The sequence below is a fragment of the Rhinolophus ferrumequinum genome, chromosome 14, assembly GCF_004115265.2.
Source record: "Rhinolophus ferrumequinum isolate MPI-CBG mRhiFer1 chromosome 14, mRhiFer1_v1.p, whole genome shotgun sequence".
Taxonomy (NCBI): Eukaryota; Metazoa; Chordata; class Mammalia; order Chiroptera; family Rhinolophidae; genus Rhinolophus; species Rhinolophus ferrumequinum.
In genome coordinates this window covers 5,772,060-5,912,500 of record NC_046297.1, presented here as the reverse complement: position 1 = coordinate 5,912,500, position 140,441 = coordinate 5,772,060, and the positions used below count along the sequence as shown (strand labels likewise).

The window sequence follows — 140,441 nt, the reverse complement described above, 5'->3', positions numbered from 1 at the left end:
GCAGTATCCAGCTCCCCTCTCTTTTGAAGTCTTCCCTTTCAGTATCTCCATCCCCCAACATGTTACACTTCCACCTTGGCCCATTTCTGTCTTTTTTTTTTCCCAAAAGTAGATTAATTTATCTTCTCTAATATATCATATCCCATATCATCATTTATACTGTCTTCAAGTTAACGAAAAGGCAGCAAATAAAAGGATCCTCCCATTTTTTATTTGGATCCATCCTCCTTACAAAGTGACTATAAAATTATTATGTCACTTTTTCTATTACATATTTAACACTTTTCGAATGCCTTTCATGTGCAAGACTCCAGGTGAAGGGTTAGGAAGATAAAAGAAGGGATATACAATCACTAAGAAACGGCTCTCTACCCGTAGAGGTTCTAACAGAAAAATATATAATCAGGTGAACAGGATGTAGGAGGATGTATCAGGTTGGTGCAAAAGTAACTGCAGTTCTTACAATTATGTTTAACCTTTTAAACTGCAATTACTTTTGCACCAACCTAATAATATATTCAGGTGATACCAATGGGTAATTAGGAGTAAAATAATGGGAGATAAGAGAGGTGAAGTAAGATGCCAACCAACTATAGAGCTCCAAATGGAAAGACATAACGATGGTGCTCCAATTCTAGGTAGGAATACTTCTGGAAATCTCAAGCTCAGAAAGCACGCCTAATGGAAGGAGACAATGCTGTCTAACATCAGCAAACTGACGATTCCCAGAAGGGGTTCCCTGGGTGCTGCCATAGCGCCATCTTGCTTGGCTTCTTGTCGGTGCTTTGCATTCCCATACTGGGTCTAGTCCCACTCCTCCAGGCCCCATTTGCACTTACCGCGTCCTTGCTGCTTCTTCCATTTTTATCTTGTGACCATGCCATTCCCAATCTTTTCCATAAAAATATTTTAAAAATATTTCCCCCCTTTTGACCATTGAATTTTTATGTTGAAAAGGTCGTTGTAAAATGAATAATCTGTTGATAAATAGATAAAACGCAGCTAATCCTCAGGAAAAGATCCTACCTTGCACTATATTAAGCCATGGTCCAAAGAGGCAATTTCTATTCATCAACACAATATTTGTAGCCAGTCATCTTTCCCCGCATTCTCCCTTCTCTTCCTAACTCCATGCTTTATGTCTTTTCTATATGAATGAATGCCTCCTGTATTTCCAATCCTTTCCTTTTTGTCTAAGGTAGCAGGTAGCACATAGATGTTACTCTCTAGGATTTCCTGATCCCTTACTCTTCCCTACTACGTATATGTGTCATTGTACTTATTCGACAAATATTTAAATCTGTTAGCTTCTGGAGATGCTGACTGTGAAAGAGAACCTCAATGAGCCTGAGTCACATGGGAAAGACCATGCGGTATGATGACAAGCATGGAATATGGTGTTCCCAGGGTGCTGTAAAAACTCAGAGAACAGGCAGCTACTTCACAACTCCATGGTGAAAGAGATGTGTGCAGGGAGCAGGCCCTGCAAAGGTCTTTGAGAGCTGTCGCTATAGGTCAGTGTCCAAGGACTCAGCCACTCTAAATGATTCCCCTGAATACTGCCTTCAGCAGATCCTGTTGATGCTACCTCTTGCCTCTTTAATGTCACTTAAAATTTCTAACTGTCTCCATCCCTCTGCCACTATGTTAGTTCCACTCCTGTCTTTCTCTAGAATAACCTCCTAGATGTTCTCCATGATTGCGTAATCACTCCCCTGAAAACTTCTACTTCCTTTTTTTCCCTTCCTTTGTTAAAATTCAGGACCTACCTAAAACTCCTCAATAGCTGCCAAATGTTCGGTAGAGAAAGTACAAACCTTTCAACATGTCTCGACTTGTTCCTTTGAAGCCACCCAGTACAGTGGTTAAGAAAATATGTCCTGGAGTCCAGGTTTGAATTCTGTCATCTAATAGCTAGGGCTTGGAGGCAAGTTTGTAATTTCTCAGAGTTCTCTTCATATAATAATGGGGGAGACTAACTGAGATAAATTCCCCCATGTTCTTAGAATACTACCTGGCACATAGTAACAGATAAATGTTAACTATAACTATTCTCTCTCCCACTTCAGCTTTCCTACTAGTTCCCTCTCTATGCTCATGCATGAAAATCTCGCCTGTTCCTCTAAGTCACCATATTTTCTCATCTTTGTGTCTTTCACTTGCTTCTTCCTCTACCTAGAGCTCGTTTGCATGCTTTCTCCAAACTTCCTTTTTTTACTTGTTTCCATCAGCCTCTTGCACAATTTATCCTCGCACCAATCACTGTGTTCTCCTTTATTGGATTATAAATCCTGTAAGGGCTTATTCCTGATTGTCTCCCCAATACCCACCAGTGGCACTGGCTTCCAGAAGCACAGCATTAGCTTTGGGGAACAAATAATCCAATTTTCAATTGCATTCATGATTTGATCTGTTCTGACCAGGAGCCACGTCATTATAAGCTCTAGAATGGCCACGCTTTATGAACTGTCCTTTTTGAAATATGCATTTCTTTATGTTAAGATCTGTCTCATTCACTTTTACCTCCACTCCACATAACTGGCAACTAAAGGAGTATATTCTATTGAAGAAATATGCAAATGTGTGCTAATTAGGATAAGTGAAACAAAGTATCTTTCAATTACACAATTCCAAGGTTCTGTTTGTGTGAAGGAAGCATGAAAAAGGAAGTTTGGGACCACATTCATTTTTCTATAAATAAATGCCACTGGGTTTTATGTCTTTAATCCTGATGGTTTATATTATGTTTAGAGGGAACATTTAAAAAATAAATAAATAAAACTAATGGACACAGCATTATTCAAAGAGAAATTTTGAAAGGAAGAAAATCTTGAGGATTAATGTCTTTAATATTCATTTCTGACAGCCTATGTTCAAGTTTAGGTTGTCTGGTCAACATTTGGGTCTGACTCGTAGTTTCCAAATCATGGTGTCGTGTTCTAAATCCGTTCCCCAGGAGAGATTCAGGGATAGCTTTTCCACAGGTTTTCTCAATTAAAGATGCATCTATTTTTTTTTTTTTTTTTGCCCACATCACCCACATCTGCTCATAAAAAAATGAATAATGGAACACACATGTGCTGACTTGCGATTCATTTCAGCCTTTTGCAGGTGCAAATGCAAGTTTTAAGGTGCGGAGTGGAGCCGCAAACATTGTGGGTTTGTCCCGCTGAAATTCTAACCTTTAATCACATCTAAATGACTCCTCAGGTGAAGCAATCACAGGATTTTGCTCACAAAAAGAGTGTAATAAATATGGTAGATTGAACTGGTAAATATTAACGCATGAGGCTACGTTATTTAGAGAAAATGAAATCCAGCTAATTTTCACCAATTTGGTATTTGCTAAAGCATTCTTGTTCTATCGTAACCCAAAAGTCACCTTGAGTGTGTTTCAAAGCAACTTTGACCAAATGAAATAGAAAATAAAATACTTTCATTTGTGTATAGAACTGATTCAGGGATTTACATTGACAGAGAACCCAGATCTACTGTAATTACTACATATCCGTGCAGCTGGGATAGACTTCTAGCCGACAAACTAAGTCTACACTTAGTTACAAAAAGTAATAGAGGGACTCACTGGTGCAGGTAATCCTAAATAGCAGGAAATCCTCAAATCGTTTCTTTTCAGCTTGGATATGCATTTAGGAGAATTTTTTTTTTTTTCCCAAGCAGGTATCCATTCCTAATTTCACTTTCCTTAGGTTAAGATTCTGTGAATTATACACCTTACCAGTGATAAACTGTCACATCCTTTTCCTTAGACAATGTATTCAGGAGTATGTCTCATGCCAGTGAAGGCCATACAGATGAGAGAGCTGTGTGAACATGCAGAGGAGAGCTTTGTTTTCTGAGGGCACAAGTATCTCCATAGCCACCCCTGGTGGCCAGACTTCTGTGCAGTTTATTAAACATGGTATGCTCTGTGTCTTCTGAGACCCAGCTGTGCTTCAACTGCTATTTCGCTTGAGCAGGGACAATACCTTTCTCCGTACTCTGCCAGAAAAAAGGACCACAGTTTCCTTATTTCTTTATGAAGTAGAGAAACCCAGGTTAAAAAGAACAGCACGCATGCGCACACACACACAGACACACACTTTCATTTGGACATTGTAAATATAAAAGAATATCATAATTATGGAAATCTATTATTTTCTAAGCAACAGATATGATCATGATCCAAGAGAACATAATAGAAAGGAGAACTTTCCAGAGAGCCTTGTTTTGACAAATATACTGATAGTGAAAGAAAGTTCAAAAGTCAGTGAAAGAGAGAAAGGAGATTTCCCTTTTGGCTTCATGCTTAAATATATTTATCTCCTCTTATCAACCCCAAGGCAGAGATAAATGAAAACTAAGTTCTGCCTTTACACTTTACTCCTGTTATAACACCTCTCAACCCAACCCTCCTTGCTCTGTGTATCCAAATCCTGCCCATTTTTCAAAGTGCAGCTCAAATCCTACCTCTCTTGTAAAGTGTTCCCTGACCATTTCATCTGGAAGCAATCTTTCCTTCTCCTAAACTTCCACAAGACTTATTTTCCATACCACTCATTTAGCACTTATTATTTACTGACTGGTAGACATGTAATGTTTTCAGAAATGTTACAGCCATGGTGGAGACTTTTTTTATACTTTTGAAAATAGAAAACAAATTTATATTTTTAAAAGCAAAATAGGCCTATGTGTGTTTATTGCTCTTCATGTATCTGAAACCCTAGTTTGTTAGGTTACAGGCTATAGCATCATAGCAAAAGACAACATGTATGTAATGCTTACAATATGCCAGATATTGTTTTGAGAGCCTTAGAAATATTAAAAGTTCTAAATACACATATTAGGTTGCTAATAATACAGGTTTCATGTGCATGTATTTGTTATGTGCACCTTATATATGCATGTATATGTATATGTGTAACTATATGTGTACATATATGTGTGTATGTGTATAAATATGTGTGTGTATATATATGTGTGTGTATATATATATGTGTGTGTGTGTGTGTGTGTGTGTATATATATATATATATATATATATATATATATACACATACTTGTTTTGCTCCTATAAATATGTTGGAGAACTGAAGTAAAGCAATATTTATTCAGGCATTTATTATAAATACATCAATAAATTGTTAGTAAGTATACATTTATTATCAAATTCATGCTATTTTTTCACTTCTATAATAGACAAAGGTGCAGGCTGCTAAACAATAAGCGGCATAGTATATCTTCGTATTTTCCATCTTTGAGGAAAAGATGGAAATTTTAGAAGGAAAGAAATCCATATATTTGGAGGAATACAAAAACTAGATTTTATGTTTCTAAATTTAGGCCCTCTTCTTTTCATCCCACAGATAAGACACGACAGTTTTATTTTTTCTGGGGAAAATAAATGTGGATAAAAACAAAAAGGACTCAACAATTCCCTGAGAGTCCGAGATTCTAGTTTATCATCGCTATCAACTTGTTACAAGTAATTAACTGTTGTGTTCCTCCGTTCCTTCATCTGTAGAAGACGAACACCAACTTCATTAATAGGATTATTTCAGTTTCAAATTTCAAAATCCATGTTTGATTTCTGTCCATATAGAAGATGGTCTTTTCAAATGAATTTTAAAAACCATATCTATCATCAGTTTCTACAATTACGTAACTTAACTTTAGTGTAATGTAGGCAAAACTTTCCATTTTCAGAGGCTGATAAAGATGTAAGTGATTAAGAGAAAATTATAAGGATCTTATATTTATACCTACATTATGCTTTCACAGGTTTAAATATTTCTTGAATCGGCTTGATTATAAACATGCTGAAGACGATGGAAGTCATTTATATCAGACAAGTAGAGAAAGGTCATTCAAGGTCTTTGCATCTGTGCTGGCTGCATCCTTGAAAAATTCCGTGATCATCTGCACTCATGGATATGCTGCCTTTTTTTAGGTGCCTTTTCAACATCTAACACTAAGTGGATTGCTTGCTATATAACTCAGTCAAATACAATCACATTTGTATCACTGTTATTCCATGCTTCTGGGTTGCATCTCTAACATTGCTTAGGTGAGGGCTTTGAATTTGAAAGACATTTGTTAAAAAACATGTTATGAAAAAGAAAATAGATGGCAAGAAAATATCCCCATGCCTATATCAAACGTCAGCCCACTACAAAGAAGTCTTCAAACTCTTTTTACATGTCTTGTTAAAATAACAATGACCTATGAAAAAGAAACTTTTTTTTAAATGTGGAATGTTGTTTGCTATTGTGTTACTTTACTAATATTTGAAACTATAGATTATTTGCAATGAAACTGAAAACTCACAGTGAGGGTCTAAGCTAAATGAACACTCTAAGAATATATACATATACATATATACATATATTCTTAGAGTGTTCATGTATCTAGCTGTCTGGCAAGCTGATTTCACCAAGGATTTATTTTCAAGAGAATGCTAATAGCCACCTCATACATATGGTGATATAGTTGCTAAGAACTAACCCACACAAACCTCCAAAAAAAAACGAAGACAACCAGGCCACTGAGCAACAAGGTCCATCCCTTAGCTACCCATACACTGCACCAAATAGGGAAGGAACTTTCCTCAAAAGGAAAAGCTAGTAAGGGGACAAAGTTGATCCAAAACAGTGACCCCCGAGGTATGCTTCTCAGATTCCCCACCTCAAGGATCTCAGGGATCTCAGGAGGAGAGAAAACAGGCAAATTTTCAAATGCAAGATTTGATAAGAAAACAGAACAAAGAACTATTTTGTTTTTCACAAATGCCAGTATGGATGTTTTGTTTACTGCAGTGACTGTAGGAATACAAAAAGCAGTAGCAATGCTCTTGACGTAAAAACAGAGAATACTACCCGACAAGCCTAGGAAACTTTGCAAAAGCAGGAAAGTACTTCTCTCCAAAGCTGGTTGTTGGGAGAAGAGAGACAACGTGGACAGGAGGTAGAAGAAGATAACAGGAGAAGGGGTCCCAAACCCCAAAGAAACTAGGAAGAAAAGATTGGGTGCAGTACTAGAAGTATAACCTATGTTTGTGATGCTTTGTACCCACCCAAAAGATTACAACAACTGAGGAGACACAGAAAACATGTAAAACTCATTCTATTCTATAGACTGAGGAAGTCAACTACAGGTTATAAAAGGCTATGTAACCAAACATAATTTACTCATCCTGGAAATGAGGTTTTGTTTTACTTTTTTTTTTTTTTTTGGGGGGGGGGAATCCATTTATATAACATTTTAAGTTTCTCCTTAATCAAAAGCCATTTTGTACTACTTTTATTTCCTAATATTCAAGCCCTTCCAATTGTTATCGACTGTTCTTTTCAGTCATTTTTAGATATACTCATATTTTCCTACTCGAGCTGGGTTACGAGTATCTTTGAAGGGAAAAGGAATGCATCTTACATTTATTTCATTCCCTCTCAATGTGTAACAGAAACCTAGTGCACAGGTTTGATATATGGAGGAGCACACAAAGCAGGCATCCATTTGAATGCACATATTAACTACGTCTCGTCTACAAATGAGAGATACAAGACAACAGCTGAGATGGCCGCCATTAATCTTAAGTAAGATTTATTACGGTGTCAAATTAGATTCTAAATTTCGATTCTCTAAAAATTTAGAAAATGTGTGAGATATCACCTCAAGGGCATTTTTTATATTTTATGATGTGTATTTCCTTTTATATTAGTCTCCTTGTTGGCCGTCTGCTAATTGTGTATTTTTCAAAGTTATTCAGACACAAGTTTATTGTTATGATTAGATCAAGCAAATCTATTTTTTTTTTCATCAGCACCTTTTCTTTGCTGCAACAGAGGAGATGAACTGCGAGAAGGGATAAGGGGAAGGGAACAAAATAACTTGAGAAAAATGAGAAAGTCTTACATAGAGAAAAGTAGGAGGGAATTGTAACCATTGGTACCAAAGGGGGTATACCCAACCCTTCCAACCTTCTTTGTAGGAAAGGTTGAGCAAACTCGGCTGCCCTTTGCTCATTTTATTTATTTTTTATTGCAATTCAGTGAGTAAATGGGAATTCAAAAAATAATTCCCTACCCTTTGGTGCCATCATGAGGCCAGAATAACAAAGTACTGAGAAAACTAGATCTCCAGGGTGACCTAAGGTTTTGATATTTTCTTTTCATTCAAAATGTAATTATCCACAGAATGAAAGTTTGTATCAGAAGGAAATACAATTACGTGTACTATAATTGAAACCCTCCAAGCAACAAATCATAGCTCAAAAATCTACATAGGTAGTTTATTGAGTAGCATAACGTGCCTTAAATTTTTAAGCAAATGTGAAATTACTGTTTGGTGAATTTGGAGTCAGTAAAATATGCACGTTTTGAAGTTAGATAGCCATGACCTAAAGCTCTTAGAGTATTTTAAACCAATCATACCAATAGCTTTATTTATTTATTTACATATTTATTTATTTATTCTCTCACTCTGTGATGTCATAGGGGAGGGAGCATGTAAGATAAAATGACAGGACCACACAGGTCTCAACACACGATGTTATGATATATGAAGAAGAAAACATGCTATTTTAGAAATGGGAGACATAACAATAGAAAGAATATGACAAAGCAATGTACTAAAAAGAATAGCTCCGGACTAGATAAGGACATCACACCCAGATGAAATCAAAGTACAAATCACTATCAGGTGATTCAGTATTTGAACTCATCATCACAAAGGACACGAAATTACAAAAATATGTTTTATTACAAGTCTCAACCAAATATACCTTGTTCTGCTATTTGTTATATTTGTATTATTATCCCAAGTCCCTATTAGGCCCATTCTCAGCTTTATTTTACAAGTATATTACTTGTAATATACAAAGGTACAAAATGTTCATTATTCATCTACTTTCTCAGTCCATTTAATTTTTTTTTTTTTTTTTTTTTTGGTCTGAATTGTTAAAGTTTTCTCATCTGGTGAAAACATGGTCCCTAAATGATGCCTGATGCTGCCTAAATCTGATTTCTTCCCACGGGTCCTCAAAGTTCTTCTCACTTCCCTCTCATGCCTTCATGACATTTATAAACTGAAGAGTGCCACAAGTTTCACCTGTAATGTATGGGATGGAAAGTTGTACTAGGCATACATAGGTCGTGCTTAGTTCAGCTTTTCTTATTTATTGGAAAAGCCACAGACGGGAAAAAATAATACTGCTGAACTGGTTTTTACTGCCTTTATTCTTACAGTGTTCGCTTCACACCTGATCACACCCACACTCTGTACAGTATTTCCATAGTTTCAGAATTATCAAAACCATAAACACCACCATCAACTTCAGTTATAATAAAGCAGCCTGAATTGTTTTCGTTTCTTTCTCTTGTCTTAGAGATAGGTTTTCTTTTTAAATGTTGAATTCACATTACCAAAGGACTTCTATTCTGTTTTATAACATATTATTTTGTTCTAGTTTGAGATCAAGAAGAAAATTGTGAATGAGTTTTGTTTTTAATTGAGGTATAATTAAAACACATTATTTTCGTTTCGGGTGTACAACCTGATGATTCAATATTTGTACATATTGCAAAAATAATCACCACCGCAAGTGTAGTTAACGTCGGTCCCCACACACCGTTACTGAGCTTTTTTTCTTGTGATGAGAACTTATAAGATTTACTCTCTTAGCAACTTTCAAATATGCAATACAGTATCGTTCCCGACAGTTACCACGCTGTACCTTCCCACCCATGATCGACTTTGTAACTGGATGTTTGCCCCTTTTGATCCCCTTCACCCATTTCACACACCCCACACCTCTGGCAACCACCAATCTGGTCTCTGTAGCTATGAAACCAAACTCATCGACGCAATCGACACAGAGACAGAGTGGCTGTGTGGAAATAGTAATAATTTGTTTTTGTTTGGTGTCCGTGGTGATCTCCTTCTGTGACCTGGCCTCCAGCATTCTTTCAGGAGAATCACAGGGCAGATCCCAACTTGCTCGGAGTATATGTTGCCCTCATTTGGCCCCTGTGACAATCTCAAGTTAGATCCTTATCCTTTTTTTTTTTTTAACATTTTCATTAAATTCATTGGGGTGACATTTGTTAGTAAAATTATAAAGGTTTCAAGTGAAGAGTTTTAGGCTTCAGGTAACAGGAGCTGGGTGGTAGATGAGGGTAAATGGGATCAAATATATGGTGATGGAAGGAGAACTGACTCTGGGTGGTGAACACACAAGGTGAGATATAGATGATGTGATACAGAATTGTACACCTGAAACCTATGTAACTTTACTAACAATTGTCACCCCAATAAAATTTATTTTAAAAATAAATCATTATCTTTAACAATCTCCCAGGGATAAGGAAAAGGTAAGTCTCCCCCCGTTTTAATAGCACCAACTCTTTCACTGGCAGAGTTGCTGTAAAAAGACATGGTTTCCATCCTGATAAAATTCTCAAAAGCCCCTAGACTGAGGGTGGAAGAGTCGTTGTCATCCGAGATGAAATGGAGCCTTCTGATCTCCTATAAATTCCTTCAGACAAGACAAGACTATTTCTATGTCCGATGGTACACAATGTTCAAATATTGAAACGCCATCTCACCATAATTAATCTTTCATGTTGAGATGGTTTCTTTCTATTCCAACATCGTCATCTCTTGCTTTGATGTCCCTATGTAGTTTTGGGGAAGAGAAAGAAATTTAAGAGAGAACTGAGATGTATGTGATTCTGTTGGGATCTAAGTAAAGAGTCCAATGATTTAAATAGAAAGTATTGAACGCATAACATTCGTTACACAGGTTATGGAAGGAAACGCTGAAGAAACTTGGAGCACGTCAACAGCAGGGGGCCAGTACGAATCCCCAGATGGAGAGACAAATGTGAGACGGTGGGAGAAGCCCAGGGGTGGTGTCACCTGGTGGGAGGTGGAACCATGTGACTTCTGTCCAGGAGGAGCTGGAGCCATGTAGGCTCCAGACAGAAACAGTACACTTGAGGCTTCTCCTCCCAATTTGTGGCCAATGATTCTCCCTGTGCAAACCTACCAGAACTCCCCAATACAGGAGCTGGAGTTACGCAGCGGGTAGGAATCGGCCTCCCTGACACCTGGGGCAGAGCAGGGGGGCTGGGAGGGAGGCATCTGGGTCAAGTGACCCAGGTCTGGCACAGAGCCCTGGGTAAGGGGGAAAGTGTTGTTGGGTATTTGTTGGAAGGAAAAGAGCAAAATCTAAAAGGCTATACATGCCTACTCTACATCCCCTTTAGTGCACTAATTTCCCTTTTGTGCTTGGCCTAATTGTTCTAAAACAATCCATGGTTGGTTTTTACCAAGCCAAAAGACCTTCTTTTGTCATCAGAAATGGCACATAAATATTTTTATTTCTTTGACGTGTTGCAATTAAGAATCGTGTATAATATAATTTCTCTTTTTAAAAGATAAATGAGTCTTTCTCTCTGCTTAAAATGGAGTTACTGTAAAAATAATTTTCAACTAAATTAGTTTTCCATCTTATTCCCTGCTGTGTAAAAACACATCTCTCAGCTGCGATGAAAGCACAATTTCTAATGGTTCATAGCAAAGAGAGCTCATTTGTTGAAGAAGCGGGGACAGTCAAAAGCAAAATCACAATTCTGAGGCTATTTTATTTCATTCAAATTGCCTCTTTAAATGAAATTACTGAAGGACTATTTGTTCCACTAAGAATCATACTATAACTTTAAAGATTTTTTTTAATTACTAAATTCAGCACATTTTTCGCCTATGAAAACAGATTCATATTTCTAGTGTCATTTCTATCATCTGTTAACTAATTTTACAAAATATTCTATTTCTACTGTCAAAATAATCACTGATTTGGACTATTCTCTTTTGATTAACACTTCACATAAAACATATATAGAGACGTACAAACATATACCCTAAATGTAGCCCATTCCAATTTTCTATTCCACTACTTTTCAGGACTTTTTACACAATACCTATAAAGTTTAAACTTAATCTAAAGATTCTACAATTTTGGTAGTAATCTGTCACAAAACATAGATTGAAAAAATACCAAGCTGACCCACTCTACTATAAATTCATTAAATAGAAAGTATAACCAAAGTGTTCACTGCCATTTTCACAGTAATGAAAGCAGTATTTGTTTCCTTTACACACGAAAACTCTATAATATGGGCGTTCTATGATATTCATTCTCCAGTATATTGCTCATATGTCACACGTCCCCTTTCTATCCCTAAATGGTCTCCAACCCAACCTGAGGATAATTAAGGAAGTATGCAATGCCCTGTTCTAACACTAGCCATGGAAGTTAACATTTTACATTATAATAGGTAAATTATATGACCTCAGTGTACAGCAGGTAGGGATCTGCTTTCCTCCCTTCTTTAAGTCACCGTCCTTTCCTTGTTCTAAACAGTATCCATGCTTTTTCACCAAGCTCCTTCTTTGTTACCTAACTTCCCAACTTCCTTGTTCTGGATTGTTACAACCTTGGTAGTCATGTAATCTTGAATAATCCATTGACTCCCCAATGCCTGAGCAAACAAAGTTTCAGGTTACCAATACAGCATAAAAAGCTCTTCAGGACACTTCCCATCTCCCATTGTTCTCCTTTCACACTTTCACTGCAACATTAGCATATTGCATACAACCCTCAACGCAGGCCTTTTTAATATTTTGAATGTGTTTTTTTCTACCTGGAATGGCCTTCTCTGCACTAATTCTTCCAGCTGACTTCTCATTCTTTGGCACCCATGTAAATGACCATTTCCCTTGGGAATCTTCCCTGCACGGTCCTCGGTCCTCGCAGACCTCCCAGACAGTATGATGATTACTCGTTTCCATAGAACAGTTTCCCGTGAGCAGGGTAAATGCCCAGCCCAGAGCTTACATTGTGCCTGCACGTGATAGGTGTTCAACATTCTGACACGTTAACTGTATTTTATGGCAAGCTCCTAAAACACAGTGTCTTTTCATCACAACAGATTTAACACCTATTAAATGTACTTAAAATGGCTTTGGATAAGTCTGATGTTGAAAATTGTATAAAACTAACCAAATTATTGCATCAGTAGTTTAGAAAGGAAATGGAACTACAGATTTTTAGCAGTAAATACCTAAGCGAAACATAACCGGACACCTCTGATCCTATGGATTTTTATGCTATTTTCTGAGATAAAATCGGAAGCATGTGCTATTTAAAAAAAAACACACACACGCACAAAAAAAAGAGTAAATAGTCGAGGGGACCCTAACCAACCTTCATTTAAAACCCCGGAGTTACAGAGCTGGTAAGAATCTGCGAGACACACGATCCCCTCCAAATCAAGGCACGTTCACTCGTGTGATAGGCCTTCACTGAGCGTTTCCTGTAGCAGCCAGCTCATTCCTTAGCTGGCCAGTTCTAACTGTTAAAGATGCTTCTCCCTTATACACAGCCAAATTCTTCCCGTAAAGTCTCCCAGAAGTTTTGCCCCTCCATCGCGACACAGAGGTCAATAATTTTCATCTGATTCTTCACATCTTTGAAGTTAGCTGCATGTAATTTTTTTTCCAGAAGAAAATCTTTATCTCCCTGAAGGGTTTCTAAGCTCATTCTGGGGCTAATCCTTCTGTAGGCAAAGGCACTGCACACATCATCACTGTGATTTGTAAATAATTTGATCATAACCTTGGAACATTTCATCATCTGAGCTCTGGCCTCTCTCTCTCCCACACACAAAATCCCACTGAAATAATCCACAGAGTATATAGTGAGCAAATGATCATCATCAAAAAACATATGATGCTAGCGTACCATCAACATGATAGAAAATGGGAGGGCATTCTGCTAAACAGAATGTCCATAGGACACAACATGGACATTGGTTTTGATTCATTTTTCTTTGTACTCTTTTGAGGGATTTCATCTCAGCCACCATCTCGACTTTATGTAAATCTCATAAGTTCGTCACCCATAGGACCCATTCTCCAATGACAGAGCTCTAAACACAAGACCACATTTAGACCATTAAGACGGACTCTGCCAAGAATCTGAACTCTAAGTGAATATATACTTTTAGGTGGAGGTGACTAACAGCAAGACTTGAAAAAAGAAAACCATAGTAACAACCGAAATGTCCCTCAACTGATAAATGAATAAACAAAACACGGTGTATCCATAAAATGGAATATTATTCAGCCATAAAAAGGTAAGAAATATAGTGATACCTGCTAAAACATGAATGAGTCTTGAAAACATTATCCTAAATGAAAGAAGCCAGACACAAAAGGCCACACATTGTATGACTCCACTTATATTAACTACACAGAACAGGACAATCTGTAAAGAGAGAAAGCAGGTTAGGGGTTGGCAGAAGCTGGTGGGGAGAGGATATGTGGAGCATGTTTCTTGATGGGTAGAGGTGTCCTTTTGGGATGAGGTTCTGGAACTCGGAAGGGATGATGGTGGCAAAACACTGTGAATGACGCTGGGTGTGCACTCTAAAATGGTTACAGTGACACATTACGTTACATATATTTTACCATAATAAAAGAATTAACAAGAAAAAAGATAACCATCAATTCCTGGTTCTGACATCCAAATCCCTGGCTTCTGTCCTTCCTAAGACTTGGTTATTTGGTTTTTCCTTTGATTTTATGAGTTACTTGGTCATTTTATAATACCTTTCTACCTGTGTTTTCTATAATCATTTTTTACTTTAAAATTACAAAAAAAAAAAAACACCTAATTTTCACATCTGTCATAAAAAGGATGAGGTAGCACACTTTGGGAGATAAATTTTGGAGATAAACACTAAAACATATGATATCCAGTATTGCTATAGCTAAAGTCTATTAGCAGAAGTAGGAACCAATAGAGGTATAGATATATAAGCATATCACACTAAAGTTAAAATGAAAGGACTAGAGCTATATGCATTTATCTGGATCAATCTTAAAAACAGCATTGGGAAATATATAAAGATATCATTTGCATAACGTTCTTCATGGATATACAGTAAATAATTTAAAAATATATGGAAATCTTAAATATCAAAGTAGTGATACTATGGCATATTGTATATTTCAATAACGAACAGGATATCTCTTATCCCTCGTGTTCTTACAATGGGACCTCATCATTTCTCTCATTGAGTGTTGGCTCCACGTTCACCATGCACCTGGGTGGACCTTTGTGACTCTCTCACCAACAGAGTAGAGTAGACATGACTATTGGACTTTTGAGGTTAGACCATAAGAGCGTCACGCCTTTCTGCCTGCACTTGGAGGATACTTGCCCTTGCAACCCCGTCACCAGCCTATAAGGAGTCTGAACAGGTACTGGGAGCGACCTCACAGAGCCCCAGCGGAGGTCTCAGCTGACAGCCAGCATCAACCACCAGACATATGAGTGAACACGCTGTCACACAATGCTAGCTTCCAGCCATCGAGCAACCCCCATACTGCGAGTCCTCCCAACTGAGGTCCAGATGTCACGCATCCCCACTGAGCCCCTTTCCCAACTTCTGATACATGAAACCCATAAACAACATAACTGGTTGTTGTTCATACCACTAAGTTTAGGCTGGTTTGTTACTCAACAATAGTAGCTGCAATCGGAGAAGAAATTGGAGAAAAAATGAGGAGTGAGACCTGGAGGAGTCCTGGTAGGTTAAGGTTTAACAAAGGTAGGTAGCAGACACTCAAATATTCTTTGAACTATTCTTTACAGTTTACTCTCTAGTGTTTAAATATTTTATAACAAATATAGAAAAAGTGTGCATATCCTAGAAGCTGTCATCAATATATACAGATATTTAAATTATGACAAAGTAGGCATCATGAATTAATGAGTAATAACATAATTATAAACAAAATGATTGGGGAAAGGGGCAGGGCTAGTTACATGGGGGGGAAATCAATGTAATCCTCTCTTAATTCCATGTGCTAAAATAAATTAGAAATGAAACTGTACAGTCAAATGTAAAATCCTAATGAACATTTTTTAAAGGAATAGTAACGTAGGTAATGATAATCTACTCTCAGGATAGAAGGTTTTCTAATATTAAAATCAATAAAAATCACATAGGAGTATGCAATTATTTTTATTCAAGGTCAAAAATGTCAAAAAATTAAGGAATAAACAATTATATTTTTGCTTCAGATTTTACTGAGAAAACTAAAACTATCAAGTGATCAGCCTTAAACATCCACCTTCTAGATATCCACATAGCTATATCATATCACCTTTTCCTTATTCTTTATTATCCACTTTAAAAATCGACGTCTGCCTTTAAATCTGTATTCTTTCATCCAGATTTTGCTCCATCAATAATTCTCCAATTATTTATATCAAACTCATTGTCTAATAATTTTACTACTGTTGTTCTCTCACATTCACTAATATGCATATTAAACTCTCTATTTTCCTTTAAAATAATTCTCTTTGTGTCTATATGTACCTGTCATCCAATCACTCCTTTTTTCTTTTCATTGACATATTTTGATAATACTCCACAAATCCTGTATCCACTCCACCTCCCCTTCACCATTTATGTGTCTCGGAAAAGTTTGTTTAGAAGAAATACAAGGTAGGTTAGAGGAAAATCTCCTACGGCCAAATCCTGAGTTAGCCGCTTAGTTGCTATATGACCTTAAACAAATTATTTTAGCTTTCTAAGCATCAGAATATTTACCTGTAAAATTGGGTGACAATAATATTTCTATTTCCGTACTGCTATTATCACAACTGCCAAATGTCAATTCCATTTCTTAATGACACTCATAACTGAGTTTGACCTGTTGTTGTTCTTAAAACTCTATTCCCACATATTTAGCTAACTCAAATTTATTCATTCATTTATCCATCTCTTTAATTTTACTCATACTTTATGACAAGTACTTGCTAAATGTTGATAGAACAGCAGTGAACAAAGCAGCATTGTCCCTGCCTCAGGAGGATTTCAAGATGGTTGGGGAGACACTCATTAACTCATTAATCACACAAAAAATTATAAACGTAAAACTGTCTTCCCTAAATTGAGATACTCAATCCAGACTTTCCTTTGGAGTAACTGCCTACTGAAGCTCTCTCTGTCTAATGATGGAATATGTCCAAAGCTAAATTCCTGGCTTTGATCCTCCCAGCCTGCTCTTCCTGTAGATTTCCCCGTCTCATAGGATGGTAATTCCGTCTTTCATGGCTTTAAGTCCCCACACTTTGTAGCCACCTTGTCCCTAGACTTTATTTTACTACCCACACCCAATCCTTTAGGAAATCCTAAATCTAATGACTTCTCGCCACTTCCAAGATCCTTCTTTAAGTCACCATTATGTTTCATTTGTGTTCCTGGAACAAGCTATTAATTAGTCTCCCTGAGAGTTTATACTCTTCCCCCACCCCTACCCTCCTGTTGTCTTTTTTCAACCCGGCAGTCAGAGAGATTGTCTTCAAAAATCAATCAAACAATGTGACTTTATTGTTCCAAGAAGTCCAAGAGCTCCCATCTTATTTACAATAAAAAGAACCGTCTTTATGATGTCCCTGGAAATCCTGTATGACCTGGCTCCTGATTAATGCTAACATTGTTTTCTCCTCAAACGTACTAAGCCTTCTCCTCTCTGTGGACACACGTAACCTACATAAACACTAGAGGGCAGTAAGATACCTGGACTCAATGTGATTTTTCTTACCTTTCTCTGTTCTCCATGAGAATTTAGGATTAAAAGAAGACTGCTATACTTCAGCTATATATTGAAACTACCAGCCTTTTAGTTAAATATTCTATGAAGAAGAAATTCTCCACAAGTTTCCTCAATCTTGGCTTCATCTAACCTTTCCTGCTACAATGTGATCCTATTTTTTCTCGCCCTATCTTCATGAAGCAGGAAGTTACGACAACACACAACCACACACCACTACCTATTTTCAATATTTTTGAGATACATATTTAGTAGATAAGACGGAGGTGATTATATAAGGCAAAAATGCGTTATATCGAAGAGGAGATTAATACTGATCTAGCGATTTTAGGAAATAAACCTAGCAAAAGTAGAAAAGATGAATCAGGAAAGGAGAGACTGACTAATAACAATATTTAATATTTACTGAGGATTTACTACGTCCTGAAAACTTTTCTAATCACTTTCAGAAATTGCATCATTTAATGCTCACAGGATTCTATGGGGAAGGAGATTTTTTGGCCACTCCATTTTACAGAGACAAAACTTAGAGACTCAGTCATACAGCTAAATAAAAAGGAATCCTAGCATTCAGAGCTAGTGTCTGACTGCAACCTTGTTTGTACCCATCATGTCATGCTGACAGCAGGAAGAAAACCCTAAAGGCTTCTGACATAGTATAAAGTGAGAAGAAAACCCTACACAAAGACAGCGGCAGTGGGATATAGAAAAGCATTAATATGAATTAGAAAGATACTTAAGAAAGGAAATGGAGAGGACATTGTCACTGATCAGACCTGAAATTCAACCTGTATTAAGTCCGCAAATTTCAGCTTCAACTGTTGGATGGGTATGTTTGTCATTAATAAACACAATGAATTCAGTAAGAGTATAGTTGGAAAGGTGGAGGCTAATGAGTTCTGCTTTGGATCTGTAACATATAGGTTTCTACTAAAGCATATGGTTTAGCAATTATTTTATGAGTGCCTGCTATACATTAGACACAAATCTAGGCTCCTGAGGTATATTAACTAACACAAACAAACTTTTCTGCTCTCCTATTGCTTACATTTTCATGGAGAGAGACTGGCAGTAAAAAGTATTCACAATAAATATTTCAGTTACAAGGTGACAAAGTTATCTAAAAGTAAGAAAAAGTAAAGCAGGACAAAGAATGTGTTGAAAATTATGGAGGTGGGCAGTTATTAAACGGCATCATCAATGTAAAAAAAACTAGGTGGCACATATCCAGATAATGGTCTCTGCCTATGCCATCTATAAAAATATGCTACCTATGTAATTTTAAATTTTCTAGTAGCCACATAAAAAGCATAAAATTACACAAGTGAAACTGATTTTAGTAATTTTTATTTAACTCTGTACATTTAAAATTTCATTTTAACATGAACTCGATATTTTAAAAGATTATTTATGACATCTTCTTTTTTGCCTATTAAGTCTTCAAAGTCCACTGTGTATCTTACACTTACTTTCCAAAGGTTTCTCAACTCTTACATAACAAAGGCATTCCAATATTCCCAACTTCTCTGTATCTTCTGTCCACTTCTATAATAATTTTCCAAGAAATTTCTAACATCCATATTTTATTAATATTGGCCATGAATCCCAAGATTCAAGGAGCCATCGCAGTAAACAATTAAAACCATCTCTCAACGTTCTTCCCAAATTATCAAATCCCGAGTTAATGATGAGTAGCTCCGTGGAGGTGGAGGGCCAAGTGTTCGCAATGATCTCCACCATTTTATACAGGGGACGTAAGCATCCATGGAGGTTGGTATCTATGGGGCTCCTGGAATGAATCCCCCACAGATACTGAGGGACAACTTAAGTTCTGGGAAAATCAAAAGTTATAAGCAGATTTTCAACTGTGCGTGGGTCAGCGCCCTAATTCCTGTGTTACTTACAGGTCAACTGTACCATATGATCCAGCAGCTCTCTGAAATCGATCAGTATCTCAAAGAGCTACCTGCACCCCCATGTTTATTACAGTCTTATTCACAAGAGCCAAGATATGGAAACAATCTAAGTATCTGTCAACAGATAAATGGATAAAGATACTATGGTGTATATACCGGGATGCCAAAAAATGTATACAAGTGGACACTTTGGTCAACGTTGCTCAAGCAGTAGTTCGCCGTCATCAGAAGTGTCTGGACGCTGATGGTAACCACTTTGAGCACCTCTTGTCATTGCAGAAGTCAAACGTGACTTGGATTCATCTTTTGTTATCAGTACATATTGAGTATGACAATTTTAATAGTTTTCCTGTCTTAGAATGTGTATACATTTTTTGGCACCCTCTGTATACAATGGAATGAAATTAGGTCTTAAGAAGGGGGATCCTGCCCGTTACAACAACATGGATAGACCTGAAGGACCTTACGCGAGGAGAAATAAGCCTGACACTGAAAGAAACAAAGCTGTATGACTCACATGTGTAATCTGAAAACATCAAATACATGCAAGGAGAGAGTTGAACAGCAGGTATCAGGGGCAGGGAACTGAGAGAAACGGAGATGTTGGTCAACGCGTACGAAGCTGCAGTTCTGCAGGATGAATAGTACACAGGTCTAAGATCCAGCATAATGACAATAGTTAATAATACTAGTTTGAATACTGGAGATTTGCTAAGAGTAAACTTCACGTGCTCTCACCACAAGAAAAAGAAGAGGTAACTATTTGAGGAGATGGACATATTCATTTGTTTGTAGTCATCATTTAACTATGTATATGTATATCAAATCATTATGTTGTACAACTTAAATACATAATTTTTATTATAAATAAATAAACAGCCAAAGCCTGAGAAGAAGCTTAAATGCTAATTCTCTGATGTAGAAGCAATTCAAGAGTGGTCTGTTCATCAGCGGCATTGCCTTAGAACTTAGTAGGTTCTAATACTCAACACAGCGAATCAGGCTATCTGGGGCGGGGTGGGGAGGGCAGGTATGGCTGCTTCATAAAGCTCTCCTGGTGATTATCACTAATGTTTGACAGATACTGCTATTTTGGGTGATACGGCTTTAGGACAGTGGGAGTTAGTGAAAAGGGAGGCATGGAAGGAGGGGAGGTAATATGAATACAAGTTTTCACAAAAAGATCAGCCAGTTGCTTAGTCTGTGAGATACACCTGCAGGCAAGCTTTACAGAAAGCCAGTCCCCTGAAAGGAGGAAAACTTCTGCCCTATCTCCTTTTTCTCATTGGTCAGTGTGGGCCCTGTGGTTCATTATCTCACCTGCACATCAGGCAGGCCTCCTCCTGTGACCACTGGGAAAAAGCAGATCCCCATGCCCTGTGCTACAGTATTTCATCAGAGTGAGGAAGTGGTAGGAAGAGCAAAAGGTATTTCCTGCCATTTTTCAGAATATATCCAAACATATTTCCTCATTTGTGTATTTATTGTGCTTTACTATTTTATTTTTCGAAGGATTTAAGAATTGTATAAAAGGAAATAAACAGGAATTATTTGGTAAATCCTGAAGCTGAATCTCTCCTTGCCTGAGAGTGTCAGGAATTGGTTCGTGTTGCTTCCCCTTGCGCACGCACATACCCTAGCGAATCCAGAAAGGAGAATTCCAGTTGTCTGCTCCCACTTGCACATTTTTATCTGGTAGGGGAAGAAAAATGACCACCTCTTCAGTTTCAACTTTCATTGTTCAGAGTTTTCTACACTGCCTTCAAAATGCCTGCCGGAGTTCAAGGAGAAGGGGTCAGCAAATCTATTCCAATTTGTCCATATTTTTGCAGGGGGCGTGAAAAGCTGAGGAGCCAAGATGGCAGTGCAGCCCTTGTCGTCTCTACCATATCTGTCACGAATTCTTATTGCAAAGGAGCTTGTACTGGCCCCTTCCCCACCAAGGCCACCTGCCAAACAGAAATTCTGAGCAGATACCACCTGGGTCGATGCAAATAGCTCTCCACCCCTTCTTTCAGCTCTTCTCTCCCACTTTCCTGCTGACAATTGTGGAAGAATTCTTACTCCCCACATTGAAAAAAAAAAAAAAATCCAGATTCCTTACCTTAGTTTTAAAACTTGCCATTAGTTATCCCCAACTTACCTCCTGCTCTCTATTTTATAAATCCTCCACTCTAGTCAATAAGCAGGCAACTCTTCACTGTTTTCTCTAAGACACAGGTTATTAATATATTCACAGAGTGAGTCCTGAGGTCAAAGTATGCTATCTGGACTTGCTGCAGTGTTGTAGTGAAGAAACCAGACTTTTAAAGAAGTTAGAAACAAAAGGGGAAATCTAAAGAGAGAGAGAGAGAGAACTAAGAGAAACACTCCGCCCATAAATTGCTAGAGCAAGGTCATTAGTTAACGCTGAGTCCTGCTGGGACCATCCAGGCAGATACTAGTATTCAACAGTTGCTTGCAAACCTGGGGGAGAACAGTCACCATCTTGAATATGCTCATCTTGAATCTGCTCATATATATAAAATATTATATATTATATATATATATATACACATATATATATACATATACATATACTTTTTTTTTCCTTTAAAAGTGACAAATCAAATACTAACTTGGGCCATTTGGTATCTGGACAGAATCAATTTCAAATACTAATCAAGCCCATTTCAGCCTGGGTCATTAATACAGATGGGCTTACTGCCCAAAAGTTCTAGTTTAAGGAATCAAATGAAAATGGGACTCTTCCAATATTACGAGTGGACCAAGTTTTGAAAATATGCTACTAAGAGTTATTCAAATAAAATGCTTTAATAGTAAGCATATGGTTTTATTTACTATTGCTCTTTCATCCCTAAATAATTATATTCAATATTCATTTTGAAATTGGTATGAAGCCATGACAAAGAGGCCTAAGTATTTGGCAGCACAAAGCTGCACAATTTATCAATATTTGGTAAAGCAGAAACAGCGTTTATAAAGACCAGATGGTCTGTGCATATGAAATTTTAAGTAATGGATATCATTTACACATGAAGTATAAAGTGAAAATAGAGGTATAAAGGTTTTCTTTAGGAATACAGCAGGAGAGTGATTTCCTATTCAATTCTCTGTTCCTACTTCCAAGGTCATAAATAATCTTCAATTGCTTTCATGTAAGAATCCAACAAGAATAGATCATAAAAATTACTGCAAAAGTATAGATGAGAGAGCTACAATGGGTATTAGAGATTATCTGGTCTCCTTGTTTTATAGATTATGAAATTGAGGTTCAGAAGATTGAAACGACTGAATTGCCCAACTGTGGGTACGTGGACCCCGAGTGGATGGCTGAGCCCTTTCACCAGCCATGCTACGTCATGTTTCCTCTCCAGATCGGATGTTACTGGTTAATATATTGTTAATATGCACTAAATACGGATAATTGCTTAGGTATGAGGCTAAACACATACACAACCAGCTTGCTACACAGGATAAATAGGAAAGGAAAAAAGGGAGATAAAAGAGAGACTACCGTTTTAGCATTTAGAGAGTGGCTTGAGCAGTGGCAATGAGATAATGCGGGTCCTTATTGCATAAGTCAGCTAAACTTCTGGCAAAATACTCTGAAAGTCAAACAAAGCTTTCAGAAACAAATATAATAATCTGTTTACAATTGCCAGGACTGAGTTTAACATGAGCAATGATGTAAATTTCCACACACAAACACGAATAAATTACATGTGTTACTTGTTAGAATACCCATAATTACATAAATCTTTATCTGAAATTGCAATATAATTCTGTTTAGGATTGGAAACATCACAGCCAACTTGCACAACTCTCTTGAAAAATAAATTTGAGCATCATTCATCCAAAGATTATCCACAATCTGATTCCTGATGTCACTAAAAAAAATGCAAGCTACGACAATAAATGACTGTGCTTTGAATTGCTAGAGAAGGAATTTAAACCTGACTATGTTAAACCATGTTTCAATAAAAGAAAAATAAAACCTCTCATTTAAGTCGCTGATATCAACATGTTATACAGATGTCTATCACTTCCAAATCCAAAATCTAATAAAGTAAAGCAAATTTGGTTCTGACGCACAGCATTCCATTATTAAAAGGAATGGAAATTACAGGTTAGTAATGTAAAACAAAAAGTAAACCTAAATACAAGGACAATACATTCACCCCTATTTCAAATAAATACATAAAATATATACCATATGTCTGTTTTCATTATAAAATGATTATTGAAACCCTGGTGATTTCCACACAAAGTTTGTCCTAAAGAAAGATGTCTTTAGTTTCTTTAATTTGTGCTAATTAAAATGCTAAAAGTGATGGAGCGGCCAGATGGCTCAGTTGGTTAGAGTGCGAGCTCTCAACAACAGGTTGCCAGTTCAATTCCCTCATGGGATGGTGCCCCTGCAACTAAAGATTGAAACAGCGACTAGACTTGGAGCTGAGCTGCGCCCTCCACAACTAGATTGAAGAACGACGACTTGGAGTTGATGGGCACTAGAGAAACACACACACTGCGTGTTCCCCAATACAAAATTTTTTTAAAAATGGCAAGGCCTTTGTTATTATCGAAGGCAATGCAATCTCAGTGACCTTTAAAAAAAATGCTAAAAGTAAAAAATAGATAAGATACTTCATTTTTTAAATAAAAAAAGACAGTGTTAACCCTATAGTATAATCTACGAATAACTGCTGACAAATACAGGACACCTAATTCCAAATTGGGAGAGGCCACCAAGAACATATGCAGATCTCTGCAGAAAACACTCAAAGGGCACACTTGTCTGAAGTGGAAGGCACAGACCTTGACAGCCTACCTTTGACGAGCTCAGCCACCATTTGAACAGAGGAGCACATACGAGAGATGAAAACATAGGTGCATTGGCTCACTCACTGTCGAAGCCTCTGCTGTAACTAGCTGAAAACCTCTGGATATTACCTTTTGAACTGGATAGATTGAGAAATAGTGGCTCCAGTAGAATAGGGACAAGGCCATGAGAGAATTGTCAAAACACGTTTCCCATGACAGCTGGCGATGGAAGGGATGTTGAAGGTCTGGAAAAGGAAGAAGAGGACTTCAAGACATGCCAGGCATTGCAAGGAGAAATGAAGGGTAGAAATCTAGAAGAAAGAATTTGCAGGCAGTAGAGTAGTTTTCTTGTCTTGTTTTGTTTAGCTTGGCAGATATGTTTATTAATTGCTACTGATAAAAATAAATTCTAAATCATCCCATGATGAAATTACAAAGAGACCCATCCTGCTCATCTCATCTCAAAAGTGAATGTGAACAAAAAGCAAGATGTACCAACCTCAGGCAAAAGACACAATGTATCTTAATTACCCCTGCCATAGCCAAAGTATTACTTCTCCTCAGTGTTCTTTTCTCCCGACACTAACTTCCTCTCCTCACAAAAAAATGATATGATGATTGTAGGTTTTAAAAGCAAAGTAAATAGACTCTTATAAATTTGGTTTCTTAGAACTGTAAGATTTACATGGAGTAGATTATTGGGGAGTACTCTCTGAAACACTAAAAATGGGACAAAATGGTATAATGTGTCTTCCAGTATCTTTTTTGTTGTTTTACTTTTAATTGTCAATGGCTGCACTGAAAAAAGACATAAGATCACCTATGTAGAATTATCAAACATGTATAACCGGAACCCAGAAATGAGAGAAACATTAGACAAATAGATATTGAGGGGTATTTTTGCAAAACAACTGAACTGTATTCTATAAAAAATATAAGTGTCTTAAAAATTAACTATGACAAAAAAAAAAAGTTGCAAGACTCTTCTAGAGTATAGGAGATTAAATTGACATAACATCTAAATGCAAAACTTCATGATCAGATTTTTGGTAGGAGAAATTATATAAGGATATTAATTGAAAAAATGGACAATATATTAGACGATTGCAACCAATTTCAGCTGCCAGAATGTGATGTAGAATATTCTTAACTCTTAGAATACAGGTGTTGAAGTATTTAATGATAAAGTTACACAAATAAAGATGATTGAATATCCAATTACATTTCCATGGACGTATGCTTTCTTATCTCTTGGGTAAATACCTTTGTGTGGAAGAGATGCATCATGTGATCAATATATAATTAACATTTTAAGAAACTGACAAACTATTTCCAAGAGGGGATATGCCATTTCACATTTCCACCCCAGTATTTGAGAGTTTCAGGTGCTCCACATTTTTGCCAACACACATTTTTATATTAGATGCTCCAAAAGTGTATAGTGGTATTTCACTGTAGTTTTAATTTGAATTCTCTGATGAATAATGATATTGAGCATCTTTCATAAGGATTTTGTCATCCATGTACTTTCTTTGGTGAAGTGTCTCCTTCAATCTTTGACCATCTTTTAAACCAGGTTATTTCTCTTACTATTGAGTTTTGAGAATAGACAGGTAGGTAGGTAGGTAGGTAGATAGATGATAGGTAGATGATAGATAGATAGATAGATAGATAGATAGATAGATAGATAGATAGATAGACAGATAGATGATAGATAGAATCGATCCTCATTATTTGCAGATTCCATATTTGTGAATTTACCTATTCACTTAAATTGATTGGTAACCCCCAAATCCTACTCTGTACTTTCACAGTCAGGTATGGACATGTGCACAGGGGTGAAAAAAATTGAGTTTCCTAATGTGCACATTCGCAGCTGAGAACAAACAAGGAGACACTCCACCTTCTTGCTACAGCTTTCATACTGTAAACAAGTGTCATTTTCAAGGTCTCCTTAGTGTTGTGTTTTCACATTTTGGGGCTTTTCCCTGGTAATTTTGTTATTTAAATGGCCCTAAACATAGTGTTCAGTGCTGTCGAGTGTTTTTAGGTGCAGGAAGGCTGTGATGTGCCTCACAGTGTGTTAGATAAGCTCCCTGCAGCTACCAGTTACCGTACTGTTGGCCATGAGATCAGTGCTAATAAATAAACAATATATGTTAAATTAGGTGTCTTGAACAGAAACACACTAAAAACAAGGTCCGTATTTATCAGTTGATGCATGTGTTGTGACCAGAGGCTTACAGGAACCTGACCTTTTAAATCTTCCAAGGGCAATGGTTCAGAATTCACTAATTCAGTGTTGATGACAATATTATAAACTTTAACTCCATAAATAGAATATCATTAAGTTTACCATAAGTAACGAGGCCATATACATGATAAAGTGTATATATATATATATATATATATATATATATATACACACACACACACACACACATACATATTTCCTTCCAGGCTATTATTATGACTTTATGTTTTAAACAATGCAAAGAACAAAATGTCTTAATTGTGATGAAGTCTAATTTACATATTTTTTTCTTTTATGGATTATGCTTTTGGTATCTTATCTAAGAAATCTTTGCCTAACCTAAGGTCCCTTTCTCCTCTCTGTAGTTCTAGAAGTTTTACAACTTCTAGTTTCTAGTTTCTGGAAGTTTTAGTTTTACACTGAGGTCTATGATCCATTTGGAGCTACTTTTCACATACAGTTTAAGGTATTAAGCAAAGTTCGCTGCATATGGATATACATTCGCTGCAGCATTTTTTTGGAAAAGACTGTACTTTGTTCATAGATTTGCCTTTGCAGCTTTGTCACACATCACTTGGCCATATATAGTCAGGTCTATTTTTGGACCCTCCATTCTGTTTCCATGGTCTATTTGTCTAACTTGATGTTAATACCATCCTGTCTTGTTTGTTGTAACTTAGTAAGTCTTGACATCGGTGATATAAGCACTCCAACTTTGTTCTTTTACAAAGTTCCTCTTGCAATTCTAGATTCTTCGTATTTCTTTCTATATTCATTTTAGGATCTGCTTGTCAATTTCTTGGGGAAAAAATGCCTGTTGGGATTTTGATTGGGATTGATTTGAATCTATAGATCAATTTGGGTAGAATTAACACACTAACTGTTTTGTGTCACTCTACCATTAACATGATACATCTCCTCATTTATTTATGTCATCTTTCATTTTATAGTTTTCAGCATAATAATTTTTGCATATCTTTTGTTACATGTATCCTTAAGAATTTCCTATTTATCATGCTATTTTAAATGATGCTGCATTTTTTAATATCCAAGGACACACTGCTCATATATTGATCTTATGTCCTGGAACTGTGTCAAAATCGCTTTTCAATTTTCAATATAAGTTAGTGTCAAAGGGGGAATGCTACACACGATAATAAAATGCAGAAATGTTGAGTGATTACAAAGTGTGCATTGTAGCAGTATGAATGCAGTGTTTTGACAATACACACATTGTCAGAGAATGAGAAAAAACAGTAAGTTTCCAAAACCATTTGTTAACAAAATATAAACAGAACGTACTTTCATATGGGTGCTGAATAAATGATGGATTGAAATCATTTAAAGACTAAGTGCAACAGCTTTGTTTCCAACTTGTGATAGTTCATTAATAGCTAAGAAACTTAACCCAGTCAATTTGCATATGGATTAGGTTTATTAAAACCTCACATCAATATCAATAAGGGGAGACCACCTAAATAATATCCACCCTCAAAAACTGATTTATTTACGTGAGAAACTGCTTTTGTCAATCCAAGTCCAACTCTTGAAAACTTAGAAAGAGAGGAAGCTCAGACAAGAGATAATAAAATTTCAGAAGGTTTTAAGTAGTGCTACCCAGAATCGCAAAATCAGGCAGAAAGGAGGGATTGGAGGGGGAGAGAAAGACAGAGAGACCACAAGAAACAGATTCTATATGACTAATTGATTTGAGAGGTCTGGAGGAGCAAGGGTAGGCTCAAAGGTCCCAATATACTTAGCTGGAAGGAATAATGATCCCTGAGTAATATACAAAATATTTCCCCCCGATCATCTCTTACAACATTGTTTCACAAAGATCATCTCTGGGAAGGTAGCAATCAACTGTCCAATCCTACAAAAAAACCCAAGTTCCTTCTCCAGGAAATGCAAATGGTCCACAAAGATCTGCTAAATTTCTTTCTGTGTGTTTGCATTTTCTAATCAGACAGCATTCGCCAGTCAGCTTTTCCTGCGTACTTCCTTGTTTTCCTCCTGATCCACCACTGCAAGCCCCCAACTCATTTCTTCCACTTTCTGCTTGTTCCTCATTGTTTCTTCTATTCCTTTTCTACATTCCAGACCCGCGTTTTCTGTGGTCTCAGAATATTCAGTAACAACTCCAATTCCAGCCACCAACACAACAGCAAACTTTAGATGGACGAAGAGAAAGACCCCATGGTTGTGTCTTGTTTCCTGAGGAATGAACTTTGAATGAACGCTTTGAATGAACTCTGCCGGGGATTATCTCTACGAATCTACAGTATATGATATTAAGTTGTAAGGTCACTAAACACTATGATTCATCACAGATAATCTGGGCCAGACGTGAATTTTGGTTTTCTTGCCTTTTCAACTTATTTTATTTATCTACATTACATTTTTAGGCACCACTGCCAACCAACCATTGCCCTCCCTTTTGAATCTTACCTTTGCACACCACGGAGACTTTACCTATGAATTTTGTGTAACTATCTACGACCAATGGCAGCGCTGGGGTGTATCATTTGGCAAAATGTATATAACTGATCACAAATTACTATCTGAATAAAACAAGCCCAATAAATTAGACCAATTAATCAAGCTTGTCTAGAGGGTATTGTGGTATCTTCCCAGATTATGTTTTAGTTTTAAGTGTAGGTCCTTAGAAAATAATCCAGTCACCTATCTAGAAATGTAAAGTGTCCTGTTGTAGTCACTACAGGTTATATCTGATAGAAAAGACAGGATAGACTTTGGGACGGGGATTTGGAAGCAGAGGCTAGGAATTTGTCTTATCCTTATTGATTCTAAAATTATATAACCACCACCATGCTGTAGATGTGAGTGGGGAACCTGGTGGGGAAATCTGTACAAATTGCATTGTATGATTTTGTGGATGAGAAACAAACATGTGGGGTGTGTTTACATGCATACACAAACATTTATTCAATTTTAAAAGCTTTCTTTGTAATGTGGCAAGAATTTTGAAGTAAGACCTTGCTTTTGTTTTTGTTTTGTTTTGTTTTTTCGTTGTATTTACTTGAGCTTGTCTCTTTTCCATTAAGTTGGCTTATTTACTCTAACTGTGTATTACTTTTAAGTCTCTTTCAAATTTGTGACTTGTGATTTTTTTTTTTTAACTTTAGTTTACCCAGTTCTGAGTGGGCAATAACTTGGGTTAGCAGGTTTACTGAATTGAAAATCAATAAAGGGCACAGTAGAAATCTACCCAGACAGGATAAGTTCATAAATCCTCAAGGCCTTTCCAGCCCATGGAGCAGCCTCAACATGGAGGAGTGGTAAGAACCACTTATGCCTGAAAGCAGTAAAAAAAAAAAAAAAACATTTTTACTGGCTCTAAAGAGCTCAAGGTCCTTCTACTTCTTCCAATATAAGCGAGGGTAAAAACCCAAGAGTCAGACAAACTCATAGGAATTGAGAATTTCCATACATTTTAGAAATCGTTAATTCCAGCCCTTTTATTTCATAAATAAACAGTAACCAAGAAATTAAGTGACTTATTTAGTTCTGCCAAATAATTAGTGAAAGAAATGCATCAGACCTCAAGTCTCTCAATTTCCAAGCCAGGACATTTTACTTCTCTGGGCTTCCTTTCCACAAAAACCTCTTTTACAATCAATCAATGTGTGCGTGTGTATTTCTTAGCCTGTAGTTATATTTTTTCATACATTCACAACAGATTCCTCTTCAATAATAAAAAGCTTCGCTTGCCATGGAATTATATTATTTATTATCCTTCAAATAACTCCTCTAAAATTGCTTTAGAACCATTTCTGCTATTAGAATGTGTATTCCCTGACTATTAAATAGCTGTTTTATTCATTTACTTGACATCATTGAGACCCTACTCATGCAACATACTATATAGTCAGTGCTTGGTATTTAGGCATAAGCATTTGCCCTTGTAGTACTGATTGTAGCTCAAGGGAGGACACAGATGGATACTACAATAATTACCATAAAAATAAATACACGTAATAAAGAGTCTGACTCCATTTTTGATGTTTGATTGCTAACAGCTTTCAAGACTTACCACTTCCTCTTTTCTTTACGCCCCACATCTGGATAAACAGATAAGGAACCCCAGTTTCCTCCTTTCCTTGGTGCCAGTGGGAAGTGTGTGTGTGTGTGTGTGTGTGTGTGTATGTGTGTGTGTGTGTGTCTACAGAGTCTTCTATATTACACATATGAAAAATATCAACAAGAAAAATGGATTTTATTTTTAACAACCACTGAATTATTCCAGAATATTTATCGGGTACCTTCTATGTGCTGGAGAGAGTACTAGGTACTGGCGATTAAACAGTAAACAAGACAGACATGGCCCCTATTCTTACATCCATTCCCACACACGAGCCACAGATTCTGCCTCTATAAATTAGAAAATCCGGGTAGTTCTTTTGGAGTGCAGCTCACTTCCTCATGGGCCACACTTTGTATCTCACCTTTAAGGGCCCGTTGAGACAAGTCTACTTATAGGTCTAGAAGCAAAGAGGGCTGGGGGCTGGGTTCTGAGGAAAATCATCGTTGTCTTGACAGCAACTACCTCAGGGGCGGCCATTCCTGTTTCCCCAGGCAGTGCAGAATTAATTCCCTCCCGTAGAGATGAAAAACCCATACCACTGGGGATAGGGAGACCTTCCATTGGCAAAGAAGACTCATCATCATTTAGGATTCAGTGTTGCCAGCTTCAACAGGGTCTCCCACACATCCCCAATCCAAAGTAAAGCATCCCATGTCTTCCCCAATCAATGCCCTCATTGTCACATACGTACATGATCTAAGAGGCTGGGAGCTCATCTCACACGGTAACGCAGCCAATCACAGGATGAAGGCCTGTAATTGACTTTCAGCAATTTCAGCCCTGTGGTTACAGGAGATAAGGGTCTCCTGCAGGGCACACGGGGAAGCTCTTAGGTCATTTCTGTGACTTGACCTGGGAATGAAATACCTGAGTTTTGAATAAAAGGATTGAATAAAATCCTTTTATTTCCCCACTTTATCCAGAGGCAATAGGAACAAACAACCATTATCATCATATCTCTTAGTTTTTCAAAATGTTCAAAAGCATCATATACAGAGTTACTTAGCTCCTCAGTAAGTGTTGACTAGGAATAACCAATGCAGATATTTTGATAGCTCTAAACAGTTCACGCCATAGACTCAGTGTTCTCTTTACTACTGGAGATACTATCATTACCACCTTTAAATCTAATCAGATTAGAGATGCAATTCCAGAAACTCCAGAACCAATTCAGAAAAATTCATTCTTAAAATTTTGTTCCTCTAGAACCACTCTTGGTACCAAATCTGTATTAGTCAGGGTTCTCTGGGGAATAGAACCAATAAAATATTGGTTGAGATACATATAAAGAGCTTTAATGTAAGGGATTGACTCACATGATTATGGAGGCTGAGAGGTCCCAGGGTCTGCAGTCTGCAATCGGAAGCCCAGGAAAGCTGGTGGTATCGCTCCAGTCCTAACCTAAAGGCCCGAGAACCAGGGAACCAATGGTGTGAGTCCTGGTCAGAGCCGGAGGCCTGAGAACCAAGAACACAGATGTCTGAAGGCAGAAGATGAAGGTCGCAGCTCAAGCAAGGAGCAAATTTGTGCTTTCCCTCCCTTTGGTTCTCTTCAGGCACTGAGTGGAAGGGATGAGGCCCACCTGTATTGGTGAAGGCGATCTTCTCTACTCAGTCTACCGATTTAAACAATGGTCTCTTTTGGAAACACCCTCACAGTCATACCCAGAAATAATGTTTTACCAGCTTGTAGTGCAGGGAATCCTGGCGACTACGCCATGTGTCATGCAGGGTGTCATGCGGGGTCTCTGGTCCCACTCCCCACATAAGAACGCAGGACATAGTGAGGCCAAAAAGGAACACCCACGGAGCCATAGGTAGGAGAGTCACACCACTATATTCTCGCTGGCGGCTGGGTTGGAGACACAGGAAGCAGGAGCCACACAATTCTCAACCCTCACTGCGCCGCTTGCTGGCTCAGCCACCATCTTCTTGCTAGCTCCCCCATTTCCTGCTAGCGTAGCCACGGCAGTTATATTAGTGCCCAATGGCTCACTGGTTACAGCTGACGGCCAACTAGCCACAGCTGATGGCCATTTGATCATAGTCGATGGCCATTTACTACCTGAGCCAGCACCTTTCTATGTGAGGCCGAGAGCCTGGAAACTGCTTTTTGGGGCTCTGTCCCCACACAGCTACTTCAGCATCCCTTAGACCAGTCAAGTTAACCTTCACATATAAATATTCGAAAAATTATAAAAGCATAACAAACAGAACTGTCTATCCAATGGAAGTTGACAGATAAATAAAATATGTTGGAAAGTACCTAGATTTCTGAGAACCTTAACAATAATAAAGTCTTAAAGTGGTCAAGACACTGAAAGCAATTATTCCAAGGTTCAATATTGTTCTTCCTCTTTAAAAAATGTGTTAATATCTGTCATGCAGTGACTCTGGTCCCGCTCCCCACATAACACAGGATATGGTGAGGCCAAAAAGGAACCCCCATGGAGCCATCGATAGGGGAGTCATACCACTATATTCTCGCTGGCGGCTGGATTGGAGACATAGGAAGCAGGAGCCACACGATCCGCAGCCTGCCGTCCGCTTCTCTGCCAACCAACCTCACTTGCTAACTGCAATCCGCACTTGCTAGCTCAGCCATGGCAGTTGTATCAGTGGTTAATGGCTAACCGGTACCAGCTGATGGCCAACTAGTCACAGCTGATGGCCATCTACTATCGGAGCCAGCACCTTTCCACGTGAGGCTGAGGAGCCTGGAAACTGCTCTCTGGGACTCTATCCCCCGATATCCAAATTCATTTTGAAATAATATTGTCAAAAACTGTAATCAAATTAATCCCCCAAGTAATTCCAAAATTAGGCTTGGCCAAATGTTCCTCATAAAATAGAACTTATAAGAAATTCACAAATATAGTTATTCTCATTATAAATTACAATAAGTTATCTACACACTAAAATTTGAAATGTAAATTTTTTAAAAATTCTGGCATCTCTGTCGCCTTACTTTTCCCCAAAGTTCCCCTGTTTTTAATTCTAGAAATATATTTAATGTATTTATGAAATATATACATTTCAAATATTAGTCTTGAAAAAATCCTTGTAGCTAAACATTAAATACAATGTATGTATAAACTACAACATATTTGAGGCTAATCTATATGAGCAAAATCATACTATTACTGAAAATCTTTATGGGTATATTACTTTCCTCTATTTGTCTTTAAAAGGCCCTTATTTATAACAGAGGCAATAAAATTTTGCAAATCTATTTAACAAGGTCATCAAGAAGTATTTAAATTATGATAAAATTATTGACAATCAAAGAGCATAACAAGAAGTTTAATAAAATTTTTAAACTCTATTTTCTTTTGAATCAACCAAGAGTTGTACAGTTGTTTGTTATAGTTACTATTATTATTATTATTATTATTATTACTTTTACTTTGCCAGGCCAGTGAATTTCACAGAGAAACAATAAACAAGAGATTTTATTCATTTGTTTTTCAAGACAGTGATGCATTCCCTTATTGCTTCAGGATATAAAGCATGTGTCCTGTGAAGGAGTTATTGACAAATGCATTTATGCGTTTCTACTCTATTGACAAGCTTTTACACATAAATTAAGGATTGGTCTCTAAAACTCATATTTTGATTTGACAAAGAAAAATAAGCTACATTAGGTTGAATTTAAATTTATTTTCAACGCTTTTAAGGTAAATGCACGTATTCAGCTAAACAATATTGTGGCTGCCCATTAGAATAGCTGAGAATAAATATGCTTAGATATTCACAATTAAATCAAACATACATTTGTATTGAAACTGCATAATAAAGGATAATCAGATGAAAGATGGTAAAGATTCTTTGTCTATGATAATACTATGAGATTAATTTTATTTTGATAGTTTCATATTGAATAGGAAAATGTTTTAGTGCTTGTTAAAAAGAAAGTCAATACAAGAAAACAATCCTAATATAAAACCCAAGTATGACAATATAAATAACAAAAATATAAATTATAATGTAAACCTCATATAAATTTAACATTGTACAAATATAATCATGTAGAGTCTTGTTGATACACACAAAAAAATGAAAATTATTGGAAATTGAATAAACATTAATTTGAATCCATCAGGGCATGTCGTTAAACATTTTCTGGTCAGGATGATAAACTTGTCTTAACTTCATCTTCATCATCCATGCAATGGTTATAATCATTCCAACCTTGAAAGACTGGTGATTAAAGTATATAACGCATATCAAACACCTGACTGATAATAGTCAACTAATGGGAGTTTGTTTTCATTCCATTAATGAGGACACAGCATGACTCAAATATTTTAAAATAGAGACCCCTTCTCTCATGTATTCACAGTCATTCGTTCTTTTCATCATCCAGTCACGTTTTATTTATTAATTTATAGGCGTTTGTAGAGTGCCCGATATGTGTCAAGTCCTATTAAAGATGATGAGGCAGAAAAGGGTTAATAAAAGTGAACCTGAAGGCCCAGGCCTGCATCCCCTCCCCAAGAACCACCCAGGCTCATCCCCTAGAAATAAATCTAAGATGTCTAAACCCTCATAAAAAAAGGAGATAAGACCCAACTGGTTTTAACTGGTTCTTCACACGTGAGCAAACTGCCAAAACCCGCCCCTTAGTTGAACTGTAGCCTCATTATAACGCAATTAGAATGGAATGAACATTAAGGCTTAGCCCCTCCCCCGTGGGTGTTTTCTGTATGCATTCTGGGTAAGAGCATGCGCAGAAAGAAACTAGTTATATAACCAACATATGTCAATTGAATGACCTCAGTCTGTGCGTCACACCTCCTGCCATAAGGAAATTTGCCTCCACTTTCCTATGTAAGGAAAAGCGAACCTAAAGTTAGGTGCAGTCCTCTGCCCCGGCAACGTCTAGGCCGGCTTCTTTCTTCTTGAATAAACTTACTTCCTTGCTGTCCTCATTTCAGGCTGAGTCTGTGAATTCTTTTGTGAATGACCAGGGGTTAATTCCAGTGACACAACAAAAGATACTGTGGAACACTGCAGTATAGAAATGCATTCAGTATAAAATTTGTTGACACTTCCTAAACATGTCCAAAAATCACATTGCAGTACCTCTTAGAACTAGAAAAAAAGGAGGGGTGACATAATAAAATTGTTCAAACGAATATAAGCTTTAGATAAATAAAATTTATATAATGTGTTTTTACAAAATACTTGCCTCCAAAAGATATCAAAACTCTTTATAATAGTACAAGAAAACACTACAAACAATCTTCATGGTATGGAAAACACACTATATCAGATGAAAACATTATGGAAACTATGTAGGCATCATAACTTCATATGTTTTAATATATTTCTATGTAAAGTTTAGTATAGTTTTAGCCACAAATTACAGAAACCTCAACTCAAGTTGTCTTAAATAATAAGGAAATTAATTATTTCACCTAAGAGGAAATCCAGAAACATGGCAGTCTTCTGGTTTAATCGACATATTGGATTAGCAATGTGATCCAAGAATGTAGCTCCTTCCATTTTTTCACTCTGACTTCCAGACATTTGTCTGTCCACTCTCAGCTCCATTTGCACCTCGGTTTTCTCTTCTGTGTCACAGGGGGCTCAAAGTCTCCCACTATGCCTCCTGGGTACTCCATCCATGGAGATCCTGGTGAGAGATTGGAAGATGGACACAGAAACTACTTTGTTTCTTCTGGTCATGCTTTGAGCTGCAGCAACATCAGCGGATAGTACTGGAAGTCGGCTGGCCCACGCAGACATTTTCAGGCTTTAGTGGCCTTTGTGTGGCTTTCAGCAGCATGGTCAGCAGTGCAGGCTCTTGAATGATTGCTGTGGCACCAGCACTGCCTTCAGCAAATGGCTGGCAAGTGCAGGGTCAAGGTCTTCAGCTCGAGGGTGGGAGCAGCATTCTAACATGGGCTCACATTCTCTGCTTCCCTGTGTGTCCCCCAGCCTTGCTCTTTCTTTCTGCGCTATTCCAAGCCCTTCCGATGACTTTGCAATTAACTTCCTGCATTAAATCCTCTTCTGCTGGAACACCTCGCCGTGCCTCCATTTTCCTGACCGAAACCCTGACTGACAGAATCAACATCATTGATGACTTTGGTCTAGGCTGGAGCAAGATGACAACAGCAGTTCCAGGCATCAGTCCAGATATGCCAATGTTCACAAGAAAAAAAAGTGGCTCTTCCTGCAGGTGTCTTAGCTGTGATGATCTTTGCCCAGAAATCTGATAGCTGATAGCCCTTTGTGTCCCAGTGGACAGTTCTGAGTCTTAAGTTATGTTAGTAAATTAGGCTGCATATAACAGACCCCAAATAATATTGTTTCTAATGACAGACTTTTGTATCTCTAACTGAAGCATTTAGATGCAGATATTTCGAGACGAGTACAGTGGTCCCAGCATTGCACAAGACACCGTCTAGTTCAGCTTTTCTCTCCACTATGCCTACGAGACTGCATGGGTTCCCCAGAGCAAGGCCTCTGGAAGAAGGGAAGAGGTTTGTATCGAGGAGAGGAGGAATGTCCAACACAGGAGACCCAGACGAAATGATTAGTAGTTTGGAGAAAATCTAGGAGAAGGGGAGGGCATTGAAGCCACAGGTAGTAAGCGCTTCAAGGAAGGAGAGATTGAGCGTGTCAGATGGTCCTAATGGATTGTAAAAGGAGCTCTGAGAACTGACTGCTGGGTTTAGCAAGGAGATGACCCTGAGTGACAGTGAAGGGAAATGCTTCTCATAAAAGTAGGTCCCTAGGCTCTTCGTTTTTCAAAGAATGTCAATCAATCCCCCAGAAACTTTCTACCCTCCTTAAAAATAGAAAAGAGAGGCCATGCTTTTTAGCATAATGGGAATGATTTGGAACAAAGAGCACTGATTAAGAAGATTAGTGAAAAAGAGGTCAATTCGCAAACCTAATGGCATTTACTCAGAACACAATTTTAAAAGTTCCATATATTTAAAATAAAAATATTGTTTCCTAGAACATTTTGTAAAATAAATATTTGCCAATAAGCAACTTCTGGTTCTTAAAATTATAAAATTATTAATATAACCTAGTTAAATGTCCAGGACCCAATCAATACTTACAAAAAAAAAAGGAGTTTAAGTACTAAGTAACGTTAATGACTTTTTGAAGAAAGTCAGTGAGCAATCATAAATCTAAATCTGATTTTCTAACATTCTTCTAAGTATCTTAAGAGTATTGCGATATTCACAATCAATCTTTTTTCACTTCAGTTAAAAATAACTATCACCACTCAGTATTTGGCAAAGAAGGGGAAATGTATCACTACAGGGAGCTTAATCAAAGAACTGTAGATAGGATTTCTTGTTGACATTATATACATATATAACTATATATTACATTTATATAATTACATATATTATAAAATTTAGTACAGACTTTGATCAGGACATTTAAATGAGTATAATTTGGGCAGCTGCTTACTCTACAGGAATAACTCACTTGGACACTCTCCTCTTTTTTTCTTTTTTTCTTTTTTTCTTTTTTAAAGGACAAACCAGTTTTTCCAAGTGGAAGTCTTAAAGTCATTAGATACGTTAGATAATTAGTTTCATTTAAGACCACAAAAAAGGACTTGTTCACAGGCTACTTTACTCTCTTCTTCCTCACTAGATTATTAGCTAGGTTCATTTTTAAATGGAAGATATACTCTAGATATTTAAATGTAGGGCATCCCTCTCTTTCAAATCTCAGAAAGGAAGGTGTGTTTCAGTTTCCCGATGGAAAGCTCTAATATCTTGCCCCTCTTTGGAAAGAGCACCCAATCCAACATTCCCTATTCTTCTTTGTTTTCCTCCTTTCATCAGCACTGAGCCTCTTTACACCTTTTCAGCCCAAAGGATAGATTGTCTCATTTCAGACCTTTAAAAATTATACATTACGAAGTAAATAGGAACAGTTAGTCTTGAATTAGAAAAATGGAACACCTATGGAATTAGCTCCAAAATAGTATAAGAGTTTGATCCTTCACGATATCAGAAAGTCTTCTTAGGACTTAGGGTTGAAAAGCAATAAATAGGTTTCGGTGAATCATTTGACATCTTCACTAATAGGTTTATATTCACGGTAATAAATATAAGGTATGTATTTGTGCTGGACAATCAAAATTAAATAATATTCAGACATATTTCAAATCGCCTTATGAATATTAGACAATTAGTCTTAAAACTCATCTTTAAGGTAAAATGTACTTTTATGCTTTATAATGAGAAAATCAACAAAATGTGCCTACATGCAGAGACAATGTACTTACAATACAAAGTAATGTTAACTGGTCGTATTCTTAAGTGCCCAACGAAGAACTTACATGTATCTTTTTTGTCATCGACCCTGAATATCAATACTTTTCACATCACTTATAAATAAAGATTTGGAGGCATAGAGTGATAAAATGACTTGCCTAAGGCACAAAGCTTGTAAGGAATAAATTAGACTCTACCGAGACCTCTGATTTTGATCCCCAGGCTTCAGTCATTACAGCGTATTGCAGAAGATTAGAGATAGAATTTGACTTTGAAAGCTTAGATTCCCGCTTCTAGTGAGACTTCTTTAACACGCCTTCATGCCCAAGGAGAAAACTCTGATCTATAGTTCCATTAATAATGCTATTACTTTAGAGGAATGTTCTGGGGGGAAAGGATTCTATTCAAATTTATTTTTAAAGCTTAATATTTTTGGTTTGACTTTGTTTCCTACTTTTCTCATGCTTGGATGGGAGGGAAAACAAAGACTAACCTTTTAACAATACCAACTATATGTGTGCATGAGTGTGTGAGTGTGTGAGTGTGTGTGTGTATAAAAAATATAGTGTACGAGAAAAGCAAGATCTAAGGGTGTATTTGTGCAAATAGTAAATACATGGGGAGAAAATAGTCTCCACTAAAATTCACTACCACTTTCCTTTTGTTATGAATCAAGCTGAGTATATTTAAATTTTACTAGTTTTTTAATAGCACCACCACCAAGTTCCTTTCTAGACTTATCTTGTCTCATCACATCTATTCCCAGTTCCTTCAGTTACTTATTTTTATTTTATTTATATTTTAGATTCCAGATGCTTTATTTACTACATTGATCATTTTCTTCAGCAGAATAACTCATTTGTTGAATATAGTGCTTTAAATCTGAAAGGAATTGTTGAGTGTTGAATGTAAAAACTTCAAACATAAAATTTCCAATCAATCAATAATTCTTCACTTGACTTAATCTGATTCACAGACACCGTTTGATAAGTAAAATGAAAAATCCCCACTTATTTCATTCTTAAAGAATGATCACAGTGTGTACTTCTTTAAAATGTGCGAGCCAAGTGAATTTCTTTCCGTTTATCGATAACACTACCCCATTACATGATACAGGGGGGTGTTCCATTGACGCTGTCCAGCATCCTGCTATATACTAAGAAGTTAGATATTTGAAAGGATTCTTTGTTCCCAATACACACATATAATCTTAAACTAATTTAGGGAAAGTTTCATTCTCAGTGAAGTTATAAACATTAAGGGTTTCAGTAGTTGAAGTTCAGACGAGCGTTCTTTCCTAATTCTGTATTTTCATATTTAAAAAGAATGTCAAATTTTTAACTTCTCTATCATCTTCTTCCAGATTTAAAGGGTGATCCTTACCCTAACCCCAAGTTTTGAAACTAACAGAGCAGTTATACATCTAGTGCTTTCCACCTCTAGTGGTCAGTCTGAGCATTTCTTTAAAAACAATTCCCGTGGACCACAACATCTGCACTTTCAGTCTTTTTATTTTTTTTCCCCTACTAAAAAACAAGAAAAAATTCATGGCAACAGTTCCAGAATCCTCCACGAGGGGGCAACCATGCCTCATATACATAGTGAAGGGAAAATTAGCAATAATAAACTACTTTGGAGGAAAAAAAATTGGAAGTGGAGTCAATAACAAGAGTTGGACCATCTGAGTAAGAAAACAGTGCTACATATCCCTTTGAAGATAAGCTGTTTGTTTAATTTTGCTTTTTATTCCTATTTTCAATGCCAAGGACGTATGTCTGAAAGATAAAGACAAGCAGTCAAGCAGATGTCTCTAGAGATAAGCAAAGCCCTTGAAAACATACTGTAAGCACAGTTATACTGATTATTATTCTAAAAGCTTTAAAATTAGAAACATAGTTTTTTAAAAATGCATTTCTGAAAGACTTAATCAAAATTATCTATCTCACCCAGATGACGTCATTGACTTAAGAGTCCAGAAATTGCAGATAGGAATTCAGCTAAAAGAAACCTGGAGAATTCCTACGTAACAGAGTGAATGATGGGTTTCCTAGGGTGTTTGCTCTTAACAGACTATTATGAGTCAAGATTTTCAGCTCTTGAGACCCAACATATAATTAAAATCTAGTGCTCAAGGTTTAATTCCTCAGGTCACTGCTCACCCTAGTGGAGTCCATGGTCCATTATCAGAATTGCTCCTTTGTGGAGACTCTGGGAAGTCCACTGGCCCCACCCTCAGTTGCCTTGGCCATGCAAAATGCCAACCTTAGTGAAATGGAACCATGTGCCAATGCAGCACCCGTGCCAAGCAGCTAAACATGGCTAGAGAAAAGTGAGCCACCTAGCTACCAGGTCTCATTTAAATTCATAATCATTAACCCTGTGAGAACCGTTAGTACTTACTAGAAAACGAACTACTGAATGCTCTTTCCCTCTGCGAGTCTGCAATTTCCCAACTTCTCTTTCTTACAGCTCCAACACCTCTTCTCCCGAAATTCTCAGCTGCTTCTTATCTCACAGAGAATGCAGGTGGGGTCAGGATAGAATCTCCACAAGCTCCAACCACCGAGTCTAAGACCTACCTGGGTGTATCTGAAACCACATGCTCTGCCTTCCTCCCTCCTTTGGGGGGACAAATGTGTGTCCTCTGACAAGGGCAAACCCTCTACTAGACCCTGGATCTCTCCCCTCTCGCCTGACCAAGGATTTCTCTTTCACTGTGTCTCCTTTTTCCTGTATCATCAACTACTTGCTCTCTACTAGATATGCCCATCGACATACAAAGATGTAACACCTCTCATCTTAAAGGGAAAAAAAGAAATCCTTTCTTTGTTCCCATAGCCCATTTCAATTTCTGTCCGATTGCTCTGCTCCTCTTTGTTGGAGCAAAACTACTCAAAAAAGACAGCTTTGCTCAATGTCTTCTCTCTTTTCCTCCTATTTACCTATTTTTGTCCTCTCCCTACACAGAAACTATTCTTTTCAAGGTTATCAGTAAGCTCTATGTTGCCAAATCCTATACTAAATTATCATTCTCGTCTTACGCAATCTATTAGTAGCACAGGACTAATGATCACTTCTTCCTTTTAACACTTCTCCACTTGGCTTCTAGGATACTTCTTTTTATCTCTCTCCTCATTTCTTCATATACCTTCTGTCAGATCCTCTAGATACTGGAGTGTCCCGGGGTTCAGCCCTCCACCAGCATCTAGTCTCTGCCTATACTTACTTTCAAAGTGATTTCATCTCCTCTAAAGACTATAAATATCATGGTGATTCACAAATTTTCTTCTACAGCCATGACATCTCCCTCTCCTAAATTTCAGACTAGTATGTCCAGTTGTCTACTTCACGTCTCCACAAAGATCTGACAGGCATCACAAATTTAGCACATCCAGAAACAAACTCTTAAATCACCTAAAGCTTGCTCTTGACCACTAAAAGGCCCTAAATGATGTTTCGCCCATCTACCTTTTTAAATTCATCTTCTAACAATTTCTGCCTTTGATCATTTCAGTACATACAAACCTTCCAGCCTCTGGAACACATAAAGCCCACCTACCTGAATATGTGAAACCTCTTTCTCAATGTGCCAGTGTATTTATATGATTTGCTCCCACACTTCTTTCAAATTTCTACTCAAACATCTCCTGACCACCATATATAATTGTCTCCACTGTACATTCTTACTCTGCTCCTTCATGGCCCTCTCCACCAACTACCGGGCTATATTTTTGCATTTATGGTCATCTCCTTCTACTGGAATCTAAGAGCCATGAAAATGATTGACTTGTTCACTCCTATATCTCCAATGCCTGCAATACCCCTTCACTATCTGCTGAACGAACGAATATCAACGAAACACAGTTCATGGAAACTTACTTTTTAATCGAATTTGAATGTCCTTTTCTCATTAGCTTAAATTAGATTTGAGAAATAGAATATTCCTTTTTAATTAAAAAAATGAATAATTATAAAGACATAATTCTTTATAAATACTATCTAATAACCTATTACAATAGAAATGTTTTCATTAACCTGTACTTTTCTGCAGAAAGGATTTATTGGTTCCATCAGATTCTGTAAAAGACTTGAGGCTTGAAAAATATAAAGAGCATTGCCTAAGGAGATGTCTAATTTCATGACTTCATAATGATTTAAAACAAAAAAGGTTTATCTGAGAATTATTTACACCACACTATTAAATGAACCATATGCCATTTCTGAAGCATTTCACTTTAGCAAATATACATTTCACCATTAAATATGGAGTTCCAATTACAGCATAGTTCCTCTATTATGTAGATCTGGTATTATATGTCAACTCCTCACCAGTAAAAACAAGGTGAATTTTTAGCAATATAGAAACAGTTTCTATTCTGCTTATAGTCACTTCCTCTTCATTCATTATCCTATTTCTATTACATCTGCTGATACTATTCAATATCTAATGCCAATCTGTATATGAGTGAGTGTTTCCTTGTACTGTTGTATAAGTGCTTTCATATTAATGCAAAAAACTCTTTATTTATAATTACTTGACTGCCACTCTATATCTATTACTATAGCTTTGCTATCCCTGAGTTACATCTGTACATTATTTTTGTACATTTGTATATTTGTAAATACATTTTATATGATATACTTTCTGACCTCATTGAATGGATAGATGTCTATCTTAAAATCCTAAGATTTCTGTAGAGCATAATTAATCAACCCAGACAGACCCCTCTCCCCATCCCACACACACAGGTCCTATTATTATAGAAAGTCTCTTCGTATCCTTCCTCATAAGTCAAAATTATATAAAACAGCATTGATTGTTGTACACTAACTGCCCAATTCTTTTCTAATAAAACAAGTTCCCAGCTTTAGGCAGACCCCTATGGAGGCATGAGAGCAGGAGACCTAGCAGTCGGTGGGTGACAGATGCTGGGGCCAAATCACCCTGACAACTCCTCTCCATGATAAATCTGAGAAGCTAATCTCTGCTAAATCGTTAATGGCTGCTAATGAGATACTTGATACTCGGTTGCTGCTCCTGATAGTGTATTTGCATTTAAAGAAGCCCCTTCTGGAATGGCTTCCTAACCCAAAGAAAGATTCTAATGCTGACAGCTTCAAGCACAGAGAGCCTTTGGCTCTGGTTTCACATTAGGCCATTTGATCTCTAATTCCAGAATATCAGAAAGGAAGCAGTGCAGAGCTCAATGTCCTGATATAAAGACTAGTGTTAAAAAAGGGATTGTGCAGTGAAAAGTCAGAAAGTAAAACAAAATGATTACTTTCATCTCACTCTGGCCTCTAATCATTAAATTCAATTATCTGGCACACTGGTGTGTGTCAAGTTCCAAGAAGACAGATTCAAACCCTATATGCTGATGCGTGCCATTTCTCATTTCTTTATCCTTTTCTTTCTAGTTCCCCCATGCCTCTTGCCATGATACAGTATCTGCTTCAGATAGTATGTCTGCTTAGAGATGCTAAGATGTTAATTCCTGCTGTTTAACATCTTTAATTTTTATCTTTTTCCTAGCACCATCAACACTGGTTCTCTTCCATGAATAAAAGGCACCTGGCAAGAGTAGTTTTAATGGATGGAGGAGTCTAAATTATCCTGAAAAACTGTCTATACCTCCAGTGAATCTGGCTTCACAGAATGCCATCTACACTGGGAAGGACACTAAGATATGTTCTGGGACGGTCCCACGTCACCAACTCAATCCCCACTGCTTCAGACAGATGGAAGGAAAGCTACTTTCACTTGTATGGACAAACCTATGCAATAGTCATTGTTCTTCTTATTTCAAAAATGAGACCAAGTCAGGCTGGGAAGGGAAGGATCCAAGCCCAGGTCTGTTCAACTATAAAAGCCCTGACCTTCTGAGTCATCGCCGTCTTCCGAGTCCCTTCACCTTCTCATCTTCTCCCCGCTTAATTTTCTATGAACCTTTACCCCCCAACAGCAGGTACCTAGATACCTAGCAACTCCTTCCACTAAATTGCACATAATGAATTATTAACCGTAAGTTTTAGCATGTCCTCTCTTTCAAGGAATTTAGAACTTGAAAAGGAGATGGAAGCTTGCGCAAGGGGCAAGGATAACCCTTATCAAGCATGAGCGCCCCCTAACGTCTGCAATAGGCAATTTCACATCATCTCACTATAACATCATTGAAGGGGATCCTAACCTTGTAACCGTGGATCCCAATCTTGGACAATCTGCAGCAGCCTACGTAACTCTTCTTAAAATAACACCTTTAAATTCATCAAACCTATAAAATTTCAAAGGAAACTCATTTCCAATTTAAAAATGAAGTTTTTAAAATATTTCAAAAACCAAATTTGTAATAAAGAAATACATGGAATAAAATGAATGAATGAGATGAAATTATAAATTCATTAAATAACAAGATGTAATGGTTGTTCTATAAACTACTATAATTAAAAATAGCGATGTTGGTGGAACGGGTTAACAATCCTGATACAGCTATACACGTGCAATGGAACTGAACGATTGAGTAAACGGAGGGATGATGGTAGGAGCCCCATTTCTCACTGTTGGAGTAGGAATTTACAGACAAGCAAGGGGAGGACACTAAAATGATCCACTTCTTAACGGATTAGAGTTGGAGATATCAGTATGTACTCATTTAGCTCGATAGAGGTACAGACTGTTACATATAGAAATATGTATAGATGTGTGTACAAACATGGGCTGGTATGCATATATATTTCTTTTCTCTATCGGTTATGAGAGCCTAAATAAATGATACACCGTTAGAAATAGCACACCTAGAGCCCAGATCTTGGTTGCTGTTAACATTTTCCAATAAAAGGAAGCAGGGCCTGCCTTGGAGAAATGGCTGATTCTAAGACTGGGGCACGAAATACACAAGATAAGCCTGGAGCATCTTGTAGTGCCAAAAGTTAAGGAAGTGAACACACACACACACACACACACACACACACACACATATACACACACACATCAAAGGGAGTAAGGAAAAGGAGCATAGGAGTCAACAGAAGGAGCTCCCAATGGCCAAAGCTGGAATAATAGGAGCAACAAAACAAAGCATTGGATTAAAACCCAAAGTATTAAATAAATATCCATGAGTCTATACTGACACAAATAAATAATTAGATCAATTAATATTTAGGGGAGAATAGACAAATCTGTGCAGAAGAATTCCACATACTTTATGTACACACTCTACCCTCAAGGAGATGGAGCATGACTCTGCACTCCTCAGGTGCAGGCTACACAGAGTGACTTCCTTCCAACAGGTACATATTGAAGGGGTGGAGGAACAACTCTCCAGAGGAGAAATCTGAGATAGTACCCTAGCCAGATGGTCAAGGTCAACACATCCATAAATCCCATTGATGGTATATACCTTTGATAGGATGCTATGACAATGGCACTTGATTTATGTGGTTATTCTCCCAATGAACCATAACCCCAATCTTATCATGAGGAAAGCATCAGGTAGATTACAAGGGTGAGGTGTGCTACAAAATACTTGACCAGTACGCCTCAAAAGTGTCAAGCTCATCAAAAACAAGTCTGAGAAACTATCACAACCCAGAAAAGCCAAAGAGGACGTGACAATAAAATGTAATGGGGTGTTCTGGATGGGAGCCCTGAACACAATTAAGGACAGTAAGTAAAACCCAAGAAAATATGAATAAAGTACAGACTTTGGTTAATATTCATGTATCGATACTTGTTCATTAATTGCAATAAAGTTACCATATTAATGTAAGGTGTTAGTAATAGAGGAAAGTGGGGATGGGATATATGGGAACTCTATAACAGCACCTTAATTTTTCTGTACAAATTGTAAAACCATTCTAAAAATACATAGTTTGTTAAATATAACCAAAAAAGGAGTGATGATTTGATTGTAACATCAGAGTCATGATATTTTGAGATATCTATAAAAACTGCAATAGAATATCATCTGTGCCTTCTCTTGGTGACAGTCACAAGTACTCCCAATATTACTGTAGTTTGTTGCCTGCAAGTATATTTACAGGAAATGCTAACTGCTCAATTTCAGTTAGAGGTTAGTGAAACTAAAGATGTAATATTTCCACCCAGATCCTACATATACCCCTTACATACAAATTAAGAATCACCGCGCTATGGGATATAATGGCCTAATTTTATGACAGTGAGGCTCAGAGAGATGAATTAGCTTGTTCTAGCTTTCAAAAAGGATGCATTTGGGGGCCAAAAATTCTTACTGAGTTTTGGAACTCTGCTTCACTGTGTCCCAATTTTGGGACTGGTGACAGAGGGATGGGAACACGTCTTTGAGCAAAGGTGCTTCATGGGCGGAGTGCAACCGTTCAGGTTGCTGGACAAATCCACCTTGTAAAGCTGGCCTGGACCTGGCAATGGGCAACTCCAAAAGCACCGCAAGTTGAGTGAGGGATCTGCACTCACACAGAACCCTAGTGTGCAGGTAACTCTCTGCCTGGGCATGGCTCAGCAACAGGAACGCTGCCTGCAAAGAGAGCAAATCCCTGGCCTTTTCCCCCCTTAAAGCCTCAAACTGCTGATCTGGTCAACAGAGGAGAGAAAGGAGGTGGGGGAGGCAAGAGGCAGAGAGGGGGTAGGGAACATAGGTCTGTTAATAGCTGGTGCCAATTTAAAGAGGGAAGGAAGGGGCTTACATCCGTATATGCTCATGGTATTGTTCCCAAGGCCAATTCTGATAAATCCGTTGGGAAAGAAAGAGGTCAAGCCATCTGTTAATGTGCATTCTGCTTCTCGGTTTCCAAATGTTATAGCTGTCACCGGAGCAGCCAGCCCAAGGGGTGTGTGTGTGTGTGTGTGTGTTGTGGGGGGATATGTTAGAGGAAACATCTGTCCCCTAAGTGCCCCACTAAACAGCAACAAATCCTGTTTCCTTGAGTGCTTTCTCTGGTCTATCCTGCTTCTCCACTCCTTTGGGAGTTTCCCGATCCATGACGTAAGCAAGAGGGTGAGAGGTCCCAGCTTTCATAACTGTGAGCGGTGTGGCTGTGTGTGTACGTGTGCGTCCTTGTGTGTGTGTTGGGGGAAAGTGGAGCGTGCTACAACAGGCTGAGAAACAAACCAACAACAACAACAAAATGATCGCCAAATTAAAACATTCCGCCTCCTTTGAATGTTTATCTCAGAAGACAATCCCAGTCTCCAAATCAGGGAACTGAACAATACTGATAAGAAGGATGAAGAGGGTGGGAAATCCACACAGTGGAATGGAGCTATCCATGAGGCGGCAGTGACAGGGGAGCACTTAGAGGACAGGCGCTCTGCAGAGAAAGTCACTCAGGCTCTCCTCTCTCGGTCCGCCATCCAGTGACGCTTCCTCTGTTCCAGCATCCATAGAAAATAAACCTGAAACCCGCAGCGGGAAGGCGGCCAACTGCCGCAGTTTGCAGGCGCCCTCCCCTGCGGCCGGGAGAGGTCCCTCTCCCCCCGCGCCAGCGCGGAATGCGGAGATCCGGCCCGGGGCGGGGATGACTTCATGCGGTCTGTGGGAGCCGCCGAGCGGCAAGCGAGAGAGCGAGCAGCTGCTGCAGCCGGCAGGTGGGGTGTAGGACGGCGGGGCTGACCACGCACACGGCCGGCGCCGAGGCACTGCGGTCCGGGCAGCGGGCGGGACGTGCGCTGATTCCGTCCAGACAAGGTAAGCGGCCCGGCCACGCAGCGCGGTGCTTTCCGCTCGGTGGATAATGGGGGTTGCGATGCAGAGAAGGGGACACCTCTTCTGCATTCTGCGATGGGAAAAGGAGCAACAACTGGGATGGAAATGTTGACCAGCAAGTGCCTGAGGTCGGAGGAGTGCTGTTCCTGGGCAAACAAAGAGGGCGGTCAGCCCTATGCTCTTCAAGATAAGAGACCATTTCAATCCCAGACTCGCTTAGACGTCGAAGGGATTCCCGATGTAAAATAATTTGAGCTGCACTTTATGTGTCCACCTTCAGCCTCCCCTGGGTTAGTTCCTGGTTGGGGAGCAGCAGTCCTTGGAGGCAAGCTGGGGAAGTAAGCAGAAACCACCCACCACCCCCCCACCTTCCGCGGGCCTTTCCTTCCCCATCGTCAGATTGGGTCGGTGCACACACGTTACATTCAGGGTCAAACACCTCCTTCAATATTCAGCCTTTACAAAGCCTCACATCAGGGAGCAACTTCTCTTAGCTCCTGGAGTTCAGCTTGGGTTGAGCAGGACTTCACTACACTGTCAGTCACTTCATTGATTTCTTTTGTGGGGGGTGGGAGGCCTGGTGGGGGTGATGTGCCCATTCACAGGCCAGCTCGTGTCAGCTCCTCTCCACCACCTGTTTCCATGATGGATTTTGTCAAGGACCCAGAAGGGCACTGCCAGACACCAGTGTGGGTATTCTCTCTATAGACTGGTACCGGCGCCCCTCCCCTAAATACATGGCATGAGAAACCAGTACCAACCTGGTTTCTGGTAACTCACTTCATTGCAGACACTGTGCTACCAGAAAGCTGTGGGGGACAGCAGACTGTGCGGGGGTGTGAGAGGAGGCCATGCCTATAGATTCTGCCCCCTGTGCCCAGGCATAGAAACGTGAATGCCCGTCTATCCAGTTTTTCTTGAAGCCTTTGCAGTCTAGCTTTGGCTGTGAGATACCTTGCTGGGTAGGGTTGGAGGAAAGTCCTCCCCAAAGCGCCAGCAGTGCATTTGTCCCAGGATTCCCCGGTAACCTCAAAAGAGTTTCCAGAAAGGCTTTCCCCACAGGCACTCGGAAAGCCAACGGCGTTGGCAGATCTAAGCCTCTGACTGTCTGGGCATCCTCAAGTGGGGCTCCCCGTTTAAACGGGGTGCTGACCGCTTGTCCTTGGGTTTCCCCACGAACCCCTGCCTGTTCCTGTTGCCACCTAGGGATGCACGTTTGAACCGTGCCCTGTGAAGTGGATAAGATGGCTGTAATGGGGATTACAAACGTGCCACTTCACCAGCAGAGAACAGTTGCAATAAGCCAGAATGCGGAGTGTCTGTGTGCCGATCTTCTGTTTCAGAGGAGACCTGTTATCTTTACACTTGAAATTAGAGAGACAGTCTGACTTAACAGCCACGTAATTTTATTTTAACGAATTAAAAGAGAAGATCAATGAAAAAGAGGGGCAGGGTTTATGGCTAAAACAGTTACCTCTGCTTATCTTGCTTTTTAAATATCGCTTTTAGACAAAGATCCTGGTTCTGAAAAATGATGTGGATTCTGTTACATGTTATTATTGATTTTCTGATTACAAAGTCTCTTTTTAAGATACACTGTAGAAAGATTTGAGCTGATTTCTTTGTCTCCACCTTCAGTATACGAGGCGGGGGAGGGCGCAGAGGGCTGACAAATCCCACAGCAAGTGTTCCCTGGGATCATAAACACTTCAGGGCTGATTTCATTTCTGGCTTGTTGTTGTTTTTATTAGGTGTTGAGTGTGCCTTGGGTTTGAAATATAAAATTTTCAAAATTCTAGAATTTTGACTCACGCTCACCACCTAGGAAAGGGAACAAAGAACAAAACCCTTGACTCCATCACCTTTCTTTCCTAATGTTAAAATATTTAACTATATAAATAATTATTCTGAATAGTAAATGATAACAAATACTAATAATTCGTTTTTTAAGAAATTAGGCTTGGTATATGAAATACAGATTAGTGCCATGGATGTTAATAGCAACACAAATTTCTGTAAATTTCAGAGGCGTCTTTATGGTGAAGAGTAGTGCATGAGAATATCCTCATGATGGTTAGATACTGAAAGTATCTGTGACTTGACTTCTGAAGAAACTGAAATATTTGGCAAGAAATTAGGGGACTGGTACTGCCGCAGCTGGCATCAGACCTGCCATTAATTTTCCAGGTGAGCTGACTCTACTAAGTTATGGATGAGAGACGTTATGGATTGGAGAAGCCTTTTCAGGAAGATAGAAAACAAGTTGGAAAATTTAATTTTTCATTTCAGAGCACCTGCGCAAAATAATTAAATTTAAGGGATTTCTGAATTTGGACTTTAGGTTTAAACAATTTCTGAGGAAGTTTCTAAATTCAGAGTCTTCAAAGGTAACCTATGTATGATTTCGTGACCGAAACTGATTCATGACTTTATTTCCTTTTCTTGAACCGTCTCCCAGGGAAAGGAAAAATTAATTGCCTGGTGTTTAGCAATGGAGAAGGAATGAAAACTAGGAATGAAGTGCACTGTTAGATGCTAAATGAACTGCAGGCACCTTCGCAGGTTTGACAAGAGAGGACTGAAGTCAATTTATTGCTTCCCAATAAGGGGGAAAAATTTAGTCTGGTGGGGCTCAGTGTTATCAGTAAATTAGTACAAATTTAGGAGCCAGTGTTCCCTCTGATGACAAAAGGCGTTTTCTGGTGCTGAATTCTCCCCATTAGCTACAATGAAAACAGCCTTATTTTGAGATTTTGAAAAATAGGAAAGAAACAAAGAAGTAGGAATGATAAGTCTGAAGAAGAAATGTCATTTCTATTCAACCAGTGCCTCCACTGAGAATGGGTAGAAAAGTGCTGTTCTGAAAGCCTCTTCATTGCCAAATTTCGGCAACTGAATTCATCCTGTTCATTATATCTATAGTTTTAAGTTTAAGTTCACTTTTATGCTATTGTTTTTTAAATACCTGCATTTAAAAGTTATTAATAAGTAATACGTATCAAGAATATCTCTTCATGTGATTTCTCTTTATCTAGTTTCTTACTAACCCCCTTAAAATCCCTAGGACAAGACTACAGCAAGTGGTCTTATTTCTAATTTGTACCCCATGATGTCACACCTGTACGTCTTCATCTGTTCCTTTCACTCACCTTGCTGCATAGTGAAACCTTGCTCACATCAGACACCATGTCTTCCATGAAGCCTTCCCCTTCCCACCTTCCTTCCCATGTCAGCTACGTTTTCTCCCTTGTTTAAATTCCTATGGCACTTTCTATCTCCATCTGTCCTTTTGTGTGTACATGCTTTGCTCTTCTAAAATAGCCTTGGAGAGCAGGACGTGTGAGTGACAACATTTTATTGCCTGTAACGCAGTGCCTAGCTATGCATATGCATAGCAGATATTCAGGCATTTGATTTTGGTGAAGAAATGGGTTATTATTTCCCAGGGTACGTATCTACCTACTTTCTCCACTAGCCAAGTCAGGCTCTGAATATGTGAGCAAGTCCCAATGTAGTTGTTTAGGTTCCTTATGTAATAATAAATGCAGGGAAAGTGCATTCAAATAGTTATATTCAACAACAGTTCATTGTAAGCTTGCATGCCATTAAATGATAATTAGCTCTTCCATTAGAAGAAGCATGGTAAGCATAACCAAGAAATTTTAAAGAAGACATGGTACCTTGCGTTCAACATGCTTGCATTCTGTCCAGAAAAAGTAAGCAGGGGAAGGCAACTTATATATATATATATATATATATATATATATATATATATATATATAAGCACTTATCTAGTTTTAAGTTACTGGCTACGGTATCTAATTCCATCCTTGTACTGTATGGTAACTTTGCATCGAGGAAACAGGCCCAGAATTGTCACCCGAATAGCCAATATTCTTTTCCACGTTACCACGCTGCTCTTCGAAGTGAAACTGAGTTAAGGAAAGCGATACGAGATACGAAAACAGAAGGTTGGAGCAATCAGAGTAGTTTAAAATTGTGTGACTGATCTTTCCAGTGCTTCTTAACCATTTGGGTCTTAAGATCCCCTTTGATAATTCAGTAAAGGTTATGCACCCACTCCGCAAGTGCAAGTACACACACACACACACACACACACACACACAAACACAGAATTGTGCATACAGTAAAGGACCCAGTAAAGCCTCCTTAGCAGATGGTTTGAGGACACCCACTCTGGGCTCCCTCTGACAATGCTTTACTAGCCCAGACATTCCTGGTACTTGTCATGAGTCTGTCCTATTGTCCTGAGGACCCAAAAGGAGAGCTTTTCACTAGTACTGGCACCAAGGCAGCTGAGATGACGAGGACACAAGCGCCAGGGAGAGCAGTGAGTCAAAGCACCTTGATTCATGGAAAAGGAATTCCAGAAGGAGCTCCGTTACACATTCCAAATGGCTTATTTAGGGTTTTCCCATCAAAACCATTTTCACAAGAAAGAAAGAGTTCTCAGACTTGAGTACTACGCTGCCAAATATGTAGGAGAGCACTGCCAGCAGCTGAGTGGTTTATTCTACTTTGAAATCTATTTGGTCTTCTTAGGATGGACAGATGCCTGCCTCATTGTTTCTATTTCTTTCTGGTACTATTATCTACAGTAATATATTTGCTTTTCCCAAGTTAAGGAAAGAATGACAAGTTGTCCATCCCTCTTAGGTTCTAAAACAATTACCAGCATAACAATGCATGAACATTCTGAGCTTATACATGAGGAGACGCACACTTGCTAGCACGGTTCCTGAGGTAGTGTTCAGAAAGGTGTGACAAGAACAGCATCAATCTAGAAAAAATGGACCTGAAGAGACGGAGAGATAGAACACTCAGGAGGACAACTTAAGCTGTTGCGTCCTTTCCATTTCCCAAAATATGATAATAACTGTACATATAAGCTCCTAAAATGAGTGCAGTTTTATGGAAGCTTCATGATCTGCCTCCTTTCTATGAGGCAAATTTGTACTTTATGTTATTTACAGTAGATTTATTTTTAGCATGGTAAAATGTACGCAACATAAAGTTTTACCATTTTTAAGTGTACTATTCACTGGTATTCACTAGTACATTTATAAAGTTGAACAACCAGACTACTATCCATTTCCAGAACTTTCTCATCATCCCAAATAGAAACTCTGCATCCATTAAACAATAACCCTTCATTCCGCCCCACCCCCAGCCTCTGGTAAACTCTATTTTTTGTGGCTAGAAATTTGCCTATTCTATGTACGTACCTCATATAAGTGGAATAATACAATATTTGTCATTTTGTGTCTGGCTTCTTTCACTTAATACAAGGTGTTCCAAAAAAAGTAAACAAGTGGACACTTTTGTCAACGTTGCTCAAGCAGTAGTTCGCCGTAATCAGAAGTGTCTGGGTGCTGATGGGAACCACTTTGAGCACCTCTTGTAATTGCAGAAGTCAAATGTGATTTGTATTCATCTTTTGCTATCAGTATATATTGAGTATTACAATTTTAATACAGTTTTCCTTTCTTAAAATATGTATACTTTTTTTTTGGCACCTCTATATAATGTCCTTAGGGTTGATCCATGCTGTAGCATGTGTCTGAATTTCATTCCTTTTTCAGGCTGAATGATATTTCTTTATGCGCCGAGGTCAGACAATTAAGTTTGCGAACTTTCCACTGCGTAAGTGCATAGTGGAAAGTTCGCGAATTTAATTGCCCGACCTGTGTAGTAGTTTTTCATTGCAAAACACTTTTGGTACATTGCCTTTCTCTATTAATGATATCTAACATATAACACTACAATATTACCTTTAGTAAATGCCTAATAATGTGTACTGTTCATGTGCCTTGGTTTTATTCAACCAAAACCCAGGGATAGGCATTCATTATGTTCCAAATTGTTTTATGATTTCAAGCTGTGTGGTAATGGACATAGAGGCACATGTCTTTATATGCAGGTGCTTTCACTTTTGTTGGAAAAATTCTTGGAGTGGTATATGAAATGGTATTGTTAGGTCAGAGATTATGCACAAACATTTGTAATTTGAATACATACATTGACTATAGAAATCATACATTTCTTCAACAGATGGTATTTCTGTACTTTCTGTAACCATTTCTAACAATCTTAAAAATGAATGTGTGTAATATAAGGTAATCCATTAAATATGATTTGAGCAAGGAAATATGCTCACTTTTTTCATGTTTAGTTCATGGAAGAAAAGTACTATACACAACTATTGAAAGATTTCAATTCTCTCAGTCACCTCTCGTGTCATTTCAAAAGTATTGCACAGTGAATGCATCATGTCGGTAGAGACTTCTAACAACAACAGAAAACTAGAAACATCTATAGCTAGTTTAGCTTTTTTTTTTTTTTTTTAAGCTCCAGCAATGGGCTATTTGTATCCAGCCTAATATGATATTTGGTCTCTTCTTTTTTTCAAATTTCTGTACCTGCATTATGGTAAATCCTTTATTTTGCTGTGTTTCTTTTTCATTAGTTTCTTTTCAGTGTATCCTTGTTCATTTCTCCTGAAACCAAATAATTAAAGCCCAATGTTGGAAGGGTCTCATTCAAGCTACACTACAGAATATTGGACTATCTGAAGTGCAAACAGAACTGGCAAGAATTCGAATTACCCTACTCAGACTGAAACTGCCTTGATTTGCATTGTCCAACAAAAGAGAAGCAGAGAGCTTGCTGCCTATTGCATCACGTTTTACAGGAAGTAGAGATTAACATGCTGAAAGGGCAAGCTACTTAAAACTGAAGAGTTTCAAGGACATAAACACTCCCCAGACATTCACACAGTATTTTAAGGCAGGCCTTTTCTTGGGTTCATTCGGATGGAGGGATCTATTAATAAACATTTCTCCTACTATTTACTTTTGTCTTTACTGCTGTCTGATCAAACCCTCATTAAAAGGCAGACATAGAACAAATAAGCATTCCGATTTTTGCCTGAATAGGCAACAAGAAGCCCACATTTTCCACAGTGTACCAGAGTGGCTGTGAGACTGAGGGGAGAAGCTTCGCTGTTTTGGTCATGGCAATAGGAGCAGAAACACACACTGCTTGGTTCCTTTTGTTGTATACTGCAGAGTCAGACTGAGTAAACAGAGAAGTCAGTAATATCTCTAATGCCATTTCTTACAATCCTCTCCGTGGTCGTTCACACCCAGGTTCTTGGATAATTGAAATGTAATGAAAAACAACCAGAATGTTAATACCTTCTATCCATTCACAAACGTCCTGCCAGAACTTGTACAAACAATGTTGAAACTGAATTGGTGGTTACCCAAGGGGATCACTGAGAATTATCAGACTCACTGAATGCAAACTCAGATTTAAAGACAATCAAATGTTAAAGATTGTAACGATCTAAGGATTTCAATATTTGGTACATATGGTAATATACAAAAACTTTACAGAAGTAAAATTATATGTATGGGTTTTTAATTATAAGGTATGCTCACTAGAGAACAATGCATTTTAGAAGGATTCATTCTGAAAAGGCTGCATTAGCACTTTTTCATAACCACTACCCTCAAAAATAAATTGTGATAAATCTTTGTTCATCCAAGTTCATCTCTCATCTCAAGGAAGGGAGTTGTTTTTGGGGAAATTGCCTTCATTTAATGCGTAGTTTCTTACAATGGATGGAGGTAAAATGAAATGGGGCTGACTTTCTTAACTATTGTGGCACACCCACATTTACCTAATAATCAGTACAGAATGGTTTTATAACTTTAAAAAGAAATGTACCTACTAAGAATCCCCATTGATAAAAGCGAGTAGAGACATGGGGTGATCTTGAAGAAGAGAATTCTAACTTACATTCCCTACAATCCAGGATGGCAAAGAAAGATGTTTTATGAACGTTTAGATTTCAATAAATACAAACTGTTATTTTAAGAGAGTAAAATACCAGAAACATAAAAATGTCTGCAACTCAAATGGTCAATTTGGTACTTGCCTTTTTCGTAGGTATTTACAAAATATTTGGTGGACAACAAAGGGAATGATTTCCACTTAGTTTTGAAAGCTGCCCTCCAGTACAAAATAATTGCTATTCTACACAAGTTAATTGTGAATATTTTTGTAGGTTTCTTGCCAAACCATACTCTCTTCCCGCTGAGGTTTTGGCAAAGTGGGAGTCAGAGGTGATGCATATTAAAGTTTCAGATAATAGCTAGAAAGTTGTTCAAGCTACTCAGCCAAGCACACACAGTCCATTTATACTGGACAGGAAAGCATAGGACAGTACCCCCTTTCTTCAACTACACCAGATTTGGGCTTTTAGAAAATTCAATATGCAAGATACAGATTGTAATAATAAAAGATTAGTCAGTGGGTATCTTATCTCCATGCCTTTTTCAATCTCATTGACTGTAAAGAACACAATCATAGATTGAAAACTTTTTCTACCTGCATGTTAGGTGTGAGATCGTGGACCTGTCACATTTTCATAAGGCTTTGTGACATCACTATTTCACCACAAAAATTAAATCTGACACCAGAATGATGTGACACTAAAGAGTCCGTTGAGTAAGCGGAGGAAGGGCATCTTAGCCATAGTTCGGGGGGAAAAAATCACTATTCTGTTCAGGCAAAATACTTAAATGTTTAAATTTCCCCTTAATAAATAAAATGGAAATGAAATAAAATGAGAGTAAAATGTTATGAAAGCAAAGCAGTTGGGATTGATCTCCAAATATCTGACTATAAAATCAATGGGTTTTTGTTGTTCAATTTAAGAATTTTATTATTGGAGCTGTCAGGCAGTTTACGCTCAATTTCAAGATCAATCAAAAAGCTCTAAACATAATCTTCAGACTATGCTGATCACTAGACCTCCCTCTTCCCTTTCTCTCGTTAATTGTTATTTATTTTTGGAAGTTTGGGCTCCCATTTAAGTCCAAGTCAAGTCTTTCAGGAAGTGAATTTGGCTCTACATCCCACCTCATTTGGATCCCACCTCTACCATTTTCTAACTCTGTGACTTAGGGAAAGTTATACAGCCTCTGTGAATTGTTTCTGGATGTTTAAAAGAGAAAAATCAATGGGTTGTTGTGAAGATTAAAGAAGAGAACATAACAGAGAACTTCGTGTAAGGTCTGAAACACTGTAAGGGTTAATAAATGTTTCCAATTGTTTTAATTCTCATGGGCAATTCACAACCAGATCCCATTACCAAAATGTTTATGTAGTGTTTTCCTACCGCTCTCCATGTTAGTTAAACTAAGACTCAAAATGACTCTGAACCTCATGGGAAGAGACCATGCACATAATGGCAGTGAGGGAGAGGTGGATCCCAAGACAGTGATTCGTCAGGCTCCCAGCCGGCAGTAGCTGTGGGAATTAGACGTGGCCTCTATTTTTAACTCTGCAAGTAGTTAATTGGATGACCTGGGAAAAGTCAATTGGCTATTAATTCTGCATCTTATTTTCTTTCTGAATTGTACCCTATCTATGTCTAATCACTCTTTTCACTGACTCATTATCAGAAATGATATTAATGTTGAATAAAGGAGATGATTTCAGAAGCAAATATCATATAAAAAGGAACGCTCACTTATTTTAGAAAAAATGGTTGACATGTTTTCCCCCCATAATGCAGTGTTGAAGTTCCTGGAGCGTGAAGCTCCTATTTATAAAGAGCTGCTAACATACACTGCCTCTAACAAAAGAGTTTGAAAATCCTGCTACTACCTGCCTTATATGCAAATACATGTTTTAATGTGTAGCTATATCATAAAGTTGTCCAAAAGGAAAATTAACCTGTAACTCACTGTATAGCATATGCTACCTTTCTATTTACTGAAGCTCAAAGAATTTAGAGAGAACATGTAAGCCTTTTAGTATTTAGAGTCCTGTTTGTTACTAGGTGCTACTGAATAGATGTGATCAGTAACAACACCTTTAAACTGAAAGTAAACAATAGAGCCTAAATTAATGTAAAAATTTCAGTACCAGAAATGCCTGCCTATGAAAACTGCATTGTGAGATTTCACACATGCTTTAAGCACGATGACAATTTTTGCTGGTCTTGAAAAGCACATAATTTTACATTTTTTTCTTATTGGACTTTTATTACTGACATGGGTCATTTTGGCTTCAGTACAAAAGCTGCCTAGAACCTTCTGTTTAATATGTAAACCACCGTTGTTCACAACTCAGAATTTTGTGGTGATCAGCAAAAGCCAAATTGGCAATGATTGATTTTGATTGGTAGAGTCTATTCCTTTGCACCTAACTTTATTCTTTCATGTAAAAAGTGCAAATCATTAGTAGGAGTTTGTCCTAAATTTCCAAGTCAATATTGTTAATCCCTATTTCAATACTGAATTTATTAGCTATTCACTAAAGGTTTGAGGCATAGATTTTGGGCATAGTCTGATTCTAAGATGTGACGTTGCAAACAATGAAAATATCTGTTTTAAATATACAAGTACATACATGTATACACATACGTTATTAATACATTTTTATATATTTATGTGTATTATATATTAATTATATTTAATCAATCATCTGTGTGAATATATATACATGTATGCATATCTATGTATATTATCATGAACATTTTCCTTCTAGTTCAAATATTTGATTATATTATAGTTGGATTTCACTTAAACAGACAAGTTCTTAGAGAAGCATTTGAAGAATCTTTGTTTCCAGGGTCACATTTTGTAAAGGAAACATTTTTTCACTGCCTATTTATTTTTCAAAAGTTAAAGGAATGTATTTAAAATTTCAAAGTGATATGAGCAAAAACATGTATTTACCTACTTCAGATTGCTAAATGTTATGTATGTTTTCCATATATATATATATATATATATATATATATATATATATATATATATATACATATATTAAACTTGAGTTTACTGGGTTATATCTGCTCTCCAATTATGTGAGAATTGTGGTATAGTTGCCTTTCAGCTTGAAACATGCTCTGGTTTCATGTGATGATATTTTATCCATTAAGTTCTCTGGCTTTCCATCGGCTTTTCCACTTTGAGGAATACATTTTATGATGCATAAGAATATTCTTCTGTACCTGCATTTCATGCCATAATCTCCCAGTGTCTCACAAAATCCTAATTTAAACTGTTCTCATTTGAATAGTGTTTCAGAATAGAGACTTGGCCATTTGTGAATCATCACATCTGTTCAGGTATTTCTCATTTTCTCTGCTGGAGAACGAGTAGGGAAAGGGGAAGGAAAACTGCACTGTAGAACATTCTCGTTCTTTTTCTACACTTATTCTCTAAAAATGCACTCTTTTGGAAAACTAGCAAGATGAGAGTTGCCGTTACATAGCCCCAGATTTGAGCGTATATTAGTAGACCTAATATACTGTCGTTTTTTTCAAGTAAGAGAACCAAACTTGGTCTGGCCTTTCATTCAATCTTCCTCATCACCCTAACCCAGGTAGTATACTTGTAACTAGGTTTTTAAAAAATAGTCGTTTGTTTATTGTGATGTCTATTTTTGGTTCTGCTTCATTTTAACTTAGTTTCATAACACTTTTACACAGAGCCTGGTATTAACAAATGCCATGAGTTGGATTGTTGGGTTTCCTCCTGCTTTATATCTCATTAACTCTAAGTTATAAATGCTTAAAGGCCAGACTCCTCAATTAGAAAATATAAGCACAATAAAAACAGTGTTTTTAAAATTAATTCTAGACTACATTTCTTTTAATGTTAAAGACATATAGTCTTATAGAGGTATTTATGTTTGGATGCTTTATAAATAAAAGTAATATGATTAAGCACGCATTGACTTATACTACTAGGATTTCCCTCTGAATTCTTTCTAGGGCACAAATATTTATGGCATTTCTTTACTGTTTTCACTTTGTTAATTTACTGAAGTATGTTGTATGTAATATTTCATATAAATACTGCATCAACTGTAATACTAGTTTAGGAATTTTAATTTGGTATGTAAATATGCTAACTTCTTGATTTTGAATCTTCACAACTTGGTTTTGAATATCACATACAAAGAGTAAAAAGACCCAAAGCAAATTTAAAAATCAATTATCGATGGCTAACTCAAGAGAGTCCAGTGGACCTTCACTTTCTCTTGATCTCATTCTATATTTCCAAGTCCATTGCTACGTGTATGTATTACTTTTAGAACTGTTTAAGAAGATATGTGCCTGTGTGGATGTGTTCTTCCACATGTAAACAGTGTCAAGCACTGGTAAAATGTCAATTTTTATGTAGATTTCTGGAAGATCAGGGCTGGCCATAAAAATAAATGAATATGTTAGAAGGGGAATTTTCCCTCATCCTGAAATAATAATGATAAATTATATTTTTTTAAGCATTATATCATTTTCAAAGCCTTTTTATATCCATCTTCTCATTGGACCACCCTAACGAACTACCCTCCTTTTGCAGAGGCAAGGGGGGAATTGAAATGCATGAATTTGCCTACTTAAGCAGTACACACAGTTATTAAGTCGCAGGGCGAGAATGAAAACCTGTCTCGTGCCATGGCCAATCTAATGCTTTCCTCTATGCTGTAGCAACTGGACAGGTCTAAAAGGTAAGCGCCAAAATGGAAAGAGTCCTGGATCTGCCACTAGTTACAAATTGGCCTGTAGACCTCCCTGGAGCCCGAACCAGGAAAATCTATATTAACGCCTTTCTTCAACCCAAAAGAGATGGACACGTTAAACAAGTTCCCAGGTTAAAATAAAATAAAAATCTATATTCTCTGTTTTTTTGTCAAATTCCGTTTGGTGTATCTCGTGTCTATCACCTTCACCTAACCACGCCTTTCGGTACAAAGGATTGCACAGCTTAATAAACAAACACTGACCATGCCGTTGGCTTACCTGAGTTAAATAATAACATGCCTAATAACATGCCAATCTAGATTTATTGACAGCATGCTGACATTCATGGGATTATATCCTTTTTTTTACACACACACACACACACACACACACACACACACACACACACTTGCCAGGTCTAAGTGAAGGAGTCATTTTGGCTCCAAACTAGAACATGCTTTATATAATTTGCAGCCTAATTAGAACAGCTGGCCATATAATCTATCATTTACAAAAGCAATAACTAAAATTCATAGAAAATTCTCTCCTGTAACTACACTAGACCAGTTTAATGCAATTCTACTAAGTTTCTGTTAAGTATAAAATTATTTTAAACAGGTCATTTGTGAGATTTGCCTCAGTGTTTATGCTTCTGAAATACCACCACTATAACATGCACTTTATAGCCTGATAGCTAACAAGTACTCTTTCACCTCCTTGCATAAGAAAGCAAGGAAAAGAAAGCATTTATATTTTTACTTTTAGTGAAAGATTTTTGGTTTAAGAATTAGTTATTTGCTGCCATTTGAATTTCAAGTATGTTGTAAGTATTTGAGGTTCTTTCTGTATGACTTTTTTGCAGTTTTCACATCTATCACCATTAATTTCATCTTCCAATTTAGGATTAGTAAAATCAAAAAGTTAACTTTCTACTGCTTCTTAGTTCCCTTCATTTCAAATATTCAGTGCCTTTTCAAAAAATAATATTATGCTTTTGGACTGTTTGATAACAGATAATGCCAGAAAAGGGTAATTCTCGTTTACAGTTAAAAAAAGAGAGCGAGAAACTAAAGAAATAATTACTTTAGCAATTTTTTCTCCAGTTAGCGAATCAGCTATTCACAGCCCAGATTGTTTGATTTTGAGACTATAGATCCAAATTCTAAACATTGTATGTATTAAGAGAAGTTAAAAGTAATACATACTGTACTTATTCTGTGCTAAAACAAATGGATTCCCCCCTCAGAACAATCCTAAGAAGTCGGCACTGTTGTTACCTATTTTACAGGTGAGCAAACTGAGACACAGAATGACTGAGTACATTAGTCATGGTCACACAGCTAGAAGAGCACAGATACAGTATTTAAAACCTGGTCGTCTGTCATTGTGAGAGCCCATGTTTCCAACGCCTACAATGAATATAAGGGTTTTGATCCCTACTGTTTGTTATATGCCCACCTGCTTTGTGGAAAGAAGAGATGGTAAGGAGAAAGAGAGGGAGGGAGGGAAAGAGAAAAAGGAGGAAGAGAGGGAGGAAGGAGAGATGTTAAAATTCTGCCAGCTTGCTGATCCTGTGCGCTACAACTGACGATGGAGTTCAATTTTGGGGTTTCTAGAGATTTCAATAGAAGAAATAATTTTAAATTTCCCCAAGTGAATTCTCTGGAAATGTTATCAGAGACAGCAAGTGAATTTCTATTGAATTGTACTCATAATTGAAATGCTATAGCAGTCTCATATTTGGAACAAAAATACCTCTGATAATTTTCACAACAATACTTCTACATTTTCTTAAAATTATTATCAGCTATTTTCACCCTCAACGCTCTCAGCTTATTTTAGTACCTAGTCTTTTTTTTTTAGTCTGCACATTTTAGTAAGGTTTTAAGTTAGAGTTAAACCACTGGAAAATTGAAGAAAGCTTCGAATCTTGTAGCTGAAGGAAAGAAACCCGTCTCACCCGACACCCACCTCAGGCCCTTTACGTCAGAGCTCCTCCACCAAGGGAGGAGGAATTATTCTGATTGCTTAGAGTTAATTGAACATCCACTGACACGCATTTTACTGTTACCTAGGGGGTCACTGTATATTTAAAGGTACACAGCACTGGTCTCACATTCTTTTTTGCCCTATGAAAGCACGTAAGTGGAGTGAGGACCCTGGAAACCTAAGCCTCAGTCTCCTCTCTTCCATTCCATGCACCAGCGTGGGCTTCATCCATGAAAACCATGGACCCTTCACTCTTTCACTGGCTGTTTCCAGGCAGATGAGTCAAGCTCCATTTGGAGCCTGGAAAATCTTGCGTGCTCTCTCTGCAACGTCTTCCTTCGGTATAGTTTCAGAAAATGGTAACATGCCCTAAATTAAGGCTTTATTCCAGCTCCAACTCAGGGTTATCAGGAAGTAATTCCAAATCTTGGACGTGTTCTGTGTCTTTACAGGTGATTTACACTTATAGTTAACATTTACTCTGGATTACTCACACATTCTTATGCAGGTAGAATCTGTTTCTGTCTTCAAGTGTTTAAAGCGAGGATAAGTATGTATTTTAATCAAGGTAATTTAGGAATTCTATTACGTGTTTATTATGTACCAGGCACGTCCTGGGTATTCGCAACAGAGTGTTAAACTGAGTGGTTACAAACCACACTCTAATTTTTCGCAGGATTGTTAAGAAAGGGTACTTGACATTCAAATTCAAACAGGAAAGGGGTACAGAAATCATGCACAAAAAACAAATCTCAATTCAATATACTGTTGGCATTTAGGCGATAGAAAAAAATCTAACAGGAACTTTGACAAAATTGATATGTAGTCTCTTCAGTTGAACCCGTTTATTAAAAAGAAGCAGCGTTTTTTCCCAAGTCAAAACATCACTGACAGTAATTATGCAACTTTATAGTCCTTTATTTATTTTTTTATTATTATTTTAAAAAGATAAGGTGCTTTGACATGTGGCATGTGGTAATTTTAATATTTTGAGAAACTAACCTTAAGCATTTTGAAAATTAGGTTTTTCTCATTGATGAAAATTCTAATATTTATCCATCATCAGTACAGGACTCCAATTTTAAGGGACAAACTAGAACATTGTCTGTTGATTCTAGGGTTCCAAGTTTTATCATGAGAAGCAATAGGTGAGAGGGAGCCTCATGTTGAAAACATCCAAAGTTGAATCCTGAACCTGTTTTTGATTGGTTTGTAGATATTATTAGGTTGGTGCAAAAGTAATTGTGGTGTTTACAATGATTTTTAACCTTTTAAACTACAATTACTTTTGCACCAACCTAATAGTATCACAACATCACATGCAATGACAGAGGACGCAGTCAAGTTATTATCGGCATTCAGTCCACCACTAGCACTGAGAATTTTGTAGTTTTCCAACTTTCCACCTCCTGCTCTATGACAGGTTGCCTCCAATTCTAAAAGTTACCTTTACTCATTCATACACCATACATTCAAAAAATAGTTACTGATCACATATACTATTCCAGATACCACATTGGTCATCGGGGTGTCAACAATGACCAAGGCGCAGTATTGGCTCTCAAGGATTCATTCCCTCATGCAGGAACCCTTTGCTTCTTCCTCTTCAAGTGGTACCCATCCTATGCCACCAAAAGTAACAGAGAGTTAAGTGGCATTCATACCATAGTTAAATGTAGATAGGGCCTTGATTTTTTTCAAAAATCAAGTTTAATCATAGAAAGTGCAAGAAGGCTCTTTGGCATTTTCCTTGATAAGCATCATCTATCCTTGAGATGTAATAATAGAAGTCAGTGAGTAATTCATCACCGACAGTCCTATGGGAATCAAAATGGCAAACGGAACCACGGCTCTTCAACTTGCCCTGCCAAGAAATCGCCAGGAAAGAGCAGTGACGGTAGATGGGGACTGTTTACTGCCATGGGGTTGAGAAAATTAGTGAGCTGCATTTTGACTGCCTGTCAAGCATTTTGACAACTTGGAACAGGAAGTGTTGCTTAAGTATAAAGAGCATTTTCTGTTGAATTGCTGTTAGTCATCCTACGAGGAAATGACCTATCAAACAATAGAACAGAGTATAGAAGAACTGCCATGACGTAAGATTGATTTCTGCTAAAGATACCATAAAATAACTACGTGTTTCGATTTGTGGTTGTTTCCAAACACTTGTAAAATACCATAGTAAATGCCCCTTATAAAAAAGCTATTTGAATTTACTGTCCTGCATAATTTCCTGGTGTCTCTCTCTGTCTCTCTCTGTCTCTCTCTGTTTCTCTCCCCCTCCCTCCCTCCCTCCCTCCCTCCTTCTCTCTCTGGAAAGAGCAATGAGTCTCAAGCGTTAGTGTGAATCAGAAGGCTTGTCAAAACTGGGAGCCTGGGAACTTATATTTCTAATAAGTTCCTAGGCAATGTTTTTGCTGCTGGGACACATTTGGAGATTTGGGAAGTAGAAGGAGAGAGGTATAGAAAGCTGAAGCCAGCCTCTGATCTTGCTCCCTGAGCTGCCCAAGCCACTGGGACAATAACTACCACTGCCCCGGGAGCCTAGTGACAATCACAGTCTTCCTCTGCGTGAATCAGGGGCCTAGGACAGCAGAACAGGTAAAACACTCGGACCCTTCCCACTCCTACGCCCAAGTTTACAGTTAATGAACCATTTACTCTCTCTACTTCAGCCTTTCTCACATTCAAAATAGTAATGGTAATTTCTCTTCTCTGTTATTAAACACACACACACACATATACCCTGATGGTGCTTGCTCTACATGAAAAATCTTTGGATTTATCCATTACTCTGATGTAGTAAAGAAGAGCTATAAACTCAGCAAAATCTCTCTCTCTATGAACATTTTAGGCTTTTCAGCTTAACTAGTTAGCTAAAAATACCAAGTAATGGTACTCTACTGCCTGGGGCCAGACACTGCCTTGGCTCTGAGATATGGGGAGCCACATGGGAACAAGAACTAAAAAGCAGTATCTGATCTGCACGCCCCTCCCGCCAACCAACTCCCCACTTTATCCACTATTCTCACTCCTACAACCGGGGACTCCCGTCTCCTCGCTGTGCTTTCAGCACACAGCACTGGCCCATCCTGATGCCCTTTCACTTACAATTTCATCTGCTGGAAATGTTCTAAAAAAGTAATCCATATGCATACAAATACGGTGTGGTGACAGAGGGCATGATAAGATAGAGGAGAATACGACCTTCAAGTCTGGTCAGGTGTCACCTCCTGAGTGAGGCCTCGTCATCCTATACGAAATGGCTCTTGCACACGCAGGTGTGCACATGTAGCCTTGCACACACAATGCGCACATGCCCTATCCCAGCCCTGACATAGTTTGCTCCCTCTATTTCCATCTGACCAACATATTTTTGTATTGGTTTATTTTCTGTCTCTTCCACAGCTAGAATGCAAATGCCATGAAGGTAGGGTTTTGTTTTTTCATTGAAGAACCTACAACAATCATTGTCCCATGAGTGACACTCAGGAACTATTTCTAGAATGAAAGAAAGGTGACACATCCTTACAGCTGATTATCCACAGAAAATTTTGGCGTCTTTTGTGCCGCTTGCTCAAATGGATCTTGAACTCGAGTTGGTCTTAACTCTGGGTAGTTCTTTAGAACCGCCATTGCTTGTTATGCCTCCTCCTTTGAATCCTGCAATTGCCTCTGCCTACAGTGTTCATTTCTGAAAATTTAATTTTGTCTTTTACACTCCTGTGTTTTCTTCAAAACACGCATCGAGTGTCCTGTTCTCCAAACTTGTTCTTCCCAGCCTAGCATTCTGTCCTGGACCTTAACCCACTCCTTACACCATTCTTTCTAGTTGGAAGTCACCCCAGCTTTACTGTGGACTGTGGATGTCAGTGTTTACTGTCTCTGGCATCAAAAGCATACAGCCTGAGTGCCTGGAGCATGACAGCTACTCCTAAATGGGGAATGAATGAACACCCATCCACTTTATGTTTTCTCATCTTCATAAGCTACTCTTCATTGCTCTACACTTCTAAAACTGCCCTAGAGGATGTAAGAGTCATAAAGGATGGCCCAGAACGTCAAGAGAATAGGATGACAATAAATAGTTCAAAGGTCTAGCAAGGCAAAGTCTCAAAAACAGCTCGAATAATTCTCAAGGAACTGGAGAGAGTCAAGTCCTTGTAGACGTAGTAAGTAACAGAGCTGTCGGTGCCCCACCTGCTATGAGGAAAACCACTGCATTATGTAGCTCTTCATACTAATGAAAGTGGAAAGAATGTCGCAAGTATGTGTGTGGCAGCATGTCAGGATACAATTCTCCAGAAACCCTGTTTTTGGACGTTCCCTCACCACTTTGTATGTGCTGAGGTAATGCATTAATTTTACTGGGTAACTAGTCTGGAAATTATTCCCCTACGGGAGAAAGATGTTTAGTCTGATTTTGCTGTGACAACAAAATACCACCAACTAGGTAGGTTATAAACAACGGAAGTTAATTGCTCACAGTCCTGTAGGCCAGTAAGTCCAAGATCAAGATGCCAGCTGGGTTCAGAAGCTGGTGCCTTCTCCCTGTGTCCTCACATGGTTGAAGGGAGAGGGACCTCATGATTCAAGCACGTCCCAAAGGCCTTGCCCACTAACACCACCGTACTGGACATTAGGGTTTCAACATCTGAATTTCAGAGGGACACAAACATTCAGACCATAGCAGATGCTTAAGAGTCAAAGCTTGTTCTACAGTTTATAGCCTGGGAGACAGGCAGAATTTGGAGATGTTATTGCCGTATACGTGGCTTCGTCTAGCACGTTTGAAGATGGTAATTACCCATCCCAGCAGAGAAATCCTGCATAAAACTAAGAAAAAAATGACTGGGCATTGTGAAAGAGAGTGTCTGTCTTGGCAGAAAGGTGTTAGTTCGATTTCTTCTATATCTGTGAGTGAATTATGCATGCTACTACATGAGGACTTTTAAATAGGAGAAATCTGATTTTTCAAGTTCAACAACAAATAATGCTCTTGTTTTTCCAGTCCCAATCTCTGGACAAAACTTTGAGCATATCTTTTAGAGTTTTATAAGACAACACCTAGCAAGCAGAACCAGGTTACTCTGGGTGAGAGCTGAAGAAGACGAATTATGGGCTGAGCTAGAAATACCATTGTCATAGCAACCTCCCAAGATTTCATAGGAAAGGCATGGCTTGGATTTTTTTTTTAATGGAGATGACTAACAAGCTCCCTTTTGAAATAGTTCTGGTATCGTGAGGGATAAGACACAATAAGGGTGACTAAAAAAGTTCTGCTGAAAAATTGGGATAAACTGGCACAACCTTAAAATCCGAAGTGAGAATCCCTTGTGTACGCTCAGCACATGGCACGTACTGTTCAGCTTTGAGTGACGCTGATGTGATGCCAATCTGTCTTTACTGTATATAATCATTATTCATTTAATAATAAATTAATCATAATAAATTTATTAATATAAAAACAAAATTAATATAATAATTCTATAATGATAATCATTATTATCAATAAAAGAAGTCAATTGTCCTTGTCAAGAGAGATTGAATGTATTTTGCTGATTCTTCATAAAAACTCACTTACATGTGTTCAGTGTTCTTCTGTGATACTATACATAGCCTTCTGGAAACAGGCCTGTGGAAATACTGAGAGCACCAATGGAAATCAGTGGAACTTCTCCCTCGGACAGGGTACATTCCATCAGTCTCATTGCCCCATTTGTTAAGCTGAATTTCCAGCCTAAGTGACAAATATTTTCAGTGTCCATACTTCCTGTAGCTAACCCCATTCTGTTTGAGTTTCGATCAAAAATGTCTCTAGGACTATTTTATGAACCCCAGCTTGCTATGATTTGCAAAAGCTGGCCCAGCTCACCGGCCATGCTGTGGTTCTCTTTATACAGTAAAGGTTTCCTGGATAGCGAATGAAATCCATGGCGCTGTATAATGAACAACGAATGCACTAAAACTGCTAATTATATGATCATGCTAAAGAGATGAGTGATTTCTGGACTTCACTGGGAAAATCTACCTCTTGGATGGCGTACTCTGGGGGTCACAACTTTCGTACCTTGCACGAATAAACAGTTTACATAGAGGGCCATAGGGTTAAGGAGGAAGAGATTGTCAGTAATTCCATTTAAGGAGAAAATCCCAATTAGCATTTTTTTTTCAGTTGCAAATTAATTTATGTATAGCTGAGCTTATCATAAATAGCAATACACCCAAAGTGTCATATTTCTCTACCACATACAAACTTATGACTATAATTTCCTATGTAACATTAACACACACAGAGAGAGTGAGAAAGAGAGAGTCAAATCCTGTATTACCTCAAAATAAGGGGTTGTGGCAGCCTTCAGAAGCATTATGAAATAAGCCAAAATTAACAAAGTGTGGGCCAACTTTGAAACCCATGCAGTTCAGGCCTTATCATTGAAACTGGTACCTGTTTGTCCTTACAAACAATACCTGTTCGCTCAGTTCTTGAACCAATTAAATATATACCATAAATATCTTGGTTCTTCTAACCTGTTAATTATTAATATATGTTTTCTGAAGCCACAGGTGAAACTAACCTTTTTAATTTTCTGAGGACAGTTGTCATGTTATAAGTCAAATGGTAGTACTGAATTCTATTCCCAGTTTTAAGCATTTGACCACAAAATTCATCATTCAGTCATTATGATAGTGTGTGAATGGAATCTGTCCACTTATTTATTCAACACTTGCTGAGCTGGTGCTTCATATAAAAGACTGTACTAGTAGGTTAAAAACATGTTTGAGGGGCTTTTAAATTTAGTTTCTGTAACTTACTAAACAGCAACATATTTTGTTCAATTTACTTAACTCAGAATATTCATCTATATAATTTGAACCAGGAGAAGTAGTTTTACTGATCTATTTCTCTTCTAAAGTTGTAAGACTAAGTTATTATTAAAATATCTTCATAAAATTATTAATAAATGCATTCATAGTTATCTCACATGAATATTGAGATAAACAGCTATGAAAACGTTGACATTTCTCAAACTACTATAGTAACAAAGTATTATTTCTAAAGGTATACCTCAAGTTAGGAAAGATTAAACTGGACAGATACAATGTTAAATGCTCTTTCTCAAAAGACAAGAACTTACTATCAGAAACATGTAATGTATTAATAGTCCTGTTATGGAGTTAAGATGTCATCTTCAGCAGAAAACAACCAGGAAATATGTGACTTTTTTTTTCTTTGCCAATATTCCTCTTCCATTTCCTATCATGGTTTCATAGTGTAACAGCATTTAAAGTATGCTCTTTGGCATTTGTCAATTAAAAGAAACTCAACATAAAGACCAGTCTGAGCTTCCTAAGTGAAACACAGTGAATAAAAACTGCAGCTCACTGGACTCTAGTGTGTTACACGATTTGTTGCATAATTATCTCTTCAATTGATTTGGATTCTGGGCAAATCACTTGGTACCTTGGTTAAGCGGGCTCGTGAAGCAATTTTGAAATATACAGCCACTTCATATTGAACTAGTATAACTATATGTTTGCCAAGAATTTTGTGGGAAGAAAGATTCAAGAGCAAAGAAGGCTGGATTTCCCTAAGAGCACTGAACTACACAGTACGTATATAAAGATGGGATAATTACCAGGAAGAAACAGGCCTGACAACAAAAGCCAAATATATGCAACTCCCTTTTTTTGCTGAAAATCTGTTCTAGTTTCATGTTAAATTATATATTCAAAGAATATTGCATTTTTCAATAATGATATGATGATAATGCAGGGGATATACTTCTGATCAAAGAATCTGCCTCTATAATATATGATAAAAGCAAAGGTATAAATTATAAAATATCATACCCAACTCATTGAAGTGGTAAAGTGTATTCTAAACCACATGTAATGGACAAATACACGTCCTGTGAGATGGCTGTGTGAGTCTCCAGTATATTTGAAAAGGCACACATTTTTATATTAAAACTACATTTCTACTGTATCTTAAATAATAACTACATAAAATTGACACATTAATTTTAATTACCACTTAGTTATACTAATATAAGTCTGTTCCCCAACAAGATGTACGTATATGGGTGCCTGTGTGAGTTAGATGACTGGCAAAGTTTTAAAAACTGTCCAAAAAAAATTGAAGTAATGAATTTCCATGTTGCATGAGGAGGTAAGCAAAATCATTCTCCCATATTTCTTTAACTCTAAGGTGCCATATGTTGTTGTATGATATTCCTTATGTTTGTAAGACTTTTTTTGTTGTTGTTTTTGTTTTTTGGAAAGACAAAAAGCTGGTACAGCAAATTTGCACATTAGAAGAAAAATTTTTGTTTTATAAATTTTGTAATAAAAAGGGTATCAAAATGGAGTATTTTTATTTACCTTAGAATTAAATTTGAATTTAAGCTTAATTTCTACAGCAATCTTTAGAAAATTTTATTATGCAGTCTTTCTTAAAGATAATTTAGAACATGTGATGATTTAGAAATTTCCATCCATTTTTAAAATTCCAGATTTTAGCTAAAAAATCAATGATCTGAAGGTTTCTTTCAATCTAGACCACCCTTGAGATTGGTGCCTGAGTTCATTCTATTGTGAGCTTTATGGAGATTACAGCAGAGAGAGTTCTGGTTGAATAATTTATAGATGATGAATATAATGAACCGCTCCCAAGTTCACCCATGATTATGAACCCTTGAAATATTTTAGTACCAAAAGAATGAGTCTAAAGCTACCAAGAAGAGTGAATACTTTAGCCTATTCACAGTTTCATTGAAACAAAGGCACACTGTGTAGATAAGTTTAAATATATTTTTGGCAAACCAAGTCTAGTTGTAATTACAAGATGGTGAATGAACTCTGAGGTTTCCTCTATTGCTGGTGAAAGAGATTAGGGTCATTGAAAACATTTCCCTCCAGACACTTGCATGATGGGTCTATTTTAACCAACACTCACAGAGGTTGGCCAAATGCTAGGCATCAGTGAGTAGAATTATTGGGCAAAAATCAGTTTCCCCCCTCCCTTGTCCAAAACCGGGATGCATCCTGTCAGAGGACAGATGAAACAGGCAAGGGAAGTTTTATTCAAGACTATTGCTATAGGGGAGAGAGAGACTAGACTCAATTCTGCTGAAATGAAAGGCAGAGGTGTGTTTCAGCACTGGCTAAGCTAGTGGAATGCTACTGCAGGACACTGGGGGAGGACTGGTCCCTGTGACGGGGCCAGCTGTATGTGCTCGTTGGCATTTACTGAAGTTAGGCTTTTACCCTCCCACAGAGAACGGGGTGCTGTCTCTCCTGATGACTGCATTTCAAAAAAATGGCTCCCAGGTCCTTAAGAAAGACATTCTTTGGCTTTAAAACTGGCAAAAAGCTGGAAAAAGATCTAGATGTCAGAGGGGCAGAAAAAGAATTTACAGCTTTCTAAAGAAAATGCTCTAAGGAAGGGGAGGTCAGGGGCCTATAGTCAGGGGGAACACCTGTCTAAAGTTTAGCCAAGCTGAGGGGAATGTTGAGGCTGCCTTGGTCCATCCAACCTGGAACACAGATACAGATCTGTTTGCCAACTCTAGAGAAAAACCTAGAAGAACAGGAATCCCCTGTCATCTCCCATCCTTCTTAATCCGATTGAAATATTTCCCATAGGTCTTTTCATCGCGGCACAAGCTTGCCGATGGCACAGAACTTACCAGGTCCAATTGCAATGTTCTGTCTGTTTACTGCTCTTGACACAAGACTGTAAGCTTCATGAGGACAGGGATCCTGTTTGCATTTATAACCTCAGGACCTACCACAATGCCACTGACCTCATAGCACTTCGGTTAATGCCGGCTACGACAAACTGAATTCTAAAAAACTCAGAGAAACGTGGCTGACGTGGGAAATAAGAATGTGAGGATTACAAAAGTATTCAGAGCCCTTAGTTTGGTAAAATGGAGGTTGTAAGGAAATAGGATCTGAGGCCGTGTATTCCCAGAAGGTAAGACCTTTTCTAGTAAATCCGAGAAAACTAGAAGTGGGTCACTTGCAGTGAAGATAGGGAAGGGGCCTCACATTTCATGGATGCTATATGGTAGACACCATGCTAGCGTATCAGATTGAATTCTTTATCTGTGAGGAAGGCATTGCAAACACACTGATACCGAGAGTGGCCCTATAGCTATGATACAGTGAACTAAGATTTCAACCCTCACCTTTATGGCCTTAAGCCATACAGCCAATAAACATGGCTGCCTTAAACTTCAATTGTAATAGTTAAAGTTTTAGAGGAAGGGGAAATGAATAAAACTTTTAACGTTGCTATTAGATGATACCCCTGAGAAAGGATCACCCTCAAAATTTAAATAGAATCGATACAACGTGAGATGTATCTTTAAATGCTAGAAACGAGGACAGTCATAAAAGAAAACAGGTGATGTTTTGGAGCACCTTCCAAGACGGTTGAAGGTGGCACCACCACAAAGGGACTCTATCTCCTGACAGCTCCGTCAGCTATGCATTGCTGGGATGGATGGACATTGAGATGAAATTTCTGGGGCTCTTCCCTTGAACTTAGAACGTTCTCTGTGATTCTTTTGTAATGAAATACCTTTCTTTCCTTCATTCCATTATCACGGGGGAAAAAACTTCATAAAGGAACAACCTTTTGGTTTTGAATGCTGTTGGGAATGAAAGAACATTCCCAAGGTTGGGAATGCTGTTTATTAACTTTCACGTTGCTAGAGACGTGCTGGTAGCCCCCTTATACCCCTATATATCAAGACAGGAAGTAGTAAGGCCACTGTAGCCAGTCCCTTCTGGTTAAAGAAACTGTTTCTGAACTGGGGAGGAATTCTGGAACAAGAGCAAGCAGGGTAGAGAGAATCAAACTAACAATTTAGTTTGATCTGAAAGCCTGATAAAATTCAAATACCCATGTCAGATTTACATGAAACTTATTTTTCAAAATAATATGGCTTGACCATTTTTCTTAAGAATTTGGGGTGAGGAGAAAACAAAATCAATCTGGTCAACAAAAGGAATATCTATGTCCCTCACATTTCTATGAAATTCTTTGGTGAATTCCTTGACTTGTCATCTGACTGATTTTCCAGTGCACTGTTGGCATTCTTCCAACTCTACTGGAAAACACCACTCTATCACTTCTGCTCCTATAGAACTGAGTTAAAATAAAGAACCCTCTTACTGAGTCTCTTAGACAAAGGCCGATGAGACGAATGCATCAGGATATTCTTAAAGGGACCATATCAGTCATGTTTAAAATAATGATTAGTTCATCATCATGCCCCAAGACGACTGCAGGGTTGCTTAGCAACAGAATCAGACATCTTAAACAGGAACATGCATGGGAACAATGGTGAAAAGTGATTGAAACCTTAAAAGGGCAACTTCTTTGAATTCAATCTTTGTGAAAAGACAGGATGTCATGGGAGAATGTGCTTTTGATCTAAGAATTGTGTCTGAGAGTGGTGCACCATTATTTCATAGCTAAACATGAACCCCTTTCCGCAGAATTGATGGAACAAGGGTACTTCTAGTCTTTACATCATTTAGGCCACTTCCAAAGGATGATTTATCAGGGTTGGCTTGAGAATCCATAGTATTTCTATGGCCACTGATTATCTTTAAAACTCTAGAGCAATATAAAGGAAGGTACTTACAAAAATAAATAAATACCACAAATATATTTGATTAGCTATAAGTGTTCTACTTTTAGCAGTCACATATAATTAGACAATAAAAAAACTCAACAATTATATTCTTATCTTTGAATTTGAAATATATAGCTATGCATTATCTAGCTGATTCCCATGTTCATTGGCGGGGGGAGCCTCCAAAGAGTTTTCTCTTTGGGAAGAGTAGATTGACTAATATTTGACTAGTTTGATGGACTGGACAGATTTTATACTACACGACCTGAAAAAGCACTGACTTGCTTCCACTAGGAATAATGGAAACAAGTCAGTACATGTGAGCTTTCTCGGTGTAACATGTAAACACTCAACAAATTCAGTCAAAGAATAACTTCAGGTCCTGTTTGGGAGGCAAAAAACCCCTACTCTGTCCCCAGTCCTGTTTCTGGCTTTAACCAGTCACATAACCATTCTGTACCATATCCTGCCGCTATTAGAGGAGACTTCCAAGAGTCTTTCAGGTCTCCTACTCCACACCCATGTCCGTCAACTGTCAGTAGCATCATTCTATTTTTCTCATGGAAGAATTAGTTGTTTTATTGAAATTGGTTATTTGGCTACTATGTTTATATGAATATTAGAAGCAGCAGGTTCATATACTGATACTATCCAAGTATCCAGCCGAAAAAATCCATTTATTGGCTTCTTTTTGGTTTTCTTTGTGTCTGATTACATGTCGCAGAACTGATTTTTAGTTCTGGAAACTGGAAACAAGCAGGTGCTGACGTAATATGCTGCAGTGCGTTATATCATGCCATTTGTTTTAAAACAATTGGTTTTAAAACAACTGGCTTGTACAGTCTGTAGAAGAGGGTTAGAGGAGCACATGTGTTTTCCTTTTATAACACTATCCAAAGGTCATCCTTAAACAGTCAGACAAGATCAACAACAAAATCTTGGAAAACAGCCAATCTACCAACAAAACAAACCCAGTGGACTACTTGCAGATGTTAAGCATAAACAGGCATCCGAATGGAAGACTGGGGTGAAGGGAGGGGAGAGAAATACGTCATAGACCTAGTAAAGAAATAGTTTCAAGGGATACCTCATAATACCGAACCAACACCAACAAACAAACCCGGCCCCAGTAATCGGTAAAGGGTTCATTTATAAAGAAGTGGGAAGCTACACATCTAAGATCGTAAGTCAGAGAAGCAGAATCATGACCACACCCACACCGGGTTCTGTATGCCATTTTTAAAAGAAAGAGAAATTGATGTAAATATTTTAATGGCAAGGAAGTGAAAAAGTGGTTTTCAATCCCACTAGTGGATATCAAGCCAGGTTTCGGATCATGCAACCGAGAATGTAGTCCTAAAGTACTGAGAGCTTAGTAGGAGGGAAATGCACTTTCCTTCCCAAAGAAATTCCACTTCCACTCCTACTAATAATTCTGAAGAAAGAGAGCACCCTTAACAGAGAACGCATTAGAGGAGAATCACAGATATTTACATCCCAAAACTTAATATTGACATAGAAGTAAGTCGCTTTAGGGAGAGAGCAAGCTACAGAAATCACCCATGAAGACTGTACTGTTAGTTGAAATATTTAAAATTGTGAACAGAAATGGAGAAATCTCTGAAATTTGTATGTTATCGATGATTCAAGGAAATGGCCTACTGGAAGTTTACCAGAATGACAAGTAACCTCCTGGGGAATATACAAACTCTGGTGTAAGGCAGAGACATACTTTTGTAGCAAAGAATTTCACCAAATTTGTAGGAGAGGATTTTATGGTTGACACCAAAATCATACTGTTGGTTATACATAATATAAATTTTAGATTATGGAATACATAACTATTAGGAGAAACAGTCAATAAATTGCACATAATATATTCCAGCAGTAAATGTTAGGTTCCCTTCAATGAATAATTTTAAAGTCTACCTGTGATCTTTGCAAAGAGCCTAGTTTGAAAAGATCACAGGTAGATTTTAAAATTGTTTCAAATTTGGGAAATGAGAAGTTTAAAATAAGATGAACCAGGTTTCTACTAGCCACTTTCTGACGCTCAAAGTGGGGAGGCTTTAACATGGTGCATGGCTGAGACCACGAGATGTGGGAATCTGCGTGGTCCTTGCACTGTTTGAATCACGTGACACATTCTGTAGCATGCAGGAGGCACCAAGCATTCATACGTTATTTTTCAAGCAGACTTTGACACAGGAATAGCAGTCATCTTCAGAACTTTCCTTTTTTACGAATTAGAATAGACTTAGGCACAACTGTGATACCTGCCATTTCACCAGGCTCCACTTCCTGAGTTTCTTTCCTCTGTGAGTCTAGTTGTTACCTAATGCCTTCTGCAAAAGCCTCGTACCCTTAAGTTCTCTCCCCTCCTCCACATCATCGAAACTCGCTTTTGGATCATTTGGGCGGAGGAAAAATGCCTAAGATCTTAAAGTAGGATGGGTATTTGGATTTCAGTGGGAAAGAAAGATTTAAGCTGAAGGGATGAGGTTCGGAGATAGGGAGTAAGAGCTGGTGACAGCTAAACATCGCTGAGTAGATGGGAAGTCAATTATAGGCGTAAGTACGTTTCTGTATCTCCAATCGTAAGACTAAGCCTGCAAGCCATATGGTTGGAGAGAAGGAATTGTATGAAAGGCTCAAGATACCAGAGAACAGAAACAAAAATCATTCCTTCTTAGTTTATAAATAGGACATCTCTTTTACTAAAGAGAACATGAAAATTGTTTCCTGTTTCCTGAACCCAAACCAGCTAACAAAGAAAAGGAGTTGCATAAAGTGGCTTTGGTTTTGGTGAATGGCAGGGAAAAGTCAGTGTGGAACGACAGATGGAAAGTGGATATCAAGATGCTGTGTGTGTGTGTATGTGTGTGTGTGTGTGAGTGTGTATAGAAGGCACTTCTGCCATCTAGGAAAAGACATTTAAACCCCCAAAGTTATTGTTTCACTAAGGAGACTCCATAAACTTCAACATCAGTTTATTGCTAAATTGGGACATATCTGAGGGACGAATCAATAGCAGTCGCTTCCTAGAAAGGTCTCCTAAGGCTCTCGATTCTTTTTATGGCACAGATAGGCAAGCGGTTTGTGTGCCGAAAAGACACAAACAGGAAATAACGATCTGTCACGAATTTTGGCTGTTGTCATTGAGCAAACACTAAAATATGATAGAAAGCACGGTTTTCTTTGTCGTATGCACAAAGTTAATTTGAAAAAGTGGAAAAACTCTATTTTATTATTTTATTTTTAGCAGTTATGCAAACAAACTGATCTTATTACTCTTGATGGTGATTCAGTTACCAAAAATATTTTGCTTTGAAATGATTCCTGAATTTGAATGCATTTCATATTCAACATTAGGAAGCAAAAGAAGACTCTGTTTATTTTACAAGGGCCAGCAGTAGTAGGTATTGATCATTATTCATGGTTAGTAAAAATTTCATTTTAATTTTCTAACGTTCCATAATTTCTCATTTTTTTAACAAGAGTGGGATTTCAGTGTTCTTATTAGATGTTCTGTTCCTTGCTAAGAAGTGAAGAGAAAAGCACTTACTAATTCCAAGCAAGTCAGCTCCTTGATGTGCCTGCTGAATATGAATAGAAGCTTTTTCTCTACAGCACAGTGGCTCTTAATCAAAAGAAGGCTGGCTCCAAAATCGTCGACAAGAAAAGTGTGCCAAGACTCCCTAAATCATTTTTACTGTGTTAGTTATGATGCAGTAATACTCAAGTTATGGAGGGAGTAGGCTTCACATATCTTACAATGATGACATTTACATCTGACCACTAAATTGTTATTGTTTCATAAACTAGGAGACAATGGCTCTGATAAGTAGAAGAAGCTGGCAGGAACAACAGGTTTCTCCACTCTGGGTTTTATTGTCTGTGAGCCTAATTACTCCAGTTGGCCAGTTAATGGCAACACGTGACAAAATTTTCCTGCCTACTCATTAATTAACTCTAATGTCACTGGTTTTATTACTACTAAAGCTTCCACTATTTCTGTCTTACCCTACTCATTCTTATTTTCCTCCTCGACCTTCCTCAGACTCAGAAAGCCCATTTCATTAACTTAAGAGTGAGGTGGTACGTGTAATAACTGGAGAAATAGTAAAGAAGAATGAATGCAGTGCCAGTTAGTGTAACTATTAATGAGAAGTCGTGTTTGGGGGGTATTACAGCAGAAGAGGGATAGAAATTATAATGGTTTAGGTTGAGGAAAGCTATTGTATATAAACGGAACCCCAAATGGCACTAGAGATAAGTTTCCAGGGACTGAAAATAGTTCACACACACCCACGGACATGAGCAACTAGTAATAAAGGGGATCAAACAGTTCCATTTCTGGACCAGTCAGGTTATCAGAACCAAGTAACAACAGCATGTTTATCTCAGTAATTTCTTAGGCTTTCTTTGTTTATTTTGCTAGAATATGAGATTATTTCAGTAAAACGCATTCCAACGGCTGCAGCATTATGGGACATGAAATGTAACAAGAACTCAGCGCAGGGAAGGAGATGAGAAAAGAAAGAAGGAAAAGAAAACGATTGAAGGAGCTGAAGATGTATTACTTGGCCATCAGACACCACGAGGGTTTATCTGTGCTTTTACTGAGTCTTCACAACGCTCTTGTCAGGGTGGTACTAATGTGCCCATTTTCGAGACAAGCAACTGAGGCTGTTCAACTACAGGCTGCACTTCATTATCTGCCAGGTTTGCAGCCTGGGATGGGGAGAGTCACATCTGCATTTCAACCCCAGTCCAATCAAGACCTGGTGGAGTCACTGTTATGGAAACATAGAGTTTTGACCCAAATTTTGAGCACATTAAAATGGCACTTGTCCTTCTCCAGGATGATAGTGTGTTTCCAGAAGAACTATCATTCTTCCCCCGTAACAATTTTTTCTGAGTTGTTTGGGCCAACTAAAGGCTTTGATGCTTTTTATATTAGCCAAGCCCTGGAATTACATGCAAAATGCCATGCAAATTTTGTTTGTTTAATTCATTTATTTTTAGGGCAGGAATACAGAGCTGTCATCAGATCCTCAAAATTGAATCAAATTGTCTAATGGTTTACATTAAATGAGGTAATGAATGCCTCTTCTGGATCCAAACACTATTATAATTCTTTCTAATCCTTACAATGTCCCTGAAATATCTATTATGACCAATTATCAGTAAGGGAACTGAGGCTCAAGAAGTCCAAGAAAGTGACAGGGGTGGAATTCAAACAGGTCAGCGTCAGTCTTTACCACCACTAATTCCACACCCTGCACAGCCTCTCACTGAGAATAATCCAAATAAAGCTTTATTTCCTTCACCTTGGGGACAAAAGAACAGAGGTGTGGGAAAGACACGTACAATCGTCAAGCAGTATCTGCACTAGGACAGATTAGTTTTACCATAAATGATACAGCCATGCTCGTCGGCAGCTACTGAATATTCATATGGTTCTGGGGAGCTGAGCCTGAAGTACTGCCAGGAGTTCTCTTCCTTATGCTGCACATATATACTACCAAGCGTAGACAGTAGCTAGTATAGCCGTGCTAAGGCGATCAAAGCAACATGATCACATTCCAGCAGGGACAGTGGGAAAGTGTCCTGGGCTGATGGTGAATTTTGACCAAGACATCAAGGAGAAGAGCCGGGCATCATGGGAGACTGACAAGCTATTCCTGGTGGGGAGAAGGCACTGATGAAACACTGTACTTCTGAAGAACTCTAGGACCTGATAACCCAAAACTGAGGTTCTGATGAAAACGGAAGGGAGATTTCTTCTTGCAGTTTGAAACAAAGAAAAGAAACTGTTATCTCTGCATCTCTTCGTGTTTGAGCATGACTGTTTTGCAGATGTGTGGAAATGACTGACCCAGATTCTCTTTCGGGTCTGGAATAAATATCCATATCACAGAGGGGGAGTCCATGGAGCAGTTCTCCCACATCCACAGATACGTTTCCCAACTTTTTGTGTGCGTTTTACACTCTGGAGAAAACAAACAACAGTAACACCAAAACTCGTTTCCTTTTATCTATAGATATTATTATTCGAGTCAAGAAAACCCAACTTAATATATGTATGCTAAAGTATAAATGAAATCTTAATTCTCTTCATTGTTCCTATGAAATTGTATTCATTCCTACCACATATATTATCAAGCAAAGATTTCTGGTGGTATAGTATAGTACCAATGTGATAACCTAGCTCACCTTTGTTCTCCATTTAAATAAGAATAAGTCACACAAATCTTTTTGCAGGAATATCACAATTAACCCACAAAGATCACCTATAATTCTGTTTGCTTCACACAGCTTTGGTATCATTTTCACTTTCACTGCCTCATGTCTTATACTCGTTAAAATAGTATACAAATCATTTCCTGATCACCACATGGGTAATGCTGATTCTATTTGCATTTTAGAGATATTAGCCTGTACAAGTAGGGCGGGAGTCTGGGGACTTACAGGCAAAACAGTGCTTCCTTTTTTCACTTTCAAAGAGTAAATTTGTAATATGCGTTGCTGATTAAAGAAAACTTATTTATCTCTCTAACATTATGTGACACTGTCTTTTTAAATTAATCATAGCATGTAAATTTGACTATAAGCTGTCTTTTTTCATCCACCAGAGGAAACAAAAATAACATTTTGTGCAAACAGAAAAGGTTTTTCCTATCTACATCTTAAATCATTGCTCTCCTCTGATTGGAAAGTTAATTCTGATTAAGACGTATTTATATCTCACTGAAATCTTTTGACAACAGTCATCCCTTTGAGTAAAGATTTACCTCACGTTGAAATATCTGAAACATATGAACAGTAATAGCTTAAGTGAGAAATATCACTAATATTGACACTGGATTCGTCAAGGAGAATCTGACAGCAATGAATATTGACAGTGGAAGAACAAGAATCGTTTTTAACTAAACATTGCCTTGATATGTAGGCCATTGATTGGCTAAGAAATAGGGTGAATGACATGAGAACAGGTTTCATCCATGTCAAAGGAGCAGAGAATGTGCAGATTACTAACATTTCTGAGGTGTGTCCTCACAGTCTTGAAGGATATAGACCGCTTGTATGCATTCCTGAATTTAACCCCGTCCTTCTGTCACAGTGTTACCCTGTTTGCAGATGGGAATCGGGCTCAGAAAGAATGGTAGGTAACACTGAGCAGCAAAACCTAAATTGATCTAATTCCAGAGCACAACTCTTCCGCCACGTCAGTGTGGGTCTTTATCTCTTTGAGAACTGATGAACTCTATGAGCCTTCTTCTAGCAAAACGCATGAAAACACAACACAAGGGATATAGCAGTACAAATCTCCCTGAATAACTGGTGTCTTTGGACTTGTTTCTGCTGGTAGAGCTGGGAAATTGCTTTCTCTGACGTAGTGTGTTTTCCATGTTTTCTCAGCAGACTTTCCTAAAGTATCCAGATCATAAAACTGGTTTTGCTTTAAGTCTAAAGGAAAAAAAAAAGTAAGCTTACTTAACTACATGTAGGTGCCAGATGTTGAGTATATACTCAATATCTGCCAGGGTTCAAGCTAAGCTGTGTCCACAAACTGTCCAGTATACGATGACTTCTTCCTGATATGGTGAAGTAGACATAACTTCATAATTACAAGGAAAAAAGAGAGAACTCTGCTTCTTGTCCACGGCCGCACGCTGGCGGCCAACCCCACTGCCCCAGGCTACTTCTTTCTCCCTTCTGTTGCCTCTAGGACAGAGAGCAGGTTTTTGTGAGCCTCTCTTACAATCCTCTCTACTCCACCTGTGTCTTACATACACCTAGACCTTCTCAAGCAGTTACTCTGTGCCAGGCAGCCTTAAGATCAGTTGTACCCATAGGTACACACTTTTGAACTCCACAGGTAGGGTCCTTGCAGACAGTGGAGCACAATTGTTAAAAGAGTTGGTGCTGATAGCAGCTCTCCTGAGTCCAAACCCTGCCTACACCCCTGACTAGCTGTGTAACCTTGGAGAAGTAAGTCACCGAAGCTCCTTAAAAGCATCAGCTTTCTCATCTGGAAAATGGGATAATAAACGCACTACTCCATAGGGATAACGCGTAAATTCACGAAACATGAGATGGTGCCTGTAAAGTATTAGCACAGTGCCTGACTCTTAGTAATAGTTGATTATTACTTATCTACTTTGTATTCCCAGCCTCAGCTCAGTTCCTGACATATCTTAGTTTTTCAGCCAATATCTACTGGCTTGAACTAGTTCTGAAATTTCAGCAATGCGTCGAACAGCATAGTAGTCACCCCCAGCTATCATTTCTCCCACAGAAAGGGAGAACAGACAGAAGGAGCCAACTACCATATCCCCTTTCTTACGCTAACCCTTTCATCCAGCGCCCAGTAATAAAATAATATTCCTGAACCCCAGCAAGTTGGAGAATTTGTCAAATCAACAATTTGAAAGGAACTGGGCTTCCCTAAGCTGGTGCGTCCCAGGACCTCAGGGTCACCAAGCAGTCTAGTTGCAACTAATAATGATAATTAATCAACCAACTATTCATGAGCTCATCGGGCTTTTGAAAATTTATTACCCACCCTTCATAGCAGCAAAGCTGTCGTGTTTTGTAAGAAAACTCAACAGTCAAGGTAAACTTTTAAAAAGCCCAAATCAGATCATATCTTTGGCTTCCTGCTAAGCTTTAAAGGCAATCTATTGTGAAGAGACTAACATATAAATCACCCAGGAAGGCTTCCAGGCACCAAGTGCTCAGGCCACGTCCTATGTCTGTCCCCAACCTTCACCTGGTTCTGGGGACAGGTGCCTTTTTCAAGCCCTCAGATGCCACGGGCTTGGACCAGGCACCTCATAGCCCTGCATTTGCTGATCCTTCGACCTCGTCCAATTTCCCTCTGGTCATGAAGGTCTCAGTTAAAATGCCGTCACTACTGTATTAACCAAAGAAACCTGCCTCCTCAGTGCCCCTCTAGTCCGTTATCCAGCTGTGTTTCTGTCACTGCATGAAATCTGTTTACATGTTTACTCTGCCCCCTCCCCACCTCTGGGGGATTTGCTTAAGAGTAAGAATGTGGTGCTTTCTTGTTCACCAACGGGTCTGCCAAGGCTTTCAACAGAGACCAGTGCAAGGAAGGTGCTCAGGAAATGTGTGCTGAATAAGCAAGTAAATACATGAATGAAGAAAAAATATATAAAACACTCAAGCAAGACTACTGCTCTTTCCAAAGAACAGAGTAATGTAGTAAGAAATCATTTCATTCAAGAAGAATCAATTCTATTTAGTGACTGATACACAACTTCGTAGTTCCTATTCAATACAAAATGTCCCATTGCTTTCCGGTACTTTCTAAGGCATTAAATTTTTTCTCACTTTAAGGCCCATCCGTAAGACATTCTTTAACTTGCCTATTCCAAGGTTCCAGTATTAACTCGACCGGGGACATCAGCAATTAATGAGTGTGTGACCTTGGGCAAATTATACTTAAACTCTCAGTGCCTCACTTTTCTCATTTCTACGATGGGAATAATAAGGCTTATCTCAAAGGTTTGTGAGGAGGATGAGTTCCATATACTCGCATAAACGTGTCCTAGAATAGTGCCCGGCACATGGTAAGCATTCCAGAAGTACTGACTGCTACTGCTACTAGTATCACTCCTGGGAACTGAAATGTTGAGAAGAAGCCTTCATACAGGTGTATGCGTCACTGAAGAGAATGAAAGGGACCAGGAAAGCGATACTGAGGTAGATGATTACGAAGGTGCAAAATCACAGAAGCATAAAGTCAAAGCGTGTTTGATTGTTTCTGTTTTCTTTCTAAAGAAGGAAAGAGTCCCAGAAATGGGAGGACAAAAACTATACCCTGACGGTGCTGACAGGGAGATGGCTGGTGACCTTCAGAAAGAAACTTTCAGGGCGGGGTGGCAATGAGGGTCGGGGGAGAGATGCCAGATGGAAGTAATCGTAGCGTAGTGGGAGGTGAGGGAGTGGAAACAATATCCAAAGGTGATTTTGAAAAGCTCAGCCATGAAGTGGGTCAAGAAAGTATGTGGGAATCAGGGAGGGGTTCCTGTGGCATGTGTGCTTTTAAGTAGGAGCTACTGTTCTAGAATAAGTTTGAATTTTGATGGGAATAATTCATACGGAGGAGACGGGCTGTGGAAAACACACTGCTGTGAAGTTACTTGAGAAGACGAGGGAAAACGGAATACCCACTCTATGTAGCACAAATGGCCTTTTAACTTTAAGTCGCATAATGAAACGGAATACAAAGATCAGTGCAAATACTAATGAAGTAATGGCCTTGACAGCTGCTACTTACTAACTTCTGTTTTCTTAGTGAAATATGAGGCAACTCCTCAGCTGAGAGCAAGGAAAGTAGAGAGGATAGCGGGAAATCTGAGGTGAGTGGGAAAGGCTTCTTACTACTCGGATCTTGGTGTTCCCTGAGTCTGTGAGTGCCTGTAATGAAACACAGTTTTCCAATACATTGGGTAGTACATGTTGTCAGGAAAGGTTGGGACTGAGTTCACTGCTTTCCCATGCAACCCAGGTTCGTTTCTGTCTTTTTTGTTTGCCTATGTACTTGTTCCATAACAATTTATTTAATAAGTGAATTAATAAATGAGTGCATGAATGAATGATTAAATGCTACTTTTTTAACATTTTATTGGGGAAGGGAGCAGGACTCTATTAGGGAACAGAATGTACCTCCAGGACCCCTTTTCCAAGTCAAGTTGTTGTCCTTCAAATCCTAGCCATGGAGGTGCCACTCAGCCTCAAGCTACTGTCCCTCCAGTCTCAGCTGTGGAGGGCACAGTTCATCTCCAGGTCCAGTTGCCGTTGTTAGTTGCAAGGGGCGCAGCCCACCATCCCTTCTGGGAGTCGAACCGGCAACCTTGTGGTTGAGAGCCCACTGGCCCATGTGGGAATCGAACCGGCAGCCCTCGGAGTTAGGAGCATGGAGCTCCAACTGCCTGAGCCACCGGGCCAACCCTAAATGCTACTTTTTGAGAAGGTAGAGCTAATATGACACAGTGGATCAGATGAGAAGAGTCTGTGGGGAAAAAAATGGCCACCTGACATGTGTGCCCAGGGTCAGCCCATGAAGAATTGCTCTGTTTTGAAAAACACAAAGGAAAATGTGTTGAACAACTTATTTTCATTATTTTTAAAGTGAAGGAGAAAATTCCCTGATGACTTCCATATTTGGCATCAAAAAAAATAATGTGGGATTAACCATATTAAAGATAGAATGTTGAACTACAAAGACATTAAATAACATCCTATAGTCTAAATTTATGGAACATTTCTGAGTGGGCTGATAAACTGTCACATGGTGAGTGACCTTTGAATAGCAAAGACAGAGAAATGGACTTTTCTACATTCTATTGTGCCTCCTAGTAAAATGCTTGGTAATCTACACATAGCTACAAAGCTATACATCATATGGTTGTTAGGACCCTGTTGTGTCAGATTTCCCGTGATAATCAAATTTTGTCACGGAAGGGGTTTTAAAAAGTAACACACATGCTAATATCATTGGCAACCACAAGTGCCAACGAACTCTAATTGAAATTGATGAACATACTGAAATGATAGTATTATTTCCACGTGAGGTTTGGGGAAGTGGGTAGGAAATGCATAAAAATTAGAGTTGAAAGAACATCATTTTGATAACATAAAAGGCATTCACTAAAGTTGTTATAGCATTTTGCATTAAAATGTCACTGTGCTTTAGACATTGCCTACAATCAATGTTTCTGAAAATCTCTGCCCTCTGAGGTGGAATCACACCCAGGTACAAACTAGTCACATAAACGATTAAGCACTGAAAAGAAATTCAGCGTTTAAAGACAACTTGCGTTGATTTATTCACTGGGTTCTTGCACAAAGGTGATAACCAAGAATTATTGCTCATTGAATTGGAGTTACAAATCCTTTCAGAGTTACTTAGTTTTTTTCATCAACATCAATATCAATAAAGGTAAAGAAAAGTTACAAATTCATTAAAAAATACTGTCACCTAATCCCAAACAACTTACAACCATCTAGCAATCCAGTGCTCCTTAAAGAGCCATCACTGGGACAAGCAGCAAGACATAGCACATTATGTATCACTCCCAGATCCTAATGTTTTTAAACATCTAGGGAAGAGCACAACCTTGAAGAGAGAATAATGGCCAATGGATAAAAGAAAGGAGAGAGAGCGCCGTTTGTTTTCCATGAATGATGGTGTGGAATTGATGGGCCAATGGTCTGGAACAGGTGTGACTATAATTTCAGGAGACCTAATTACTCAGAAAACTGCTACCATTATTTTGGAAACACAACCACGGGACTTTATTGCTTCACTGGCTGTAGACTTTCCACTTACCCTGAATATCTAACTTTCATCACGCATTGGCAGTCAGCAGATTTACTCTCTCCCCGCCACTCCATCACAAAAGGAGATACACGCACACACACGCACGTGCGAGAGCAGGGGCACACTCACACACACACACACACACACACTTTTGCACATGACAGTGCTTGAGAAGACAAGCTCATAGGGCATATAGCAATGGATATTGTGCATTAAAGCTCTCTGGGCAATATCCTTCTGCAAATTCCTATGTTTATGAATAAGTTTAGTCAAATTAATAATTTCCTGAAAAGCTAAGTGAACACTAACCAAAGGAAGTGAATATTAAAGAAAAAGACTTAGAAAACTTGCCTTTTTGGCCATCACTTTGTGTCTTAATGAACAAAGAATAACTGGGCTTTTGGCTGGAAGGCCCAAAATGCAACCTGTACTTTTGTCATATTGTGTTCACTTTGTGAACTTATAAACCATGATTTATACGGTTATCCACGATTTATCCAAACTTATAAACCATGGATTTCCCTTAAGTTATTATACTGTTTAGAAAAATGTTTGCTTGAACATTTACTTCAGACTTTAAAAAACTGAGCGCTATATGTTTAGATAATGTCCCTTTGTCTTACTGTCTCTATTTCAGTTTCCTGAGTTTCTGGGACTGGTTATCCCCCAAGGAGTGATTTCTAGTAGAAGTCTGAAGGCCTGATCAAAGAAAAAAAAATCCAGTATAGCCAATGAATTAAGGACAAGAAGGTTTCCACTCAGGTACGAACACTTGATCTCATACATTCAACCACCTAAAATAAAGTGTCTGCTTAAAAAAAGATGGACTTATCACCTACCCTACAAAGAAGCTGTTTGCAATTCCCTTGGAGGTTGTGGTGTTTATCAGAGAGGGCCTTGGAGGAAAAAGAATACAATAATAATATGATGTTTTTTTCCATTTTTAGCTCATCGTAGCCAAGGACACACAGTGATCTTGGAGCCTGTGGTTTAATCCCAGGAGGTTAGGCATGTGGACCAGAAGATTAACCCTTCTGGCATTTTCCCCTAAGACAAATCATTTTCATAGATTGTCACCGCGATCTTCTCATTGGTTACGGAAACTAAGGGCCATGATGGCATCTTCCAAGTGAGAAACAGCCCCGGCAATGGTGTGAGGAAATTGGCTTGGTTCTTGTGGCGCACACCGAGTCTCAGTCTTGGCACAAAGTTAGTGCACATGGGAAGTTAGAAGGGAGGAGAAGGGGGCTTGGGAAACAGGAGATCTGTTTTTATTTACCTCTGTGCTCGTATGTCAAACTAACCATATCATTTTCATTGGCAACTAGAGATAAAAATTGAGGGCCAAGGGAATAATGAAAATGTCCCATTATATGGCAAGACAAAAGACACTAGTGACATCAAAATCAGGGCCTGTCCATCTCATTTGCAGTTATATCCTCCACGGTTAGCACAGCACTTTACCCCCTAGTTGGAAGTCAATATGACGACACACATGTTGGATGACTGATAGATGAATGAACGAAAAACCTTAATATGGTAGAAAAGGTATTTATCCTTGTTTGTCCTTGTTTGTTTACTTCTGTATTCTGAGGACCCAGCACTGTAAGTGACACATGCAATGTAAGCAATCAAATTTGTGGAAAGAACAGATGAGTCCCCATGATTCTAAGGATAATCATAAAACCAACAGAGACCCCATATTTGCCAAGGTCTATAGAGAGTAATCATGAGATGAAAGCCTGGGTCTCAGACTATTGGTATATCTGACAGAATTTATCTAGTTGTCACCATGTACATACGTATTATCTCATTACATGTAGGCATAGGACCTACATCAGACATACTATTAAATGACTTAAGTATGGATAGCAAGTCTCCTAATACGTTTCTGTGACATATTATTTGCAAAACACAAGTTTTAGACCATTTTTGTAATGACAAAGTTAAGGGCAACTTCAGAATCACTACCCTGTTTCCCTGAAAATAAGACCTAGCTGGACCATCAGCTGTAATGCGTCTTTTGGAGCAAAAACTAATATAAGACCCGGTATTACATTATATTATATTATATTATATTATATTATATTATATTATACCCAGTATTATATTATATTACATTATGTTATATTATATTATATTATATTACATTACACCCAGTCTTATATTATATTAAAATAAGACAGGGTCTTATGTTAATTTTGCTCCAAAAGATGCATTAGAGCTGATGGCCCAGCTAGGTCTTATTTTGGGGAAACACGGTAGCTGCTAAAATTGCTATATATGCTTTTCCATAGGTATGTAGTACAACATAGCATGGCAGCAGCTATTTCTCTGTAGTCTGCTGTTGCTATCTTCTGCATTCCCAAGGGGGACAAAATTCATTTTATTAAAGAGAGAAATGTAAAATTCAACATAAGCGTTCCCAGAAAACCATCACACATACACACATATACACACACACACACACATACACACACACACACACACATACACACTAGCTCTCTCTCTTTCTCTCTCTCTTTTCTATTTGAAAAATAGAAAATAGAGGTTTCAAGGTACTGGGGTTTTTTTCTAATGATGATTTTATTTTGTTTTGTTTTTTACTCTATCAAATGTTTCCAAATTTGGTGAAGTCCTCTGTATTAGAAAAAAAAATATCAAAAATCATAGGAATGAAGTTCTTAGAGAAATTTGAATTGGAATTGGAGTACATTGGCATGAAATTCGTAAGACAAAAAAAGTGTAAGGAATACTCAGAGTGGGAACTCAAAATAGTTGCACATGTTTATCTGTAAGGTCTATGACCAACTATACATATTTCCAAACCGAAATGTAACGTTATAAAATCACATTCCATGTCAGGCCATATAACAACTGGGCAATTCAATAAGTAAATTAAAATAATTCCTGTTTTCAACAATTTCTTCAATCAACACTTAGAAACATGAAAACCATATCTTTAACCCCAAGAAAGCTGATGAGTTATTAGCTAAAGCAAAGTGCTGTCCTACTGGCCTACACCTGATTATAAATAGCAGCGAGACTTGAAAATACCCCTGGACACTGAATTGACTTGCTATATATAGCTTTTCCTTTCTCTAAAGGCTTTCAGAAGAATGCCCTCCTTTGTGAAAACATGGTCTTTGTAACGTCACATGGACAATAAGGTCAGTGATTTTTAAACCTTGAAAAGATTTGAAATATTTCCCTTACTCTGGGAAACCACATCTAGGAGGCATGCAAACTGAAACCCAGTGAAATTAAATATTTTGCCCAACCGCCAATGGCAAACAAGTAGTAATGATGGCACTCACACGTCTGTCTTCTAAATCCCCTAACCTTGGCCTATGACAGATTGCAGTAACAACTTAGTTTCATTTTCCCCAACACCACAATGTTTCCTCTATGCCTCACCCCTCTTGCTTCTTTCAGAAGGATGATAACATTATCTGTAAACTTTAGCTATCACTAAATTTTTAAAATTTTGCTTTTTGCAACAGATTTTGAAATGCTATTTCTATATTAACAACGTGCAAGAGCATTTTCCTTCCTTCCTGGAACACCTTTCCCTGCATGTATGATCTTTCTCTATTGAACTATTGTATTACAATAAGCACAGAAACATATTCTAGTAGAGGAGATAGTTTTGGGGGCCAGAAGGTGGGGGCTCCAGTGGACATGAAGGGAGATGGAGCAAGAGGGAAGAGAACTGAAATTTGATTTGTTTGAAAAAAATTAATGGCACGTTTGATAACATTTCTTAATTGAAGTCCCAGGTTAACTTTTGTTGTTTACATGGCCACAGACTCGGGAGTAAACCAAGCAACATGATTTTTGTGTTCCACCATTTCATATTAATCACTAGTTTTTTTTAATAAATAAGAAAAAGACTTGCCTTTATTTTCCCTGCTTGCTTGCACTTTAATAAGTTGATACATGTGACCTCAATAGTTCTGATTAAGCCTGCCCCATAATTGTTCAGAGCACAGGGGGATTTTGCGTGTGTGTGTGTGTACACGTGTGTGCACACATGCATACTTGCATTTGCTATCAACTAGAGTGCTGCCTTTGCCACCAATGAAATAAAATTCTCAATAAAAAAGTATTATTGTCTAGACAAAAATCAGATATGACAGTGGGGCTAGCCATTTGAAAATTTAAAAGTCACCCTAGGTGATCTATGCATGCAGCAGGGTTGAAGGTGTCTCTTCAGATGAAGCACTTAGATGGACGTATAACCAAACATGACTCTAATTTCATATCTGAAACCTGTTTTATTTAGAGCTCTTTGGCAAGTGCTTGTTCTATTTGTTTTTATAGTCTTCGCTTGTGCTACAAAAATGTCCAAAGTTGGTGTGAACGAATGAAGTGTAAAAATGAAAGCCTGGAAGATAGGATAAGCATGAGGTCTTCTAATCATCACTCAAATAAGTATGGTTGACACAAACGATATAAAAATTAGATAAAAACATTAATCATTCATAGTGCTGAAATTAAAATCTTCTAATTATGTCAGTACCAAAGAAATCCTAGTTGGTACAAGGTAATGAATTCAAGAATGTTATGTGTTAAATATTTACTTAGTACCCTGCAATGTGCATATAACCCTTTTCTGAACTTTGGAGCACAAACTGGAAAACAGAAACTCTTCACGCAAGTAGTTCATACTGCAGTCAATGAAAACTGTCTATTTTGAGATCTTCCAATTTCTCAGTTCATTGGAATTTCATTATCAGATAGGTTGTTTTTTATTTGTTAAAACTATTGTTTAGCACTTTAAGTAGTTTCTTGAATGTTTCTGATACTGATAATTTCCAATACTGACAATAGAGCTGGTAGTAAAGATACTGGATATTAATAGTAAAGTGATTTTCATAGTCTACAAAATGTCATATTTTCCAGATAACTTGTCTCCTAGAAAAAAAACACTTATTTATCTTTTCATTTTATAAAAATTTGTTTTGTTTTATTAATATAGTGATTTTACATCTTTTAATCATATTTTAAGATATTTCGTGCATTCTCATTTTGAAACTGTCTATTAATATATACATTACATACTGTGTAAATTATTATTTATATATATTTATATTCCTTAATGGCTAGATTAATACTCTCTTATTTACTTAAATTTATATAATTTCTATTGCTCTTCAGCATTCCCTTTTCTCTCTAGAGCCTATCCTACTGACTTCAAAAAGTCTGAAAATCCCATTGAACGTGAATGTATGGAAAATCCTTTAACATATAGTGATGGTAGAGAAAAACAATATTAAACTTTGTGCTGAAAATCATTCCATGAATAAAGAGCTTAACAATAATTCTAACATTCAGACGTATAATAAGGATGCAAAGCATTAATTATAATACTGAGCAATGTCATGTTCAATAAAGGGAGATATTAAATATTATATGGGAAACTAGTATCTGCAAAGCAGATAAATTGGCAAAGATTATTCATATATTAAAATATGTTCAAAATAGTCATAGCAACTGTGTTTCTTTTTTGCCTGAAAAGAGGCATATTGGAGAGTGTAGGCACTATTTCAAACTGGAATAGATAGTTAGACACTATGCAGGAAGCGCTTGATTGCAGAAGAGCAGATGTTTGCATGTATGTCAATGTGTTGTGTGTTTAATTAATGCATTTTCATTCCTTCGGGAAGGAAAAGAAGGCCAAATTTACTTTAAATGTAGCATTGGGATATGCTAAACTATGTTCTTAGGCTTTGTTGCTGTTGCTGTTCCTTTAGCTAATTCACCAAAGAGTGTCATTGCTGTATCATTCATCCAAGTTAGAAATCAAGAAGAACGCCGGATTCCCATTGTAGGGTCCGCTACCTTCCTGCTCCCCATTCCGTAAGTCAGGAAGCCCTGGCTCTCCTACACCACACAGCTCCTCCAATGCACACCTATTTTCTCACTCTCTGGACATTAGGCTCCTAGGGAAGTCCACGTCTAGTTCACTGAGAGCAGGGCCATTTTTAAACCTTCCTCAGTCCTAGGTACTTGCACTTTTGGAAGCTTTACACTATATCTTATCAAATGTATTAAAAGGCACCCAAATCACGTATTCAATGTAATTTATAGGCAACTACTATATGAGAGCTGAGTAACATGGCAGTTGAGGAGATACACTAATATGAGTGTTCAAAATATTAAGCAAGTTTTTAATCTCAGTTTTGCAGATTTTTTCATTTTTTTCAGACAATTTTGTAAGTCCTTCTCAAACTCATAGCCCCCTAGTGAGTGTGTGTTTTCTGTCACAAGCTGAGCAGCTGAGACAGCGAGACCTCTGACTAGGAGAAGCATCACTTGGATGAGTAGACCACGTAGGTGGGAGGTGGAAAGCAAGTGTTTATAGAACAAATACAGGAATCAAGGAAGAGATGGTGTCAAGTCATATTAAGTGAATCAGAGGGTAATATTAAAAGCCAGGTTCTGTAGGGATGGCAATAAAATATCACCCTACAGAGTAATGTCTCAAAACAGCAGGGGAACTACTGCAATATTTATTTAAAAAGAATATTGAGGGCAAACTATTCACAAAAAACAAAATTTAGTATGTTCCATACAAATGTGGAAAATGGCAACTGATTTTGTAAGCAGTTAAATAAGCTCCCAGTTTCATGACTTAATGTTTCTAAAACCTTTGTTAGTTAATTTACATCTTAAAACTGAGATGAGAATACTTATTTGATAAAGTTGTTGAGAAATTTTAAAATTATAAATTCACATAAATGTCTTAGTGTACCTGGCCAAATATGTGCTATTTTTGTTATTATTAATAATGTAACTGGTAAACCAAAAGCTGTTTTCACACTATTATTATAGGCATTGTTAGACCTCGGAACAGACCAAAAAATAAAAATACTAATGTGCTTGATTTGACCTTTCATTGTAATTGTAAAGGTGGAAAAGTTAATAATGAGTTTTTTCCAGAAGAAATGTGTCAGTGTCCTAACATCCTTTCAAAAGCTAATATTTGTTTGATGTAGGGAAAAAATAGTCTTAGTTTAGAGATGGTATAGATTTTTAAAAAGTAATTCTTCCTCCTTGGACTCTATCTACCATGTTTCCCCCAAAAATAAGCCCTAGCCAATCAGCTCTAATGCGTCTTTTGGAGCAAAAATTAATATGAGACCCCCGGCATTATATTACATTACATTACATTACATTACATTACATTATATTATACCCGGTCTTATAGTAAGACCGGGTCTTATATTAATTTTTGCTCCAAAAGATGCATTAGAGCTGATGGTCTGGCTACATCTTACTCTTGGGGAAACACAGTACTGAACTAGAAAAGGAGGCTGTAAGACAAAGGATTTAGAAAGCACTGTATTACATAACAGAGAACAGCAACCAGCCCCAGGCTCTAGAGGCTTTTGTGATGTGGATGCGAATAACCCCAGGTCCCCATTCTGACATCAGTACCACCACAGACTGTGTAAGACATGGTCAAGTCCATTAACCTCCCTCTGAGTTAGTTCTTCTCCATCTGTAATGTGCAAGTGGTATTACTTGTCACTTGCTAACCAGTGGTACTTCTTCAGCTAATTGACTGTCTCAGCAGGGATGTTGCAAAGATTAGCTGATAAATGATTTATAAACCCTTTGAAATATTAAATAAATGATGTAAAAAAGCCCTAACAAGAGAAGGACAGAACAAATCAGTCCATGCATGAATTTGCTACTTCAGTCACATAATTTTTTTATAAAAACTTAAAAAGAGGTAGCCCTCAATCAAGTGATATAGGATGGATTACTAGGAATTCTAGAGTGCTTTCTGTCACTGTTATTTTTTTCTTCAAATCCTCTGTTATAATTAAGAATATACAAAAGAAAAACATGTATTAGAGGAAATGATTACAGTTCCCCTACTTCAGCTGATTAAAAGTCTTGCAAGACAGGAAATGAACTGAATAGAAATAAGGAAACGTGTTTTCTCTCAGCCGACTTTTACTATTAATAATGGTATAACCTTAAACAATTTTTTAAACCAATAAGGGTATTGAGTAAGGTCATTAAAAACAGATCTACCAAATACTTTTTGTAGATGGAAGAACAACATACAAAATCCTTTGCGAAGCCCTTGTGAGGGACTCAAAACCAAAGACCCAGATCTGAAGGAAATACAGAGAGAAAGCAACATGAAAATAATTCTTGCCTAGTGCCAAAATGAAACACTATAATAAAGGTATTGATTATACCTGGATAGGGGGGTGGGGGATGGCTTATAAATGGGGCTTGAAAGACGAGGAGGATTTCATCATTGAGAGAGAAGGGCATTCCAGGCAGAGAAAGCAGGCATGAGGAAACTAAAAGGAGAAACACCAGCGATACTCCCAACTGTTGGCTATGATGGAACCTGAGTGCACACAGGAGAGAGTAGGGAAGGAGGCTAGTAGAAGTTGGAGGCTTCAAATTCTAGCGGGACATGGCAAAAATTGAACTACGTTTTTGTGGGTTTCCAGGGGCCACTGAGAATTGTTGAGTACTTTATGCTTTATCAAGTCAACTCTGGTGATAGTGTAAAGCATAAGTTGGAGAAGAATAGATTTAAATGAGTGAGTAGTTAGCCCAAAACTGCAATAGTCAAGAAAGAGATGATGAAGGTAATGACCAGGAAAAAAAATAAGAATGGAAATGAAAATTAAAGTGACATTGAATGGACCGAATGCAAACAATGAAGTTTAAGAAATGACTGGATGTGAAGAATGAGTGAGATGGTGCAACTGAAGACAATTCTAAGATTTCCATCCTAGGTGCCCGAGAAGATAGTGGTGATATACACTAAAATCATGAAGAGAATGACTAGTTTTGAGGGGGAAGGTGGCGATGCAGCAAGAGATTCTATTTTGAACTTACTGAACTTGAGTTTTCGTCGGGAATCAATGGTGCAACACCAACAGGAAGTAAAAATTCTCAAGCTACAATTCAGAAAAATATCAGTTCCCAAATGTATAGATTTAATAGTCACATATACGCAGGTGGCAGTCAAGGCTATTGGGGTAAATGTGATTACCACACAGAACACAAAGAACAAAAAAGAGAATAAAGTGTCTTTAAGTGGGGAAAAGAACAAGAGAAATGTAAGAAGATTATGGAGGAACCAAGAGTACAGTATCTGTGGCAGCCAAGGAACAAAAATATTTCAAGAAGAGAGGAATGATATTGTAAAATGCTGTATGCAATTTGATACAGATGATTGTTGTGAAAAGGCTATTGAATTTTGTGATTATAAACAGTTTTTCTTCGAGCAAACAATTTTAGGAAACTGATAGATGTGTGAGTCAAATTTCAAAGGAATTAAAATAATGCAATGTAGAGGAAGGAGGAACAGTTAGTATCCACCTCTATTCCTGTAAGTTTGGGAGCAAGTAAAAAATAAAACAGGTGAGAATATTAAAGAACATACAGGGTTAAAAGATGTAATATATTTTGTAACGGGGAAAATGTAAGCCATTTTATAGGCAATCGAGAAGTAGAGAAAACAAACTCTGGAAGCACAAGGCAGAATTGAAGAACGATGATGAGAGAGAAGATAAAATCAAGAGCACCAGTCAGGAGTTAACGTGGGCACATGGATTCTTGAATCAAGAGTGGGATGACTTTGTGTGATGATACAGGAGAATTAATTTATGTAGGATGACCCTGATTTTCATAAAGTCCATAGGCAAGATTCTCTCTGAAGAGTGAGAAAGTGAAATGTAGAAGACTGAAGAAGCACAGAAAAACAAAGCAATTGCTGTTGTTAGCTGTGGTAAAGAGGTCTGCTAGAAACAAGCAAAGGGATTTATGAGTCACTTATCTAATTAGACAGCAAAGATATATCCAAAAGGAAGATAGCCTGTGTGCTTCTGGCTTCTTAATATTTATAGGCTGAGTTCTCATTATAATGTTTTGATTTGTTAAGCACTGTGGAAAGAAAGAACAGGATTTGAATCTTAGCTAAAGAAATTTCAGAGAAGACATTAAGTAATGATACAATTGACTAGGTTATTAACTTACAAAACAATATGAAAATGTGCCCATGTCAAAAAAGGGAGATTATATATATACAGATCACACACACACACACACACACACACACACACACACACACACACACTGAATGAAGGCATAAGATAGGGTCGCAATGATCACATCATTGAGAATCAGAAATAAATTGATGAGAAGGAATAGATTGAGAGGAATAATCATGAATATCAAATATTGGAACTTTCTTGAATGAGAATTTTTATTACACAGTTCAAATCAGGGAAGTCGTGAAGAACTTCCCCCAACTAAGGTAGATTGGCTATTTATGCTCTCTAATAGTATGAGTCAAAAACTGATAGTGAAAACATTAAAAAATAGCCTATTTCTTTCTCAATATTGGGCAAAATTTATTCCGGCAATGTTTTGTGATAAAAAGATCAATGCCTTGGGTTTAGAATAAAAAAGTTTTGGCTTGACCTAGTTAATACTTGTTGGCGTATCTCTGTGATACTACTCAGTACATGAGGCCACTTTTTTAAGTGTGCCTTTGATAGGACACTGTCCACACTCCTCTGAAGTGTCACACAGGTCCCTGATACACCAGATGGCACTCCAGAGCATGCCATGCCGTGACCTGGTGTAGGAACCGTAACTGCATGAACAGAGGTGACTTGTGGACATTTTTCTTGTTGCTATTAAGAGTTATGGTTCTTGATTTCCTCTTTGCTGTTATTCACTCTGAAGTGTGACTAGAAAATAGACCAATTCAAGAGGAAAGGGAGCTGAAGCAGCATCCATTTCTGGAACCTTGTCCTGAGCTCATAAGACTTAGTTCGAAGCCCTCTGGTTTGTGAGATTAAGCAGATTTTTTGGAATAAGGTACCAGGTTGTGTTTAAGATTGTCATATCCGTATACGGGAAAAGAAAAGAGGGGAAGAAAAGGATAATATTTAGCACGGGAACAGATCAGTTGATACTTCCATAGTATTTTAGGCATTAAATATTTGCTTAGTTAAACTCTTTACACAAGGATTTCCTTCTGTAATATATAGTGTTCCTTGGATAGATTTCTTTTCACTACGTCATTCTCAAAATTTGGTCCCCGGATTCCTGCATGTTCCCGCAAAGCATTTCAGTCAGTCCCTGAAACACTTTCAATAAGTTCACAAGTTTAAAATAATTTTCACAATGACACTCAAGTTATCTGCCCTTTTCTCTTGTCTGACAATTGCACTACAGTGCAAAAGCATGGTGGGTGGGGGTGGGGGGTGGGAAATGCTGACACCTCAGCGCTAATCAGGTCACTGACACCAAACTCTACTAGTAACCCTGACCAGCACAGATTCACAGAATTTCTTAAATGCAAGATTTACCTAAGAATGAACTTGATGAAGCAGTAAAAAAAATAAGACCTTTGTCAAATCTCGACCTTAAGTACAGGTCTTTTTAAAATTCTGTGTGATGAGATGGGAAGTCGCATAAGGCACTTCTGTCACCTACCAAAGTGCACAGTTGTCTCAAGGAAAGCACTTGTGTGACTGCTTTGGATTGAGAACAGAACTAGCCACTTTTTTCGTGAATCACCATTTTGACTTGAAAGAACAACTGACAGGCAAACTGGATTTTCAAACTTGGATATTTGGCAGAGATCTTCTTGAAAAGGAACAAAGTGAGCTTGTCACTTCAAGGGAAGCAAACCCAACTGTATCTGGTGCCAACATCTGAGCTTTCAAACAAAAATCACAATTTTGGAAAACTTTTATCCGCCCCTGTGAACTTGTCAATTTCCCAATTCATAAAGGCTTTTCTGGTGAAATAGGTGGCTGTAGTAACAAATGTAATATTGTTTAATGAAATATGATAGAATTTGGAAATTTTGTATAATCCAATAAACGAATATTTACCAAATGACCAATGCTTGATGTTAATCAATATATATGTATCGGTAAAAGATCCATTTACATTGTAAGGTATACAATAGATATTAATAAAATAAGAGTATGAAAAGCATATTAATGTGGTTTTAGACTCCACACTGCAAAATTTTAAAAAATTCACAATGATCCCAAAAGGCTATTAAAATCCTCCTCACTTTTCCAAATTAAAAAAAAAAAAAAAATCTGTGTGAGGCCAGATTTTCTTCATATACCTCAGCTAAAACAACATATTGAGACAGATTGATTGTAGAAGCAGATATGAGAAACCAGATGTCTTTTATTAAGCCAGCCATTTGCAAAATTAAGCCAGAGAATTGCAAAATGTAAAACAGCACCATTCTTGTCATTTTTTTCTTTGCTTTGGAAAATACATTTCATTTCATTAAAAATATTTATGGAAACATATAATGCTTAATTATTTATATTTTTAAGTAAGTAATAAACATTTAATTGTTTTCAGTTTAAATTTATCATATGGTAAATATTGCCAAATATAACCATAGAAACAAAAGCTCATTGGAGTTGTCGGTAATTTTTGATAATGTAATGAAAATCTGAGACCAAAACACTTCAGAAACACTAATGGAGACCAACCACTAAGCACAGACAGTCATTTACTCAAGGGCTTTTAACACTTCACATGATTTAATAAAGTAAAAGTTGAGAAGTTATACAATTGCGCTTATAGTGATGGGACAGGAAGAATTTTCCTTCTCTTTTAAACTTAAAATAAATCCTATCGTTTATATTAGAGAGGAAGAAGTCTTCAGTGCCTGCTGATGGCATTCTCTCCATTCTTTCTTCCAAGTCTGTGAGTCTCATTTCATGTGTCCCCATTTACAGGAGTAAAATTAGCATGTTATCCAGTCACCATTTGGCTCATGACTCAATGTCACTATAAAAATCGTTTTAGCAGCTTCATAGGCCCTATTTCTAGGATACATCTATGTGGAACACTTCAATTTGTTTCATGTAGGAGACGTAAGTACACACTTTTCCTAGCCTTGGGCAATCTACCTAAATCTAAATTCTACTAGAGGAAAGTCTTCGGGTTTATTTTCTCAAATAATTTCTGTATATGATATTTAAAAAGATAGAGGGCAAAAAGAAGGAAAAGATCAACACAGATCATGAATCTCAGTTTAGAAAACCATTATACAAATGAAGAATTTTTAGAATACCAGTACATCGCTTCTTTCGTTAAAGAATGAGAAAGTGAGGCTTTTTTTAAGAAGAAGGAAGACAAAAAGCAAGCTTTTTTCTTAGTCATGAATTTGGATTGGATTTTTAGATATCAATATTTAGAGATTTATGCTTTAATCTACCTTGAAATAATACAGTATTTAAATAATAAAATGTCATTTTTGCTCTCTAGTTGGACTGAATAATAGCACAACTGGTTCTTTTGTATGACTGGGTACAAAAAAATGTAACACCATACTATCTTCTTTATATTCAATAATACCATTTGTCATGTCTAGAAAATTCTAATTATATAGCAACATAAGCAGGGAAAACTCGAGTGAAGAATCAAAGCCCACTTTTGGTCAATATTCCAGGTTTTATTCTGATTATTTTTATATGGCCAGAATCTGTGTTAATTGCTACTTTATTAACCCTCAACCAGCTGCTGACATTTATTAGAATTTTTTTTTTTTTTACTTTTGTCATTTTGAGGTGAATATCTGTCAGAAATAATCACTTGGCAACAGTTTCCCTAGAATTTCTGAGCAAAACTTCAAGTCGTTTTATAGTGGCATTTTTGGTGTGAAAGATATTTCCAGTCTCTGGTCGTCATAGCATTCAATTGAAGAGCTGTGTCTGCATGTTTAATGGAAAGAAAAAATAACATAGCTGCCATGTGTGTAAAATAACTATTTTTGAGCATCTAATGGGAATTCAGTAAAAGAACTATAATCATGGAGAGAGAGAAAAAATATAGAGCTCACAGCAACTATATATTGTTTAAAAATATAATTGGATTCTTCCTTCATTCACCTATTGGTATATGTACCATTTGTCAGTTATTGTTCTTTTTTACTGAAAAATAAGTCTATTGCCTGGAGAAAGAAAATTTAATAAAAACGAAATAGTACTTCTAGAATAGTAACTATTATAATAATTATTATAATGGCTACTACCATGTTTCCTCGAAAATAAGACCTAGCCAGATAATCAGCTCTAATGCCTCTTTTGGAGCAAAAATTAATATAAGACTCAGTATTATATTATATTATTTATATTATGTTATACCCAGTCTTATATTAAAATAAGACCAGGTCTTACATTAATTTTTGCTCCAAAAGAGGCATTAGAGCTGATTGTCCGGCTCGGTCTTATCTTCCGGTAAACACAGTATAATTGAATGCCCAATATTTAGTTTCTATCTTACCTTTAAGGTTTAAAATTGGATGCACATCAATCTAGCAAATATATTTCATAAACACTTAAGGGGAAACATTTACAGGAATTAGCTCTTCTCACAATCATCATTATCTTTCACTCAATTCAATTAAAGCTATAGGCACACATTTTAAAGGAGGACACAATACACATTTCCACCCTTCATAACCCTGTTTCTTCTTTCCTGTGCTCATTACTTAGGAATACACTAAGTGAAAATTCAAATTAAATTGTTGGCTCCCATCTTATAAGTGGAATTAACAACCAGGATTTTTTTTAATATTCTCAGATATGCATATCATAACAGAGTATACCTTCTTTAAATTCACATATCCTCATGGAAAATGTCACCACTTTTTTCTGTATCTTCTTGATATTTCAAATCTCCTTAAAACTGTTATCAGAAAAGTAGATTAGATGTAAATCCCCAGTGCATATGCAATATTATAGTCTACGTTAAAAAAATGATAATGGCAAGAAACAAGGACCTTTATTGCAAAATATCATGTTTTTATGTAAAACTCACAGACCTGGGTGTAAGTCGTAGTTATGTGTATTATTTAGCAGTCACTGAACATCTCAGAGACTTACTGTCTTTATCTGAAAATGAGGACCTTTTCGCCTACTTTGTAGTATTGCTATCAGATGAGACATATCAGTTGTGCTTTTTTTAAACCCTATGTTTTGAAAAGCCATAAAGAGACTTAGTGAAAGACAATCAGTGATTGTGAGAAAAGCTCGTTCCTGTTAATTCCACCTCCCCTAAACTTTTATGAGATGTATACCAGGGGTGCCAAAAATGCACATGTGCACATGTATACAAATGGACACTTTGGTCATTGTTGCTCAAGCGGTAGTTTGCCGCAATCAGAAGGGTCTGGACGCTGATGGTAACCACTTTGAGCACCTCTTGCAACTGCAGAAGTCAAACGGGACTTGTATTCATCTTTTGTTATCGGTATATATTGAGTATTACAATTTTTAATACAGTTTTCCTTTTTTAAAATATGCATACATTTTTTTGGCACCCTCTGTATTTGCTAGGTTGATGGGCATATCCAATTCTAAATCTTTATAGTAGGTGAGAAACTAAATGCTCTGTTGGTTACTGGTGGTGAAGTAGAAAATGAAAATACCTTTATAACTAACAGCATTGAATTACCCCAAGGTCAAAAACTTTATTCAAAATCCTAACTTATTCACAGACAGGCAACTTAGTAAAGCAGAAAGAGTGAGCTGGGATTTTGTAGACCTTCATTCTAGACACTTAATTAATTTTGTGAAGATGGGCAGATCACTTGACCTACCTAGTGCTCAGATTCTTCACCTATAAAAACTAATGGAGTTTTAGGATTTGGTAATTTAGTATCATTAGGGAAGAGGGAAGTTCTCAGAGGCTACCGATGAGAAGTGATTAATATATTTCTTCCACATTGTTCAGTTCTATTCATCATACTTTTGCTTAGCACTGACTATGTGCAAAGGATTTTGCTAGGAATTGTATGTAATTAAAACATTAACAAAATGCAGGTCCTGTCTTGTAAGAGCTTGTGATCTATCTAGAAGGAGAAGTCACCATAATGTTAGTTAGAATGTAAGAGTCCTGTACAGGCACAAACCAAGGCCCGTGGGAGTGCTAGCTGATGAGATAGGGAAAAGAACACAAAGAGAAGATGATATTTGGCTGGATTTTGAAGGCTGAATCCACTTCAACCAGCAAGTTCGTTAGGAGAAGGTATTCCTAGTGGAATAACAGACTTGAACAAATGCACCAGCAGCTCTGGGAAATATTGTGCATTGTTCTCATACTTAAGTATGAGAGTGGGTGGTTGAAATTAAAGCAGCAAAAGTGGGTTCTTTCCAGATTGCAGAATAACTCAGCAATAATCCTGGTGAGAGTTGTTCCTATGTTTTACAAGAAACAAATATGAGTGACATCAAATAAAAACCAACATGACCTGGGCAAGTGATTTGACATGGATATCGAGCGGGAGAAATGAGTAAAACTAGGCTCCAACACAGTGTGTCAATGAGGCCACTTTCTCTATTTGTGTGTCTTGTTGTTGCTTTGTTTGATTTTATTGAATTTGAAAGGCTTGTGCAAAACCAAGTGGGAATACCTATTCAGCAGCAGTTGCGCTTGTGCGGGAGGAGCTTGGGAGAACAGTCTGAAGAGCGGATGCACACTTTTGCGCTCTCCATATAAAGTATTAGATGTCACGGGATTAGAAGAGTTATTCAAGTCAGAAAGTAAAGAAAGTCAAGAATTGGTCCTAAGTCCCTATAAAATGTGACCTGACTTCAACAGATGACCCTAGGAATAGAAATCTGTAAAGAATGCAAAGGTCAAGTAGGATGGAACCAGGATAGCAAAGTATCATGGAGACTAAGAAAGCGACAGCTGTTTGTTATTTTGTTTTTATCAGCACCTACCTACCATGTGCCAAACATTGTGTTAGGCTCTTTAGATACATAATCCAAAGAAATTCTCATAGCTGCCTTGAGAACTAAAAATATTTATCACAATCGATAGATGAAGACCTGAGTACAGAGCAATTAGACATAGCATAACAAGGAAAAGTCTAGATTTGAATACAGATAGATCTGATTCCTATAATAATAAACTCTCCTCTACAACTTGCTATATGTGCGGGGAGAGTTTCAAGGAGCCTGTACCTGGCAGTGTCATGCACTGTACAGAACTCAAATAGGATGGGCACTCACGTAAAAACTTTAACATTAAGCTGTTACTTAATATTAACACAGGTCATTGCGAAGATCTATAAGAAAGAAGTCTCCATGAAATATACTATATAAAAGCCAATAAAATAAAAATTCTGAAGATTTGTTCAAAGAAAGTGAAAATAAAAAGAGCTGAACCCTTCTGAGAAGTTTAGTGAAGGAAAGAGATTATTCGGAGCAAAGATGAATGAAAGTTCATTTGTTTGAGGAAAGGGTATTGTTTGAATGGTTAGTGGTTAGTTCCTTTTTTTTTTTTTTTTTTAAGTAGAAGAGTTGAACATGCTGAGAAACCTGAGGGAGAAATCCAGAGGAGAAAGGAGACTCAAATTTATGAAGAACAAAAAAAAGATGGAGCAAGGTCCTATAGGAGATGACAGGAAACAGAATCAAGTACATGTCTAAAAAAGAAAGAATAGTGATTTACAGAGAATTGTGTTGGACAGAGGAAGAGATTTAAGAGAACTTGCAGCAGATGTCCTATATCTTCTCAGAAAAAGAAGATGCAGTTATCTCTTAGGGCAGGTAGTGTCTGGTTGTGTAAACTGGAGAGGAATCCTTTGGAATCCTTCCCACAGAGAAAAGCTTAAGGAAGAGTCAACTAGAGGTGAACAAAAGAATTTCCCAACAACTCACAGTGTATGCTAATAATAGTGTCAAAAATTTCTAGTGGAGCCAATTGGCACAATTTTGTGACTTTTTCTGGTAACACTTGGCCTCCTAGTAATGAGATCAGAGAAAGTGTGTGGTGCTGTTTTCCCAGGTGAGGCTTAGAAAGGTCAAGGGGACAGCAGATCAAAGGGACTTCTTGATTCTCATTAGAAGCTACACGAAGTGGTGGGCAATTGAGCCAGACAGGAGCTAGAGAAAGTAAAATAAAAAGGGTTAAAAGAATTAAAGATATGACCAATGTGAAGACCAGATTCTTTAAGAGTAAGATGAAAAGAAAAAGAATAGGTGATTATGGCCACAGAAGGGAATTTCCAAGTTCAAGATTTTCGAACTGAGATCGTTTCAAACGATCATTGTCTTTCCCTCTTCTTGTGAAATACCACTAATGATCATGTCATCCAGCTGTCCCACTTATTAGAACACGGAAGACCAGGAAGTCAAGTGCTTTTCCTAAGTCACTCCGTGACCCAGTGGCAGAGACAGCACTAAACCCAGAATCTTCTTAGGAGTCCTTTGAAATTTTAAATGGAATGATAGCAACCATTACGTCATAGTTTCATAAAAAAAGAATGGTAGGTAGAGTTGAGTAAATGGAAACCAATGTTATCTATGATACAGTCACAGTAAAGCACGCAGTATACATATATTTCCTGTTTCAAAATGTTGTGTTATGCTATTCCTCCCTCTTTCCTGTTTCAGCTTCCTCTTAAAGAAGAGAGAATATAAAAAGTTTCTCCAGATTGAATTAACAGCTCCCTGGCCAATTGGCAAGGAAACTAAGCCTAAAGGAATGTGCTATGGGATGCCATTCTAAAGTACACTGTACATGACATCAATTATCTCAGAGTACCAGTGTGCATTTCCATAATGATGTACGGGTTCCGCCATTTTAGTTTCCTCCACATTTCTTATATTTTAAAGAGTCCTTTCTCTTGACTATTCACATGAATTTTTAATCTTAAACTATATGTACAATGTAATTGGAATGTTTAGGAAGAGGGGGGAAATTGTGTCCTTTAAAAGTTCTGTTTAAATAAATCAACGCAACAATCATTCATTATTTCTATCTTAGTGTGCTTTCCTCCTTTGACCTTCAGTAAAGGATGTAAATTTAAACCGAGAAAAAGAAATTAAAGGTTTTCATGTGGTGTTCTTTGGTTGATCTTCACATCTCATATTTTACCTCAAAAATAGTTTTCTTCATTATGTCTTTCATGAAGTATGTGTATCACCAAGTGAGCTTGGAAAAACTCACTTTCAGTGACTCCTTGGTAAATCTGAAATTTTATTTCTAAGAGTCAGTCAAGAAAGATTGTTATTCCTCTCAAGCTATGGCTTCTGAAGGAGGCCACAAAGGGAGCTGTCCTCCTGGACTGGGAGCAGTATTTGATGCTGGCATCCTTTAGAGTTGCAGGTGAATGGTGATAATAAAAAGCAAACTGCATTTTGGTCAATTTTATTATTGTTCTCTGACTTCCAGCAGACGGTACATTTGCTTACTCCTTACCGCTGGGATGGACCACATCCACTACACACACACACACACACACACACGCACGCACACCTCGATATGCTACTGATCTCAAGGTCTCCCGTCTGGAGTTGAAGAATGGCTAAAATGGTAGTAGAGAAGGAGAATTGTATGACCCAAACCAGGTGTCCACAGACTATGGCATGTAGGCCAAATTGGGCCCTATGCCTATTTTTGTAAATACAGTTTGTTTATTGTGTTTTGTTTACTCTATTGACTGCTTTTGCACTATAAGCACGGAGCTGAGTAGTTGGGATAGAGACCATGTGTCCCTCAAAGCCTAAAATATTTACCATTAGGCCCTTTACAGAAAAGGTTTCCTGACCCTTGATCAAGAATCAAAGAATTGCTTGCTTTGTAGACATGTGAGCAACACAGTTACTTCACATTCATATTGTTTGGCCAGTAATTTAGCAAGCATCTTTGTTAAATGTTTAACATTGACCAACATTACATTAACCTATTAATTTTTCTCTGTTTTTTAGTCCCTGCTATGTGGATATTTGTTAGCAATGACTGATGTGGAAACTACATATGCAGATTTTATTGCTTCAGGAAGAACAGGTAGACGAAATGCAATACATGACATCCTGGTTTCCTCTGCAAGTGGCAACAGCAATGAATTAGCCTTGAAATTGGCAGGTCTTGATATCAACAAGACAGGTGAGTTGACACCCATCTCTCTATGAACATGGAATGATTTGCAGCCTGAGCCAAAGTAGGACCACGGCATGAAAAACCACCTTTGAAAGCAACTGAATAGAGTTATAAACATTGTCGAAGGCAAGAGAAAAGTCAGGGACTAATCTCTGAGTCAATCAGCCCCACTCCGTGTGCGATGACCTCATTTTACAGGGTTTCCCACTCAAATGCTGTACAATACTGACAAACGTACAATGACAAACAAAACATCGGTAGCTGAGATGGAGAGGGGCTTCCTTTATCATCCCTGAGTGTTTCAGCTTCTTTTTAGTTTATACTCAACAATTTTCCTGTCCCCTGTTTATCCTGACCTGTTAACAACCATCTATTTAGCCACGGCTCCGTGTTTGTAGCATTAGGCTAAGCCCTGAGAAGTGTTCCCACAAAGTTTCTAAAAGTGTCACCTAGAAAATCCCAAGCCCCCTGGGAGTCAAATCCCTCATCTTGTATTTATGTGGTCACTTTCGTCTTTAAATATTCGACTCTCTTGAATCTTCCCTCAACTGACTCCAGGACTTTGGTGACCGAGAGCTTCTCCTGTTTATCACGTTCTTGTTGCATGTACACATCTCAGATTCAATCCACCTGCACTACTTGGGAGCCTATTCAATGCTATAATAATGAAAGTAGTGTGTGAAAATGCTATATAATGCCTGGTCATAGCCTCGGGACCCTGTTAGAACAGATTTTTTTTTTTTTTTAATGTAGAAGAGCTACTTTAATTTCCCTAAGGCATGGTGTGTATGGTGATATGTTTTGTGTGTACTTGTTAAGAGTACAGGAGAAATTGCTTTTCAACATTCCCATCTAACGAATGGACCAGCCCACTTACCTCTCGCCATTTGAATTATGGCAACAAACTCTTAGCAAACGTTGTTGTAATTTACATTATTGAAACACCTCCTAATATTTTGTCCACTCACCCATATTGGTTGCTTAATAATGAACTAATATATGCAAATATATGTATCTTTGAATCGAGGATTGCCTACAGCTTATATTCAGCTAAAAGGACAGAATATTGAGAGAAAGTATTGTTTAATTTCAGTGTGTGCTGTGTCACTAGCTGAGATCACTGCAGAGAGTACAGTTATGAGGGCAGTTTTATTAGAGTCCTGCATTTCTTCTCGAAGGGCAGACCAGAGGCCATCATTACTGTATAATAAGGGGCTGGCCAGCTGGCATAATGCCCTTTCATCTTCTACTGTTGCTTTTAATTTAAACTAATAAAACCTCTGAGAAATCATCAAGGTTATCATCAAGTGCTATAATGTAAAATGCAATTTTAAAAAAGTTATTAAAGACAGAAGTAAAAAGGTAAACTTGCTCCCCACTTCTGATTTCAGCCTAAAGACACTTGTGATTTCTGCTACCCGTGAAACTATATGATATCACCTGGCCATGAGATACCCTAGTTATTTACCGAAGCATAGATGATAACTAACCTCTGTGAAAATTCTGTTATTATTTTGTTGTTAAGTCATGCTATCCAAATTCACAGAACCAAAATGAGGCAGCCCTTGAAACAATTGAGCTGTTTTCTTGATGGGTAATTCATTACCAAGAAAATACACTTGTCTCTATGAGAATTTTAGACTTTGGGAATATTTCTTAAATTTCCAATGTGATATATGGATAGTGGGTAAATATCAATAATAGTTTTTATCCCTTTTTCATTGTTTCTTACAGAAGGTGAAGAAGATGCACAGCGAAATAAGACAGAACAAAGTGGGGAAGCTCAGGGGGAAGCAGCAAAATCTGAAAGCTAACACCCCCCTTTGATCTTCATCCACACCTGACCATGTCTCCAATCTCCAGGCCTGGCTGGGATGCATTTGTGCCCAAGAGGGAAAAGGGGAAACAGAAAATGGCTGTGCTGCATTGCAGGATCCTGCTCACCGTCCTGTTGAAAATGGGGGCAGAGGCTGTGGCTGCAGACAGACTTTTCTCTACCTCTGTCATTAGCAATGGCTGAAATCATGTGGCTTGTGTTTGGGTGTCATTTTTGTACGGATCCTTTCACTTGACCACGTGATGAAATGCTTGTAGAGAGTAGCACCGATCTGGATGATGATTCTTCCTGTAGCATCTGGCCCCTCACAATGTCAGAGGATTTCATTGTGTCTCATTGCAAAGGGTTGGTGGAACCCCAGAGTTTCAGTAGCTCTGGCCCAGGTATTCACCCAGTAAGAGAACCATCCAGAAAGCACTGTTTTCAGCGTTACGTACCCGTGTGCTCCTGCTGTGTTATTCACACTGTTTTGTATCGTACAATATAGATGCTCGGCACTGCCCCCCTTCTTTGATTGCTCATGAAAAACAAAAATAATGTACGTTACTGTGAATTTTTATACCACTCATTTTTAAAAGGGCTGCCTTCTTTTCTTCTCCATTGTGTGGTGGTGTACGCAGGATAGATCACAGGTTTTTTTGTGTGTTTTTTTTAAACTTAATCTTTCCCCTTGACTCACTGCTGATGAATTGACTAAAGTCTAACAGATTCCTCAAGTCCCCTTTGCTTTTATGCTACAGGTATTTGAAAAATATCCATTAATGTGAATATTACCTGAATTCAGTTTGGTGTCTGCACAGACCCCAATTCGATCCGCAAATTTTATTTTATTGCCCAGTGGAGAACTTTGAGGATTTTAGAGAATTTAGGAAGGTGGGAAAGAGAAGCCAAGATGATAATACTAACAACCGCAAATGTTTTCTTGTTATGGAATCAAATTTCCCACACTGCTGTATGCTATTGTTTAAATTTTGAGCACAGCTTCTCTCCAGGGAGCTGCAAAAGGTGGAGAAAAGGATCTCCTTGCAATCATGTGGACACCAATCACAAAAGTAAAGCCCTCGTGTTGTGTTTTTCATGTCTTTTTTCAGCCCTATCAGATCCAAATGTTATTATGCACTTTTTAATGTTTGTAAACTTTTACTAATAATCAGTGTGAATTGCATTCTGATATAATCATCACCATTAGAAGCTAACAGAATCCTCATTAATACTCATTAATACTGTTGATGGCCTCAGCTGTTTTGACATTCTGGTTCTTACATGGAAAGTTTCTGTGAGCTGTGTAATCCCTCTGGACAGTATTATGAACTCATGTATCAGTGGTAATAAACAAGGAACCAGTAATATGCCAATGGCTCATGAATTACTGGACAAATAGCAGACAACAGGAAGACCTTTTACAATAAAGAGCCCACTTAACTGTCCTCCAGATCTTAGATACAGTCCTGTGTGAAGTAGCATAAGCAGATTTCACCAGGTAACCTATCTGCACATAAACAACTCAGCCCTCCTTCATATTTGCATCACGATGAAGGTACATCTGCCCTCATCTGCCTTTATGGTACTTTTCAAAAGAGAGAGATGAGGGCATGGGTATCATTTGGTCCTCAATCCTACCTTACTAGAAAACGTGTTAATAGGATGACACGTTTCTCTCAGAAAACAGAAAGAGGAAAAATTAAGTTTTAGAGTACTTCCTTCTATCGAACCCATTAGGGCCCAAAATATCCAGTTAAAATTCAAACGACTCTACCGATTAACAGACTTACAAGTGGGGAAAAAAAGGTTCCTAAGGTTATTTTAGACAATCTCTGCTAGTCCATTTAAAACATTCAACCCCAAAAAATCATTTTTTTCAATATCCTCACTTACTACCCTCATAGCTTCCGTAGGAATCTAGGTTAAGCTCTCCTCATCCTAAAAGTTGTGGAATTCCAATCTGATTTTATGTGGTTTTGTAAAGTTTAGGACTAGTGCTGAGTATATGTGGCGGGTTTATATTCCTACGTGCTGTAATATGATTAATGCATGTGCTGTCTGTGAATATATAATACCGCTAAATTGTGAAGTCATATGGAGCTTTTGAATTATTTTGACCTCTTACTGCTACTTTGTTTGCTATGTTCTAACCCAGAGGCATTCCCAAGCTGAAAGATAAAACTCTTCTTTCCAAAACATCTACTTTACAAATGTTGCTCAGCGGAAGTTCACAGTATCTTCCAAATTTTATTGTAATGTCTTTTACTTGCAAGTCAATAATATACAGGGAGTTGAATTTTTAAGGAGAGAAGGAAAGGGTCGTGAACTAAGGCAGTGGTTTTATGATACACATTGAATGCCTATTAAATAAGCGGCCTTATGCTCATCGCTTCCCAGCACATACAGACGGTGCCAAAAAGAAAAAAATGTATACACATTTTAAGAAAGGAAAAAAAACTATTAAAATTGTAATACTCAGTATATACCGATAACAAAAGATGAATACAAGTCACGTTTGACTTCTGCAATGACAAGAGGTGCTCAAAGTGGTTCCCATCAGCGTCCAGACACTTCTGATGATGACGAACTACTGCTTGAGCAACGTTGGCCAAAGTGTCCACGTGTATACATTTTTTTGGCACCCGTGGTTTTCTCCCATTTAATCCTCAAATAATTCAATATAAAGAGGTAATGTTATCCTATTTCACAGATTAGGACATTAAGGCTCAATGAGGCATAATGTTTCTGAGCTTAAAAAGCTATTAAAGGATGAAATTAAGATTGGAACCTATCTTTGTCTCCAAGGAGCTTTCTACTGCACATGCCATAAAACTGAAGCCAATTACAGAGCATGGGTATCTGAAGAGAATATTTAGAGATGGGCTAGTTCAGCCTCCATATTTCAAAGAAAACTGACTCCCTGAAAGGGGAATTGTTTTTCTCAAGGTTACCTGTATGAGTAATGACATGGATGTGTCTAGATCATAGAAAGTGCTCTAAAAGAACGAACGAAAGAAAGAAAGAAAGAAAGAAAGAAAGAAAGAAAGAAAGAAAGAAAGAAAGAAAGAAAGAAAGAAAGAAAGAAGAAAGAAAGAAAGAAAGAAAGAAAGAAAGAAAGAAAGAAAGAAAGAAAGAAAGAAAGAAATTAGAATGTATTTTCTGAGTTATACTTCCCAGAATATGCTTTTCTGGCATATAGTCTAACTTTAGCATGGTTCAGATGTTTATGTCCCATGCTACCCATTTTATTTAACTAGAGATAGGACAATTTCAGTTTTTTGACTCATTTGCTACAAGTGTGAACTTATCAAATTTACCTTTATTCAATTGTAAGCATCCTATGCTAACATATTATCATAAATTCATAGAAATGTGTTTTTTTCCAATTGATAACAGGCAGCCTTCAATTTTTAGGCAACACGCCCAGAGCTGCGCACTGTAAATACCGCACAATTGAGTCTTACCCAGACCCAGTGGAAAGGCACCATTTTAGAAGATGAATGGTATGGCTAGTTCTCTTCAGAGAGGCAATGATGGGTAAAGAAATGTAACTGTCTGTAGGCAGCAAAGCTTCTGAGTGAAGCCTACAGTAATGGGGAGAAAATATATAGTCATCAAGAGAAAACAGGAAGGATCTATGATTTATGATGTCTTCATAGGCCCTAAATTGTTCCCTAATTAAGAGTGGCAGCCTCTGAAGTCATTTGTGAGCTTGTATGACTTTTGTATTTAGCAATCTTGCATGCTCACATAATTGATATTAAAAGTAATACATTTTTCTGAAATGTACACAGTCTATTAAGAGTATTTATTGAATGCACATGATGTACTTGGTGCTCGAGAAAGTGCTGTGGGTGATAAAGGAGAAATCTGAAGCCTCAGCCATTCTATCGTGGTCACACCCAGCATGCCAGCCTCACCTCTTCCCGGCTTTCACTGCAATTGTTTTCACCGCCCTGCCACTCTGGGAGCGCACTTCCTGGACTTTATCACCGACCAGAGCCTACGCCGAAATCGTTAAGCCCCAGTATCACTCCTGTGGCTCTTACCTGCTCTCCCGCAAGACAATGATTTAATAATATCAGAGGAAAGACAGGTGTTTGTCAGAATCTCCGAAAGTCTTTCCAACACTCCCTCTTTACCCTCGCACAGCTACATTCACACACAAACGCTCTTCTCCTTGAAAGCACTCCTACGCAACTTCGATTTCTCATTTTCCTCCCATGCTCACCCCCAACAACTTGAGAACCAGGGATCTAGAAGGGCAAGATTCCCAGATGAACCTGCCCCCTTCACTCCACCAACAAGCTTTACAATGAGTCGAAACAAAATGGAGAGCTCACCAACACGCAGTGTTTTACTATATTAAGGAGAACATCTTGGGGTGAAGGAGCAAAGAAAGTTTAGCTTCTTTTATCTTGGTGTTGCTCTCCTTCCATCATGTTATTTTCATCACATACAGGCAGTAAGGACCAAGCAGAGAACAAGATGGAAGTAAGCATCATACAGCACTCAGCCTGAGTCCAGGGAAGGTCTTAATCCAAAGGGGCAAAAGAGGATTGTAGACCTTACGGGAGTAACAGGATAAGACATAACACAGGGATGCGGGAGAAAATGCTAACCAGTGTAACCCGTAAGCACTGTCTCAAGTGTTCTCCTCCATGGGTATTTTTTGCATCTGCCGAGTCCAGGATGAGGGGATTTGGGATGCTGGCCACGTCTCCTTAAGTCAAAATCAAAACTATCTGATTATAACCCAGCAACTTTCTAATCTGTACCACATCTACTTTCTGATTCTACCAAGATGGATCTTTCCTCAGCAAGCCTTCTTCCCATCCGGAATCCATTGTTAATCTGTCTCCTCGTAGCTCGCAATTTCCGTAATTTCTTCTCTTTCTGCCATCTCTGCCCAATGAAAATCAATCAAACTCTCTTCCTTCTGGCTGCCTTTTGGGTGGCTGTTTACAACAAGGCTCATTCATTGTTTGAAACCTCAGTTTAGACGTAAGTGCTACACGGTTCTCTTTTTTCACCTCCCGGGGGACATTTCCTGTCTAGGATATATTCCTTCATGGGAGGCTTCCAAACCATTTTCTTCCTGACCTTAACAGGGGGTCTGTTAATTATCCTTTTCTCTTCACTGACTTTATCCTTTTCCACAAAGGTTTTCAGTTCTCAAGTCCCCCTCTTGCCTTCCCTACTTCTGCTTCTCAAAATAGTAATCTACGCTCCCTGTTTCCATGCTTCTCCTCTTTATTTCTTACCCTTTCGCATGTTGACTTCCAATTAAATTTTTCTCATTACAAACGACATCTTCGGTAGCTCCCAGACTTCCAGAAATTGTTACTGAAGCCCGGCCAATGTGGAAATTAAAACGTGATGGTACTACAATGGACTCAAGCTTCATCTAAAATCAAATTGAATGGTTTTATCATTCTAATTGGTAATAGCATGACAGGATATAGCTGAATAATAAAGCCTGCTTAAGGAAGGAATCTACCTGTGCCAAGAAAGCCAACTTTCTCCTCCAATTTCACATCTTCCATCCTGTCTGGATGTGGCCTTTCTCTTTGACCGGTCTCCTCATGTTTCTTAGCTACGTCCTCAGATGCTACAGAACTCATTTCTTCATGGGGGAGGTTGCCACCTACCTATATAGGCTCTAACCTGGAGCCTGAACATCTAGAGACAGGCAAGGTTATCTTGTACTTTCGAATTAATTCTGTGTCCCATTATCCTCTGGGAAGACTGCCAGTGACATCACTAGTTCCTTTCAACAGCAGCCACGTCCAAGCAAGGACACTCAATTCCTTTGTAGCCAGTGCCACTCCAGTTCTCTGAATTAGACCGAATAGCAGTCCCAATGCCAAATATAATGGATAGTTTATATATGTTTTATTAGCCACCCGATGGCATTTAATCCTGTTCACCATGGAATCTTTCTTTGAGATGCCTCATTTGCATTTCCCCCCGTTTTTTTATTTATGTATTTATTTTTACTTATGTATTAAGTATTATGTACTTATGTATTATGTACTTATGTACTTATGTACTTATGTATTAATAATACTTATGTATTATTTTATTTATGTATTTTATTTTTAGTTATCTTTTATTCCTTTCTCTCTAGCAATTTCTCACTTTCCTTGACTTGTTCCTCCTTTTCTACACCTCTCCCCACCACCAAATGCTGTGGTGCCCTGGGACTCCACCCTTATTACTCTTCTCCAATCCCATGTTCACATGACCTCTCCCACTCCATCATCCATCACCACACTTACATGGTGAATTTTGTATCTTCAGCTCTAGCCCAGAGATCACTCCTGATCACCTGACCTGTTGGGTAATCAAAATGGTTTTCCCAAAAGCGTCTTAAATGTTCCAACGCAAAATCCAGTATATGACGCCATTCCCAAACCTGCTTTTCTTCATATGCTACAGACCTCAGGTAATGGTAGCACTGGTTTCCCAGCAACTTTACATCTAAATTCTTAGAGTTTTCTTAAGTCTTCTAATTTGTTTTTTTCAGTCCATCAATTCTAATTCTTAACGACTTCTTGAAGCAGCCCACTTCTTTTTTGTCTGCACTTCAACCCTTTAAACCATCACTTATTTCATACAATGCATGGCCTGCTCACTAGGGTCTGCCTCACTGGCATTCTTTCTATCCATCCTGCAACCTGGTGTATCCTTCTAATGCATAAGTCTGATGATTTCTCTGCTCTAATTGTAAAAAGTCTTCAGTTTAGCCAGATAAAACGTGATATAAGTGCCACATTTTATTTTTATACAACTTCTTGCTCTGTGCTATTTTCCTGCTTCTCAGATGTTCTTCTTCATGCCTGATGGCAAATGCTTATTGATTCTTTCAGACTACGCCCCATTTTACCCTTTTGTCTTTACAGCTTTTTGACCTGCATCCCTGTTCCCAAACCCCAGCCTAGTAAATTAGCTGTTCTATATATATTCCCTGTTCCCCGAACACTTGATTTGTAAACTTGTCTCACCAGATCACAGCTATTTGTTTACATGTGTGCTCTCCAACTAGAATCTGACCTCTCTGAGGGAAGCAGCCCTCTTGTATTTATCTTTGCATCCTCATTGTCTATTAACACGCAACAAATATTGTAAATGAATGTCTGCCCTCCTGAAGCTCACAATATGGGAAAAAAATGGATTTACACACATATTCATTAAGGAAAAATGCAATTCAGAGATAAAGTTGATGGTTGAAAATAGTGAAGGCTGCACAATATTGCCTTACAGAAGATAACTTGATTTCTATCACTTTTTTCTAGTTTATGCAATAGGGTCACTATTTTTAAATTTGATTCTCAAACTGTACGCTGCACATTTCCACATGCAAAGATTTGATAGGACCTACAGAGATAAGATATCCAATAGGATAATGTATAAATAAATAAGCAAATCAAGGTAAGCCATCCAGCTAAACAGTGACCCTGGTAAAGGTATTTCTTAGCGTTCTGTAGTATGAATTCCCCCCAGTTTGCTGGAATTGAGAATAGCCAAAAGGAGGAGGTTGCATCTTAGTCTCCTGGCCTCAACAAGACATCAGTCAGAGAGGAAGATCTCTGGGGAGAGTGTTTGATCCTTGAACAAGGGGATACCGGAGTTATTAAGAATATGCTTTATAGGAATATACTCTAATGTACATTAATAGCCTAAAAAATGGGAGTTCTGGTAGAATGTGATGAACTTCAAATGGCAGGAAATCATAGAAAAAAATAGGAAAATAATACGAAGGGACTAAGAAACACACTTTCATATTCTCAAGAAAGAAAGGACACTGATACATATGTATAGAACCTTAAATTATTTTTCCTGAATATTGTATCCTTAAGAAAACACAGAAAAAAATAGTAGAGATCAAAATAACACTGGAAATCTAACTGGACTAAGGAAGCATTATGCACATGTTGACTCTAAAACTAAGAAATAAGAATGGCCAAGCTAATGATGTAGGTTACCGCTAATAGGCCACACGTGTGCAAATGGCGGCCAGGATTCACTTACACACTTCACTTGAGTAGGATGGTGTGACTATTATGACAATCCTGTTGAGCTTTTAAGTTTTCTTTCATCCCACATGTTCTTTGGAGTCTATAAAACAATACATAACCCTGAATTATAAGGGTAACACGTTATGTAAAAATAGCTAGAAATGTGGAGTGACAACTTAAACAGAACCTGCTTCCCCAGAGGGTCCTAAATAAAATCCAGTAAATCATGAATTTATTCAGGAAATAATTGTTGAGCATTTAGTAAGTTTATCTCAGTATTAGGTGTAGTCAAGAATGAAATTAAAGAAAGAGACAGAAAGGGACCACAATATCTTTGACCAAGAGAAACTGAAATATGTGACAATGACCATATTTTTTTTTCTACCAGTATTCCCAGACTTTCCCCATCACTACTCCATCCTTCATGGTAAGGATTCTTTCTCAATTCCAGAGTCTATGGAGAATTTACTTTTTATGCAGCTGACTCCTAGGCCTTTGTAACACAAAATTGGGAGAGGAATAAGAGGAAAACCATTTTTTTCATGAAGACTCAGTCCCGGAGTTGTTTTTCTGTTAGGAATAAACGAGGTAATGGTTCAAGCAGACAAAAAAAAAAAAAAAAAGTTTTAATAGCTAACATATTTAAGCAAATTTGCGTAATAAAGGGCTAAAAATTAGAGGGAGGATTAGAAAAGCAAAGAAACTGAGATTTCTAAAAGAAAGACTGGGAGGGTTGACAACTGAGAGGTTTCAATGAAAAAATAGTCAAAGAAAATTGGGAAGGGGAGAAAACAAGTATTTTTATAGGTTGTGAAGTAGACTTTGTTAAAGAGATATATGTAAATATTGGGGATATTTTTAAGTTTTTTCTGTTTTTATAGATGACACTTTCTTGAATGCAGTTCCATGAAAAGACAGGGCCACATAAGACCCAAAGGTTTATTAAACTATACTCGTACTAATTTAATAGTGATGGCAAGACAAGTATATAGTACATATATAATACTGTCTGAACATGATGAGCAATGATAGATGGACATGGAACATACAGTGCAGATCCTGGGGGAGAAAGGTCACTCACCAAGAAAGACCATAGAGAAGGATATACTGGAATGATTTCTTGAAGTATTTATTTCATTGAAAACAAGATAAGCCATTCTGCACAGAAAACAATGCCATAAACTGAGGTACACAGGTAGAAAAACATGGGGGTCATATATTTTTATCAGCATCCAAGTTGGCTAGAGCACGGTATATAAAAGTCTCAGGAGATATACTGGACCAGGTGGAGAACTAGAAACCTGAGACGCTAAGGGGGACCGGGAAGCCCCAGAAGCTGATGAAAGTCACTGAAGACTCCAGGGCGGTGCCTGAAGCCCAGCAGCAGCTGGCAGGCCAGCTCCAGCGGGTCACTCACAGGGCAGAGTGTGGGCATCGGGACACGTCCCAGGCACAGAGGCCCTGGGACACACAGGGGGGCCCTGCCAAAGGACCTCACACAGACATGGGAGAATGCTGAGTGGGACAGTTACGTTTTTGATTTTGAAGGTAGGCTAAGGGCTTGGAGGTGAAAGGAGGGAGACACAAGGACTTATTCCAAGGTTAAGAACACTGGCAGCTGAAAAAGCCAAACGTCAGAGGGAAAGTGAGAAGCAGCGGAGATGCATACGACTAAGCAGAGGCCGGACCCTGCAGGGCGAAGCAGCTGCTGCTGTCCTTTATCCAAGCTTTCTACCCAAGCCCTGATGCACTGCGCAGGTTTTAAGGGCACCATACAGCTCTGTTGCAAACACAGGATGCGAGGGTTTAAAACAAGATCTTTCTCGATAGCACCACAGAAAGGGGCAGAAGACTCCTCGATCCTTCCTCGGGGTAATGTAACTGTATCAGGTTCTGAATATGTGGTGGCAGCTTGATCACATCACCGCCATTTCTCACAATCACTCTGAAACACAAGGACACGCGTCTCCTTATAAATGACCCACCTAAGGCTCAGCGGGCCCAAGTGGCTTGTCCAAGACCATTTGGTTTTAGGTTGCAAAGCCAGAACCCAAACCGATGTCCATCTTCTCTGATGACCACCCTGTGCTCTTTCAATGACACCAGAGCTGTCCAATAGAACAAGGACGCAAGCCACACACGTCATGTGACGTTTTCCGGTAGCCATATTGAAATAAAGCAGTAAAATAACTACACACACACACACACACACACACACACACACACACACTCTCGTATATAATATATATAATATTGCCATTTAATATGTAATCAATATAAAAAGTAATTAAACATTTTGGGGGTATCAATTCTTCCAAATCCATTGTTTAGCTTATACATTCTTCTCAATTCAGACCAGCTACATTTCAAGTGCTCTGGTTACCATACTGCACATCTCAGAACTATATACCCTGTTCTGCTTTCCAAGGATTACGCAGAGAAATGATTCACTTCACTTTTGGGGGTGGGGGTACAGAGTGGGCATGTGGGTGTATAGTTTTTTCTCAGTGATTCTCAACTCTGGCTGCCTGTCAGAATCACCTGGAAAACTTTTTAAACATGCTATTAAGACCTGGACCCCATGTCTACAGATTTTTATTTTATTTAATGAAGTCTAGCCATCAGCATTTTTTAACTTTGTTAAAGTATAAAAATATTAAAAAGTGCCCATAAGTGTGCAGTTTTATGGATTTTCATAAAATAAATAGACTCAGGTAACCAGCATCCAGACCGAGGATCAAAATATTCCAACACCCTAGAAGCCCCTGTCAAGTTCCCTTCTAACCACCATGCCCTGCAAAGGACTGATTGGTAAAATGGTGAATTCCCACCTGCTCTCATTCAGCACGCCCTGGAATTCAGCCCAGAACTGACACCTAATACATTATGCTCACTGCAGGGTACTGTTGTACAGCATTCTATTCTTGAGTTTCTTAGGTCAACTTGTAGCCCCAGAAATAACAAACCACATACCAATCCATCTGTATTCCAGCAGAACTCTACCCGAGAAACCACAGGTCCTTCAAACCACTATAGCCTGGTCCATGCAGGTCTAATCTCCATTCAACCCTGACCTGCCAAGCTGGCCCCCTCTTGGTTCAGCCCTTCTTAGCCGCACAATCCTAGGAATTAGGTCTTCTCCCCACTTTTCCTCAACTATCTACCTATTTTCTCACCCCAGTTTTACCTCCCTCAGTAGCAACAGATCAAATGAATAACAAACTTGCAAAGCCAGTGACACACATTTCAATTTTCTGATGAACAGGCTTTAATATAAGGCCCAAGCTTACATCTTTTTCCTTGGTACTTAATTTCCCAACCTTTTGCTTCAGCCCTTCTCGTTACCACACAGATCCCCTGATGCTATAAATTCAATTCTTTGGAAAATGCATTTGTTCTTCCCATTGGTCATTTACCTTCCTCAGATTCAAGTGATTTAAAATTCAAAATAAAAATTCAAAAGTGATGTCTTCAACAGGTGCTCCCTCGTGGATTTACAGGAAAATAAAAATCATCAATTAAGACATTTCCTAACTCCAGCCAACCTGACAGACATAAAAGTGGATTGAATCCTTGAGCCTCTTGCTACAATGAGTCCAGAGGAGTAAACAACTTCTCCATATATTAAATACCCAGCAATATTTGGCCTGCCATTTGTTGGAATTACAATTGCTTCAGTGTTTTGTTTTGTTTTTTTCTTCTTTTTCCCTGTTCTCAGAACAGTCCCTTGTTATACTTCCAGCCCATACAAGAATATTTTGAATGAGTCCAACTTTGCAAAGACAGCCCTCGCGGTTGAGAAAAGAAAAACACGGCCATTTGTTCTCTCCCTTCATGATTCAATCTGACAATACCCTAACACAGCTGTCTTCCTCCGCGACGCCATCCCACTTGCCCCACCTGCCTCGTTCCACCAGTTTCCCACTTGAGCGTCTGCACTTACACTGTATTTCTCCATATTGTTCTCCTCCTACAACATATCACTACTTTCCTCCGTTTCATCGCTTCATGATTCTTATAACCCTCAAGAACACCCAATCGCTTTCCATTCTCCATCCTCCCAACTCTAGCTTTCTCCCCTAATCCCTCTGCCTAGGATTTTCTGCTCTTAGCTCAGCCACAACCTAATTTTGTGTGGGAGAAAGGAAAAAGGAAAGGAGCCCCATACCTCAGCTTCTAAGATCAATCCAAAGTTTGCTGGAAGTATGGAAATAACCCCTAGGTACTGGGGAGAAAAAGGGGTATAAGGCAAAGTGGAGAAGAATAAGGTATAAATAGCACTGGCGGCTAAAGTAATTTTTCACCTCTATTACTATATGTTTCCACAAAGTCATTTATCAACTGTGGGAGAGAAGGTAGGAGATATCCAGTGCCACCAACTGTCACCACCAGAAGTCAGAACTTTTACAAAGGTCCTAAATATCAGAGAGATACCTTGATTTTCCATCTGTCCATTCGGTAATAGTCTAAATGACTGATAATTTTAAGAAACACTTGGAAAATATATTTAAGAGAGATTGATCTTAATAACATGAGCTAAGAACCCAGACACCTTACTATTAATAAATGTATGATTTTGCCAAATTTAATTAATCCTGTTGGGTTCCAGTTTATCTGTAAGAGGAAATAATACAGCATCTCTTAGGAATGTTGAATAATTCTAGGTAAGAAGAATGTTAATTAGTTAATACATATAAATCACTGAGAATAGTGCCTGGCTCTTAGTATAAATATTAGCGAGTATCAATATTATGGTTGTTGAGTTCTTATATGAGATAGTATTTATAGTCTTAAAAAACTCAGAAGGCATAGTCAAATAGCTCTACCCTCTTAATTAGTTGCACCTCTCAACGGCACAGAGGTTTTATTTATTCACTTATTGAACAAATTTGAATGAGTTCCTTTTCCGTGCCAGGTATTTTTAGGATGCTACCTGCAAGTGTGTATACAATGGTTTATCCATAGGGATACTCTACAACCCTGAGAAGCTCACAACTATCAAAACTCAGTTTAGTTGAGTCCTAGCAAACAATATACTTAGAGCACGTCCTTTAGTTTAATGTAGGGAAGCAAATTTTGAGCAGCAAAATTTGAATGGAGAGAGAGAGAGAGAGAAGTTACTTCAGGACTGCCTTAGAATCAATTCAACTTCATCTCTAACTTTTTCTCACAACTGTTACCTTTGCGGTTTCACAATATCAATAGATAGTAGAAGGGGACATTGTTCTCATAACAGATGCAAACCCCTCAGGGGTTGGCACTGGACGAACAGGAGGCTCCAGGACAGCCTCAGTCATGTGATGATACTGACTTCCTCTGTCCTTCCTACTGGCATCTCTGAGAGCTGTTTCTTTCTGGTCTTCTGATTCGGTGCAGACAAAAATCCCATTCTCTTGATCCCCTTAGAAAAACTGAGACAAGACAGAGAGTCTGATAAAGCCCACGGAGACCCAAAGGAAGAAAACTAGAGTACAGATTGTTTGGCTTACTAAAGGAAGGCTTCTCGTTTTTAATCTAGTTATCTTCCGTCCATGATCTCCAGGCCCACCATTTCCGTGACGTCTTCTGTAAGGAAACGAGACACTATCCAGAAAGTTCCCTCTTTTCATCTATAGACTGCTTCCCATCCCAATTTCTAAGTGTAGAAACAGGCTTGTCTTCCACTAGTTAGAAACATCTTGAAAGCTGTATTTCAATAACTACCCACCTCTGGCACACACTATTAATTATACAATTAATATAACACTCACACATTACTATTATACATAGTAAAGAAGTGTTTTTAAGTTGATATATACTTAAAAAATGGTCCTGAAGCCCTCATAATCTCCACAAGCATATACAGCGGTTACAATCAGTCTATTTACTCAGCCAGAAAGCTGACTTTTAAAATTACTTATAACAATCTTAAAATAAAAGGCATTTTCTTCTGAATACTAAGCAAATGCTGTATAATAGATATTCTGGCTAATCACATATTTGCTGTAATTTTCCTGGAATAAATATTTCTGTGCTAAATCGGGCACATTTCTCCATCCGATAGGAAAACCAAGTCATTTAACAATAATTAAACGATTTTTTCATATATCTCAAGTGAAAAATAAAAATATGCCTTCCTATTTTTCTATGTTTCTATATTTTTCTAGAATTCTATTTTATTATCTGCATTTCTGTGAACACTGATACCTATCTGCCTCCTGCTGGCCATATGTAGTTCTAAAGTTAAAAAAATATATATATATATATATATATACACATATCCTGTGTCTCTTAAAACACAACAAAGAGATTTTGATTTAGAATTTAGTTTAGAAAGCTGCTCACTCTGAAAAGCAATGGTAGGGCAGCTTGGTACAAGGAAGGAAAGAAGTCAGCAGTAGCAGCCAACATGTGTGTCTTCCAAGGGCACAGTGGAACACACTTCCCCTTTCACTTCAGCCTGTGAGCCATAAATAAATATATGCACATAGTCTCCAAAGAGTCCTGTCGAGTTTAATAAACTAAAATGTTTGCCTGGTAATTCTAATATATTTATGATAAATGTCTTCCTTCAAGCCTCAAAGTCCTAAGGTACAGTGCAATTTACCTTTATTTCCTTTAGCCAAATGGAATATTCTTCATATCTATTCCCCTGATGTAAGGTTTCTGTGTCAGTCAGATATGGCCAAAGAAATATCTGCTTCTTTGTTGGGTTAAGTGCCTTTCCTTAGCAATGGAATAAAGCTTCAGGGAAGGATCAAACATGCCTCGACAGAAACAGCATTGCTTACAACAACTCTCGTAAAAATGCAGGAAGCTTGGTCAACAGAAGAATTGACGGAGGCAGTTTTTAAAACTATGATTCATCAAAATCAGAGCCAATGTTTCAAATGTTGCCTCAGTAGGAATAATGGCAAAATATCTTGTATGGTATGTCACTAATAAATATTTCACTTAAATATTTAAAAGCTTTATGAGACAGAATAATTTTTCAATAGAAGGAACATGTTTCAATGACAATCTGAGCAGCTAAGAGTAATTTGTAAAAATCATCATTTTGAAATATTTACATGAATCGACTCAAGCCTAATCAAGTACTTGAATCACTTTTGATTGCAATATGTGTGTTTACTTGGAAAAGTGACACAGAAGATAGTTACAATTTATTCCACATATCTCACAATGTTCCTTCAAGTAGAGCTGGTCTGAAGAAGGAAAATAATTGAAAGGCTATTATTTTAAAATAAGTAATAAACATAATAAACAAGTTAACTGAACCCAAATTACTGAACATACGTGTATTTAAAATTTTTTGTTAAACAGCATCAGACTTATTTTACTATTGTTTGGAGACTATAAAAGGGTTGTATTCTCATAAAAGAGTGTTGTCTTAAACAATTATAGAAACAGTGAGTTCATGAGAAGAAATAATGTATTTGACGACCAAGGACAAATAATGTATTTGACAGTTCTCTAACATGAATTCTAACTTTCAATACTTACTAACAGAAATTTTAAAAAATATATACAAGTTAAAAATAGTATAATGAACTCCTTTCTAGTCATTACCAGTTCTTGGGGAATCCTGTCTCCTTTACACTTCTAGAATCCCCAACCCAAATGGATTATTTTCAGGAAGGTTGCAGACATAGTGTCATTTTAACTTTAAATACTTTCAATTATATCTCTAATGGATAAAGACTGTTTTACACATTATCACAGTAGTATTATCTCAACAAAAGTAAAAGCACCGTGTCCTACTGGCAAATATTTCGTCGCTGGTCCAGTTCACGATAGTTTCACAAATGTCTCTACAGTTAGTTGCTTTGAATCTGGTCCATAATGGGTCCATACACTGTACTTACTGAAAGTGCTCTTGAAGTTCTGTTTTTTAACTGGTAGACTTTATTCTTTAGAACACTTTGAGATGTGGACATTGAGCAGAGATGCCCATATACAACTCACACACATTTTCCCCTTATTAGCAACTTATACTATCATGTACATTTGCCAGAATTTGTTTTTTAATATTGGATCTTCCCTGTAATAAAATCCCAGTTTGGTTGTGGCTTATTATTTATTAATGTTATAATAGATTCTATTTACTAATACACGTTTTAGAAATGTTTGGATTGATATATATGAGATATGAGTGTTGTAAAATCGTATTTTTCTGCCAAGTATGGCAAGGATTTTATTAAATTTTACAAAATCTACATTTCTCCCTGAGTCAGCCTAAAACAAGTTACCTGAGAAACATGTCGAGCCTCCTTCCGTCAGACCTAGAGCATATCTCAAGGGAGAAGTGAAAAAGCTCCTTCCCCAATTGTGAGAAAGACTCCAATGTCCAGACTTTGCTTCCAGGGGGCCTGGTTTTGAAGAACTGAAAATCCCATTTCAAACTCTAAAGAATATTGGTGTTTCACATTTCACAAAATATAAGTAAGAATGAATTGTGATTGAACATTAGATAAAGGCCTCCTTGAACATATGGCATATAGGACAGGCAGCTTTGTGGCCTCACTGAAATAGTCACTACTTGTAACCTAAAAACTTTGGTTGTGTGTCAATTTAGATATTCAACATGCAACACACTTGAACCACATTACTCAACTTCCATTAAAACGAAAAAAAATGCCTCTCCAAAGTTAAGGCTATCTTTAAACTCTCTGCATTGAGAGGAGATCAGTATAAGAAATCACCCACAAAAAAAGTTTTCTGCATTTTTATCTAAAATCATAGATGAAAACACTGGGCAGCATCCCTTATACACAGACCTATAAAATAAACTCCTCCTGAAGTTAATGTGACGTCAGGAAGAATGCATTTTCTCAAGACCTTCAAAATAGCATCTGCTCCTTGGAAAATCCAGCCTGAGAGATAACTCAGACATATGTGACTTGAATAAAATTAAACAATATAACAGCAACAAACTAGCCAATGATGTAGAACCAAATAGGTTCGTGGAACTCAAGGGACCACTCTGACCACCAACAGCCCTCTTTCTCGGACATTCAAACAACTTCTTTCCCTGATAGGATTCTAGAGTACCACCATTGATCCTAACCTGATTGAATGTAAATTGTTAAGTACCACCTCGCTGCCCACTACATTTTTATTCTTATCTTACCTGCCAATGAAACCTCCATTTCCTACTTGATTTTTCACTGGGCAGCTTTTGTGCCCAGGTCAGCCAACACACACAGAACCCATGAGCACTTGAAAGATCAAACCACATCCATAGTTACAGACATGGGAAGGTTCAAGTGTGTGGAGAACTAGTAGGTTAGTTCTATGATTTTAATACTAGAGACAGTTCTTGATTTCCATTCTGTAAGTTTAATACAACAAATAGTATTTCTCAATTGTACTCTCACCGACAACATCGGCAAAGTTTAAGAACTATAACAGCTAACCAGAATTTCTCGGCACCTATCATACTGTCTGTCCTTTGGTCACCCTGAGGACAACAAAACCAGAAGTGTCACATTTCTGAATGTTATTATATACCTTCTGCCAACATGAAAATGGACACTGCTGTACTACTGAAATAGCTGCTGCTTCCGAGCGCAAGGGTAAACTGGCCGATTCTGATACAATGATCTGAATTCTCAAGTCCTGCACATGTCAGCATTCCAGGGAAGAACAAGAACAAAAGGGAGTTGTTTCCGTTCGCCCAAAGAATCCACAGGCTTGAGCTGACTTGTCTTGTGTTCTCCGCAAACCACAAGTGGTGCTCTGCTGCTGAGAACCAAAATACTTCCTGCTATTCTTAACGAAATTTAAATTTGTCTCCTGGCTGTCCTGCAGTTGCCTTTGTCTGTTAAGCAAGACACCAAATGGCTCCTTTATGTACCAGCTTGCCTATTATGAGAGACTATTTGCTTGGGGGATGCAAAGCAGCTTAAGCTAAAGAATAACAGATCATTCTTTCCTAACTTTGGTTGAGAATGACCACCTTCATTTCACACACACAGAAAAATAACTTATGATTTAGAATAATATAGGGTTTAGTAATGAAGTTTCTGTTACAAATACACAAAGAACATTCCTCCCAGGAAATAAACTCCTATCTATAGTTGCCTCAAAAGATTTGCTCTCCTGAGAACACGAAGTAAAATAATATTAAAGGTTTGAGGTAATTATTTTGATTTCATCTGTGGTTGAACATACTCTGTCACATTGCTCTGAAATTGTCACAGATTAAATATTTTGCAAGTATTGTGGGCTATAAAATTTGACTATACAGAGAGCCATCCACTGGGCATTGCTGGACAAATTATGGGGTATGTTCTTCTTCTCAGCCCCTAAAGTTATGCAGATAAAATTAAGCTAAAACGAAATGTGAAGGACAACTGTAAGGACATAAATGTGCTACAAATGGATAATTTTAAAAGTCTGGAAGGAGGGGAGAAGCCAAAATGTCTGCACCTGGACCTCATAGCAATCTTGAGTGTTGAATCTAGAAGACTAATAAGATGTATAAAAATTAGCTTTTTTTGCCAAAGCTCTCAATAATAAATGGCCTGCTGAACATTCAAATTCAGTTCACTTTGCTTGAAATATTCCTGTACTTGTTTCACAGAAGGGAACTAAACAGCTTCCCCTCTCCTTGGTAAACTAGTGGCATAAGCATCAGCTTTATATTTAGCAGCAACTGTTACCATCTTTTTCAACTCAATCTCCTCACCGTTTCTCTACAACAGACTCAAGCCTGTAGCAAGGGATCGATGGAGAAGAGTTAAGCATGCCATAATGGACCTATAATTTTGGCAATAGGAAACTAACATGATATCCAGTTTATGATCTATCTCTTATTCATGAAGAATTCATGTTTTGTAGTGGATACTTGGATATCTTGCTTTGACAATATAATAAAATATATTAGGAAAAAGACACCCCCACCAAAATCCAATGGATTTCTAATGAAGCAGAAATACACGTCTTAGAAATACACTTCTAAGATTTATCTATGTTCTTGTTAATCCCAGGCTCCAACTTTCTTGCTCTAAAGTAAAGAATACTGAATAGAATTATGCTCTCAGCATAAAGAGAAATATGCTCTCTTTCCCACCTGTCTTCTTTTACTATAAATATTGACCTTGGAAACGCTAAATCATAGCAGAACACAAATCGTCAACTTTATGTGTACATTCAGAGTTCCTTCTGGGTATAGACTAAACAAAATAAATTAAAAATGAAGATTAAAAAAAAAAGAATTATAAGGAACAAAACCAACCTCTTTGCTTTGAAAAAAACAAAAACAAACGACTTAAGCTCATGCTAATATGGATAGAAAAAATATTCAGAAAAAAATAGCTAATATTCAGGAAAAAAAAATCTTAATATTATCTTTTGAATACTAGACCTTTACTTTGTCTGCTTCTCACTGGAGATATACATTTCTGTTTCACAGGTGAGAACAGAGACATAGGAGATAGAGTACTGCTTTGTGCCTCAAATCATATTTGTAAGTAGCCAAAACAGGATTCAAAAATCAATTTTTTTCTTAACTGCCAAACATAAATGCTTACCAGAAACTATAAAATGACAGATAAATGTAAGCATTGCATCTTAGAAGATACAATAATAGTAATTACAAGTAGACACGTTCCAACCTACAGTCAGTAGACCCAATAAATAATGACCCTATCAACTCTGGTCACATTATTAAAATATAAACAGATAATTATTGAATATATTACTTATTAATAAGAAGAGTAAAATAAACATCTTCTAATAATTGTAAGTTTAGAGCAAGACTATGCCATTTCCATGAGCAGTTGCTAAATATGTTTTATCTTCCAAAAGGAAAGTTTAAATTACTTTTTGAGAAACTCTTTTTAGGTTCTTATTACCTTTTTCTACAGTGATTTACAGACATTTTAGAGTACGATGTAGATTTAATGTAATCAAATAGCCCTGATAACTGCATCCATTTTACATATATATATATAATTTGCATACATATTTACATATACAGGTAATGACATCTATTTTTTTAATTGAATTTATTGGGGTGACAATATTTTTTATTTTTGTGGTTTCCCATACTAGTGTAGTTTCTCCTAATTCCTAATGAAAAACCACTAGGGGGTGACCAAGCATCATTTCTTTTTCTTATCTTGCTCCAGTTACTAATAGTATTTAGATAATATTAACACTGTATAAATGTTTTACTATAAATTAATTCATTGATATTCCTGAAGATTTTCAAGTTACTAGAAATATATGGACAAAATTGAATCTAATACAGATTAGTCAGAAGATGTTTAAGTATTTCTGAATCCCCCATTTCATTTAGTTTTAAACAAAGCATGTGACTAAGCAGTTGCAATACTCTTAAAATCTGAATGAAGGTCAAATGTGAACTATGAATTGTTTAATCAAGCAGAAGTGAATTTTTTATTCCGAGATTATGTATTACATAAATTAACCACAAATTTGAAAATATGTAATCTGAAAACAATGGGTTTTAGGAATACTTCTTAGCATTTGAAAATTTATATGCTAACATAAAGGTAATAAACTATATTAAATGGTAAGTCTATTTTGATAAAAGTAATCAATTGGCTGGCATACGGATAAATACTGTTTTTTCTATTTTTCCTGAAGTTTATCCTGATAAACATATATTTAATAAACATATAGTTAATATTTTATTTAATAAAAATATATATTAATAATCATAAATAGAAAATTATAAGTCTTTACTTAAAAGAAATGTTTTAATAGTTTTAACTCTCAAAGGTCTGGGGCTTAATAAGAAATTTGGAAAAATACAAATTAAATCATCTATAACCTTTCTGAAACAATGAGCAACTATGCTATAAAAAAAAGTATTTTATTTACAAAAATGGAAAGAATATTTCTTATTTCAATCAATGACAACAGAAAGAGAAGGGGTTAAAAAAAAGTAGCTACCTGCCCGCCTGATCTCCCAGCCTTCGGACTATGAAGCAGTCTATTATGGACAAACAAGTCAATGGCTTTCTCTTATTTTCCAGACAGAATGTGCCTCTGGAGCCAAACCACTAAGCTTTGAAATGGAGCTCTGTCATTTGCTCTTTGTGTGACCTTGACAATACTGGTTAACTTCTCTAACCCAAAATTGGGAGAATAAATTGTTCCTCTCTCATGAGCTTGCTCAGTGAATTAACTGAGATACTGTGTACGATGCATTACCCAGGATCCTGGCACAGAGCTCCTACTTAATAAATGTGGAGATATTGTTACATGAGAAGCTCTACATCGTGATGAGTGGGTTGGGCAAAATGCATATACCACCTTTCCAGTCCTGTTACCATCGTCTCAGAGTAGTGACTGTTATATACGAACCCCGCCTCTCTTAGCTTTCAAATTCTGCCTCCCGGGGGCCTCAAAATATCCCATTTCAAGCATTTTAAATGCTTGATTTAATTCAAGAAAAGCTTTTGGAATCATAAAATAGAATTACAATGAGTACACACCCATGCTTAAGGCCTGGCGTTATGCTGGATTCAATAAGAGACTGAATAAAATATAAAAACGAGGTTTCTTTCCTCTAAGAAAATTAATTTACACTCAGTTAATTCACTGACAATGAGCTAGAGCAGTTGATTGGAAGGGAGGAGACAAAAGGAGAGGGGAGGAAATTAAATTTCTGTTGTTTTAAACCACGCAGTTTGTGGTCACTTTTTACAGCAGCCCTAGGAAATTAATACAGATGGACTTCCTTTGAAGTCACCACAGACACCAAGAAAGAATACATAAATAACTATAACTGGAAAACTAAAAGATTTATGGAAGAACTGTGTGTAACGAGTAATGCAAACTTTTGCAGTTGGATATAGATAGCCTAATTGAAATAACGGTGACAGTTTTTTCCAAAGTGCTCCTAGATTTTCTTTGGTTTTATTTTTATGTCCACTGTGCTGCAGAACAGATGGAACCATGACTGAAGTTTCACAGTTTAAAGGATTGGCTTCTTCGTCTGGTTTTTCTTAGTTTCATCGCGGTTCTCACAAATACGTTTGTCCCAGCCCCATCGTCTCACAAATGTGCAGGATGTACAGGTGATGGTACATATTTGCTAATGCACCTTTCATGCAACGCTCATCACTCCTGCGTACTGAAAATGCAGGGTACGGTTCGGAGTCCTCAGTTACTGAACTTCCAGAAAAAACAGAAACTGGAATTTATATGAATCTGCTCATAGTAAATGATAATGTGCCAGGCATTCTGTTAGGTATGTTCATGTATGACTCGATTAATCTTTACAACAACGTTTTGAAGAGCTATTACTACCTCCGATTACAGAGGGAGAAACTGAAGCCAATGAAGTTGTCAAAAGTCACTGGAGATAGGAAACCTATTTAGGATTCTAACATGCATATGGGCTTGTCCAGGGACTTAGCGTTTCATTGAAGTTGCCTTTTAAAATGGATAATCTGCCCTATCTGAGCAGTTGGCTCAGAGTCAGGGTATTACTAATAATACTTGAGATTGGCTTTCTACAGCCTGAGGAAGCAATAAAACAGGTAAGCCTTTAACAAGATAGTTTTGGCTGGAACAAACCCTACCCAGAGCTATTCCTTCCATAAATGGCTATAGAATACTACTAGGATCACAAAATATAGATGTTTTGGGATGGAAAGGACCCTAGAGTTAGTATAAAATCCCTGTTTTATGAAAGAAGAAAAGGAAGGCGGAGATGTTCATTGATTTGCTCAAGGAGTACATAGCTAGTTAGTGACAGAATTTGGACTAGTATCACTGGGATTCAAAGGGAACAAGATTGCAAATGTTGCACCTCTTGGAAAACATTTTTAAAAAGTCAAGTCCAGACTACTATGGAAGGAACCTTGCACTTATAAAGAATTTTTTACTGAAATGTTATATTTAAATTACAGTAGAAAAGCCTACATACCAAGACACCCTAAATGAAAAATTTCATCGAGTTTAAGTTACCTGCATGATTTTGGTTCTTCTTCAGACCTACTACAGCCATTTTTAAAATGCATTCTTAATTCCAACATTTTGTCAAACGGTCAACCCACGAGGTCTGTTGTAATGCTCGAAAAAACAACAAGTTCATCTTGGACCAAATCTCTGCCTCCCTCTTAGTCACTGCTATTCTAATTAATGAAGTAAATAAAGAAATCACAAACCAGCATTTGGGTTAATTTTTTAAAATTTACACACAGTCAAAATAGTGGGGTCTTTGGAGATTTTTTGTTTGTTTCATTGGTTTGGTTTGGGGGGCATTCTTTGGAGTACTGTTCTTTAGATTTTAACACATGCATAGATTCACGTAAGGACCACAACAATAAGGACACAGAACACTTTCATCACCACAAGATTCTCCCTTGGGCCACCCCTCTATAGTCATTTACTTCCCCCCTGCCCCCGCCCACCCTTACTCTGTAGCAACCACCAGTCTTTTCTCTGTCCCTGCAGGCTTTCCTTTTCTATGTCACATAAACGAAATCATATAGAATGCAACCTTTGGAGACCAGCTTCTTTCACTCAGTATAATGCCTTTGAGACGCATTCATGTTGCTGAGTGGATCAGTACTTGTTCTTTTATATTGCTGAGTACTGTTCCATTGTATTGATGCATCAGCAGTTAATGTAACTGTTGAAGGACTTTTGAGTTATTTGCAGCTTTTCGCAATTATGAATAAAACTGCTATGAAATTCATATGTAGGGTTTTGCGTGAACAAAAATTTTCATTTCTCTAGGCTAAACACAGGAGTGAAATTGCTAGGTCAAATGGTTCCATCTACATTTAACTTGAAGAGTCTGCCAAACTGTTCTTCAGAGTGGGTGGCAGCATTTTGTAGTCATATCAACAAAATATAAGACTTCCAGTGACTTTGTGTACAGGCCACCTCTTGGTATTGTCCGTTAGCTTGTTTTTGTTTTACCCATCCTAATAAATGTATACTATTGTGTATTGTTATCTCATTGTGATTTTAATTTGTATTTGCCCCATGGACTATTCAGAAATGTGTTGTTTAATTTCCAACTACGGAAGGTGGGGTCCATATATCTTTTTTTATTAATTTCTAATTTAATCTCATTATGGTGAGAAATACACTTTGATTATTTCAGTTCTTTAGAATTTCTTAAGGTTATCTATCTTAATGAATGCTCCATTTGCCTTGAAAATAATTTGTATTTCTGCTGTTGTTGAGTGGAGTGTGTACACATGTCAATTAGTCCCAGTCGACTGATTCAACTGACTGATTGTTCAATTTTTTAAACGTTTTTGATAATTAAAAAACAAGTAGGCAAAACAATTAACAGGAGAAGGAAGTTAAAAACCTCCAACTCTAATTTCGAATTTCTCTATTTCTTCCTTTTTACCATGAGGTGTCTGTTGCAAATACTCAACTCTGACATTGTAGTGGAAAAGCAGTCATTTTTATGTAAATGTGGATAGTTGAGTTCCAATAAAACTTTATTTACAAACACAGGTCCATGAACTGTAATTTGCCAACCCCTGCTCTAGAGACCAAAATTCTAACCATTGAATAGGACTACCTCTTTTTCCCACACAAATCACTTTTTTTTCCACTCAGCTCTCTGAGGTCGCCCTCACTTTCCTATACAACAAATAACCAGAATCAGTTATAATTGGATTATTATGTTATTATAAATAAGTGTATTTTTTAAAGACAGAATGAACTTTTTATAATTTGAGATTTCTGTTAGTTTATTTGTTGCTGTTGTTGTTTTTCACTATTTTTGTTACATCAACTCCTGTACTTACTGAACAAGGTAAATTTCCAACCAGTCAAACACCTCTGTAGAAAAATACAGCCAGCCAGAAAACATTACCCAGAAATGGTCATTGATTCTACCACCTTCTAAAATTTCTGTCAATGCTTCTTAACGTTAGTACAAAGTTACACTGGAAGGTAATGTCAAGCAAGCAGCCAAATGGAATTGCTGCTTTCAAAAACTGAGAAATGATAAAGGGAATGGAAGTTCTGGGAAATCGTAAAGACAAGTTGGAAAAGAAAAATAAAAATGAATTCAACATTTATTTCCCCAGAAAAAAAATAGCATGAAACATTTGACTCAATTCTTGCTCTAGTTATTCTAAATCCTATTATTTTTATAAGATGGTATTCATATCTAATTTTATCAATCTATAGACTTTTTAGTGCCCTAGTTTTCATAACATATATTAAACTTTATCATATTAATCTGTCTTCTCCTGTGTTTACCCTTTTACTTGGAAAACATGACATTAAATTTCATTAAATTTTATATCCCACATTTCTATGAGTCAGGGTAAAATAGATAGATGACACTGCTGTTTAAGAGTGAACCATTAGACTGAGATGTGAAAAATCTTGTAAATCATTTGGATATTTTGAAAGTTCTACCTAGAAATACATCTAAAACAATAAAGAGGAGATACTAATCTTTTCTCCTCTTTTTAAATCTGATAAAATGATTTAAATTGAAATAGAAATGTCCAATGATTGAAAATACTATTGATTTACCATCTGACTCTAACACTTGTTTTTAATTTCACCTGTGTAGCAAGTTTGTTAAAAATTTATTTAAAACTAAAATTTAATAGCTGCTTGACACCTATTGGAGAGGCTTATAGAAGACACTTCAAGTATTCCTTTAATATTTTAGTTTTTAAGTAACATAATCAAAATTTGTGATTTCAGTGTATTATTCTTAAGACTAAGTTTCCACAGATGTACAATACATGTGGATGTTTATGGAAATGGCATTTAGGGAATCAAAGAAAAGAATCTCACTTCCACAGTAGGTTCATTGAAACAAAGCACCATGGGTAAAGTTGAGCATTCAGACAAACTGAGTCCTTGGAGTCAGATATGACCAAGAAAATATAAACCCTGTAAGTTGGCAAAAATCTTAGACTTCCTACAAAAAAGAGTGTTCAGTTGAAATAAACTCCCAAAGGAAAGACTGACCTCAGATAGGTCAATTCTGTTCTAGAGTTGGGTGAAAGCTATGATGCTGCTGTAATTTTTTAGCCAGACTTCACAGAATAACAGGGCAAAGTGCTCATTATTTAGTTGGAGCACCAGAAGTAATTTTGTGACTTCTATGTTGTTGTCTCTAAGGTAAAACTATAAAGTACTTGCTATGAAGATGCTTCACTCTATGGAAAGAAAACAAATAAAATTCCAACAAAAGCACAGAATGTCCCTTTCCATTTTTGCATTTCTAAGGTCCATTTGTAAAGGATACACCATTTAAACCTCATTTATAATTTCACAATAAATTTTACTTTACCTCAATTTCTTGGCTTTATTGGTACTACTAGGATATCTCTAGAAATAAAAATAATAAAAAGAGTATACGAAATTCCTAATATTTAGACTTCATATGTGTATGCTATACTCCAATACAAACCTAATCATGTTTATTTTTTTACTATGTCAAAATAGAAAATATGAACCCATATTAATCATTTCAACTCTGGCTGCAAAAATACATCTGAAGCCAGAATCTACAAACCTCAGTTAGGAGTTTAATGACAAATCTTGAAAGAATGAGAAACTGTTACTATATATGTTTTTCAACAAAGAGAACCTTGAGCCAAACATATTGTGCAAGATAGATAAGGAAAAGTTTATGGGTTATTTATAATTCCAAACCCCAAAATTTAGGTTACATCTATTTTAATCTGTATCTTTTTTCGAAAAAATTTTTATCTGTGTATTTACCATTTAATTTGCATTGGTTTATTTGCTAAGAAAATCAAAACACTTTCATAAAACAGTGAAATACTGTTTATACTTCTAAGGAAGTCTCACTTATAACTTTGAGGTATTGACTATCTGTTATTGTAAACTACAATGTTTTGGAAACGTATTTCTTCATTATGTTGAATCCTATCTTATAAAGGGTGATTAAATTTACCCACCAATCTTGTGATAATTAACTCAATAAGACCGTAGTACCTAACGATAAATGTTCTGTATCTAATGATACAGGATAATTTCTGTAATTTCCCATATACAAAACAATGGTTTGACTTGTCAGTAACTATCAAAACTCATAGTTCTTCATATTTTGCTACAGAAATATCTGTTAAAAACAAGTTTTTAACAATTCATTTCTAAAAACCAACACAATCCAAGTTTTTCTTTGACAAATACATGTCATATACTATTGAAAATACCTATTTAGCTTTATTTTTCATTTTGTAAAATTTCTATCATTACGAATTACCAAATGTATATTTTTGTTTCAAATGAACTTCTTTGCCAATTTCCCTATTTCTCCAATTAGAATTTCTATCCTTTTAATTACCCAAAGAAGTCATCTTAATTTTCTTATTTGTCTTCAATTCTCATGTCCCACTATATACGGCTTTATAACTCAGTTTAGAAGAAAGTTTCCTGAATAATAAGAACACTTCCTAACATCTTATAAAGAGATCTTGTGACTCATTTTATTTCTTCTCAGGGTAATCATAACTGTCAGAAAGCCATGGAGTAATGGTTAATCCTCAATTATTATAGCCATTTTATCCTAGTTTGGGTAATATTGACAGATAAATATTTATTCAACAAATATCTATTGAACATATACTATATGCGGTTGATTAAGCCTAGTTTTATATTATAATTTTATATCTATGTCTGCGATTTTTTATTGATAAGATTATATTTTAATGCTGCTATTAGAAGTTGCCTTAAATATTTCTGGAAGTAGATGCTTGTATAAAAACAAAATAGGGGAAAAAAATGCACTGACCCAAATCCTATGAATTCCTTCTTTGAAATATTTATCACACCCTTTCTGATTTCTGTATATTCTTAAGGGAAAACACATTCTCCCTCATTATGTCATCTTTTGCATACATACTCTTTTTGGGTGACATTTAATAGTAAGAGAAGTCATTGTAAATTACAGTGCCATATACACTGTATGTCACTTTTAATTCTCCAGTAGTACGTCTAAATAAGTGCTGCTATGGACTGAATTGGGTCCCCCAATTCATACGTTGAAGCCGTAACTCCTACGACTATATTTGTATTAATATATAAGCTTTTAGGAGGTAAAGCTGGCTAAATGAAATCATAAGGGTGGGGCTCTACTGTGATAGGATTGGTGGCCTTATAAGAAGAGGAAGAGAAAACAGCTCTCTCTTTCCACCACGTAAGAACTGTGAGAAAATTAATTTCTCGTTTTAGCACCCAATCTATGGCATTTTGTTATAGCACAAGCTGCCTCATACTTATACTATGGAGTCCCACCAAGCTCTATGGTAGTTCTACAATGGAGGTATTGAACATTAGCCCAACCAATAATAAAGTGGCACTTTGTTTCACATTTTGCCATTCTTTTTTATGGATAATCTACTTAAGGTATCCCATTGGTGACTGGAGTAATTGACTAGGGAAGATTTGTATACAGTTGACCCTTGAACCATGGTTTGAACTGTGTGGGTCCACTTACATGCAATTCTTGTTAACTAAATATAGAGTGGACTCTCCATATCCATCATTTCGCATCTGCAGATTGGACAAACCATAAAAATCTGTGTATGCAGATGGCCGACTTACGTTATCGGCAGGCTTTTGACTGCCCAGGGGTCAGCACCCCAACCCCCTCTTTCTACAAGGGTCAGCGGTACTTGTGTCCTGGGGTATGATAATATCAAACACAGGAAGTCCTCACTTAATGTTTTCAACTGGTTCTGGCAAACTGGGACTTGAGGCAAAATGACGTATAACGAAACCGATTTTACCATAGGCTCATTGATACAAAGGAGAGTTAAGTTCCTACTGCATATGGCTGGCCACAAAAACGTCACCAACCTTCTAAATAAAGACCCAAAACACTTCTAACAGTAAACACTGAAGTAAATGGGAGTTACACATACATTTAACAAAGATTCAAAAAAACAAGTAAGATGATTCTTTTCTAATCCACTATTCCAGTTCAGGTGGCCAGAGCTCATCCTGGCAGCTCAGGGCACAAGGCAGGACCCACCCTGGGCAGGACGCCCTTCCATTGCAGGGCCACTCACACCCACATGCACTCAGACTGGGACAGTGGAGACACGTGGAGTCACCTGCCCTGCACATCTTGGGGGTGTGGGAAGACACCGGAGGACATGGAGAAAGCCCGTGGGGACATGGGAAGCACACTGCAAACTCCACACAGACAGGGACCCAGCTGGGAATAGATATTTTTTCTCATCAACATTATATCAAAACCACGTTGAACAAAACGACATATTTGAGGACCTGCTCTGTTATAAAATCACACCCCGGATTCTACCACCTCTCTTACCAGCAATAGGTCAGACAATCGTCTTGTTCGGTTGGAGTCATTTCAGTGTCGTTCTGAGAGATCACCCTGCTCACTGTCTCGACCAGTTACAGCCATCTTAAACTAGACTTTAAAACGGTGTTTCATCCTGTTCAAAAATCATCAAGGCTGAAGAGCCTTCAAATGTGTCTAGGAAACACATTTGAATCTGAAAGCCTAGCACTCGTGATCCTCAGTAAATACTTGTGTAATTCCTTTTCCGTCTTCCACACGTTCTCACTGTCCCCAGAAGCTGCTATTATCATTCCTGCTTTTTTTTGGCCTTGGTTCATCCTGTGATCAATCCCCTACCCAAAACACCTGTCGTCAACCTATACGTCCTAAGAGAGCAAATACTAAATCCATTTCCTATAAGAAACGTTCCCAATTCCAAACCATGTGGACATTTTCCCCCCTATAATGCCTCTGCCTCTTTGGATCTGAACTTGACATTCTGTCATTGAGTGCATTCTGTGTGTGTCATATATTCCTAGCATTTTTAATATCTCATTAACCCATTTAGATTGTAAACTTCTGTAGGGCTTCCATTCCCAGGACCCAGTCTTCTCTATTAATCCTTCCCTGGAAACTCAGTCTCAAATAATCTCTCTATTGTTAATATTTAGGACTTATATTCTTAAGCTTTCATGTATCCCTTTATTCTGCTATTTATCTGTTATTTGTCGTGTATTAGTATTATTATACTCTTCACATGCTCTTGCTCAATTCACTAGATTTAAAGCTCCTGGAGGTCACAGGCTTTTATGCTCACAATATCTAGAGCTGAACTATGTAAAAATGTGTTTATAGAGAGACACAAAATTATCGCCAGAAGTCAGAAGACTTGAGTTCCAGTCCTCGGTTTAGCCAAGCAGCCATATTAGATTATATGGGAAATGGTCACATGCTAATCATAACCACTAGGCGTTAAACCTCTCTGCCTACTTAAAAGAACTGTTTGAAGACCATACCATTCACTCTTATCTAGTCAGACACTTAGTAAATATTTATTGAACACCATTAACTGAAGTATCAAACTAGGTTTTTCAAAACCGACAATGCCTAATGAAAATGTAGAGAATTATCAAAAGTGCTGAATAAATACTTGATATTCTGTAGAGTTATTATCAACTCCAGTACAGGTGGGCATAAGATGGAATAACTTTTAATAATAGCAGTAGGTCGTGAACGTGGCACTCCTATCCATCTATAAAGTGGCCGTAGGTCAGGTTCACCCAAAGTAGGGACCGAGAGAGAGCTTCTTGGGGAAGTGATTTGTTAGATATGGCTCCCCAGAGTAAGGGAAGCAGGTGAGGACAGAAGAAAAAGAAAGGTAAAGCCTTGAGTCAAAGGTTAGCCTGTAGTACTTCAGAGTTAGCTCGTCATTGCCATAACCTCTCATGTATGGCAGTACTCTATGAGAAGGGCAATTTTTGGAGAAGGAAGTAGCTGTGTGTTATCAGCCAACATTCTCATTATCTGGGACTGGATGTTACCTTCCAGAAAAGGTTCAGAGCTCTGAATTTTCAAAGACTGACTACATCCTCTGTAGTCTTTTATAGTATTCAAATTCTTTGAAAACTAGTGTTCCTTGAATTATATGCAAATTAAGTTTCTATGACTATTAAATTATTATCTGGAATTTCTCTTTTTTATGAAAATATAAACTTTAGCATGCTTTGAAAACAGAGCCAGAGGAGAGTTTTCTTTCTGCTTTGCTGATTGCTGTTAGCTGCTAAGAAACATAAATGTACATAGGCAACTCTATGTTTATTGGAAACAGCAAGCAAACAATCGTTGGATTCGTATGATAAGATTAGACAATATACCAAGTTTATACTTTTGGTATACATTCTAACTAAGAAGTAAAGAGAATGGTATACTTTCAATGTAAAAGTGCAAACAAGCAACTTTCCTGGAAAGACAGGTTTGCAAAAGTGAGCATTTGTATAAATAGTTAATGGCAGACAATTCTAAATACATCTGTACGCACAATGAAAATTAGAGCTTTGGTTTTTCGCCTTTATCTGTTTGTTCTTAAGGCAAACCCAAGTAATCAATTATATTAATAGTCAGCC

The 140,441-nt window shown here is 37.6% G+C and overlaps 1 protein-coding gene across 4 annotated transcripts; it reads left to right on the top strand.

The window, feature by feature from the left end:
* The first annotated feature begins 48,578 nt into the window (after positions 1-48,578).
* PKIA (cAMP-dependent protein kinase inhibitor alpha) lies at positions 48,579-111,572 on the top strand. 4 transcript variants are annotated; one of them, XM_033126518.1, is made up of 5 exons: positions 48,579-48,724; positions 87,949-88,073; positions 90,419-90,481; positions 107,069-107,246; positions 108,975-111,572. In XM_033126518.1, the coding sequence occupies exons 3-5, from the start codon at positions 90,470-90,472 to the stop codon at positions 109,052-109,054; spliced, it is 270 nt and encodes an 89-aa protein (XP_032982409.1). In that variant the 5' UTR covers positions 48,579-48,724; positions 87,949-88,073; positions 90,419-90,469; the 3' UTR covers positions 109,055-111,572. The 4 variants fall into 4 exon arrangements, with proteins under 4 accessions (XP_032982409.1, XP_032982411.1, XP_032982410.1 ...); XM_033126519.1 differs by lacking the exon at positions 90,419-90,481 and having other exon boundaries at positions 48,580-48,724; XM_033126520.1 differs by lacking the exons at positions 87,949-88,073; positions 90,419-90,481.
* The last annotated feature ends 28,869 nt before the right edge of the window (positions 111,573-140,441 follow it).

Coding starts and splice junctions, on each gene's coding strand:
- PKIA (XM_033126518.1), top strand. Junction 107,247..108,974: donor TCTTGATATCAACAAGACAG/GTGAGTTGACAC, acceptor TGTTTCTTACAG/AAGGTGAAGAAGATGCACAG.